Genomic DNA, 144179 nt, shown 5'->3' with positions numbered 1-144179 from the left:
GTTAGATCCATATGTAAAATAAATCTCCACTCAAATTAGATTCATATGTAAAATGAATCTATACTAGTAACAACCACAACCCAAAATTGAGTCATATAGAGAGTTGGAGGCTAAGAGCTTCCTTTTTGTTACAGAGCATGAACATTTCCTCATTGTGGATCAAGTTTAGATTGCATTTGTTTCCGATTTGTTATATTGGAAGCCGTGACTCATCTTTTCCAGAGGACAAACATGTCATATCTCTGGAGAGGCTACGTTCCCCCTCTTGGAGCCAAATTTGTCTTCTTCCTAGAGTCCGTATGTTAGTTATTTTATGCATCAAGTCAGAGGTCTATTCCAGGAGTTGAGTCAATGTTTCATTACGGGATGAGTATTATTATTTCTAGGATCAACTTTCTCAGATCAGAGGTGAAGGACATGTTCTTTTACAATGGGTTTTGAGGAGGTCGAATGAACTAGCATTAGAAGGGAAAGTTCAATTGTTTGAGGGTTTGAGATTTCGTTTCATTAGTTAATTATTTTTGTTTCCTAGAGTAGAACTATATTATTGTTTTAAGGCTGTATAATATCAGAATTAAGTGCCTAATTTCTATGGGAGCCATGCTCATCTTCAAGAGATTTATTTCAGCTAAATAATAGAGAATTCATTGTTATTTCCATATCCACTCATTGTTTTGCAGGCTGAATTATCTCTTTCTAAAGGTTGAACTTTTGGGTCTGCAATCAATATCTGGAGATTGATTTCTTATCATCCAGAAGGCTAAATTTTTGGGCATTTATCATTGTGGATATTATCATGGGACGAGATACTCAGTTCTAGCTGCTATATTCAATAGCATGTCATATTGTCTTGATGGTGTTGAATCCTTCTCATTCTTCCAACTATCGTGCCAAGGAATTTTGGGGGACCAAGTTCATCAATCATTCAGGCAGAGTTCCCCTTAGAAGGAAAAGTTTATGAGTTGGGTTACTGTAGGTTATTATCTCCCTCTTTGAGATTCAAACTGGACCAAATGATCACAGGAGCAAGTTGTTAACTAATCCTTCGGTATCGTTATCCTATATTGTATAATATGTAATTAGTTTTACATTTTGTTTTTACGGTTAATAAGTTACTGAGACACAACTATCTTTCACATGTATAAATAAGTAATTTTATCATTAATATGACACTTTTTCATTGTGTTATTTCATTGTGGAGTTTATTTGGGCTTGTACAGTGGTATCAGAACCCTAGTTGAGTTGTTCCTAAACTCCATGTATTTGAAGTCTATGTTGTACGAGACAGGGAGCATGAAGACTGTGAAGATAGAGTGCATCAGAAGGTTAATTCATTCGAGCAATGCAGTGGGATGCCCAAACTATTGACTCTTTGTAAGTTTCATATCTTTCAGTCATAATGAAAGACGATTGGAGAAATTGAGTGACATAATTTTTTTATAATTTACATTTACTGCAGTAAAAAAGAGTTTAATCACAGTATTTGCATTTACCACAGTAAACATGAGTTTAATGACAGTAAAATTTATGAAGGATAACAAGATACATTTACTGCAAATGGGAGATGTCTGAAGGATACAAAGTTTAAATGATACAAGTTTTTTACAGAAAGATTTATGAAGAATACAATTTTTTTCACTGAAAAGGATACAAAGTTTGAATGATACAAGTTTTTTACAGAAAGATTTTTGAAGAATACAAAAAAATTTACTGAATTTTTTTACTGAAGTATTTGTGAAGGATACTTAAAATGAAGTATATATATTTTGGTGGCTTGAATAAAACTTTTAATTGAAGAGTGGTCAATTTTCTGGCGAGGATATATATTTTTGGTGGCTGAAATTTTAATTGAAGAGTGGTCAATTTTCTAGCGAGGATGTATATTTTTGGTGGTTTGAATTAAATTTTTAATTAAAGAGTGGTCAATTTTTTGGTGATTTGAAATACATATCTTTTGGTGGCTTGAATAAAACTTTTAATTGTAGAGTGGTCAATTTTCTGGTGATTTGAAATACATATTTTTTTAAGAGGCCATTGGTAAAATAAAATTTTATTTTGAAGGCTAATAAGATTTGAACCTAGCTCTTTGCTAGACTATTTTTGAAATTTACCGCTAAACCACAAAGGCAACTTTCTTAAAACAAGAGGAGAAACAAATTTATATCTTTTCAGAAGTATTTCATATATTTTGAATTTGAAAGGATTTGAAGAATATTTGGCTACATAACAATTATGACTTTAGAAGTTTCCATAGTTGGATTTCTTCTTAATGGAAATGAAAATTATCAAGAGTGGTTTAGAAAGCTTAAAAATGCCCTTGTTTTTAACAATTTGTGGGAAGTTTATCAAGGCAAGAAGGATAGTGATGGAAAAGAAATTGCACCAGAGCCGCCTCATAATGAGAAACAACATGCAATTTGGGATACAAATACAACAAGGCATATGCATTAATAACTGCATTGGTGATAGAAGAGGTAAGCAAATATATCGTTTCTTGTGGTACTACATTCGAAGCACTAAAGAAGTTGAAAGAATTGTATGATTCACACTCAAAACTCAAAATTATTCGGTTATTGTTAAATTTGTTTAATTTGGAGATGAAGGATAATGATCCTTTGAAGAGTGCCTCTGAAATAAAAGCCATTTTTCATGATATAGAAGCCACTAGAATTAAAGTAGATTTACAACTTACAACTTTTATAAAAGTCCTTCACCTTGTCTATTCAAACTATTTGGAATCTCTCCAAGCTAGTGGGCAGCTAAAAGACATTACATTTGATAAACTAGTAAGCAAAATAGTTGAGAGAGAAAAAGCCTTTGGGAAGAAAGAGGCTCCACCTAACTCTAATGTAGAAACTTTGTGCCTTGCACAAAAGAATCAAAAGTCTCATGTTGAAACTTCTAGAGGTGATAAAAGTAGTAGAGGTCGTGGTAGGAGAAATTATAGAAGTAGGGGGGGGGGGGGAACTAATTAGGGAGACAAACAACAAAATGATAGACAACAAAGGAACTTTAATGATAGACCAACTATCAAATGTTTTAGATGTGGTAAAATTGGTCATATTGCTATTGACTGTAAAATCCCTTGGGAGAAAGTCAGTGAAAGGAGAGAATAGTTGAATGAAAAGAAAGATCAACCACCGCCAGATAAAGGAAAATCATTAGAGTCTACACATTACATTGTTGCTCACTGTAATTTTAATATTAATTATGTTTTCAACACTACATTTTCTTCATGGCGAGATAGTTGGATTTTGGATTTAGGAGCCACTTTTCATATGAAATTTAGGCAATATTTTTTTGAAACATTCAGTGATGATATTGATGGTGTTATTTACTTTTCTGACAAGTCTCAAATTAAACCATATGGAATAGGGTATATTCGTTTGAAGATACCAAAGTTTGCAGATTATGTTCTATAGGATGTACTTTATATTCCACAGTTTCAGCAAAATTTGATTTCTCTCATCCATATTTGGCAGCAGGGGCATTCTATTAATATATTTTATGGAATTATCGAGATAAGAAGAGCATCTGATCATGCAGTTGTTATGACCGGTGTGGAAGAAGGTACGATTTTAAAATAAAATGGTACTTAATCTACTAATTGTTGTGAAAATTTTGTTCTTTTGGCGCAGCAAAGTGATATCTTGTCTCCAAGCTTGTTGTGGCATGCTCAATTTAGTCACATCAATTATGGCAACATCAAAATTATGAAAAAGCAAGGTATTAAAGGACTTCCAATAGTTCCAAGAAACATTATACCTTGTGATGCTTGTATTATAGGAAAGCATTATTAACAACCTTTTCATAGTTCTTCTTTCTAATTTTCACGAAAATTAGGTCTCATACATTTAGATTTATGTGGACCTATGCCTGTTGCAACTGTAAATGGAAATAAATATGTGCTGACATTTGTTGATGATTACTTGAGAATCTATTGGGTGTATTTGTTGAAGAATAAGTCATAAGTGTTTGATTTTTTTTTAAATTTTCATTTGATGATTAAAAATGAAACTCAACAGAATATAGGCATTCTTAGAATTGATAATGGTGGTGAGTACCAGGGAAAATTTTAAGAACCCCCCCTAAATTTATAAATATAATAAATGGGCGAATCTCCATGGTATATAGGAAAAATGGAAGGCGATTTTATCAATAATATAATATGTATATATAATTTTTTGGCGAATCTCTCACCAGGCATGGCGAATATTTTACTCAATTATAAAATCTTGTAAGATCTTGGCGAGTCTTTCACTAAATAATAAAACTTTGTAAAGTCCTAGTGAATCTTAGCATAGGCTACATGTTGGTTTAATTCCCCCATTGAAATAGGCTACATTCCAGGTGAATACCATGGGTCAATACCATGTGCCATTTTGGTGAATACCATGGGTCAATACCATGTGCCATTTTTATTTTTATTAATTCTAATATTCGGGTTAATAATGGTTTTTTGCATGGTATTAATAACAATCTAGTCCATGGTATTTGTCCCATAGTATTTTGGCCATAGGTTTCACCTAAATATAACCCATTTTTTGAGTGTTCGTAAATATAAGGTGACTTATGGAGTAAATATAAAAAACTGTTTTATTTGTTTACCATACCTATCGTTTATTTATATTTTTATTAATTTACCATACCTCTTTTACAAATATGGTATTTGGCCCATAGGATTCACTTAAATAAAACCTCTTTCTTGAGCCTTCATAAATAGAACGAGGGTTATGGACTAAATATAAAAAGAGGTTTTATTTATTTACAATACGTCTAGTTTATTTATTTTTTTATATATTTACCATACCGTTTGAGTAAGTATAAAAAGACGTTTTATTTATTTACCATACCTCCACTTTACTTATATTTTTATTTGTTTACACCGTTACATGTATATAAGGTGACTTATGGAGTAAATATAAAAAATGTTTTATTTATTTACCATACCTCTCATTTATTTATATTTTTATTAATTTACCATACCTCTTTTATAAATATGGTATTTGGCCCATAGGATTCACTTAAATAAAACCTATTCTTGAAAATGGGCGAATGAATTCACTTAAATAAAACATATTCTTGAAAATGGGCAAATGGAAGGTTGTAAGTCCTAATTTCAAGGGCTAAATTTACCTTTTTTACCCTCTCCCTTAAAATAAGGTGGGCTATTTGAGGTGATTTGTAAAAATGTACTATGATACAAAATATTCGCCCACTAAAAATTTAAAACCCCTTAATTTCGCCAAAGGGCGAACATTCGCCCCTAAAATTATCCTTGGTGAGTACACTTCTCATGATTTTGAACAATACTTGAAGGACATTGGAATCAAATATCAAACTACCATACCTTATAATCCACAATAGAATGGCGTCGTAGAACGTATGAATAGAACTTTGCTTAATATGGTTAGATCTATGATGTTCTTTAAGAATGTTAAGTTGATGTTTTGGGGAGAAGCAATGCTTTGTGCAACTTATATTCAAAATCATTGTCCTTCTTTTGTCATCAATAATAAATCTCCTTATGAAATGTGGTATAATCGTCTTCCTGTTGTTCAACATTTTAGAGTATTTGATTCTCTATTCTATGCATTAATTCCTAAACATCAGCGCAACAAGTTGGGTGCTAGGAGTTGCAAATGTATTTTCTTGGGATGATTTGCTACTTCCAAAGCTTATAGACTGTATGATGAGGAGAATAAGAAGTTCATTCTTTATAGAGATGTTATTTTCCTTGAATCAGATAAAAGTAATTCCACTGTTGATAAGCCACTGGCTTATTTGGAGAAATTTGCATCTAAGAATTTCTATTTTGAATCTGATAATGTTGTTCCACATACTGAAGGGGGGGGGGTTCCCATTCTGGATCAGTTTGTGTATCTTTCATCTTTGACTCATGAGAATGTTATTGCTGAAGAAAATTTGGATGATAGTAATGTTTCTGCAGGACCAGAAATTTATCTTGAGGACCCTAAACTTGAGCTTGTTTTTCAAGAGGAGTAACCATCACAACCACTTCAGCAACCTTTATGAAGATCTACACGTGCTTGAAAAGTTCCCAGCAAGTATGACGATTTTGAAACATGAATGTCTTCTAAAGGTGATTCAGGTAATGTTTCTCATGATTGTGAATTTAATCATTGTACACTTAGCAAACCTAATTGTTTTGAAGAAGATGTTAATTGTGATGAATGGAAGGATGCAATGCAAAAGGAATAGATTGCACTTATTAAGAATACAACTTGGAGGTTAGTGGATCCTCCTGTAGGTGTCAAACCCATTGGTTACAAATGGGTGTATAATATCAAATACAAAGCAGATGGTTCTCTTGATAAATACAAGGCAAGACTTGTAGCAAAAGGCTACTTTCAAAAGGAAGGCGTTGACTACACAGAGACATTTTCTCCTACAACAAAATGGGGCACAATTAGAACTCTATTTTGTCTTGCAGCTCAGAATAGCTGGAAGATACACCATATGGATGTTAAAACAACTTTTTTGAATGGTTGTTTGAGGAGGATGCTTATATGTTTTATCCTGAAGGTTTTGTTGTTAAAGGAAAAGAGAAAAAGGTATCCAAATTGGTTAAGCCTTTGTATGGATTGAAACAAGCATCTCATGCATGGTATGAAAATTTAACTAAACACCTTCTCAAGTTGAATTATAAGTTATTTGATCTGGATGATGCATCTCTTTTTGTTAAGAAAATTGGAAATTCAGTGGTATATTTGGTTATGTAGATGATTTGATGATCACTGGAGATAATGATGACTATATAGTGTCCGTTAAAAGAGAATTATTGAAAGTTTTTGACATGACGGATTTGGGTTTATTACATTATTATTTAGGGATTGAAGTTGATCAGAAACCCAAATATATTTTCATTTCTCAGAAAAAGTATATTGGATAGATTTGGGATGCAAGATTGTAATCTTGTCGCTACTCCAGTGGAGCAAAATTTGAAGCTTACTTCCACTAAGGAAGTATGTTTGAAGATCCAAGAAAGTACAGGAAACTTGTTGGAGTTTTAAATTTTCTAACTACTACTTGACCTGACATAGCTTTTGTTGTAAGGATACTTTCTAGGTTCATGCATAAGCCATGTGAAGGTTATTGGAATGCAGCAAAGCAAGTGCTCAAGTATTTGAACGGTACTCAAACATATGGAATCAAATATTCCAAAGTTGTAGATTTCCATCTCACCGACTATTCAGATTTAGATTTTGATGGAGATAAGAGCATGGAGTCTCTACTTTTGGTTATTTGATGAGTCTTGGATCAAAAACCATCAATTGGAGATCACACAAGCAATTTGTTCCTGTTGATTCTACCACAAAAGCCAAATATGTTGCAGTAGCTCAAGCTACAAAAGAAATCATTTGGCTTCGCAAAATACTTGAAGTCTTGCAGGAGAAACAAAGGGCTTCAACTCCACTACTCGTCAGCAACTCTTTTGCAATTCAGTTGGCCAAGAATCCCAAGTTTCATGATCGAAGCAAGCATAACACCAAATATCACTTGATTTGACATTATGTAGAGGCTAAAGTTATTCATCTGACACATTGTCCTACTTGAGAGCAGATCACAGACATATTTACAAAGCCACTGGGACGTGAAAAGTTTGAAAATTAAGAATGTTACTTGGCATGTCAGATTTCCCTTCGGATTAAGGGGGGGGTGTTAACTAATCCTCCAATATTGTTATTTTATATTGTATAATATGTAATTAGTTTTACATTCCGTTTTTACAGTTAATAAGTTATCAAGGCACAATTGTCTCGTACCTAGATTTCACATGTATAAATAAGAAATTTTATCATTAATATGACACTCTTTCATTGTGTTAATTTATTGTGGATTTTATTTGGGCTTGTACACAAGTACCTATATTTCCAATTGAATTGACATTGTAAATTCTTCTAGGAAGTTTAATTAAGCCTAAGTTTTTACGTCTATTTCTTCTTGCTGGAGGAAATTTTTTGAAGATTACATTTATTAGTGGATGAGATATTCATCCTGTGGAGGGCCAAATTCATTTCTGGTAGCTGAGCCAATGGATCCAAGTCTGTATAGGTCATATTTACCATTCCAAGGTTGCTTCATTGTTTTAAGGATAGAGTATTCTCAGTTTGCGGAAGAGAAAGTTATTTTCAAAGGAGGATGAGTCTATTGTCCAAATAAATATCCATACTACTATAACAAAGGATTGTTTATTGATATTCCAATGAGGACATCATGTGTTGAGTATGATTTATTGAGGAAGTTGTTGCTAGAATAATAGAGTAATTTCCAGGTTGCAAATTTATTAGCCCATGGATGAGTCATTAAGGAATCTACAAGTTACAAATTTATTAGCCCATGGATAAGTCATCGAGGCAATTCTTAGACCATTGTATTGAATCTCTCATTAGAAGAAATTTGATGAGGAGAGTTTTTGAAGGGCTCATATCTAGGAAGGATGAGGAGCCAAAACAAAAGCAAACTCCAAAACTGTCGAGGAAGGACATAAATCAAATGAGAAGAGAGCAGATTTGTTTCACATGTCAGGAAGCATGGACACCATATCAAAAATGTAAAGTTAAAAGGGATGGGAAACACATGAGATTAAAAAAATTGAAGCAAAGCAAGAAAGGGAAAGGAACTTAAGTCAATTGATTGTAGAAAGGGTTGAAGGGTCCATGGTTGGACAAGAGTAGGATGTAGAATTCTCTAACTTGCATAATCATGAGGAGAGGCATGACTCATAAATGCTTAAATCACATCATGAGGATCATGAATCTACTCTTTTGGAGGGCACATTGAAGGCTCAAGTGATAGCAATGCATGAGATGGGGTCCTCTACTATAGTTAAGTCTGTGGATTTCCAAGAAGAGACCCTTGAAGGACACGAGTAACCATGTGAAGATGATGACACCAATTCACCTATGCATTTATGTTTGATGGCTTAAAATGGACAACATAAGGAAGAGGAGATAAATGAAACTCCTAATGACCAATCGGTTATTCCCATGTGTGAAAAAGGCACTAAGTATTTAAAGGATGAACCTCTAATGATGATCAAGCATGGAGAACACTAAGATTAGCATGAGTCAGTAGAGTATGACACTCATAGTGTGCATGATGAGTTACCTTTAAGGATCTAGTTGGAGGCTCAAGTTGAGACTATGGTCGAGGAGGTCAATCATTCATTTTTGGGACCATCCATTGATGAGGTGTTCAATAGATGCAGAGGAAACCAACAGGGCTGCAATATTTTTAGATGGTAGCCACCAGAAGAAGATTGTGAATTTCAGAGTAGATCTTATGGCATTTAAGTAGAATATCCAAACAATATGAGACACCATCTTGTAGTAGAACAATAAAATTGATGAAAGTAGAATGAAGTGTGCCAAGTCAGCAAAAAAGCTATCTAATATTAAAGGATGATCGAGGTTCCTAGTGAGGAAAACAGAGAAGTATACTGCATAGATACAGAGACACCCTCTTCAGGAGTACATAGATAGGCTTGCAACATTATTAGGCCACCTTTGTACATTAGAGCAAGGGTATATTTTTCCAGATGGACTTTGTTGGCTATTCGGGTGGAGCAACATGAGTTGAGCATCGTGCGACATTAGCATGGTAAGATTGTTCCTTATGTGGACATTTATGCACGAGATCCATGCCAGAGGATGGATTAGCGAGAGATTATGAGTTGGTGCGGGGGCATATCACAACATGATCCCTTAAGCACAGGTAATGATGGAGGGCCAAGGTAGTATCATAACCCATAGGTCCTAGGGCTTAGGTGGAATTAGGATCTAGGTGCATCTATTGATGGCAGGTCGAGTTATAGATGGGTTTGGGATCCAAGTATCAGGGGATCCATTCAGGTTTGGTTATCATTGAGGCATGATGTCACACGAGTGGTTTGTATGGGATCCTAGTAATAATGTACATATGCCTCTATAGTGGACATATGCATATTTCTTGAGGGAAATAAACCTTGGGGTAGCAGTATTTGTAATGTTCCCATTTTTAGTTTCCTCTATAGTACAACCAGGATGGATTTATAGGGTACGTGATGGCTATGTCACATGAGCAGGATTACGTCATCAGAGGTCCCAGAGTAGTTTTGAATAGTTTTATGGGGTTTGACAATGTTTTCTTAGCATATCCTGTCATCAGGGTCAACTTTACATAACTTTATTTTGATTCCTTTGCATTTCGACAATTCCCATAAAACAGGGTTATTATTGAGTCAAACTTAATTAATTACACTTCATGAGGAATATTTGATGAAACACCTTGGTGTAATAGCTCGTTGGAACTAGAACTAGCAATTGCACCACATCATGTTGCAAAGGAAACGCCATAAGGAAGATCATAGATGAATAATTATTATGGAACGATTTCGATAATAAAATTTGGATTCAACATTAAGTTGCATTTAATTTCTTTGTAAACAGTGTACAAAGACATGTGGTTGCTTTGACTTGTTGTACATGTGAATATACAATTTGCTTGTGTTTGCTTAGCTTGTATTTTTGACATGGAGTGTTTATGGTTGGATTGTGTTAAATGTGTTTACAGTCAGTTGTAGGGAAAAATACACTGTACACAATGGATTTCCCATTCCAAACATTGGACTCATGACTGGTTTGTATAAGAACATGAAGAGCAAGATAGAAAATGGGAATTTCTCGGCACATACTTCAAAATTAGTAACAAATTGTTGTTAAATCTCGTCTTCTAGTTCTTCCTCATCCTTTGGATAATATTCATCATCAATGGTGTCAACATCCTTGGGCATGTTTCCTTTATTTCATTGGTCGCGATCAACTAGATTCAATACTCAGGATCCTCTCGCACGTTGAAAAACAAGGAGCAAGTGAAAGAGGCTCAGACAGAATATGGATCAAGTTGCAGCCACAATCAAAAGAAGAGAAATTCATGGCGGGTGAGAGTATGTGAACTGAGGAAGCTTTTGGTTTATCCATTAAAAGGCCTCAGGAGATCATTTTTAGGATTCATGGTGTTGTCCTCAAAGCATGCTCAACAACCCTATGAAGGATACATTTCTGGATGTCACAGGGGTGTATTAAATATAACTCGCTTGGGGTCGTATGAGAATCATTATGATGAGTCAAATCCTGCAGAATTTAGTTATAGATATGTGAAATTTTTTCTTGAAAACAACAATTTCTGCATGAATTAAATTCCCTTCAAGAGAATTGAGAAGGGTCTCGGTGACATTTATTCATTCGGCATATTGATGGTTCACTTGAAAATAAATATGGATCCCAGGAGGATCTAAATTTGATTATTCACACAATGGTTTCCTAGTGCATTTAACCATAGATTGTGACTAGTATTCAAAAGTTCATAGTTCCCTGTTATTTATACAACATGTTTATGGTGCTCGATAGCAGGCGTGTGCCTACAATCAACAAATAAGTGGTTGAAAGTGAGAATTTATATACTTGAACTAATAATCAAGAGAATTATGTAGGAACCATTTGACTGTTATTGAGGGTTTATTTGACAACAAGTATGCGTCTCAGATCAGCTACAGTATATTGATGGATCATGTGACAATATGTTCATGCCCAAGTCAAGAAGCAATGCTGGTTTTCCATTCTCCACGGTGATGGTTAAGTCGAAAATGGTTTATAGGAAGGTAAGTCTGTGTGGTTTTTTCATACATACATACATACATACATACATACATATATATATATATATATATATATATATATATATATATATATATATATATATATATATATATATATATATATATATATATATATATATATACAAAGGTTATGTAAAAAGAATGGATTGTCTAGCCTGAGAGGTATTTATTCCATTAAAATCACTTAAATCTTACCGATGTTTTCATCCCTCATAAGTCAACACCATACCAGTGAGGTAGATCACAGTGAGGATGAAACCCTATTGTTATATGACAAGACCAAGGACTAGGTAAATGAAGGATAGGAATGATGTGAAGGGGTTTAGTTCCCGCTCAAAGGTAGGTGCGCAAAGGGTAATAGGGATAGGACCATACCTATAGTTAGCTAATAAGACTTATAACGAGTTCCTAGTTCCTTCCATACTAACATTGCTAAATAATTATTATCTTACCATCTCATAAGGAATAAGTAATCCCTACTCTAACTAATATATCTAAATCCTATCTACTCTAAGGAAGAAGACTCTACATTCTATTTCCTGATAATACTAGCTCCTTCTAGTCTCTAACTAAAAGGAACATACTAGTTCTTACTCTTATCCTATTGACCATACATACTAATTCGTACTCTTCATACGTTAAATACATATATAGTTCTATGTCTTATTGTTTCCTACACTAAACTATACTTTCAGTCCACTATATATAGATACTTTCCATCTCCTAGTAGTTAATATAAAGTCTTGTATACTCTAATAGGGTTTGATTCCATCGTTGTTAATAGAGAGGAATAAGAAAATAAAGATATTAAAAGAAAGTCTCTCTCATAAAAAAAACAAAAACTAAGAGAAGAGTGAACCATTGATGATTCCTTCTTATTTGTAAATGATAAGTGAGGAGCTTGTCGTTAATTCTAGCATAAGTTGTTATACTGTGTTTAATAAAGAGTGTAGTTCTCAAAATCTATTTGAGGTTGGTTGGTTGTAAGAAGAGCCGCTGAAAGAAGATTTGTTGTAAGAGGAGGTTATACTTTGTGTACTACAATATTTTATCCTAAGCCCAGTACTTTCAAACACCCTTGTGAAAAAAACCAAATAGTTGCAGTAGGAAAAAACAACATGGAAGTGAATGTAGACCCAAAGATATGCATATAGATGATCAGATCCAATTCAATTACAAAGCTCTGGTTGAACAAGTTGATAAAGAGCTTAAGCCTAAAATGAAAAATTGCTTGGATCTACAAGAGGACAAAGATTCTAATGTCTCTGTGAGTTTTTGAAAAACTCCTGAATTACTATTTGGTTGTAGGGGCCTTTGTCAGGCAAGAACTTCGCTCCTGAATTACTATTTGATGTGGGGTAGCAGACAAGTGGATAAATCCATCTTATCAAAGGAGTCTTGAAAAAGATCCTCTCCCTACAATCGAGCAATTTCATTCCTTACCTTCATGCTTTAGGTAAGTGATTTCATTCATCTCCCTTTGGTCAAGCCCTGCTGGGGGCATCGTCCAGGAACTAAGCTACTATTTGAAAAGCTACTGTAAATTTTTTTGGTGAAAAGGGAATCCTCTTTAATGATCTTATTCAACAGTTATTTCACTTAATCAAAATGAGACTTTGAGACCCCCATGGATTATTATGCCTCATAACCAAAACAAACAAGGTTTAGATGTCTCAAAACACACATATGGTTAAGCTTTTTGGAATCCTCCACCCAAAATACGAAACAAGAAGATCAGATTGTGGAATTTTAATAGCTTAAGCTCCGAACCCACCATTCTTACTCGTTATCCTATTCCCCCTGGGCCTTCTTTTATAGAAGGAAGGAACGAACAAACGAACCAGGGTAGGGTTTATAAGAAAAAAAAACATTTCCAGGATTCTTCTTTCTTTGTATTTTCAGTAGATCTAGAGCTAGATCCCTTTTCACAAAAAAAAATTGTTGTAGCTTTTCAAATAGTAGCTTAGTTCCTGTAGGATGCCCCCAGCAGGGCTTGACCAAAGGGAGACGAATGAAATCACTTACCTGAAGCATGAAGGTAAGGAATGAAATTGCTCGACTGTAGGGAGAGGATATTTTTCAAGAATCCTTTAATAATATGGATTTATCCACTTGTCTACTACCCCACACCAAATAGTAATTCAAGAACGAAGTTCTTGCCCGACAAAGACCCCTACAACCAAATAGTAATTCAGGAGTTTTTCAAAAACTCATAGAGACATTAGAATCCCTGTCCTCTTGTAGATCTAAGTAATTTGTCATTTTAGGCTTAAGCTCTTTATCAACTTAGAGCATGTCAGGTTATTTCTCCATCCAACTATGTCTCTGACTGAAGTTCTGGCTATTGATAATATTTATGAGGCAACAGTTCCATGGGTCCCACACCCACTGAGTATTCCTGGCTTAAGCCCACCATCTTCTAGGGTGAGAAGGTAATAAGTATGAGGTATGATACACGTTACTGAACAAGCTGCTATAAATCTTGGTGGTTGGGTAAACAAGCTACTCTAAATCTGATTGATCCCTCAAATTTTTATCGAAGACCTACCCACCCCTTACAGTCTAAGCTCTATCTTGTTTGCAAACACCAACCATTCCTGTATAAATTCCTAAAGGAGCTCCTCCCTCTCGCCACGAAGCAGGTTGTTAGTAAGGTGACGCAGTAGGGTAGACACATGACCTATCTAAATCTCATGGGTGGTGGTAGGAAAATGTACAATGAAATATCATAAGGATCCGAGTTCACTGCTATAGGATCTGAGTTCACTGCTGCTCCTACGGGCTAATCTAGTATTGGTTAATTCCCTTGCATACATATGGTGGTGCGTAAAAAGTGAGATCCTGCCTGATCATGGTCATTCGTTGGGCCAAGTGGATTGGTCCCGCATAACATGATGGATGGAGAGGTCGAAGTTGTAACATGTAATTTCCACCGCTACTGAGTTAATAATCTGATTTAACTTACAAAGGAAAATTTTGTTTATTGAAAAGTTGATACTGGACTATGGTGAACCTGTAACCCTTGACTAGTTTGAAGGTGACCTTAGAACAAGGATCAGAAACAAAAATGAATGCATACCATGTTCTTATGAAATCACCATTCCAAAACAAGAACTTACATTTAATAACAGGGCCTGCTGTGCTATATAAACAACTGTTGGAAAAGTAATATTTGGGGAACACCTAAATATAAAAAAGATAGCTTAAAACAATTACAGTGTGTTCGAACAACTAAAAATCCAGGGATTACATTACATTCTTGTAATACTGATATGGGCATTTTGCCGAATTAAAACAATACTACTAACGACGATTACTCTCAATAGTTTGTAACCCGAGGTCGAGAAATTTTGCAACCAGCAAAAAAGGAACAACTCTAACACTCTGTGAACAAACTACATGAGGAGACACGGTAAAAATTTAAGTTGGCACCTCGAGCATAGAGAGCAGAGAGAAACACCGCATTAGAGGTACCCTTGACTTAACTGAAACTTTTGGAGCACAGATGGAGTTGGAAGCAGAAAACTCATCTGTATTACCCAACAAATGAAACATTGTTAGAGGAATTTTTTTGTTGCCATATTTTTTCTTCTTTTTTAAGATTGTGCATCAGTAAAAAAGAAAATAAAGGAACACGATTACGTGTAGAATCTTTCCAGAGGAGAAGCAATCCCAGAATTTGCCACACAAGAGGAAAATTAATCTGTGAACCAAACCCTAGGGTAAAAAAAGAGAAGATATCTGCCTAATTGTAACTGACAATACATGTCCTCTTTAATCCAATGGAAAAGGTTAATATCAAAAAGATATCTTAAAACAATTACAGTTTGTTCGAAGAGCTAAAAATCCAGAGATTACATTACATTCCTGTAATGCTGATATGGGCATTTTTCCAAATTAAAACAATACTACTAATAACGATTACTCTCAAGGGTTTAAAACCCAAGGTTGAGAAATTGTGCAACGAGCAAAAAAGGAACAACCCTAACACTCTGTGAACAAACTGCAAGAGGAGACGGGTAAAAATTTAAGCTGGCACCTAGAGCATAGAGAGCAGAGAGAAACACCGCATTAGAGGTACCCTTGACTTAACCAGAACTTTTGGAGCACGTGGTGGTAGGAAAATGTACAATGAAATATCATAAGGATCTGAGTTCACCACTACTCCTACGGGCTAATCTAGTATTGGTTAATTCCCTTGGTGTGTAAGAAGTTAGATCCTGCCTGATCATGGGCATTCGTTGGGCTGAGTGGATTGGTCCCGCGTAACATGATGGATGGAGAGGTCGAAGTCGTAACATGTAATTTCCACCTCTACATAGTTAATAATCTGGTTTAACTTACAGATGAAAAATTTGTTTATTGAAAAGTTGATACTGGATATATGACAGCGAAATAGTTTTAGTATGGAAGTATGAATAGGAAATTTAATTTAGTCATTTCTGAAACTCATGACAAGGAAACCTTAAAACATCTGAACTTTGATTTCGGCAAATGACTATGGTTGAATCCGTAGTAGGATGGCCAATTAGGACTTAGTATCCAATCAGAATAGCAAACAAATTAAAAAGAAAGGGGTTACTGAAACCTGTAGAAGCTATCTAGAAGTTATATATATATATATATATATATATAAGAAGGTTATTATACAACAAATAAAAAGAGACTGTTTATATTGCATTGAAAACTCATGACATAATCCAAACAATTCGGTATGTCAACCATAGTAACGGAAACCCAAAAGATTAATAATACATTGCAGTAAACAATAAGCAAGAACGAGTACATGCCGTTTTTGGATGGGTTTGTACTATGGTGAACCTGTAACTCTTGACTGGTTCGAAGGTGACCTTAGAACAAGGATCAGAAACAACAATGCATGCATACCATGTTCCTATGAAGTCACCATTCCAAAACAAGAACTTACATTCAATAACAGGGCCTGCTATGCTATATAAAAAACCGTTGGAAAAGTAATATTTGGGGAAAAACCAAATATAAAAAAGATAGCTTAAAACAATTACAGTCTGTTCGAACAACTAAAAATCCAGAGATTACATTACATTCCTGTAATATTGATATGGGCATTTTGCTGAATTAAAACAATACTACTAATGATGATTACTCTCAATGGTTTGTAACCCGAGGTTGAGAAATTTTGCAACCAGCAGAAAAGGAACAACTCTAACACTCTGTGAACAAACTGCATGAGGAGACACGGTAAAAATTTAAGTTGGCACCTCGAGCATAGAGAGCAGAGAGAAACACCACATTAGAGGCACGCTTGACTTAATTGAAACTTTTGGAGCATAGTTGGAGTTGGAAGTAGAAAACTCATCTGTATTACCCAACAAAAGAAACGTTGTTAGAGGAAATTTTTTGTTGCCATAAGTTTTTTTTTTTAAAGACTCTGCGTTAGTAAAAGAAAAAGAAAGGAACACCATTTCGTGTACAATCTTTCTAGAGGAGAAGCAATCCCAGAATTTGTCTCACAGGAGGAAAATTAATCCGTAAACCAAACCCTAGGGTAAAAAAAGAGAAGATATATGCCTAATTGTAACTGACAATACCTGTCCCCTTCAATCCGATGGAAAAGGTTAATATCAAAAAGGTATCTTAAAACAATTACAGTTTATTCGAAGAGCTAAAAATCTAGAGATTACATTACATTCCTGTAATACTGATATGGGCATTTTTCCGAATTAAAACAATACTACTAAAAACAATTACTCTCCAGGGTTTAAAACCCAAGGTTGAGAAATTGTGCAACGAGCAGAAAAAGAACAACCCTAACACTCTGTGAACAAAGTGCATGAGGAGACAGGGTAAAAATTTAAGCTGGCATCTAGAGCGTAGAGAGTAGAGAGAAACACCGCATTAGAGGTATCCTTGACTTAACCAGAACTTTTGGAGCACGACCGGAGTTGGAAGCAGAAAACTCGTTTGTATTAGCCAACAAACAAAACGTTGTTAGAGGAATTTTTCTGTTGCCATAAGTTTTTTTTTTTAAATACTGTGTGGCAGTAAAAGAAAAAGAAAGGAACACCATTACCTGTAGAATTTTTCCAGAGGAGAAGCAATCCTAGAATTTGTCTCATAGGAGGAAAATTAATCTGTGAACCAAACCTTAGGGTAAAGAAAGGAGAACATACCTGCCTAATTGTAACTAACAATAACTGCCTTATTCAATCTGATGGTAGAGGTTATTTTAATCGTCTAACAAGTAAATCAACATTTCACAACAACAAAGGTGGCATGTGAGGGCCTTCTTCTCAGAGGCGAATGCCTTATGGCGTAATTAGAAGATATATAAGATGGGATGATGAGAAGTGACTTCCAGTGGCCAAAGGAAGTATGGTGGGTGATTTACCATTTCCCTAAATTTAATGTGACTTTAATTAGTAACTTAATTAAATAAAAGAAGGGGAAAATCATTGATTGAAGGACAAAGTCAGAAAGTGACTTAAGTAAAATAAAATAAACGTAAAATTCACTTATTTCTAGAAGATTGAAAATCTATCTATCAAACCTTTTAAAATGAGGAGGATGAGATCATTTGGAGCATCTTGGATTTTTTTGTATTTTTTGATTGGTGAGGTTTGGAGAAATAGGTTCCAAGCTTCTAAAAGCCCCAAGACGAAAACTCTTGGGTGGTTTGGTGAGAGTGGAAGAAAACCCATCTCTTACTTGGGTGAATTCATTCAAAGTTCATAGGTGTATTTAGTAGTTCAATTTATTTTGGAGTGTCTCATTTGGTATTGCAATAGATCTTCTAGTGGCCATCACTATAATTATTTTCTATTGAGAGCTTTGTATGTAATTTCTCTAATTAATAAATAAAGTTGCATTGTTTTCTATTTCTTGTGTTATTGGTAGCACTTTTGGGTTTTATTGCAAATTTTACTTCTTGTGTTGGTGTTAATGTGTAATTTTCATCGAGATTCAAATAAAAGTTTGTGGGTTAATTTTCTTATAAGAAAAATCCCAAGAAATTTATAATCAAGATATTACACCTTGCAGGCTTTCTTGTTCAATGTTCACCATCAAGGGCCCTTACTTCCTTATTTGATGAATTCTGCTTACCCATCTTGCTTCAAATGCTAACAATCAAATGGATTGTGAGGATATTAACACTTTTTTGGAGTAGATTGTTAGTTTTTGGTATCATCAAAGGTGATCTAGCATTGAAAATTGGTGGAGAGGATAAGGAACATGAGTTATAAAGAACCCAGAATCCCTTTGGTGAAATTCCACCCAGATTGTATTTTATTAAAATAATTAATATTTTTAATGGAGTTCCTAAGTCTAAACTTAGGGAAATTAAAATATTAATGGGTATTAATCAAAATATGGGTGAGAATGATCTAGAAGTCAGATCAAGTCATATTTTAATCTTGGTCATTGATTAGAGACATAATCTCAGCCATTGAAAACTCAACAAGAAAAGTATAAAATGGAGGCTTGGGGTTCATTTGAAAACATACACAGAGAGAACAAATTGATCTAGAGTTTGATTTCTGGGGCTAGGACGCTGAGAAATTAAAACTAGGTGATCATTCTGCAGCATAGGGGTAGTGAGAATCCAGGATAAGAAATTTTCAGAGAATACTGACGGAGAGGCAAAGAGATCTTGCAAAGAGGCAGCGTAGTAGCCGGGAGAGCTGATGCTAGGCTAGTCTATGTCCACGCAGTCTTGATGCAGAGCCAAAAAGGACTGCGCAGAGGGAAAACTTTTCTGTCACGTAGAAGCCAGAACTACCGGGAACTGCTGAAACAACTGGGATAGTTGACACAGAGGGCAGAGGAGCTAACGCAGGGCTGACGCAGATCTTAAAAGGCTGATGTAGGGCCTACGCAGGGCCATCACAGTAGTAGTTGGGATTAACTAGTCTTGATCCGAATCAACTAGAATTCTACTGGGTGAAGTGAGGTAAAAGTCACTCAGATTTTCTGCAAGTATTTTCTCTGTAAAGGATTGCTAGATGAGCATCCTATATTTGTATTTAGATATTTATCCTACATAATAATAAACCCTCTAAGATGTTGCACCATTTTTCCTGCATTAGGTTTTTCTGGGGACTATTGTGTCCAAAAATAAGTGTGTCCTATGTATCTTGTTCTTTGCTCTGTTTTATATTTCATGAGATCAAATATTTAATTGGTGTAGGCTGCAAAAGTAATTTTCTTCAGTATTTAGAAGAATAACTTGATGAATGTAGTTTAAGAATCAAGTAGGTGAAGTAGATTCAGATTTGTTGCAGTAGGGGTTCCTTGAGACTAGGAATTTTCACATGATATCATAGGATTGATTTTGAAATACGAAGAGCAGATTCAATTCTAAGCAGTGAGGCCGAAAGCTGCACTTGGTAGCAATTCGAATCCCCTTAAAGGGATTGCGCAATCATTGCTGGGAAGTAGATCCGAGGAAATCTTTCTCTGAGTGAGACAACATAGAGGTACGATTTCCAGTTCGTGAGTTTGCACAGGCAAAGGGAGTGATGGAGAACCTCAACAAAGTTCTTGAATGGCACAGTTTTTGTCGAGGCAGAAATCTACTGGAAAATAACGAAGACACATAGAAGGATAATTTTGTCCTTAGAGAACTTTCTGCCATAAATTTTGAATTTCTCACGTGCTAAGCAGTGACTAGAGGAGTATGATCTTGAAACTTACATCAAAAGTGTTGTAGCTATTCCTGCTGACAACGATCAAAAGAAGAAGTACAAGGCCGAGCAGGGGAAGGAAAATAGGCTCATTCTCAATGGAGTTTGATATCATGTGGTATCACACTTTCAGGGCAAGGATACAACTCGGGAGATGTGGGAAGCCTTGTCGTCTCTGCATGAAGGCTCTTCTGAATAGCGGAATATGTATTTAGAGAATAAGTTGCAGTAGACTTTGATGCATAAAGGAGAAGGGGTGAACCTCTATCTTCAAAGTCTTCAGGATATCAGAGACTAACTCGTTGTAGTGGGGTCCACTCCTCAGTCAACCACGATGGTGAGGATAGCTTTGAATGGAGTCTCAGATGAATGGAAAGTCTTCTTCGAAAGCATATTGGGTAGGGAAAGACTACCTTCATGGGAGGAGATGTGGGTGGATCTTCAACAGGAGGAGTTAAGGAGGGACCTAATGAAGGTCAACCTTAATGGAAACAGTGGTAGTGGCACAAAGACAAAGGATGAGGAGGAAACATAACTCTAGCATTAAAGGGAAAACAGAAGTAGAAGCAGAAGAAGGACATATTGAAGGTGAAATGTTTGAGATGTGGCAAGATGGGTCACTTTGCATCTCAGTGTCCTTTGAACAAAAGGATAAGGATGAGAAGCATGATACAAAGTTTGCAGTCGTGAAGATAGACGAGGATGAGTTTTCCATGAGTGCCCACACATCTCCAGGAGGGAGATGGGGTGATATTGAGTTGTAGTTAGGAGGACTACATATGGGTAGGATCCTTGAGGATTCCACCTCTTGGATCAATTCCTTGCTATGGGAGCCTAAGATTCAGCAATACTGAGATGGACTTAGTGTCAGATGATGCAGTGGATTGTTTGGAGGACAGATGCAGTAGATGGAGACCAGAAATTGATCGATGTAGAGCAAGGTTGGCAGTAGTGCAGATGGGACCGTGCAAAAGTCAGCAGCAAAACAAAAGAGTTAGAGGGTCATAAACTGGAGCAGTCAGATTCCAACATTCATGGTATTATGAAAAACACAGTTAATTTCAACTAATTTTGGATGTTTTTCACTTGATTCTCTCGGCAACTGAGTTATAGTACAGATGCAGTGTTAGCAGTGGTAGTGCTAGCAGCATGGCAGATGCAACGTTTGAGAGGGAGTTGTAGTATAGATATAGCAGTGGAAGTGGCAGTGTCATGGGCAACAACATAGTAGCAGTAGCAACACAGTGCTAAAGGGATGTGCTATAGAAACAAAGCAACATGCAGGTGGACATTGTTGCTAGAGCACTTTCCTCACTAAGAGGGAGTGTTAGTTTTTGGTAGCATCGGAAGTACTCTAGCCTTGAAAATTGGTGGAGAGGATAAGATACATGAGTTCTAAAGAACCCATAAACCATTTGGTGAAATTACACTTGGATTGTATTTTATTAAAATAATTAATATTTTTAATGGATTTCCTAAGTCTAAACTTAGGGAAATTAAAATATTAATGGGTATTAATCAAAATATGGGTGAGAATGATCTAGAAGGCGAATGAAGTCATATTTTAATCTTAGCCATTGATTAGAGACTTAATATCGGCCACTGAAGACTCAATAGGAAAAGTATAAAAAGGAGGCTTGGGGTTCATTTGAAAACACACAGAGAGAGAATGAATTGATCTAGGGTTTGATTTATGGGGATAGGAAGCTGAGAAATTTGAACTAGGTGATCATTCTACAGCAAAGGGGCAATGAGAATCCGGGAGAAGGAATTTTTGAAGAATAATGATAGAGAAGCGTAGTGAGCTTGAAGAGAGGTAACAGAGTAGCTGGGAGAGCTAACGATGGGCTAATCTGGGCCCACACATTCTTGATGCAGAGCCAGAAAGGACTGTGTATAGGGAAATGTTATCTGTCACGCAGAAGCTGAAACTGCCAGAAAAATCGGGATAGCTAACGTAGAGGGCAAAGAAGCTAACACAGAGCCTGAAAGGCTGACACAGGGCCAATGCAAAAGTAGCCAAGGTTAACCAGTCTTGTGCTGGATCAGCTGAAATTCTACTGGGTGAAGTGAGTTAAAACTCAATCAGATTTTCCAACAGTATTTTCTCTGTAAAGGATTGATAGATGAGCATCCTAATTTTGTATTCAAATATTTCTCATGCATAATAATAAACCCTTAGAGCCTCTGCACCGTTTTTCCCGCATAGGGTTTTTCCGGCGACTATTGTGTCCAAAAATAAGTGTGTCATATGTATCTTGTTCTTTGCTATGTTTTATGTTTCATGAGATCAAATATTTAATTAGTGTAGGCTGCAAAAGTAATTTTCTTCAGTATTCAAAAGAATAAATTGATGCATGTAATTTAAAAATCAAGTAGGTGAAGTAGATTCAGATTTGTTACAGTAGGGGTTCCTTGAGACTAGGAATTTTCACATAGATTACACTTCATGCTTGATAAATAGCCCTTTGGGGCTCCAAATTTGTATATTAAACTCCAACATTCTAATATTGACTCATGTTCTTCCTTTATGCCACCAAAATTACCGCAAAGAGGATGACGCCATGCCACAAATGTGGTACAAGTTCTTGGATTGAGCTGGTTTGGCTTAAGCATCGAGTTGATTTGACTTCTACACATTGTTTTCTTGCCTTTTTTTCCTTGTCCACTTCATCACCTAGCTTCAAATTATGTTGCTTGTTTTGCAACATGGAAAACCTAGTTTCCCCAAAATTGGGTCCACTATTGTAATTAGAGTTCTATAGGGAGGATCTGACTGCTTTGAAGGATAAGTGCCTCATTTAGGCATTGAGAATCAAATGGACACCTCGTGTGCCTCAAAACTTGTAGCGTTATGCCTTGGAAAACACAAATGCATTGGAAACTATGAGACTATCAAGATGCAAAACCAAGGCCGAAGGGGAGTGCAAAATGCATAAGTCACCCTAGTTCACCGGGATGAGAGGGAAAAACACATATGGTGAACACCCTTACATGGATTTATTGATGCATGTGCTCCCTTAAACCATGATTCATAGAAATTATTGATCCATAATACTTGTACACCATCCCAAGATATAGGAATATCCATTAAGGTAGGGAGTTAATTCCCACTAGGGGGAAGTTGTTAATGCCATAGGGGCATACATATCATGAAACAAACAATGCCACTAATATCCATGGTTGTCAATACCAACAAGGATATAAGAATCACATTAATAAGATAACACACACACATGGCTTTATAGGGCTATTATGCACATCCTCCAGGCTTATATGCTGTGGCCAAAAATTTCTAGAATATCCCTGCTGAAAGAGGGGTAACATCTAGCTCCAACTACAGGAAAATTTCTCTTCTTGGGGGGTGCTATAGAACCTAAAAACCTCCAAATCTCCATCACTCAATGTTTTGCATCCATTAGACCAAAAAAAATTATCTAATTATATGAAAACAAGTAAATGCAGCTAAAAGGAAAACAAACTAATATAGCATGAAATGCAGTAACATAAATGACTCGAACCACACAAGTATGCAAAGAAAAGAAAAAATATATTCTACATAGGCATGCCCTAAAGGCATTAGATATTACCTAGATAGAATAATTTTAAGGCTTGCCCATTTACTCATAAGGGGAGCTTCTCACCATGTAGATGGCACAAATGGAAGGAGTTTTTCCCTTCAATCTCATCAATCCTATAAAGTCCTAACCATAAACTTTCAATATTACCATGTTTACCAAGTTTCTCATTTTTCTTATTCCATAAGAGGACCATGTCACCCTCTTGAAAGTTGCACTGGTGAGTCTTTTTATCAAAATTCTTTGTCATGTTGAATTTACTTGCCATAAGTAGTCATAAGCATGTCTTTGATTCTCATTGATTTCCATGATTTGATTGACTCTTTGTTGCAAGCCACATGAACCAATTGAGTATTGTTTCATAAATTTAAAAACATGAAGCTCTAAGTGAATAAAAAATGTAACATCTGTCCCATATACTAGCTCAAATGGGATTTTGCTAGAGGAGTCTTTCTTTGTGATTCTATCTGCCCAGAGAGCATATTTAATTTTACTATCCCAAATCTTCTTATTGTTTCCAATTATTCTCTTAATTATTATCATAAGATTATTGTTACTTGACTCTTCTAGCCCATTACCTTGTGGGTACTAGTTAGAAGAATGAGATAGAACAATTCCATAGTAAAAATATAATGTAATCATTGTTGTTGAACTAAATGCTCTGAAATTTTCAGTTGTAATCTTATTTGGCATCCCAAATCTCATGCAAATTTTGTCTTCTAGGAAATCTATTACCATTGAATTGGCTTCCTTCTTTGGGGGGATTACCTTCACCCACCTGGTGAAATAGTCCATAGCTATTAAAATCCATTGGTGGCCATTAATTGATTTTTCTTTGAACTCTCTGATGAAATATAAGCCCCATTGTTGGAAAGGAACCTCTACTACAACTGCATGAAGAGGGATTGCTGCCAACTTTTTCTTTCCTGTGAAAAAAATGACATGAGTGACACTCTATAACAAATTTATGCATATATATGAACACCATAGGCCAATGGTAAGCTAATCTGAGGATTTTGTGCATGGTTCTCTTTGTTGAATGATTTCCTCCACACAGTCCTTGGTGCGTTTATTTCGTTAATTTGACGACTTCATCTATGTTAAAACATTTTAGAACCAATTCGTCGGGATTCTTCCAACCAAGACCATGTTCGATCAAATAATACTTAGCTGCTCTTAACCTCAATGATATTTATTATGTAGAGGCAAATTTCTTGGTGATGAAAGGTTCTTGAGATAGAAGATGATGTTGTTATACCATTCATTCTAATTCATTGGTGGTGGCACATACTAGAGCACATGCATCATCTTTCAAACCCAATGCTTCTTCATTTCCTTCCATCATAAGTTGAGCTAAACCTTGTCCTTTTATGAGTTTAGTGGCCTTTATCTCCAAATAACATTCTTGTATCTTTGATTCCCATTTTTCTTGAGTTCCTAAACAATCCTACTGAGAGAGAATATCTTTGAATGTTGGATGTGGAACACATCAAATCACTTTGTTGTACCTAATATATGTTCCAAAATGCCTAAGTTACTTAACTAAGGCATACACTTGTTTTTAAGTAATAGCATAATTAAGCTCTAGGTCTTTAATATTTTTCTCATGAATTCTATAGGCTACTCTTCATTCTTTTGAAGAACACCTGCAATGGTATCATTAGAAGAAAAATAAAACACATTGAAATCTTTAGAATAATTAGGACTTACCAATACTAGTGATCTTATGATAGCATATTTGATGTTTCTCAATGTTGACTTGGCATATTCATCCCATTTGAAAGAATCATATTTCTTTAGTAATTCAATTAATGGATTTGTAATTTCTACAAAGTTAGAAATGAACCTTCTAATGAAATTGATCTTCTCGAAGAATGATTGGAGCACTTTATGGTTCCTTGGTGGATAAATTTCTTTAATTCCTTTGATCCTCTTGGGATGCACCATTACACCTTCCTTTAAAACAATGTGACCAAGTAGATTTCCCTCGATAGCCCCCAAATATGTCTTCTTTGGAATGAGTTATATATGATATTTCCTGCACCTCTCAGAGACTTGCCTAAGATTAGATATGTGGACTACACTTAGCTTGGAGTATACTATCTAATCATCTTGATAAATTTCAATGAATTTTCTCATTATTTCCATGAAAGCATAACCCATGGCTTTTTGAAATGTATCACATGCGTTGATTAATCTAGAGGGAATTATTTGGTATTCATAAGTACCCCAAGGTATAATGAAAGTTTTTTTGTCTTTATCATTACTTTTCATCAACAACTAATTTATCAAGAGAACCCATCAAGAAAAGACATCATATCAGCTCCAGTGATTCTTTGCAATAACAATTCCATGTTTAGGGGTGAGTAATTATCCTTGATAGATGACATGTTTATATTCTTGAAGTAAACACATAATATAATTTCACCTAACTTATTTCTAACTACCACCAAGTTTGAGAGCCATGCAGAATATCTTGTCACCACAATAAGACTTTCATTAAATAATTTTCCTAATTCCTTTCGTACCAATGGAAAAACTTTAGGGTTGATTTTCCTAAGCTTTTTATGGAAAGGATTAGTTCTTTTTTTAAATGGTATAGCATGTTGGATCACATCTTCTCGATAAGCCTTCAAGTCATCATCCTTAGACCATGTGAACACATATTTGAACTGATAGACCAATTCTTTAATGGCCTTCCTCTCTTATTCAGTTGTAGTTTTACCAACCTTTATGACTTTTTGATTTTCAACTGATCCAATGTTAATTTCATCATATTCTTCCTACTTAACATCCTCCTTTTCTCCTTTATATGAGTCATCTCTCTTGAAAAAATATTCCACTAGAGTGAGACCAACTAAAATCTTGTTGTCTACTAATTGAACCACTAAATATTTTCCTAACCAATCGACATGATTCTTGGAAAATTACTAGATATTTCTCATAAAATGGAATACTTGCCAATGAATATTATTATCTAGAGTGGAAGGCCTATATATGACTTCCAACTACTTGTATTCAATAAATCACATGGTTGTTTTGTAGAAGCAACAATCACTAGAGCATCAATCTATTGGGCACTTTCTCTTGGCACAACATCCAAGGATAAAACATGAAATTGTACAGTAACGTCAATCAAAACTAGCATGTATGTATTTAATATTTCATTCTTGAAAAAAATTGTCCTTTGAATTAAAATACAATGAAATCAAAATCTCCTATAATCTTTAACAATTTGATATTCATTTCTTTAGCCAAGCTCATACCAATTAATAAAGGTTCATATTTTGCAATATTGTTAGTAGCATCAAATTCTAGATGAAATGGATAACTCAAGATTTTACCTTTTAGTGAGGTGAACACAATACCTGCATGATTACCTTCCTTTGATAAGAAGCCAACAAAGTTCATATTTTAGATGTTGTTGGTGTATCCTTGAGGTGGCTCACACATGACCATGTAAGAACCAAATCCATCATTGTTGGGGTCTTCAATAGAACACATTATCTTCTTTCTTGGATATTCAACATGATATTTTTGATAGTTCTCCTTGTGAAGTGTCACATATTCACCTTCTCTGATAGGGATGGTGGCATAAGTTAAATCCAATTGAATGATTCTGCCTAGTTATGAAGCCCATTTCCTAGAGAGGAGCATACCCCAAGTGGGAGGAGCATCGATTATGAATATATCCATGTCCATGTACTTATCTAAGAATGCGGCAAGGTGAACCTATAAATATTTGATCAAAACAATGACTAGTGCTTCACATGAATCTAATGCACAAATGTTTCTATATGTCCTAGATGTCCTTATGTCCATCCTCTTCACAACCTTAAAAGTCATGATGTTTGTTAATGCTCCTAAATCCAATTACATACAATTATACAAAATCCAATCAGTGACTATCAGTGAAATGCATAATAAATGAAGTGTTGGATTTTATGCCTTTTGTTTGATTGATATATATATATATATATATATATATATATATATATATATATATATATATATATATATATATATATATATATATATATATATATATATATATAATTGGGATCTATTCCCCTTTATCTGTGCTTAGAGTTAGATATTTTTGTGCAAAAAGCTTTACTGCTTCCCCTGTCTCTCTTGTAGGAAGGATTCTTTATCAATTCTTTCAAAGGCATTGGAAACTTTGCATTATCAAACCAAGAAGGAAGAAAACTTTTCTTAGTTGATGATTCTTTTGAATTGCTTCTTTAGACTTCTTCAACTTTAGGTTGATATTTAGACTGCCATGTTTCCTTGAACAGTTTGGATGGTTCCCCTTGATTAGGTTCTTTCATTCCACAATAGAATTTACCCTTGAATCTTCTTAAATAAGTTGTAGCCATGAAAGTTATTTATTCCTTAGATGGAATTTCCCCAAATATCTTAGTGGTTTAATCCTTTGTAGTTGCATTGACCTTTTCTTCTTGTAATGGATTGGAATTATCAAACAACATATTGCATGAATCTGGTTCCCCCAAGTCCTCTTCTTACATTTTGTCAAAATATCTCACACATGTCATTTTTGAATGAAGTTTTTGGAAAGCTTGGAAAAATTAATAAGGACTTGGTAGACCCGACACATTAGCATGCTCAAATGGGTTTGGGATTTCATCATTTACTGAACCTTTTCTGAACTCATTCCTTTGGATAAAACATAATTTTTTATTTTGATGATTCTATTGACTTTGATGATTCTTCTCTATTTGGAGAATCCTTTGTTGTAATAATTCTTGACTCTTGGTGATGTTGAGATATAATTCTTTAAATTTTTTGACTAGAAATGCCATCAGGTCATTTGATGACAACAAGTCTTCTTTATAGGGCTTTTGCTTGACTTCAACCTTTCTTATTGGTCCCAAAATATCAAGCCATCCTACTATTATCCAATTCTTATCGATGCTCTTAGCTTTGGCCTTCACTTGTTCAAGTGTTCTAGGTTTTGAATAATTAAGGAAGAAGCTTAAATGACCACTAAAAGCACCAAGGTAGTATGTAAGTGAAGTATTCGAAGTAGGTTGAGGTGATTGTGGAATATTGCACAGTTTCCTATCAAATATCTTGTTAAATTCGTTGACAGTTCCATTGTCGAGATGATTTGTTGTTAATAAAAGAATTTAAAAGCAAATGAACATTTCTTTTCAACCCATTTTTCAAAAAAAATATTTTGACAAGATTCCAAAGAGTCAATACGGTTATTGGGTAAAATCATGAACCATTTATTCACATATTGTTTAAGAGATAATGCAAAATATCTAAGAAAAATATCAAGATGACAAATAGAGACATCAAACATGTGTTCTATAAATGTATCCTAGTGTTATTGGGTTGTAATGGTGACATCCCCAAGAAAAATTGAAATATATTTTGTAGAAGGCATATTATAGAGTTGAGGAGAAATTGGCTTATGAGTGTTTTCCATCCATGTGTCTTCCATTATAGCTTAAGTGTATTTGTACAAGTGGATTTTTTCTCTAAATTACAAGATGATGATGAAGTTCCTTCCTTACCCTTTCTATGATAATTTAAATGAGGCATGGGAGTTGAATAGACTCATCTCTAGAGTTGACCCTTGTATTGCACCTCTTATTATCTTATTGAAATGGAGTTGCTAGATGAGACCTGTTAGGTTAGTATGAGAAAATATCACCAAGGTATAAATACAAATGAAAACTCACCAAATTTACCTTGATTGATATATGTGTTTAAAATGTTATTGAAACATGAATTAAACAACCTTGTCCCCAACAACGGCACCAAAGAATGTTACTACTCAATTTAACAATGTTGGAAAGGTTCAAACAATACTACTACATGGTAGGCACTATTAGAAATACACCCAATGTCACCTCAACTTATTTTTTTCGTTTTATGCCAACTCCTACTAAAATCCATAGACGATATCCCTATGCACAATAACTCAACAAACAAATTAGCAGAACGATGCCTAATTCAAGTAGATGGAAGAGGCAAGAGTTAGTATGATAACATACAATCTGATCTTATTAGTGATATAACAACCAACTGATAATGCATACCAACAATGGAAAAGTACTCAATATGCTTGAAAGATGAGGTAAGAACACCAGAAATTGAGTATCACAACTTCTTACCACAATATTTAAATATAACCTTTATACCTATTCTATATGGCTGTAAGAAAACAAAAAATATTATTGTTCAAACCTATAATGTTAACGTTTCTGATGAGTGTAGCAAGCCAACAAGCATAAGGCTACTATAGGAGCCTAAAAATAACCTTTAATGAACCCAAAACTCAAGGAAATTTGTTAAAAATGTTATTAAAATCAAAGAGATTTCTAATGAGCACAAGAACACTAAATTCAAACTAGCAATCTAAAAGATATTGAATCTACAATATGACTACCCAAAATTCAACCCACAACTGTGAGGGTTGTAAATTAACTTGACCAAAAACAAATATCAAACCTGAAAGTCATTTTGGATAACCAACATAAGGTATAAATAGAAATAATTAATTAATTGAAATCTTGTTAGATAAATTCTAATGGATACAAAAGATTTAGCTTTTTTTTTTCACATATCCCAAGGCAAGGGTTTGCCTCAAAATACTTCCAATTTCTGTAGATTATTTCCAACACCTATAATTAGTCTTAAAACACCTAGAAATATGGTTATAATAATTATATAATGCAAAAATAAGGATTCCATATAGCCTTATGGATTAGGGCTTCTTTAAATCACAAGTTTTGTGGTGAATTTTCCAAAGATATTGTTTAGTCAATTTAGTATGTCCTAGATTGCTACATAAGTTATCAATCCGGGAGTCGTAAAATGATGAAATGTAGTGCACTGTATGTGCTAGAAAACCCTTTTCTTACCTCATTGTTTTCAGTTTTATCTTGTTTTGGGGTTTTGTTCTGTTGGTCTCCTAAAGTGGTTTAATGCAATGGAAATCCTAATCTGTTGTTAAAGAAAAAGTTTAAGAATACTTTTCAGAGATCAAGTGTGGATGTAGAGTTGAAGACAAGGCTTATCCTCTTGCTTCTTGTGATAATTTCAAAACTTTGAACTTAGGAGATCTTAAACATGCTATCTACAAAATCAGAACTTGAATGCGAGTGTGAATATGCAGCTATATAAAACAAACTAAAAATGAAGTATTGAAAGTGAGATTACTCTCTTTGCTGTGCATCCTAATTGGAAAATTGAAATCTAATAAACTGTTGCAAATTAAACAAAAAAGTAAAGAAACTGGAAATTAATGACTAGTCAATGATTTCATCCATAATCACAACATTTCACCAGTTAACTTCTAAAACGGGGTTAAGCTAAAGGCTTCGGAAATATCATCATATGGCATGAAAGAAATGACTTCTAAATTATCTAATTGCACACTAATGAAAGCAAAGCCAATTACTTCATCTATAATCATAATATTTCGCCAATTAACTTCTAAAATGGGGTTAAGCTAAAGGCTCCGGAAATATCATCATATGGCATGAAAGAACTGACATCTAAATTATCTAATTGTACACTAATGAAACAAAAGCCAATTAATTCATCTATAATCACAATATTTCGCCAATTAACTTCTAAAATGGGGTTAAGCTAATGGCTTCAGAAATATTATCATATAGCATGAAAGAACTGACATCTAAACTATCTTGAACAGTAAACATATGTCACAAATTAAAAGCATAAACCACTGAAATCGAAAACTGAGTTTTAGCAGAGGAAGTAAGTCTCAATAACACCACTTGATGCAAAAATTACACTACGAAGCTTGAGCATAACTAGACTTAAAGACCTATTTTGAAGTGCACCTATCAGTGTTAGTAAGAAATGTGACAAGCTACAAAGACATGTACAGGGTTAGAATGATTAATATCATAAGCAAAACATGAGAAATATACAATTCGAATGAGAGAAAATAAACATGAAAAATGTATAATAAAAAAAAGAAGGACCTCAGCTACGTAGGGGCCCTCTGCACAGCTTTGGACTAGCACACAGTTACTTCAAAACATGCTCAAACAACCATGTGAAAAACAGAGTTTTGTATTATGAAATACAGTAATATGTCTCTCGGTTACAGAACAACAAAATAGCACTATAACAACAATATTAAGAATGTCCTATTTGCGTTGCAAACGCTTATATTTATAGAGGCAATGGATCGCTGTATCTCAGAGGAATTTCTTCAACGATAGACATGTGAACAGATCAAAATTAGAGGATTCAGCCTCTCGGTTGCCATGAGCAGTAAATCTATGCAAGGTGTATGTTGGATTGCGTTATATAAATGGAATGCAGGTGGAAAAAATAGATCCATGAGTTTAGGAACGGCTTCGGGCTTCTTTTACGTGCAGGAACAGAGTTCTAGTTGGCATAGAACTCTCCATTGACCTCCCTTTGACCGGGACCTTTCCTTTTGAATCTAGCTAAGTAAATAGGACCTCATCCAGGTGTGTACAATTCCTGAGCTTCCCATGTGTCTCATTCCTCCTCCTAACACCTGTAACCTATAAAACAATGGAAATGTCAGTGTAATTTCCAGTTAGCTACGGAAAGTGGCTAAATTCCATAGTTGATAAACAAAACCTAGATCAAATAGCACACACAATGATATAATTTGAAAATCACTCAAATACACTCCTGAAATCAACATGTAACAACTTTTGATAGCTTAGGATGCACTGACATGGGAAAATAGAAGAGAAAGGGTTTAAGAAAATGCTTGGAAGAGAGTTAGCTTTGGGGCTCAACATACCCCCACTGTGAAGATGTTGCATGTCCTCATGCAACCAAAATTGTAACTATCCTCCCTTCAATGCATTTGCTCTGAAACTTCTGCTAAAACATCCAACCTCTTCTTCTTCTTTCTTGCTGTCACTGTCATTCTAGGCTTCATCATAAGACATCTGTACTTGAGATTGATGAGGGCTCTACTCAACCTCCTATTCTTCTTCTTCAGTTTTCTATTTTTCTTATGCCATAATCCTAAATGCAGCATGGTATTGTCATGGATAACTTTGTCCAATTTGTTTTTCTCTTTTAAGGTTTCATTCTCCCTTTGGATATGTTTGTTTAAGACTTCCAACTCATAAATTTCTTGCTTCAATGACTAAATCAAAGTTTCCTGAGTTGTACCTAGCTGATTGGATGAAGTTCCTTGTTCTGCTGTAGTTTTCTGTTGTTCCAATGATTCAATGAAATCATATATCTGCTGCTGGGATTGATCAATTTCTGGAGTTGTTTTCCTTGGATTAGTTTCAAAATCTAACTGAGGAGAAGGAGAATACTGTGGACTTTGATTAGGTGGAGTGTTTTCTGGTGACTAATCTGGAGTTTCACCTCCCAGGTCTATGAATTGAGCTCCTTTAATTTGTGTTTTCTTCAACTTGCCCTTCAATCTAGAGCTTCTTCTTAGACCTTGTGAGATTATGTCTCCCTTTTCTATGATCTGTTTCTCCTTTCCTTTTTGTTTTGCTTTAGTTGACTGTTCTTTAAGATGAACTAATCTTTCAGAAAGAACTTGCTCTTCCTCTGAAGAAGGCTCAGGAGTTTGGTAAATGTCCTGTTTTTCTTGTTTCCTAATTTCAGTCAATGTTTCAGAAGGCAATTCTTCTTCATTATTTTCCTTAGTCAAACTAGTAGGAGTATCTTGGATTGTTAAAGTTGTTCTTTTCCTCCTACTTCTCTTTGCTGAACTCCCGTCGGGCACTTCAGGAGGGTCTTGGAAGAAGTTCCTAACTAGGAATTTTTCCCATGTATCTTCCCTCTCTTTCAAATGATTTTCAACCAAGATCTTGATAAGGCCATGATGATAGAGATGAGGTTCCACATCATCTATATTCTTTTGCACAGTAGTAGACATTTTTCTCAAACTATTCAAGAAGAAGTAAGGGAGGTTGATAGTTTCATTCTCCAAGAAATTCATTAATAATCTGATATGATACATACACATGGAGCCATACTTGCCCTCGCATGTAATGAATTTCTGAATGATCAACAACAGACTACTCCACTTATCTTTTAAGGTTGAGATAGGAATTCTTCGTTAAAGATTTATATATCCATACCTGGATTACGAAGAATGACCCTCTAGACCTTTTCATCGAAGTCCTTGTTCTTAAACCATATCTTTCCTTCTTGTGGAAGCTCTGTGGCTGCTATAATTGATGATTCTGTCACTAGAAATTTGATGTCTCCAATTTCAACTTCTGCACGATTGAAAGATCTTGCAAACGTTTTTGTGACCTCCTTGTGATGATCCTTGAACTTCTTAATGAACTGCAACCATCCTACCTTCTTCAATGTGCTCTTAAGCTGCGGGTATCCTTCCATGAATTTAACTCCTTCGGGCTTTGTTTTTTACGGAAGTAGAACGGTTATGTGCATGGAAAATAGAAGAGGGCCATGGAGAAAATCAGTGGTTACGACATGGGGAGAGTACTGAGCATGAAATGAAAGAGGGTTGACAGAGTAGAAATCTGTGTAAACAAACAATGACATGAAGGCTGTAAAAAACCTAGTGTGCAAGCATGGAGGCAGAGTGTCACTCATGAAAATTTGCAGGACTGAACAGAGTTTATGATTTTGAGTTCATAAAAAGGCTACTGAGTGGAACGTCGATGGAAGAGAGCTGTATTCAATCAGCTTACATATGCATGATTAGCCATTTTAACAATTGTAATGAGGGTGTATGACTAAGTACGAGTTAAACTCAGAAATAGATTATGAGATCGTTAGGATTAATGCGAAGGATATGGTGGAGTTAAGGCAGCCATCAAGTCAAATCATTACACGTTAAGGAGCTGTGATTTACAAACTATACAAATTATGCTTTTGAAATGCTATTTGAAACGGTTTTGTCCATACCTTGGAATCATACCTCTTTCGTTTTGCTAACTTTTAATTGCCTACCTCTGTAGGTGCTTTTCAGGTGTTGATGTCTTCAAAGATCTTCTCCTTCCATACCTGCATCTTGCTTTTTTTTTTTTTTGGCTAATCACTTGACTGTCACTGCAGAGTAACAGGATTAGCTGCGGAATCAGAATTCAGCTGCGGAATTAGAATTCAGCTGCGGAATTGAAAAACAACTGTGGAAAATGACATTGTGAATAACATATGACTTGGTGAATGAATGGAAATGAAAAATGATTGTATGGATGATATATGGAAAGGTGAATATGAAGAGAATCTGAAAGAAATTTTATTGATGGAATGTGGTGGCAAGATGGAGTAAAATAAAATGAAATGGAATGAAACCAACTATGAGTGAAATGAGATATTTTTTTGGAAAATATATGGCGTCAAAATCTTCTGATTTTCGCCTTGTATTTTTTGTATGAGAATGCCAATCAGTGATTGGTTTTCAAGCTTATACATTTTTTATTTATTTTTAGATGATGATGAAAAAACAAAGACTAGGTTGGTGGAGAAGAATGATTCTTCTTCACCAGCCTCATTGCAGAGTTATCTTGAAAGATTTTGATAAACTCTTCCTTTGAGATTGGCTTCTAATAGATCTTCAATCTATGACCATTCACAAGGAGAGGAGTTTGGTGCTCATCAATTGTTCTGATTCTTACTGCTCCATTGCTAAAAACTTTTTCAATCTCATATGGCCCAAGCCAATGAGTCTAAAATTTACCTTGAAAATCTTTGAACTTTGAATCAAATAGCAATGCCCAATCTCCTTCTTGAAACCTTTTGTCCTTGATGTATTTGTCATGCCACTTAGCTCTCTGCTGCTGAACTAGATCAATTCTTTGAACTGCTTCTTGTATGATCTCATCTAGTTCATTCAACTGCTCCAGTCTATGCTTTTGAGCTTCTGATAGATCCATTCCCAACTGAACTGCCATCTTGAAGGTTTTAACTTGGAACTCAATGGGGAGCAGAACTTCCTTCCCATAAACAAGTTCATAAGGAGTGTGTCCCATTGTGTTCCTCCATGTAGTTCTGTAGGCCCATAAGGCTTCAGGAAGCCTTTCTGCCCAATCTCTTCTATGTAGATGCACAGTCTTGGTAATGATTCCTTCAATTACTTTATTTATGGACTCCAATTAACCATTTGCTTGCGAATGATAAGGAGTGGATTTCCTATGCTTGACCTTGTACTCTTCTATAAGCTTCTCCATTATTTTGGATGTGAATTGAGTTCCCTGATCTGTCACAATTTCCCTTGGAGCACTAAAGCGAGTAAAAATATCCTCATAAAGAAAATTAACTACTGTATTTTCATTAGCAGAAAATAATGCTTTGGATTCTACCCATTTAGTGACATAATCAGTACATACCAATATATACTTTTTCTACTTGGATGGAGGATTAATAGGTCCAATAAAATCTAAAGCCCATTTTTCAAAGGGTTCAATGAGTACCTGAGGTTGTAATGGAATCTCATTTGAGGGGGTAGGTTTCCCTACCCTTTGGCAGCTGTCACACATTTTGACATATTGTTTTGCATCTTTGAAGAGGGATGGCCAAAAATATCCTAAAGAAAGGATTTTATAAGTTGTCCTCTTGTCAGCAAAGTGTCTACTGCATGGTTCATCATGACATGCTTTGAGAATATCAGGCATTTCATCTTCCTTGACACATCTTTTGATCACAAAGTCTGGCCCTGTTTTATACAATTTGTTAGAAATCCATGAATATCTTGAACTATCCCGAATAATCTTTCTTCTTTCTCTAGGAAATAAATGTGGAGGTAGTTTCCCTGTAACCAAATAGTTAGCCAGATATGCAAACCAAGGAGTTTTAGTAGTTACTACAAACAAGTATTCATCAGGAAACTTATCCTCTACATGAGAGTCTTCTTTGATATTCTGAATCCTAGACAAGAAATCAGCAACTGTGTTTTGTTTCCCAGGTCTATGTAACACAATAATATTGAATTCTTGTAAAAGTAGGAGCCATCTTGTAACTCTACCATTAGTAATAGGTTTGTTCATCAAATATCTAATTGCAAAATGATCAGTATGAATAAAAGTTTTATAGCCTGTTATATAATGTCTGAACTTATTAATTGCATGAATAACAGCTAAGAACTCTTTTCCAGTCACATTATAATTTATCTCAGTGGGAGTCAATTTTTACTTGTATAGTAAATAACATAAGGAATCAAGTCTTTTTGTCCCAGCACAGCTCCTAGAGCTGTATCTGAAGCATCGGTAGAAATATGGAAATGAAGTTTCCAATTTGGTCCTCTTAAGATAGGTGCTTCAGATATTCTTGTTTTCAAGGCTTCAAATGCTGATTGGAAATCAGGATTCCACTTGAATTCACAGTCTTTTGTAAGCAGTTTGAAGAGTGGAGATGCTATTTTGGTAAAATTTTCTATAAATATTCTATAATATCTAGTAAATCCTAGAAAAATTCTAACATCTTTTTGAAAATTTGGAATAGGTAACTTGGAGATGACTTCAACTTTGGATTTGTCTACTTTAATCCCATCCCCTGAAATATGATGTCCCAAAACAATACCTTCAGTAAACATCATAAAGCATTTTTCATGGCTTAATGAAAGGTTTGTTTCTTTACATCTTTTGAGGACTTTTTCCAAATTTTCCAAGGCTTCTTCAAATGTATTACCATAGACTGTAAAATCATCCATATATACCTCTACACAATCATGGATTAGATCAGAAAAAATTCCTAGTACTGCTCTTTGGAATGTTGCAGGTGCATTACATAATCCAAAAGGAAGCACTCAGTAGGCAAAAGTTCCCCATGGACAAGTAAATGTGGTTTTATCATGATCTTCAGGTGCTACTTGAATTTGATTATAACCACTAAAACCATCCAAAAATGAAAAGTACTTTTTGCCTGCTAATGTATCTAATACTTGATCTATAAAGGGCAAAGGAAAGTGATCCTTCAAGGTTGCTTTATTCAATTCCCTATAATCAATGCACACCCTCCATTTACCATTCTTTTTGGGCACTATCACCAAGGGAGAAACCCATTGGCTATCTGAGATTGGGTAAATGAAGTTTACATTGAGTAATTTTTGGAGCTCTTCTTTCACAATCTCCCTAAGATTTGGATTCATCCTTCTCTGAGGTTGTCTGATTGGTCTACTGTTTTCCTCAATATAGATATGATGGATGCAAGTCTTAGGGTCAATACCTTTCATATCAGTATACTCCCATGCAAATGCAGCAGAATGTTTTTGTAAGATTTCAGTTAGTTCTTCTTATTGTAACTTTTCCAAGATTTTGTTGATATTCAATGTTCTACCTGGAAAAATTTCAACTCCAGAACTGCCAAACTCTTCCATAGAGTAGAGAGACATTTGCCTTGATGACAAATATTCAATATCAGAATCTAACTGAAATTGTGTGTGATCATATTCTAAAGATGTTTCAAAATTTTCTAATGTGTTCAGGATTTGACTATCCTCACTAACTTCAGAAAGAGTAAAGATAGGTTGTATAACATCTTCATCATTGACCCATTCATTGTCTCCTACTTCTGTAATTGCTTTTGCTGGAGGATAAAAAGTAAATTTCTTTGTTGAACTACCATCAGAAATGTACATGTCACCAGATCTAAAACTAATAAAAGAATCAGCTGTGGCTAGCCAAGGTCTTCCTAAGATGAGTGGGTGTCCTCCTAGATTATTCTTGGGAGTCAAAATCATAAAATCCACCGGATATTCCCAAGAATCCAAGGAGACCGAAATATCTTCTAGTACACCATCTAGTTTGATTACTGATCTATCTGCAAGTTGCAGTAAGGTAGGTATGAAAAGAAGATTAGGAAGTTTAAGCTATTCCATAGTCTATCTACTCAAAATGTTTATAGCAGCCCCTAAGTCAATCAATGTATTTGGAATTTCCATTCCATTTATGTGTGTTTTGACAATTAGACTTCCTGGATCCACATATTTCTACATGGTAATCTTTTCCATCATGATATCTGCTATTTTTCCTACCAGGTGGATTCTTTTTGTGTCTCTTGGTTTCCTACCTGGTCTTTTGATACTCAACTCCTTTATTGTTTTTGCTAGAATAGGAATTTCTCTAATGGCTTGTAGCAAGGGAATCTTGATACAGACATTCTTTAATTCATATAGGAAATCATAGTCAGGTAACAAGATTTGTTTTTTCCACCCCCCTGTTAATTTGTAATCTCTCAAGAAAAGGAGGTGTGGATGTAGATACAGGTTGCTCAACTATAGGAGTTGTGTGGATTGACTCTTTTTGTTTTTCTTTTTGAATGGTTGGGTTTTGAAGGGATGCTTCTTCAAAACTTTTATTGACTTTCAGAGAATCCTCCTCAGAAGCATCTTGCTCTTGAATATCTATAGAAGGTTTTTCCTTTTCTAAAATCCTACCAGATCTAAGTTGAACATCATTAAGATCTAGAGGAACAATCATGTAGGTAGGAAATGGTTGTCCTTCTACCATGTAAGCATTTTGAGGGTTTTTGTTGTTGGGATTTGGTAATGGTTGGGCTGGTAGTTGATTTGGCTTCTGTTGAAATGGAAGCAAGAGTTGAGGATTTTGATTTTGTTGAGGAGGTTGTTGTTGTGGAAATGGTAATGAAAGTTGTGGTTGTGGACTTTGTTGTTGGTTTTTTGGGGGAGGATAACTCTGATAAGATGGAGGATATTGATAATATTGAGAAAAACTCCCATAAGGATTTTGTACCCCTTGTACCCATGATTGAGATTGATACTGATTTTGAGGTTGAGGCCAAGGTTGTTGCCAAGAATTCCAATTTGGTGAGGGCTGAAAATTCATTGGATTGTTAAATCCTTGATTTTGTTGCCCTTGCCAAGGTTTTCTTGAAACAAAGCAAAGAGGTTATACAGAATTTGGAACTACTTCCTCCTGAAAGACAACTTTACGACTTGGGATTGAAGGACAATCCTTGGTCTCATGACTTTCCGAGCAAATCATACATGTTTCTACAACTTTTGCATCTAAGGGACATTCTCTTAGAGCATTTTTCTTTCTACATTTTAGGAAAAAGATGGCTAAGGCATCAACTTCTGTTTTATGCTTGTTTTGAATTTTGAGGGTGTCTAGCTGTTCATTAAGGCTCCCTAGAATGTCAGTTTTGAACTCATCAAGCATATTTCCAATTTCTACCCTACTCACTGTCCCAGTTGCAGATTTGTTTACTCTAATAAGAGAAGGATCTCTAGGCCCTTTTCTAGTTTTAGATTTTTCTCTTAAGAGATGGATACATAGTTCTACTATGTCACTTAATGGAAGTTGAGAGATGTCTCCCTTCCCCATCATGTTTAAAATATCTATCCATTCATCTCTAGTGGCTTTAAATAAAATGGCTTTCAAGGTTTCCTCATCTAAATTGTTCATTTTTTCTCTCTTTAAGTTGTGTTGAAACCTCTCAAGCAAATCCTCTAAGTTCTCATCTTCTTTTTGCATCATTTTGAATACCTCATCCTTATGATTGGTAGGCATAATCCAAGTATCTATCCAAAAATTCCTGCCTCATATCATTCCAAGTACTAATAGATTGAGTGACTAATCCCATAAACCATTTCAGAGCAGCCCCTTTCAATGTTGAAGGGAACAGTTTGAGCTTTTGAAGTCTTCTAGATAGTCATAGGTTCGGCATAAGACTTCAAACTCAAATAGAAATGTTTCAGGATCCTCACTTCGCAATCCATAAAAGTTTGGGAGGACGGATGGTGAAATGTTTTTCATTGTTGTATGAGTTTCCTCATCTACTATAGGGAATCCAAATGAGTTATCTCCTTCCCTATTTCCTCTACCTCCTCCATCATTTCCTCTACCTCTACCTCTATCTTCCTTTGCCATGATAGTTTCCTCAGAATCTTCTAGCTCTTTTATTAATGGCTGATGAGAGAGAGTTTCTACCTCCTCTTCTTCTCTAGGTAATTCTACTTCTTCAACTGCAATAGGCTCCCCTATGGAGGTGAAGAAGGGTTCTTCTCCTAGGTCAGATTTAGTAGATGGAGTGGGAGAATCTTCTAATTCAGTTGCTGCCCCTTGAATTCCAAGAATCCTAAGGCTGGGAGTATGAGTCTGGGATGGAGGTGTATCTTGTCTATTCCTTGAAGTAGTTGGAGTTGTAAAAATCAAACTTTTGCCCCTAGCTATAAACCTTCCCCTAGAATCTCTTTCTCTATGCATGTCATTTTTTTTGTTTTTGGTGATTTTAATTGGGCTAATAATTCTTTTTCTGATCCTCCAGATCACACTAGGTGCAAGAGGAGAGCATACTCAAGAAATTATTGGACTAATAATTCTTTTTTTCTGATCCTCCAGATCACACTAGGTGCAAGAGGAGAGCATACTCAAGAAATTATTAATTTTCCCCTTTTTTTTTTAATGTAAGAGATAGGCTACCTAGTTACACTTCCCCAGAAATGGCGCCAAAATGTTTAGTCAATTTAGTATGTCCTAAATTGCTACATAAGTTATCAATCCGGGAGTCGTAAACTGATGAAGTGTAGTGCACTGTATGTGCTAGACAACCCTTTTCTTACCTCACTGTTTTTAGTTTTATCTTGTTTTGGGTTTTGTTCTGTTGGTCTCCTAAAGTGGTTTAATGCAATGGAAATCCTAATTTGCTGTTAAAGCAAAAGTTTAAGAATACTTTTCAAAGATCAAGTGTGGATGTAGAGTTGAAGACAAGGCTTATCCTCTTGCTTCTTGTGATAATTTCCAAACTTTGAACTTAGGAGATCTTAAACATGCTGTCTACAAAATCAGAACTTGAATGAGAGTGTGAATATGTAGCTATATAAACCAAACTAAAAATGAAGTACTAAAAATGAGATTACTATCTCTGTTGTTCATCCTAATTGCAAAATTGAAATCTAATAAACTGCTGCAACTTAAACCAAAAAGTAAAGAAACTGGAAACTAATGACTAGTCAATGATTTCATCCATAATCACAACATTTCACCAATTAACTTCTAAAATGGGGTTAAGCTAAAGGCTCCGGAAATATCATCATATGGCATGAAAAAAATGACATCTAAATTATCTAATTGCACACTAATGAAAGCAAAGCCAATGACTTCATCTATAATCACAATATTTTGCCAATTAACTTCTAAAATGGGGTTAAGCTAAAGGCTCCAGAAATATCATCATATGGCATGAAATAACTGACATCTAAATTATATAATTGCACACTAATGAAAGCAAAGCCAATTACTTCATCTATAATCATAATATTTCGCCAATTAACTTCTAAAACGGGGTTAAGCTAAAAGCTCCGGAAATATCATCATATAGCATGAAAGAACTGACATCTAAACTATCTTGAACAATAAACAAATCTCACAAAGTAAAAGCATAAACAACTGAAATTGAAAACTGAGTTTCAGCAGAGGAAGTAAGACTCAGTAACACCACTTGATGCAAAAATTACACTAAGAAGCTCGAGCATATCTAGACTTAAAGAATTATTTTGAAGTGCACCTATCAGTGTTAGTAAGAAATGTGACAAGCTGCAAAGACATGTACAAGGTTAGAATGATTAAGATCATAAGCAAAACATGAGAAATATACAATTCGAATGAGAGAAAATATACATGAAAACTATACAAAAACAAAAGAAGGACCTCAGCTACGCAGGGGCCCTCTGCACAACTTTGGACTAGCATGTTGTTACTTCAAAACATGCTCAAACAACCATGTGAAAAACAAAGTTTTGTATTATGAAACAGAGTAATATGTCTCTTGGTTACAGAAAAACAAAATAATACTATAACAACAATATTAAGAACGTCCTATTTGCGTTGCAAACACTTATATTTATAGAGAAAATGGATAACTGTATCTCAGAGGAATTTCTTCAACGATAGACACGTGAATAGCTCAAAATCCGAGGATTCAGCCTCTTACTTACCATGAGCAGTAAATCTATGCAAGGTGGATGTTGGATTGCGCTATATAGATGGAATGCAGGTGGCAAAAATGGATCCATGAGTTTAGGAACGGCTTCGGGCTTCTTTTACGTGTAGGAACAAAGTTCTAGTTGGCATAGAACTCTCTGTTGACATCCCTTTGATCAAGACCTTTCCTTCCGAATTTGGCTAAGTAAATAGGACCTCATCCACGTGTGGAAAATTCCTGAGCTACCCATGTGTCTCATTCCTCCTCCTGACACCTGTAACCTATAAAACAATGGAAATGGCTGTGGAATTTCTAGTTAGCTACGGAAAGTGGCTACCTTCCGTAGCTGGTAAACAAAACCTAGATCAAATAGCACACACAATGATATAATTTGAAAATCACTCAAATACACTCCTGAAATCAACATGTAACAACTTTTGATAGCTTAGGATGCACTGACATGGGAAAATAGAAGAGAAAGGGTTTAAGAAAATGCTTGGAGTAGTTTTGGGGCTCAATAGATATAACCAATAAATGCAATATAACCACAATTGAGTGAAGAAATTCACTATTAGATATTTTTTGGATTTTTATATAATATATTTTTTGAATTTTATGAAATACATTTTTATGGATTCTTATATTTAGGACTAAATAAAAATTTATAAAAAATACAAGAAAAATTGAGATATAATTTTGTGAATGAGGTGATTGCAAATTGTTGGAATAAGGATATGATCCTTCTTCCACAAGAGTCAATGTCATGTAGTTATGTTCTCTCTTCACTTGGTATCTCAAGGCTTGAGGTTTTGGAATGCTAGGTGGAACACAAGGGATACAACCCTAGCATCAAAACAAGAAAAGAATTGGAACCAAAATTCTACTAGGAGGGCCTTCCAAGAAGAGAATTCTCCAACCAAGCAACTAACAATGATTGAAGATAAGTTTATTTACCTCTAGAGGGAAGAGAAATTGTGTGCTATTAGATAAAAAGAGTACCTTGAATGAATTAGAATAATATGTGAGATAAACCCTAGACCTCTTCTCCAAGACTGCATGGAAAAATTAACTTAGCCTTGTAGTAACTTTGTGCTACTCCAACAATTTCCTTTGAAAAAATATTTGATCAGTTGAACAAAAGAGGATAATTCACATGTACACCCTTTTGCCTTATGAAAATAATTCACATTTCTTATAGTTCAACAAGTTTACAATGATTTAACAAGGATGAGAAGGCCTAAATTTATACATGAGTCTCTTCAAATATCCTCCTTGGTCTCCCAAAAAATAGGTAATTTTTCATCCACAAAAGCTTGGAGGCTAAGTTAAGAAAAAATATTTTCTAAATTTCCATTGGAAAAAATCCCAAAAGTGGAAATCATGCTACAAAAAAGAGGCCCAAGAGGATTGTTTTAATTCCTATTGACCAAAAATCCCAAATATGACTCCATGGCTATCTTGCTTGGAAAAGTAGTTTCCTCCAGGTGGCACAATGACCCAATTTGGTTGAGATTTGAGCCCTAAATGACGGGTCAAGGCTAGCCATTAGAGATAGGGTATGACTTCCTTGGTGACCCTATATTACTTTCCTTTTTATAAATTTTTCCTTGAATGTTGTCCTTCCTTGCTTTGATACCTTTTACTTGACTTGGGGAAGACTCCATTAGGTAATGCTTTCCTTGATTGATCTTCTTTTCTTCCAAATTGAAGATTCAACCTCTCTTTTTTAAAATGGATGATTGTTTAGGGTATAATTTTCTAGAAAGTAGGACTTAAAATGGACTTCTTTACTTTGAAATTCCCTTGGGGGCCTTACTTCATGAATATTCTTTCTCAAATTTGCTTTATGTGGGCTCTTCCTTCCTTCAAGAGGACTTGGCACCTACCTTATTTGACCTTGAACCACTCCAACAACTACCATAATTCATTGTTATGCTTGAATTTTTCACTTGTAGTGATGTTTATTAGGTGGTATTACCCCTTGGGGGCTTTCTTATTCACTAATTACATCAAATTTCATCTTTGAAAGTCCCTTGCTGCCTTATTTGATGAATTTGACCTACCCATTGTTCTTCAAATGCTAACAACTAGCTTGACTGGGAGGATATTGCCCCATTTTTGGAGTAGATTACACTTCATGCTCGATAACTAGCCCTTGGGGGCTCCAAATTTGCATTATTAAGCGGTAACATTCTAATATTGACCTCATGTTATTCCTTTACTTGACCAAAATGACCCCAAAGAGGATGATGTCATGCCACATGTGTGGTACAAGTGCTTGGATTGAGCTGGTTTGGATTGAGCATTGAGTTGATTTGACTTGTATAATTTGTCTTCTTGCCTCTTCTTCCTTGTCGACTTCATTACTTGGCTTCAAATTATGTTTCTTTTTCTACCACATGTAAAACCCAGTTTCCCCAAAACTGGGTCCACTGTTGTAACCATAGTTATGTGGGGAAGATCTAACTACTTTGATAGACAAGTGGTTCATTTAGGAATAGAGAATCAAATGGATACCTTGTGTGCCTCAAAAATTGTAGGATGATGCCTTGGGAGACACAAAAGAATTGGAAAGTATGAGACTATCAGGATCCAAAACCAAAGCCAAAGGGGTAGTGTAAAATACATATGACACATGGCACATGCAGGGTAGAGGGTGCATCATGATCAGAGGAATAATAAGATGGAAAGGTACCTATGTTTTTCACTCCTCATTGGCTTTATTGATGCAAGTTATCCCTTAAACCATGATTCCTGGTAATGCTTACTCCATGATACCCGCACACTATCCCAAGATATAAGAATATCCATCAAGGCAGGGAGTTACCACCCACCAGGGGGAAGTCAACAATGCCATAGGGGAAGACATATCATGAAATAAACAATGGCAATAATAGCCATGACCATCCACACCAATAGGTATCTAAGAGTCAATTTCAAAAGATGACACACACTCACATGATGGCTTTATAAGGATATTGGGTATGTCCTCTCGGCTTATATAGTGTGGCTAAAACATTTTGGAGTACCCCTACTCAAAGAGGGTTAGCAATCACTACAAAAGATTAAAGGGATTTAAAATGAGAAGAAGTAAAAGGGAATCAATGAAAAAACATTATTATGAGTGTGGGTACTTTGATGGGGCTAATGAATCTCTCCTATTAGTAAGTTTGTTCATTATTTGTTTTTATGATCATCGTAAAACTTTCTATCATTTTTAATATTTGATATATACGCCAAAAGTATTTGTTTGTCTGTAATTGAAAATGAAAAGCATCCATGGCTTGAATTACTTAAGGATGTGTCAAATTGTAGTAGAAATATTGGTGAACAAGAAGATGGATATGGAGTTAAACATGTAGAAGAAAATGATGGGATCTCTCTATTTTGTACTCGTGAGCCACTATTCTATAATAATAGATCATTTGCTTATGTTGAGAACCCATAGGCTCTTGAGTTTTTATTTTCAACATTGAATATATTCATCCATGTTTATTCATAGTGCTTCCCGTCATGTAAACCTAATGCATTAAAACAGGAAATAGTAAATTATTATTTTGGGTTGCATATAAGGTTTCTAGTCTTATATAATCCTCCATTTTCAATGAATACATGAGTACTGTCATGGTGGATGTCTTAGATGAATCCTAGTCTATAACAACTAAATTATGTTGATTATGAGAGAACAAATTTTGTATTTGTGAGGTGTTAATGTAGGTGGGTGCCTATATTGGAAAATTGGTACTACTCATAGTCATGTTGTTCTTTGAAGGATAATCAACGAAAATTCCCTCATGCTTATAGATAACTTTCATGAGAGAATAATTGTGGTAAAACACTTCCTTTCGTAATTTGATACTACAATTCTAACCAATGATTATGTATTTTAGGAGATGACAATATAGTGTGAGTGAAAATATTACCATTCTAAAAGGGACATGTTTCCTAGGGACTGCAAAAACTTTAGGAAAACATGTTGGTGAACTTGAATCCATTAAAATGATTTTTGAGGTTTCCACTCTTTCTTTTATTTTTTTTGCTAATGCAAGAGTCGGACCTTCAATTCATTAATAAAGTACAAAATATACAACAATCCACAAGGAGTTGTGGACCAAGGAAGAGACCCCCAAACCCGATAGTGAACGAGCCCGAGGCCAAATCCCCAACCTTGAAAACCCTACATCTAAGTTTTTAAAGTCAAAACGAAGAAGAAGCCTGCAATGGAGCCAAAACAACAAGCCTCCCACCTGAGACCAAAACCTCCCGACAAGAAGAGGAGCACTAACACTTCCCGCTAACTCCCAAACATGCCACCTTAAATGTCACTATTGTTGAAGAGCCCACCGACCCAATCCGATGGCAGAGGACTAAATCGCCCAGTTAAAAAGCGGAAAACTTACCCGCCAATCCATCCAACTTGCACGATCAATCACAGCCGTCGATCCACCTCTCTTGATCCGATGGCAGAGGTTCATATCGCGACGGCCAAAATGCTGAACTTTAGCTTGCGATGAGGGCGGTATTTTGGCCGACCCCACCGCCATGTGTAGCCTACTGTATGGGATCACTCCCAAAATGGAAATACCACTTACCGCAAGCGAGGCCTGCGATCACCGGAAAATAGCCCCCAAACCGGTATAATGTTCACGGGTAGATAACCCATGGTAATACGGCCGCCATATGCTCCTGTGGACCCACCAACTTGCTTGATCCATACGAACCGTAGATCCTCTGCACGAAATCCTACGGTTGAGGATCATATCGCTCCGATCAACATCGCCGAACATTAGCGTGCGATCAGAGCGGTATTTCCTCCGGCCCCTCTGCCACGTGGTGTTCACTGAATGGGATCGCTGCAAAAAAGGGAAAACTGCTTCCCGCTCATGAGGCTTGCGATCATCCCAAAACCACCCTAGCCGTGGTATTCTGAACAAAGGCGAAAGAATCAGGGTTTCGGGGACGCCACGGGATCCCTGCATCCAATCGCCCACTATATCTGCTTTGCCTGTGCCATTGTGAGAAGAGGCATCTGCCAGCCTGCCTGAAACCCAGAGAAATAAAACTCCCGCTTTACAACCACTAATAACCTGTTTGAGCGTATTGCTCCAAACAGCAAAGGTCCTCTGAAGCACAACACTCACTGGATAATCAATCATGTACACTCCGTTGATCATAACACTTCTGAGTCATCTATGCTATCCTCCATGGCCCTGCTCCAAAACACCAACCAATCTTCCTTAGCCTGATCATGGCACTTTGCTTTTAGCCTATGTTGAGGTAGATCTTGCCATTTCATTGCAAACCTATTTTCTGTGCAGTTCACTCCTTGATTGGCCAGAAGATCCGCTAGTTTATTGGCCGATCTGTGCACATGTTTAAAATTAACTGTGCGGAGGCATAGAAGGTGGTTGTGGATCCATTGAAAGATCTGAATCAGCCTCCAGTTCCTTGAGGCCTTTTCTGGCGCCGTACCCCAACTAATTCTCTTGACTGAGTTAATGATTAACTCGGAATCTGCTTCCACAATCACATTGTGTCGATTATCCTGAATCATGAATTCTAAACATTGCTCCATAGCCATAACTTTTGCCATGTTATTAGTGGCTCTCCATAGGTGACCACGGAAAATGAACATAATATCTCCTCTTTCATCTCTTAAAACCTCGCCATGACCTGTAGTACCCGAGTTCCCCTTGGAGGCACCATCAATATTAAATTTTAAAAAAACCTTGGGGGGTGGGTGCCAAAAATCAAGCTCAGAGTCTCTGATGAGAATCTTCCTTTCCAAGCCCTGAGGAATGAGGCCCTGCAAACCTAGCTGCCAGAGAATCCTCAAATCTAGAGTCGAAGGTGGATTCTTAGGGAGATTTCAAACTATAGAACCACGGTCTCCTGAAGCTATTTTAAGATCTGATCCAAAAGGTGAAGGGCTGGTTTTTTTACGTCCTTGAAGGTTCTGTTATTCCTTTCTTTCCAAATATTCCAGATAATGAAGCTTGGTGTAAGAGCCCAAGCTGAGTCGAGGACTTCATTATTCAAAAAATTACTTCTCCACTTGTTAAGGGTATTGATGATGCTTCCTTTGTCTCTATCTGACTGTTGGAAAATGGTGGCAAAAGAATCCCACAACCTGGAGGTAAAGGTGCAGTTGTTGAGGAGGTGCTCCATTGTTTCTTCTTGAGCTTCACAAAGCTGGCATCTAGAAGGCCCCAAAACTCCCCTCTTTCGGATGTTGTCCCAAGTCAAAATCTTCCTATGCTGGACCAGCCACATGAAAAGTTTAATTTTCATCCAACCTTGATGCCTCCAAAGTCTTTTCCACACTGTGTCCTGAGCCTGGGAGGCCAAGCCAAGGAGAATAAGTTTAGCTTCCTTGAGATTAAAGGTGCCCTCGTTGTTGTTGCCCCATCTCAGCTGGTCATTCCCTTCTGACACTAAAATTTTTCTTCGATCTAACTCTTGCATTAGCATCTCAACTCTATCTTTTAAGGGGTTGTCATCCCTAAAATCAAATTTGCTCCATTTTCTCCATTTTCCTATACTGTTGGTTTGATCCCAGAAATCCTTAACCTTGTATAATCCTTTAGCATCCATCTCTGCCTTAAGATCCTTCAATTCCTCTCTTAATAGAATGGGTTCTTGTTGCCATCTATCTTCCCAGAATAGAGCTAAGTTTCCCTCTCTTATTTCCCAGAAGCCATTGTCTTGGACTAGTCTTCTATTATCCTAGGCCTTGTTCCAAATGTGAGATCCCTTAATATTTCCATCCATTCTAATATGGTCATTACTGTGCCATGAGTTGGCATATTTTTCTTTCCAAATTATAGCCCACTGAGCCTTTGGTTCTTTTATCCAGTGCCACCATAATTTAGCCCCTAAAGCTTTGCTTAAAATTTCAGGATCATCCAAACCAAGACCCCCTTGTTTTCTGGGTTTGCAGATTTTTTCCCAAGCTACCAAGGCCCATTTCTTTTCTTCCCCCTTGGCCCAGAGAAAATCTCTCTGTATGGGTCTAAAAAGATGCAAGACTCCTTTAGGCACCGGGAGAGCAGAAAGCATGAAAATTGGGATTGATTGTAGAACAGCCTTCATGAGTACCAACCTGCCAGCCAAGTTTAAGGTCCTCATAGTCCATTTCCTAATTTTGTCTTGCAGTTTATTAATGACCGGCTCCCAGATGCTTTTGTGTAATGGCTTAGCAGTTAGAGGAACCCCCAAATATTTTGAGGGGAGAGAATCCCTTTGAAAGCCCAGAATTTTAGCAATGTTTCTCTGAATGGAAATATTAGTATTGAAGGAAAAAAATCTTAGATTTGGAGAGATTAACCTCCATACCTGAAGCCCTGGCAAAGTCACTTAGAATTTGTTTGTATGTGAGAGCTTATTTGACTGTGGGGATTCCCTGCTGCATGGTGTCGTCCACAAATTGTTGATGTGTCGAAGCCTATCCCCTATTAGAAAGTTTGAGACCTTTGATCTTACCAACTTCTTTAGCATGCTTGATAGATCGACCCAATCCTTCCATCATGAGGATGAAGAGAAAGGGAGAGAGTGGGTCCCCTTGTCTGAGGCCTCTAGAAGGAAGAAAATATTTAGATGGAGAGCCATTGACCAGAATTGAGAAGCTGGAGGAAGTGACCAGGGCCAAGACCCATCTCACCCAGTTGTGATCAAACCCAAAAGCAATAAGAACTTTCCTAATATAATTCGAATTCAGTTTATCATAGGCCTTAGCTATGTCTAATTGCATGATCATACCAGCCTTTCTATTGCTAGTCAGAGAGTGAACCACCTCATGATATTGAATAATATTATTAAGAATTTTCCTTCCTTCCACATACCCAGATTGTTCCATAGAAACGAGGGTAGGAAGGAGAGGTTTGAGTCTGTTGGCCACCACTTTTGAGATAATCTTGTAAACCACATTGCATAAAGCTATTGGTCTAAACTTGTCAGGAGTTTGGGCTGCCTCCTGTTTAGGAATTAGGGCAATGAAGGAGGTGTTCAGAGCTTTCAAAATAGTTCTGTTCATTCTAGAATCTTCTACAACATGCAGAATATCTTGTTTTACAATATTCCAGCAAGCCTTGAAGAAATCTACATTGAACCCATCTGGGCCAGGTGCTTTACCATTTTGCATTTCTTTGAGCACTTCACTAACCTCTTCTTTGGTTACTGGCTTGTTAAGGTTGAAATTGTCTTCTCTGGACACCAGCCTAGGAATATGTTTGGTGAAGTCCCTGATGGAGTTTTCTCTATCATGACAGGTTTCCTTGGCTATATCATGAAAGTGCTTAACAAGAACTGCTTCTATCTCTACATGAGAGTTGTGTTGATTACCTTCCTCGTCCTTGATCAGTGAAATTCTGTTGTGCGCTCTGTTAGCCATAGTGGATCTGTGGAAAAATCTGGTATTGCGTTCTCCTTCTTTGAGCCATTGAACCCTAGATTTTTGCCTCCAAAATATTTCCTCCTGTTTGCATAAATTCTCCCATTCTTGATTATATTTAGTAGCCTGATCATTTTTGGCTTCATCGAAGCCATCTGTGATAAGGGCTTGGTTGAGTTCCTGCATTTTTCCCTCCACAACTTTTTTAGCCTCAAAAATGTTGCCATATTCGTTCTTATTCCAATCTTTGAGCCGGAGCTTGATATGTTTTAGTCTTTTCTGAAGAAGGAACATCCTTGTGCCCTGAATGTTCAAATCCTCTGACCACCACTTGGCTATGTTGTTGATGAAATATAGATGGGAAAGCCAGATGTTTTCAAATCAAAAAGGTTTGTTCCAGGGAGTACCAATACTCTGCACCTCCAGATGAACTGGCCAGTGATCAGAGCCTCCAAAGGGGAGAATTCTTGCTGATATTTCCTTGTCATTGAGCATAAGGTCTTCTAAAATCACGAATCTGTCTAATTTTGAAGCCACCTGAGACTCTCCTCCTCTTTTGTTGTTCCAGGTAAATATGCCATTACCCGTTACAATATCCACTAACCTCATAGTATCTATAAAAGTCTGAAACTTCAGAGAGTCTTTGTTTAGAACTCTGGTTCCACCCTTTTTCTCCGAAAGTGATTTGATCATGTTGAAATCACCTCCCAAAATCCAAGGAATGTCTGAATGTCTATCTCTGAGGCTCTCCAAAGAATCTAGAAATTTGAGTTTACCCTCCAGTCTTTGGGGGCCGTAAACATTTGTAACCAGGTAGGTTTCCTTATCTCCTACAGGCTGTATGACCACTGATAAATATTCTCTAGATGCCTCAACATCTAAGATGTCTATTTTTTTGGATTCCAAAGGGTGAGTATACCTCCTGTTGTATTCTCTGCTTTGACTTCCAGAAACTCATAACGGTTGAGCCATTTACTATGAATCTCTTTTATTTTTGAATGGAACATTTATTTTCCTGGATTAAGATCACATCCGGTGCTGTTTATTTCATTCTATGACTAATCAGTCCCTGTTTTCTTTTATTGCCAAGTCCTCTAATATTCCAAGAAGTAAACTTCATTATTAAAGATTGGTAAAAGAGTAGCTAGTTAGGTCTTTCATCTTACCTGAGTATATCATTAGCTTTCCACATTCCATCAGTGGCTCATTCTGCCTTTTCCTACCTCTTTTCTTTCTTGGGTTCCTCAATGCTAATCCAGGTGTGGTTTTCACCATTTTAACCCCTTCGCTATTCTGCTTTTCCTTGTTTCTTTGCCTCTCTGGCCCTTTGTTTTGGGTTCTCCATATAAATAACTGCTGGACTCTGCTAAACTCTTCTGGAGGTAAAGAGTCTATCCCTTCTTTGGTTCCTTGAATCAAGAAATCCTCCAGATCTAGATTTTCTTTTTCAAGAATCTCCTGAAGTTCTTGGTCCTCCGTTTCCATCTCGCTTTGGGTCATCTCATGATCCATTTATGTTTCTGCATCACTCACCATCGTTTCTGTCTGCTGATTTTTATCTGGTGTTTGTTCCCTGTCCTCTTCTTTCCCTTCCTCCATTAAACCTTCTCCCTTCATCTGGTCTGCAGTAGTAATACCTTCCTCCCCTTCCAGGACTTGGAACCTATTTTGACTGACTTGTTGTCCATCAGATTTTTGTATCTTTGACCCCCTCTTGCTTCCTTTTCCTTTGCTTACCACTTTTTGAAAGCTTTTAGAGTCTTTCATTGCGGTAGTTTTACTCTTATTCTCTATTTTAGTGAGAGGGCAGTCCCTGAATAGGTGCCCATGCTCATGGCATTTGCGACATCTAAATGGAATATGTTCGTAGTCCACAGTTTGCACCCATTCTTCATAAAAAACTTCTAAGATTACCTCATCTGGTAGAGCTCCAGAGAGATCCATCTCCACACATATTCTAGCAAAGGAAGTGTACTTTCCCCTCCTAGTGGCTTCAGAAGCTTTGACAAAACGTCCTAACTTGTTTCCTATGGCCGATAAGGACTCTGTTTGCCAATAATCGAGAGGAAGAGAATAGAGTCTTACCCAAACTGGGACCGAAGTAAAGGTCTCACGTTCTGGAACAAAATTCATGATCCAAGGTCTCATATAGAGACCCGCTGCAGCATAAAAGTAGGGCCCGCCTTCAAAAATTCTATCCTTGTCTTCGATGTTTGCAAATACCACTGTGAAGAAACCCTTTGACCCAAGGTGTAGGTCAATGCTTCCTTTTGGTTTCCAATGATATTTTATCCACATTTGTAAGGCTTTTTCAGTGGGCCATAAACCCATGAATTTACAAATGATAGCATAAGTTTGCATATGGTCCCTATGCGCCTGCAGAGCAGGCTCATTTAAAACAACTCTGGGAGTAACAACAGCTTTGGGTTTACATGGACCCATGTGTGCTTTGTTTTTTGTTCCTTGTTCCTTGTCTTCTTCCTCATTTTCTTTAGTGATGATGTTCTCCTTTGACTTCTGTCCATCTTGTTCCTCTTCACTGTTCCTGTTCCTTCCCTTTGCAGAGCCTCTGTCATATTCCATTGGTTTTTTACCCCTGCTGGTCACAACCTGTTTGAAGGAGGGAGTGGAGCTCCCTCCTTTTCGCCCTTCCATGGAGAATCGCCCCTACAATAGCCCTGAAACCCTAGTTTATTCTACCTTCGTCGCTACTTAAAGATTGGGTTTCGTCGAGGTTTCCACTCTTTCAAATGGGGAGGAATAAATTAAATTTCAATTTTGAGTTGATGCATGTATTATTTATTATTTTAAGTTCTTTCAATATAAGATTGGGAAAATAACACATTTCCTTTTTCAAACAAATCTTAGGCATCCATATTTTCATAAATCTACATATGAATCTAATCCAAAATCGACTATGTAATGGCTCTCAAGGCTTGTAGAGGTTGAATTTTATGTAGGATACCAATGCCTCGTAGTAGGCTACCCTTACTAATTAACAAAATTAGAATAGATTAATTAAGGAATCAACCAATCAATCCAGAAGACATAACTTAGTTGCACTCAAAATTGGATTAAGCACAAAAGACCCCATTGGCATATCATATCACAATAGTACAACTATTTTGTGTAAGTTATATTGGACAATAGTAAGCCATTGGTTAGTATGTCGTAAACCTTATAGTTTTCAAAGTAATATAGGAACAAACAAGAAGAGGGATCCATGTATAAGAAAGGGGAGAGAGGTGTTATATCCTTTCTAAAGGAAAAACATTCTATACAAGAATGAGACAAGGACAAGATTTTTTAAACTTCATAAAGAGTCCATGTTGGTGTTCGAAACTAGGACAATATTGAGAGGGGGGATCAATATTATTGGCATTTTAAAAATCTCTTTCACTAGTAAATATTACTAGGGCACCACTAAATACTTTATCAACAATTCATTTCAACATCACAAGAATCAATCATTAGAAGCACAAATATAACACACAAATTCTTCAAACTTTTATTCAATTTTCTTTCTAAAAAGGCAAGCTTCTACTTGTTGTTACAAGGTTGTTTGGTTAAAACTAAATGGAAGTTGCCACTCTCTAATTTATCAGCTATAACTAGAAGGAGCTACAACCCCTATTTTATCATCTATTAGTGAAAGGAGCTCCAACCCCTAAAGTTTACCAACCACTATTGGAAGGAGATACAACCCCTGATCTGCAAGGTATCAATTTCTTGGCCTCAATGATTCAACATTCATAACTTTCATACTCAAATCATGAAGGCCACTTCCTTTCACAAACAAATAATTTTATCTCCTCAATCACTCACCACAAACACCATAAGAAGACTTTCAACAATATCTGATCATTGATAAAATCACCATCCACAACAACAACATCAATCCATCACAAATACACTAACACTTCATCTTGCAAATTTGATTATGCTCATAAATAATTTAGGACAGATAATTTTGGTTTTGAAACTTTAGTCATCTTTCACCTTTGTGCTTGCATGAATCTTTATTTTTGACTCATACCATACTTCTTTCAAGTCTTATGAATGTGGTATGTAAGTCTTCAAACTCTGCTTCCCTATCTCTACAAGAAAATATGAGTTTAACCACTAATTTTTTAATTCTGGAAAAATATCAGGCTTTAGCAGAACTTTTCTAAATTTGACACATCACCAAATTTAGCCATTCTACTAAAATCACCTTCAAACTATCCATGTCATTATTCTTGCTGCCAACTAGTTCATGCCTTTATTTAAAAGACTTAGTTCTTCACTTAATATGACATATAACACCAAATTCAAGTGTTGCCAACCCGTTCATGCGTTAGCCTTCAATATAGCCCAAAGCACTTTAACCACCTCATATAAATTATTGTTCGCACCTTTTATGATATAGCCTTGAGAGCTTATTTATCATTGCAAACTTCTATTCCCTCAGTTACAATGCCACATATAATCAGGTCCTAGTGCCAGCCTTAGCGCCCGCCCTTTATTTCTCAGCATGCTTTTGAAAACACCTTTGAGGTTTCCCTTCCAAGGTTACGTGTCATATGGTTTCACCGCTCTCCACGTGCACCATTATCACTAGTCTTCAGCTGCAACTGTGTATGCCATAGTGTCCCAATGCTGAGTTATCCTAAAGCTACCTCCCATGCGCCCTTTTTATTTCCTTCCAATGAGGCACATCCAGGATTATGTGTCCCGTGAGGATCCACCTTTCCATGTGCTTTCTCAACAACGCCATTCAACTCCAACTATATATTCCATAGTGTCCCAAAGCCTTGTTATCTTAAAGGAATTTGCATGCACTCACTTTATTTCGTTCTGGGTTGGCCCATCTAGGATGATGTTTCTCGATTGAACCTCTGCCACACTCATGAACCAATCATATGCTTATTGGAGTGACTTGTGCTTCCCACAGGGGCTTCACTGGGGGAGCAATACCATACCACATGGGTTCATATTGGGGGATATATATTGAGGAAAAAATGACATAATATATTGGGGTATATATAGGGGGTAAAGGGTTTTTATATTGGTAGATAGAAAAAATGGAGCTCAAAGTTAATGAAAAAATATAAAGGGTTATAAAAAATGTTAATGAAAAAATGCAGACCTACAATATCTAGTGAAAATAGGGGTTTCCTAAATTGGGAAGGTGTATTGGGTTTGTATTGATGAGTTATATAATGTGATTTTTAGAGTTATTTTTGAATATGTAGTCAAATTAAGGGTATTGTTTAATATGCCATTAACACACATGATATGTCATAGGTTCATTGAGTGAAGCCCTTGTGGTACTTTGACGCTATCTGCTACCTTATCCTAGCATCAAGTCACCCCATACGCCTTCGCCTATGCACCCTTTAAAACTTCCAGGGTAGCTCTTTTAGGATGACATGTACAAATGACATCACGCTTGTGTCATCATCACCACATGGTTCCTTTTGAGTGGTGACATGTGTCACCTATATTTGGCCCACCTGGCCACCGAAAAATGTTGAAAACACATGCCACATGTCACCCAGTGTTGATGTCATCATGCCACTATGTCTGCCATGCTGCCTATATAGCCTAATAAAATCATGCATAGTGTCATCCATGTTGTTAAGTGTATGGAGGTAGAAGGCATCCTGAGCCTTTGTTTTTCAATGATTTCCTTTGTTAAAATTAAGGGTATTGGGCCATATTTCTTGTTGCGTCAACTACCATATATTCCTAACATCTTGTCATCTTGGATTCCCACCTTTGTGCCTCTTATTGATTCTTCTAGGGAAGGCATCCTAGGATGAGTTGTCTCGTGGGGAACCTCTCGCTATAATGTGAACCAATCTCTGCCTTTTTTTTTTGCTAACGTCCTCCCGAAATTACGTCATCCTAGGATTTTACCTTAGTGTGCAACTTGGGTGCTTTTGGGGAAGCCCTCCACGAGGATTACATGGACATGGGATCCATCACCAGCCAATCACTTTCTCTACTGTTACATGCACTACTCCACATCCACCTGGTGCATAGTCATCCCAGGCTTCAATGTTTGTGCATCCTTTTGTTTCTTTTAGGGAATGCCTCCTGAGATGAACTGTCCTTTGGGGGCTTCCCACTACAACATTCACCAATCACCATTGCACTAACACTAGTTCCACATATCCTTGACTCCGAGTCATCCCGAGGATCTTCCATTGCGCATAAATTTATAACTTTCGGGGAACTTCCGTCAGGGTTTCATGGATGGTGGGACCACCACTGGACAATTACCTCTTACTTTGTTGCTATGCTATCAATCCAAATCCTCCTGGCTCTGCATTTAGCTGCTCCGCAAAAGGTGTCGTTGAGTTTGGAAAAAGTGCCAAACTTGCACCATTTTGTCAAGCTTCACCAAGTTAGCTCTCCAACTTTTGACTTTGGGGTTATTGATCTTTGACTGGCAATAACTTATGATCCAGGAGGCCATTTATGGACTTCTATATGCCATTGGAAATTTCTTTTAGGGCTCTATCCATCTAAGGACTTTCCAAAAGCACTTGAACTGACCTTACAAACAAGAATTGGCTCCAAAGTTTTGACAATATGCCTGCACCCATCAATGCCTTTGGCATCATCCTTTGTTCCTTTGCCATCAATGACAACATATTCTAACATTTGAGGAAGCGAATGGGATATAAGCCCCTCATTTATAGATATTATATACATGTTTGATTTCAACATTTATATTGTGGATGTGTCATTTCATTATAGTTATTCATTACTTTCCAATTATGTTTTTCCTTTATTTCATGATGTTAGATATTAAATTTTAAATACTATTTAAAACCATCATGTTGAAAATAAATTAAATTTCTTTGAAACTTCTCTATGATATAAAATTGAGTAGTTTGGGATCAGGACCCAATTACATTCTTTCTCTCATACTTGATTCATGTCTAATATTATCAATAAACATGCAAATAACCATTCCCTTTTGGATCAACAGGATCTGAACCCATGAACTCCATCACCCCAAGATGGCACACTACCAAGATTTTTCATGCTCCATTACAACCATAAACCAACATAAAATTGATTCAAATGTTAATGATTGAACTTACATTTTATTATCCTATCCCTTTGTAGGAGTAGTACATTTATTCTATTTTTTTTTTATCTCTCCATGAATGGTATGCTTGTAACAATAGGGACAAAAATTATTTGATTCCAATCAAATAGGTATATTGTATCAATTTTTTCGAGTTGTATATCTAGAAATCCTAGGAATATTTTATAACACCATCTTGGGTACAACTATATCATGGTTCATTTGTAATTGTAAGATATACATGTGTTTCCATTAAGGCATTGCTTTTTATGATATATATTTATTGTCATACATTAAACAAATAAAAGGATTTTATTTTTTTATTTATGTGTATAAGTATTTTTGTTGTTTTCACAATAACATATTTGTTTTTTATGTGTTCTAAGAATCTTAAAAAATCTCACAAATATCTTGAACCCAAAACTAGATTATTTAGAAAAATTGGTCCAATCAACTATCTATACTAAATCATCTATATGTTGATTACATATAAAGTGAACGAGATATTTTTATAGTTGATCAAATTAGATGGATTCTAGGTTAAGGTGGACCTTATTAACCCAACCGCCCCACGCTTTTTTAAATTTGTTTACACATAATTTAATGAAAATAAAGTGAGAAATATTATACAACAACCTAATCTGTTACACATTATTTTGTCGCACTTATGACAAATGATGTCGTACCCCTATCCTTTACCATTCGAAGCATAATTTCCATCAATCCCTAGAGAATATGAAAGAAAAAACTTACTCAAGAAGATAAGAACCTTATGAAAATACCTTTAAAAAACCCTAATTTTAAAGGGTGTCATAGGTGGAATTGTAAATATTTGCAACACTACTAGGTTGTCGCACTGAGTATAACTCTAGAATTGTGACACCATCATACTTTGCCAGTTCATAAGGTGTGGCACTCTTTTAAAAAGGGTAAAAATAAAAAGAATACAAGAAGCTTATATTCTATAAGCCTCATGGATGACATCTCCTCTAAGCAGTGTGGATCTTACTTACTTCCCTACCTTGTTGGATCTCAACTTCCATCCCTTATCCTCCTCCTATCCCTTCCCAAGCTTACAAATAGAACCATCTCCCATTGAGATGGCTAGTTAGTAAATATGAAGAAAGCTTGGTGAAACTATGCTCAAATTCACATCTTTTGACCACAAGACTTTTGAAGGAAAGGCATTGGAATGAAGGAACAAACTGGGAGGAGATCCACAATATCAAGGCTCAGGTTTTAATCACTCCTTTTATGATTAATACAATGATACATTTATTTACCATAAAAATTGTCTACATTTGATGATTTTTATTACATATATCCTTAATCATACGTATAGGTCTCTTCCAAATCATATTTTTATATGTGTGCTTTGATCTCTTGTTTCTTTGTGCAATTTGCAGGTTTCTTCTTCACGAGGACTACAAACAAATCTAGGAGCTAAGGATTACAAGCAACTAGCAAGGACAAACATCATTTAACAAGGTACAAAATACTCATCTCATTATTTCCCATTTATGATTTGATCATGATAGGCTTAGGGAAAGTCTTCTATTACTGTCTGTTTTGTTTTAGGTCTAGTTTCTAGGCCTAGGGAGATCACTCTTGTCTGCAAAAGAGATTTATTTGTTAAACATAATCACATCAATAAATCCATAATTAAGATAATCAATAAGTTATAAGTATGATATTGATATATGCCATATTTTTTGATTGAGGTATTCTTTTGATTTCATAGTTCCATGCCGTTTCTCAAAGGATTTAAAAAACATCGAAAATATATAAATAATTTTCTTATTAGGAATAAATATTATGAGTGATGCATAAGAATCGAAAAAAATATACAAATAAAAATAAATGAGGAAAGTTAGTATAATATGTTTTGACTCATAAAAATTAAAGAAAAATGACCAGAAAATATATGCATATATAGAAAGAGTGATGGATGGAGAAAGATCCAATAAGTCAATTTCCAATTATAAATAACCACTCATTGAGCATTCACGAAATGAATAACCACTCATTGAGCATTCACGAAATGGATAACATTTTGAAGGTTTCTTGTATAATCCCTTGCAATCAGAGTTAAGAGATTTTTTTTTTTAATTAATCTTATAATCAAGTTAGTTTAGCTAAATATTTTTTAAATTCCTTTTAATTTTTTGATATAATCATCTACATTTATTTTCCTCATTAATTTAATATTTATTTAAATTAATTAATTTCTAAATTGATTTAGATGTAATTTACAGTTGTTTTTTTATTTTTTTATATAATTATCTACATTTATTTTCCTCATTAATAAAATATTTATTCAAATTAATTAATTTCTAAAATGATTTAGATGTAATTTACCGTTGTATTATTGATAGAAGATATTAGTATTGTTTGAAAAATTAATATTATAATTATGATAATCGAAGTTAGTTTAGTTGAAGGTCAATTTTTATTTTATTGTGTATTTAATATAAAAATTAAAATTATTTTCATAATTTAATTAAATATTTAATTAAACAAATTAAAATTAATTAAATATAATATAAAATTATTTTAATATACATGATATTATCATTATATAAAATATGAGGAATTATTAATTTGTTAGATGTAATTATAATACTTTAAATTCTATCAAAATCAATATTAATTAAATATAATATAAAATCATTTTAATATACAGGATATTATCATTATATAAAATACTAGGAATAATTAATTTGTTAGATGCAATTATAATACTTTAAATTTTATCAAAATAATGTATTTAATAATAAATTTAAAATATATAATTTAATTTAAAAAGTCAATTTAAAATATTAATAAAATTTAAGAATCGTTAATTAAATCATTTATATAAGCTTGCAAGTATTTTTAATCAATTTATTGTATCTTTTTCACAACAAAATCTCCATACTAAAAAATGGTTAAACATCATATAATGACATTGTAAATGATATAATTAGAGGCAAGCATTATATACGTTAGGTCCCTATACTACTAGTGTAACCCCTTATTGTATTAGTACAACTCATTATATTTTTGTGCCCATGTAGTCCCCATATTTTTATTATTGTGCCCCATACAAGCCCACTATTGTTATTATTGTGCCCTTACATTATTATTGTTATGTCAGCTCTGATTATATTATGACCCTTTAGACTCCTATATAGAGAAAGGAGGTCTTGTCATTTGTATCATCAAAGAATTGTTCATTTGTGTAATGTAAAGGAGGTTTCCCCCTCGAAGAGGCTAAATTATAAGGCGTTGATCTATCTTTTCTATCTTTTGTGAGTTGGTTTCATAACATTTGGTATCAGAGCTTTGGATTCTAGGGTTTCGCTCCTCCAAATAGGTCATCTTGGAATTTTCTCTATAAATTTTCTTATGCGACGTTTCAGAAGTGAAAAGAAAAACCCATTTGAGAAGAAAGCACACTGAACCTCGAGTCTGAATTTTAGATCTTTTCTCGCTATATTTTCGGAGATATGATCTGAGGAAGTTGAGGTTTTTGTAAGCTCTATAATTTCATCTAAAACGGGTCAATGTTTTCGCTACGAAGTTTCAGAAGCTAAAAATAAAACCCATTTTAGAAGAAATCGGTCTGAACCTCAAGTCCGAATTTAAGATCTTGTCACGCTATAGTTTCAGATATATGATTTGAGGAAGTTAGAGTTTTTCAGACTCCCGAATTACATCCTAAACATGTGACCTTGGGAAAACCATCATAACTTTCTCTTTGAGCATCAAATTGAAATTTTGTAAGAAGTTACATAAAGAGGATGGACTATATTATGTTTGAGTATAAGTTTCAGAACCTAAACTTGAAACAGTGACACACTACACATCATACAAGTTCACTCTATTGAATTAGTCTATAATTAGGTCATCACGGGAGATTGAGAATAAATATTTCTTCTGGAATCCAATTGCGATCAGACTTGTAGAGTTAGAAAGAGGACATAGAGGGCTATTACAGGCTAAAATTTCAGAACTTAAAGATCATAAACTACAGAGTTACAGTTGTTGCAGGATCGAGCTCCTAAAATCAAGAAAAAACGAGATGAGGAAGTTTGATGGCAAGGATTCGGTAAATTGGATACTACAGATGGAGAAATATTTTGATCTACATGGTGTACCAATGTTACAAAAGGTATGTATTACATCTTCATATTTAGAACCGAATTTATTTTTATGGTATAAAGGGCTTTGTTCTCATAAACCACTTGTTACGTGATCAATTTTCACGGAGGAAATGATAGCACATTATGAGGATACAAAGAGAAACACCTTCTTTAGCCAATTGATAGATCTCAAACAAAAGCTTTCAATGGTAGAGCACATTGAGGACTTTCAAAAATTGAATATAAGGGAAAATGATATTCCAGAGAAGCAGAGTATTGATGTCTCCATAGGGACTTTAAAAGATAACATTCAACATGAGGTTCATCTTTGGGAACCTAATTCATTGGAGAAGGAATTCATGTTGGCAAGAAAAGTGGAAAGAAAAATTATGGAAACAAGGAAGTCTACCCCTCGCAACTATAAATATGGAAGTGTTGTTTCTCCTAGCCTTCCACAACCTACAAGGTTGACACCACAACAATAACGGGTTACACTAGTAGTATAGGGACCTAACATGGAATCTCACATTTAGATGAGTGATATAATTAAAATTTATTTTAAGAATATAAAAACATTAAGATATAAATAATTAAGATATACAAAATAAGTATTATGAAATAAAAAACATCAACTTCAATATGATATAAAAATGCAAAATATTATGAATGATAATATCAAAATTGTTACATGTATATATGTATTATTGGGAAATTTAATTGTGTCATTAAATTATCAACTCAAAGGCTCGAAAGCTTGTGATATGTAGGCACCATGTGTACATTATCAAAGCATATAGAATACTTCTATTAAATTCAAAAGTGAGACTAGTTTAATAGATCATTTATAGGAGTAAGATTAAATGTTGAGGCTAATGTCATTTAGTTCACTCAATAATTTAAATAACTCTTGTAGTTCTATTAAGTATTAAACTAAAAAAATATGCAATCATAAATCAAATCTAAAAGATATTTATGGTCATAGATGCAGGTCTTGGAACTTTGTAGTTTTCTCAAGATTCCTTGGGTTCCCAACAATCATATTTTTGGTAGCGCACCACACTTAGCTAGTAATGCACATGTATAAATTAAGACCATGAGATAATGAATAATAAGACATAAATAAATTAATAGTATATGAAAGAAATCAAACTAATAAATTAAATAAGAACAATGAACAATGAAATGAAATCACATGATTGAACAAAGAAAATGCAAAAATTAAATGAACCTAAGAAAATAATTAGGAAATGTGTACCAGAGAGAGGGGTCTTGCATCCCTTGACATACACCCCCAAGAGCATTCAAAAATTATAGAGCATAGATTTCACATCTTTTCTAAAGCACACAAGCACTCTACATAGTTATCTATACATTACTCTCCCCTTTTCCTCTTCTTCCCCCTTGTTTCCTTTTTTCCTCCATGTTTGTTAACTTTTCATATTGTTTTATGTTGTATCAATTAATTTAGCTCAATTCAATACTTCAATTAGCAATATTTCCAATAATAATTAACCTTCCAATTGTTAACAATAATTGAAGATAGAACAATAAATGCAATGGCAAAGGAGACAATCAATACATCAACAAGAGACACTAGGTTTGGTCAACGACCAAGGAAAAACCCAACAATGGGGAAACACTTTGAAACTATTCTTCTATTAGATTTTCAAACAATGTTCACCAGAGAGTACAATGAGCCCAATACAATATCATCTAACAAAATAACACAATAATATTTACAAATATGTTTCCAGCGTTGGAATATATCAGAGACAAATTTTCCTGTCTGCAGTCAACTTCGGTAAATGGTCAAATCAGAGTCAAACTTCCTGGTCTCATGGAGGAGGAGCTATGTGAGCAACTGAAGGCTTCCAGTTGCTCCCTTAAGCTTGAAAGTCACTGATTGCAAACCAAAACCCTAAAAATAGATGTGAGCGTTGGACCCTATAAGTTTAGACCTTTGCGAACTTCTTTTTTTCGTTTCAGCCTCAGACTTGTGCGAACCAATCAATGAAGAAGAGAAGAAGAAGATGCTTGGCGATGTCCAAAATATCTTAAGGTAACTTGTACTTATAGGCTTCCAAGGGTGACCAATTACCCATTAGGGACGACCTGTCCAAATGTGCTTATGTGGGTTTTTCTTCATAAGCCCATGTCAAAATTTGATTATATTTAGGTTGATTTTGGTCCTATCTAAAATAGGAATCTAATGCAATCATCATCTCCATCAAATGAGTTGTCCAAAGTGAAATTTGGCCCTAGTTTCTAATTTTAACACTCCCTCTTAACTAGGGGTAATTCCACCTGCATCATGTCATGTATATCCTGCCATCATGTCATGTCCCATCTCTACTCAACTATTTCCACTGAAACATTCTTGAATCTAAGGAAGAAGAATCATTGGGGAGCTAAAGCTACCACCCTTTACATCGTTGGAGAGAATATCTCCATATGAAACCACATCGGGGAGTACATCTCAACCTGAAATCTCATGGGGGAGATAAATATCTCCAACCCCATATCAAACAATAGGTGATATAGGGGAGCACATCTCTGACCATCATATTTCCTATCAAACTGTGCAACAATGACCCTCAAGAGTCATGTGGTAGAACATCTGCATCATAATCCAAGCTTGGGCTGGAAACTTGACTTACCAAAGGTAAGGATCACATGCCCCAAACCTCCTCAACCTGTTGGCCAGATAGGGAGGAACAATCCAAACAAGCCTGACTTGTGGGTATGATGTCAACTGGGTATACTCTGCAAATACCAAGATAGGGTAGCAACATCTCCAACCCTATAGGTAACAAATAGGGGTGATACCCTATTTTCCAGAGATCCCTCAACTGCAGGAGCCCTCTATCTCAATTCCGCACCCTAGGAGCTCAAACAAGGGGGAAGAGTTGGCTTAGTGTCCTCAAGCAGTGATGCCCCTTATTAGGAGGGGTCACATTCATCAGTCCAAGCTGCGCTCTAAATACCAAGAACTCCTCTTTTGGCAAAGCCATGGTCAGAATATATGCAATCTACTCATCTATCGATATATGATGGAGTCTAACAACTCCTCTCTACACCATGTCTTGAATGAAGTGATATCAGATCTCTATGTGATTGGACTTGTCATGAAATATAGGATTCTCTCCTAGAAGGATCTCACTCTTGTTCTTGCAATATATCACTATATTGTCTAGAACTTGCTCAAATAGCTCTCCAAAGAGCTTCCTAAATCAAACTACTTCACAACTTGCTATGCTAGCGACAATATACTCTACTTTGGAGGTACTTAATGCTACAGACTTCTACTTCCTGCTCATCCAACATATCATGGAAGATATAAGGCTAAAACAAAGTCCATATGTACTCTTTCTTTCGACAAGTTTCCTACCCAATCAACATTTATGTATCCATGAAGTCGAACATCTTTCGCAAAATATCTCAAACCAAGTGTGATCGTCCCATGAAAATATCTCAAAATGTGTTTGGTAGCGATACAATGTGCATGGAGAGGCTCGATCATTAATTGACTCAACGTATTCACTACATAGCATATTTCTGGACGAGTGTTCACTAGGAACCTCATAGCCCCAATCAACTGTCTATACTCAGATGGATTCACAAAATCGGGTCCTTCAACCTCTCCACATAACTTCCCAAAGTTCATTTCCATTGGTGTGGGTAGGGATTTGCATTCTGTCATTCCAAATATTTCCAACAACTTCACAACATATTTTTCTTGTGAAAGGAAAATTTCATAGAGTCTTTTCCACACCTCAAGTCCTACAAAGTAGTGCATGATTCCAAGTTTATTCATCTCGAATTTAGAGGCTAGCTCCCTCTTACACTTGATCATTAGGGGCTCACTTCTTTCCAAGAATAGATCGTCAACATATAAAACCAAAATCAACGACATACCTTGGACTACCTTGAAGTAGAGTTTGTGATCGACATTGCTTCTTGTGAATCCCAACTTTACCAAATAACTATCTATGCAGGTGTACCAAGCTCGGGGGCCTTGCTTCAAACCATTAAATTTCTTATTCAACCTGCAAACATGTATCTTTCAATCCTCTACTTCAAATCCTTGCGGCTTCTCAACATACACTTCTTCTTGTAACATGCCATGAAGGAATGAAATCTTCACATCCATCTGATGAAGGGTCCATCCTTTACTTGCATCAAGGGAAATTATTGAATGAATGGTTGTATATTGAGCCACAGGTGCAAATATATCATCATAATATTCTCCCTATTTCCAGGAGAATCCTTAGGCCATGAACCTTGCCTTGTATTTCTCGATGCTACCATCAACTCCATACTTGATCTTGAATAGCCACTTTCAAGTCACCACGGATTTCCCCTTCGGTCTTGGCACAACATCCCATACGTCATTCTTCATAATCGATTCATATTCTTCGGCCATAACATCTTTCCAAACTTGTTCTTTTACGACTTCTTCGAATGTGGGAGGTTCGACTTCAATCATAGTTCTCATGGCTGCAACATATCCCTTGTACCTGCATGGCTTCTTCCTTTCTCTAAATGATCTTTTAATGTGAGCTCGTCTTTCATCATCCTGTAATGTCTCTCGAAGCTAAAGTGGTCTCTTCCTGGCGGAAGGATCACATGGAGGAGGATATAGGGGATCCATGGGCTCCATGGGATCATCAAGAATGTCTGTCTCAAATTCGGGCATTGAAGGACCATCTAAAATATCCATATCATATTTCTTCTAAGGACAAGGAGGCAGAGGAAGGTTCCTTGCTTTTCCAAGGGTGGAATTTTCATCGAATGTAACATCCCTGCTAATTTCAACCTTCCTTTGACTAGGAATATATATTCTAAATTCTTTAGAATTTTCACAATATCCAACAAACATACCTTTTATTCCAATGGCCTCCAACTTGTTTCTTTTGTCCTTCGACACATGAAAGTATATGGGGCATCCAAAGATACGGATATGACCAACATTGAGCTTGACACTTGTGAATACTTCTTCAGGGGTCTTGTGGTCCAGCACTTGATGAGGTACCATATTTTCAACATATACAATGACATTTGTTGCTTCTCCCCAAAGGAAATTCGACAACTTTTGATCATGGAGCATGGCACGAGAAGCTTCTATAATGGAATTATTCTTTCTTTTAGCCACTTCATTTTGTTTAGGAGTATATGCAACAATTGTCTCTTTCTTGATACCTTCCTTCTTGCAAAAATCAATGAACTCCTTTGATGTGTTCTCCACCATTATCGGACTTGAATATTTTGACTTTATTCCCTATTTGATTTTCGATCAAAGTTTTGAACTCCTTGAACATTTCTAAGGATTCATACTTGTGCTTCAAATAATATATCCATGTCTTTCTTGGGAAGTCATCAATGAAGATGATATAGTAGAGATGGACAAAAATAGAGTGCATGAGCATTAGACCACATATATTATAATGAATGAGATGGAGGATTTCATTTGTCTTGTTCTCGCTAGAGGGGAATGGTCCCCTTGTCTTCTTTCCACCGACACAATTTGGACATACTCCATCATGGGCTTGAACCTTGGGAATCCTTGAGACCAATTTCTCTAAGTTCGGAAGAGAATCATAATGTAGATGGGCCAATCTTTGGTTCCATAGCTTGCCTAGATGATTAGTTCATGGGCCAATGTTAGAAGAGGTCTTCTAGTAAGCCTATAGAGTCCTTCATATCTTCATCCCAATGTGAATGCATATCTCATAAGTGATCCAACATGACAAGTAATAACCTTTCCCTTGATGGAGGAAATAGTCATCCCTTTGTCTTCCAAAGCATATTTTGATACTAAATTATTCTTCAATCCTGACACATACATCACATCATGGAGAAAAATAGATTCCCTAGAATTCAAATGAAATTTGACAGACCAAAAACCTATAATGGGATGAGTGGAGTTGTCTCTAAGAATAATTTTCAAATTTGACTCCCTCTCCACCAAATTAGAGAGAAATTCCTTATAACCAAAGTGATGAGTGTCCCCACTATCAACCAACCAACTATCCCATGAATCTAGAGGAGATGAACTAGTAAGGGCATAAATAAGAATATATTCAAATTGATTCACAACATTTCTTTCATACCTGGAGAATCTTGGCTTCTTTTGTGGATGACAATCTTCTTCATGATCACTTGGAGCATCTCTTATTCTTCTTTCATCTCTTCCATTGCGATCATTTCTTCGGTCATCTCTCCTTCATTGATCATTCAACCTTTTGTTGTTGCTTATAGTATTGTAGTGTGTTCCATTGTTCTTCTCAAGGAAATCTTGAGCATAGTGGCCTTTCTTATGACAATTATAACATTCAATGTGCAATAATTCCTTTCTATTTAGATTTCGAGGAGGAGGATTTATTGAATTTGATGGACCTCCTTTTACTTTCTTCTTCTTCTTGTCATGAGTGATGAATGTAGTGGGATCTCCTTCTTCATGCTTTTGAATCCTTCCTCTTGATATCATCCTTCATTATTCTTGAGTGAGCTTTCTAACAATTTCATCAAATGACAGGAGGACATTGTTGTTGCTTATAGTAGTAATAAAGGTTTCCCAAGTAGGAGGGAGACCTTTTACAGTCACAATCACCAATTCCCTGTCAGGCACATATTCCCCAACTCTTTGCAATCAATCTCTAAGATGAGATATTCTCATTATGTAGGATGGCACAGACTCCCCTTTGTTCATCTTTGTGTCTTTGAGTTGATCTTTTAAGGAAATGATTTCATTCAAATTGTTGAATTCATACATGCCAGCCATATTACCATACATGTACTTAGAATTCCTCAAATTTCCAACATATGCAAGTAAATTATCTTGTAAACCATCACCTATAATTTTATTTTCTTTCAACTCACATTTCTTGTACTTGTACTTGGAAGCAACGAAAGCATTCTTTGGAGGCTCAAGTACTTTTCCTTGAATTTATTCCAAAACATCATTGTTATTAGCTATGATCTCCAACCTAACTTTCCATGTAGAAAAAATGGATGATTCACCCAACTTCTCATTGTCCTTGATGAAGGAAGACATCTTTACTTGACTCGATTGGATCCTTCAACTTTCCCAAAGATGTTTTCTTCAATGCTTGTCTCCTTTTGGGCTTGTCCTTCACCTTAGCTATGATAACATGTTAATTTTTCAGAATTTTCTATGTTGTATCAATTACTTTAGCCCAATTAAATACTTCCATTAGCTATATTTCCAATAAAAATTAGTCTTTCTAATCATTAACAATAATTGAAGATAGAACAATAAATGCAATGACAAAGGAGACAATCAATACATCAACAAGAGACACTAGGTTTGGTCAAAGACCAGGGAAAAACCCCACTATGGGGAAAACTATTTGAAATATTCTTCTATTAGATTGTCATAAAATGTTCAAAAGAGAGTACAATGATCCCAATACAATATCATCTAGCAAAATAACCCAATAATATTTAGAAATATGTTTCTAGCATCAGAATATATTAGAGACAACGTTTCCTGTCTGTGGTCAATGGTTAAATCTGAGTCAAACTTCTCGGTCGCATGGAGGAGGAGTTGTGCAATCGACTGAAGGCTTCCAATCACTCCCTTGAGCCTACAAGCCAACATTTATGGTCTAATTTTTCCTGTGACAAGCCAAAGAATGTAACCCAAAACCCTAAAAATAGATGCGAGCCTTGGACCTTATAATTTTAAACCTTTGCGAACTTCGTTTTTTCATCCCAACCTCAGACCTGTGCGAACAAATCAATGAAGAAGAGAAGAAGAAGATGCTTCGTGATGTACAAATGAGCTTAAGGTCACTTGTATTTATAGGCTTCCAAGGGTGACCAATTTACCATTAGGGTCAACCTGTCCAAATGTGCATATGCAGGCTTTTCTTCATAAGTACACTTTCCGTTGTCCAAATTTGATGATCTTTAGGTCTATTTTGGTCCTCTTGAAAATAGGAATTTAATGCAATCCTAATCTCCATAAAAGGAGCTTTCCAATTTGGAATTTGGCCATAGTTTCCAATTTTAACTTTGTTGATTCAAATATGATATTTCCACACACATACACACACAACTTCAATTACATAGAAGGGGAAAATGGGTAACAACAAACCCCTACTTATTTGGTCTACAACCAATTTATGATTTGTCTTTATTAAGGAAAATATTGTTTTCACATTGTTGGAAATGATAAATTTAGTTTTCTATTGTTGGTGAATATTGTGGAGAGATCTAAGGCATTCAATCCAAATAATATGTTCAAACCCATTTGCATAATAAGTGTTGTCCAAAACTGACCGGAGACCGACAAATCATTTGATGATATTGGAGTTGAATAAATATCAAGGAAACTATAGTTTTCCCATAAGAACAAAATCCATGTGCTAAATTTTTTCCTTATTAGGCACAACCAAGTGAAACAATGAATAATTTAAAACTGGCAACTACAAAAATTTTATCTTGAACTTTTATTTGAAAAAGTGTATGTATATCCTTATTGCTTATTTTCTGGAATTTTTTCACACATGTCACCTAAATAGTAATTTTCTGCACAAAACCCATATCTCAAAATTTCTTAATTTGGCCTCATGGTTTGAAAATGATGTGCAAATATCTTCCTTGGAAAAAATTTGTATAAAAACTCTAATAACAAATCTACATTTTGACAATATTGAAGTGTTGGCAAATTTCTAGAAAATTTCATGAAAACATGCTAAAACATTTCAAGTAATTATGTAATCACAATTTTTATTCTAAGTAATTACCAAAACCTAGGGAATTCATGAAAAAATATAATTAAATTTCTCATGAAAATCATAACAAGTAGAAGCTTTATGTGGTGGGTAAATGTAGCATTATGAATAATAAATAAGTGAATATAAATTATGTATTAAGTGAAAAAAAACTAAATTATAATTAGAAACATGCCAAAACCAAAGATCTATATATATACACAAAATCTAACATATATATATATACACACAAAATCTAAGTCCACCACTAAAAATAGAGAGCTGAATGCCTTTACGACCAAATCCAAAATCATCAATATCTTATCCACCCAATAATAATGTAGAAACCAACAACCAAGAAGGATATTGTAAAGATCCCTGCTAATCTGGCCGGAGAATTTTTGTTTTGTTCTTGTTTGGCTAGTTTGATTTAGAGGGTTATTTTGGAGGTTTTGAAAAGTATGGTTCACACAAGATGACACGTTTGCATGCCAATTACATATCCGAAAATTTCAATACTAATGCTTCGAGATTATACTTGTATCACAATGAGATTAAATATTTGAGTTTAATCAATTAAAGAGAGTAGTTACATGCTTGAAGAAGGTGACTAGGGTAAAAAAAAAATAAGTTGAAGCCACCAAAATCTGGTTGTCACCAACTACCAACAGATTATGATTCCAATAATCACCCATTCAGGAAATGATCCTTTCCATCTTTAGAATTTCTGCTAATAATTATTGGAGTGTATATTTTATTTGTGCATGGAGGCTCACCATGTCTTAATAGCTGACTTATGTATTTCGACCATCAATATATACTCTGCTATCTATCCAATATATATTGTGCTATCTATCGATTAATGCGCACGGAAATATATACCAACTATTAAATTAATGGGCAGGGAAATATATACCACTTATTAAATTTAAACAAATACAAAATACAACGAGTGGAGTGAATTATACTGCCCACACATGAATATATGTTGGTTTCCATGTATTTCTGCCTGAGATCACTTGTAAATGCCAACAACCATGAATTATGTGTGCTTCACGCTAATTCAATCACAGTTTGAGGAGCTGTCGGCCACCTACGAATGGTTTCACGTGCAAATCAATCTCCTCATCCACTAATTCAGCTTGCCTAGGCACGCAGGTAGACGCACCAATGGTACAACACAATGGTATCAGGCACTCAGGTCCCTGATGCTTCTTATTCTCAAGTTAGAAAATACAAACCCGCTGATTTGACCTACACCCCTGGTGCCATCCGCCATCACACAATACCCCGATCTCCTTGATTTAACCTTGCTCAATCACACACCGCTACACGCAACAATTACTCCTTAGCCTTCTAATCAGCCATGAATAATAGCACGAGTTCACCAGAAACAAATGAACTCACAGGGAATTGGGATATGGCCTCCCAACATGAGTGCTCGTAGTTTAATTCTCACATGATATGTTAGGTATTAGTTCAAGCCTCCATGATGGGTAAATAAGAATCCATCGATAGAAATCTGGTCTAGAAACTCGCTGGTCATGTTGATCTCTCCCACAATTTTATATAAATGAAATATTAGTATGATCCTTCCTCCGATCTAGCTAAGGGTGGATAATCATCCACCAAAACTAGATTTTCTTCCAATGGGATCCATTAGAGGAAGAGATGAGATGTTATGCTCTCTATTCCAAACTCCAAAAATATAAATGCATAGGGAAATTGATTTCCTTCTTTTAATTCCCCTTTTCTGATATTCCCTCATTTTATCCATTTTGAAAAATAGTTTCTCTCTTCCTTTAATTTTATTTTATCTTCCCAATGTTTTCCCCATCTCTTTATTATTGTCACTTTATAACGTCACAAGTTGATGTTTATTTATTAGGTGACCCCCTTTTATTAATTCCCCATTGTGAATCTAGCCCATGGGAATTGAAAATGAGTTAGTGAATCATCCCTCTACCAATCATTTGAGAGGGGACATTATATTCCCCCCTTACCGAAATTACTTGCCCTTAAGAAACTATCGGTTGGGGCGCTACACAGGGGCTTCACTGGGGAGCAATACCATACCATGTGCATTCATATTGGGGGATATATATTGAGGAAAAAATGACATAATATATTGAGAGATATATAAGGGGAAATAGTTTTTATATTGACAGGTATAAAAAATAGAGCTCAAATTTAATGAAAAAATATAAAGGGGTGTTGGGTCCTTCATTTGAAAATTGAGTTTTGACCAATTGACCACATTTTTCTCAGAAATAACGGTTGGGAACTCATAGTGGAGACAACTGGAGCAGAGGAAGGAACTCGACAAAGTCCAACAATTGTGGAAGGATGACTAGAGGAATCTAGACTGAAGCAAAAACAATTGAGCAACAGAGAAAAGCGAGTGAAGAAGAGAGCTGGCAGTCGAAGAAGCAAGAAACAACCAAGCAATAGAGGCAGCTGAAAGGGAAAGACGTGGAGCATCCAAGAGAGAAGTGGCAGTTGAAGTGAGCGTGAGACATAAGAATGGTAAGGAGAAAGAAAAGAAGAGGAGGATAGATTGTGGGATATATGAATGTTGTTGTGGAGTCGTTTGAGCTTGCCCTGTACCTTGTTGCCTTGATTATATACTATTATGTTATGTTGATGATTGTACAATAAGGGGCCTTCGAGCTTGATGTAATGTTATATTATTGTGGATTTAATGGAAGGAATGCCTACAGGGATATTTGAGCAACTTCTATATGATTCTCTGTGGCTTTCTGAAATTTTTAATATGTTTGCATTTGTCTAATATTTCTCCTTTGTATATGCTGGTTCATCAGGATTGGATTCCAATTGTTATATTTATGAATTATTGTCATTGTTAGCTCCTTTGGGTTATCTTGACACATGATTCCAGTTCCTCAACTAACTAAGGTCATTCCATGCCTCAGGTGAGATTCCTTATTCGTCCTAGATAAGGTGAAAATGTCTGCATGGTGCTAGACTAGAATGAAGCCTTTGTTGGCCCCTATGCCTAAACCCTGGGTCTCAACCAATCTATTATTTTTTCGTCAACAAATGGTTCTGTTGTCGGGACCTGAAAATTTCCAAAGGGGTCAGGGATATAGTGTCGAGGGTCTTTAAGAAGGAGCTTAAATATTGGTGGCATGAACAAGTAGAATGGTTCACTTCTCAACAAGCTCAACTTTGTCGATGAAGTCTGAAGCAGTTGAAACAAGACATCTTGTACATGGATCCTGCGAGTGATCAATACGAGATATTATGGTGCAAGTTCCCAGAGGAGCTCTACAACTGGTTGCAAAGACTGCAAATAAAGGGAAAGGTCAATAGACAGAACCAATCTTAGTGTACCTAGACTCAAGCATATCTAGTTGAGCTGCATCGACTTGAAGCCAATATGATGTGAGCTGTAGATTTCTGGGTGCAAACCACATTAGAGGGATATATTATTGATTTTGCTGCGAAGGGTCATCAGTCCTTTTCTAAGGCTGAGGTCGTGTTTAATTTAGGGTTGCAAGGAATATTGCTGAGGGAAGTTCCTCTTTGGGTTAAGGTTATGATGGTGGAAGGGAACTTGTTAGTGTTCCAAAACCCTTCAATGGAAGCTTAAAATCCCAATACTAGGGGGAGGAACTAAGGGGAGGGATGCTACCTGAATGGGAGAGATAAAAATATTAAAGAAATGGAAATGGATGACTTCCAAAGGGCCAAATATTTGAGGGCATAGAGAAGATCGTGGATAGCTGAGGAATGGTGGGGAAGAGCTCTATAGGAGATTGATAAAAGATAGAGGGGACTACACCAAGAAGGAGTGATGTTGAGCATTCCAAAAGACTGAGAAATGGAAGGAAGTCAACTAAAGTTACAGAGCAACAGAGGCAGTGCTTGTATAAGGATTGGTTCAATAGGAAGAGCTGAGACAAATATAGTGACAAAGGATCAGAAGAACAGTAGAGATTCTGCCCTGCTAGCGAAAATGGGAACCTAGATGAAATGGGCTACACCGGCCTCGAGGAAGGCATGGACGATGATATGCACTTTACCATGAGAAGATTGTTTTCCGAGAATGAGGTGTCCTCTGAAAGTCACGATTGGCTACTCAGTAGCTCAGGTAGTCCCTCCCCCAACCTTCCCCTGGTACTTTATCAAAACCTTGATCAATTTTTATCCAAGCTAATTAAATTTATAAAGGTTCATAGTGTGCAGGAAACCTACAACACTGGTATCATTAGAAAGAGGAATAGTAATAGTAATACAGGCATCCAAGGCTCATCGTAACCTGGTTCTCAAGGATTTATACTTATTCCTCAAGTTCAATTGGCCATGGCAGGATCCTTTACCTGATATCCTGAGTTCTCCGGTAGGGGTAATGAAGTCGTAGAGTACCATTGGTACCTATGTGAAGTTATCTGGAGGTCTTGCCAGACTCTAGATGCTACGAAGCTGATTGAATTTTATACCATGCTTCGGGAAAGAGCATGGAGATGGTTTATCAAAAGGTCTGCATTGCAACAAAATCCAACAATTGATGAAGTCAAACAGGAGTTTGTTCAGGAGTTTAAGTTGTAGGAATTTACAGGGTAAGTTCCTCAGACATAACACCAAAGGACACTGCTCACACATAGATCACAGATCAACACACCAGTATTTTGACGTGGTTAAAACCCTCAAAGAGGGAAATAGTCCATGCCCTGAGCCAACGTGTCCACTTTAGGTAATTTATTAATAAAAGAATGAAATTTTACATAAGCTTCTCTCATGAACAGTTAACCTACAAATGACCCTCCATGCTCTTTAAATAGAGATCATGGACCAATCGGGTGTTAAGCCACAGATCAAGTGTCGGTAATACCGAGGAGAGAATGAACCGTCGGATCACTACATATCGTGACCGTCGGGTTGTAAGTTACAAAATGTACATATTAAAGAAACACACTTTACCTAACTCTATACTAGACCAAGTTATACTTAACTATTTCCTATGTGTCGGAATATCCTAACATAAGCTCCCTCAGACTAACCAGCATGGGTTGTCTGAGTTATGGGAAATCAAGCAGCAAGAAGGATAGACTTCCTGGGAGCTAATGTGGAGATACAAAGATGAAAGTGGTAAGTTTAGCTACCCGATCGACCCTAACCATCAACAAGATTAGTTCATTAAATCATTGCTACCGCTTACTCGCACATTGTTGACTTAGTAAAAGATTGATACTCTACAAGATGCTTTGGAGCAAGCAAATAAAATTGAGGCTATGGTCGGATACTCACATGAACATCAGGGAGGGGAACTTCCTATGACCCCTCTATTTTGCGCTTGTAGTATCATATTACGTATCTGATGGAGAAGCTAAGGGACCTACAACTAATGCAAACTGCGCAACCGCATGTATGGTTTACCAATGTCCACATTGCGAGGCATTAGACCACGGAGTGCCCAAGGTTGTGAGGTTCGAGCACTCCCTCCATTCCGACGGGGCCGTCCACATAGTTAACTGCTTCTGAAGTTATGAAAATTGGTACATAAGATATGTATACATGACACACTCAGTTTCACATGTTTCCAAACCAGCAGGGTGTGACACAAACTGAGTATTGTTAGATATGAAGAACATATATACATCTCCCTTACCTCTGTCAAATCCTACAGAAGTATTCCAATATTCCAAGCAACACATTTTGTGAATTTTGTGGCTCACCAACTCACCACACAGATCAATGTAGAGCACTAGATGCCTTAGCAGATCGATTGGATTGGTCTGCTTATTGAATTAATGAGCCCCCTTGAGGAAAAGTAGGTTGAGAAAAAAGGGGAGGAAGAAGAGGAGGTAGAGGTATGATCCGTTGCTACAATTGTGATCAAGAGGGTTATGTTGCAAGATATTTCCCTTTACCAAGAAGACCTTGGTGCTCCTAGTGTAAGGTCAACACACATGCAACGAAAGACTATCCAGACCTAATTTCCAATTGGGAGGAGCACAACTGCCAGAGAGGAGAAAATTTAATTAATGTTGAACCAAGGATGCCTGAGATAACTCCCCTCTCAAACATTAATATAGTCACCCGGGGGGCGGGGGAGATCGAAGTTGACTGGGCAACAACTGAACAACCAAAAATTATAAGGTCGGCCTCACCGAAGCATTCATATAATCCTAATTAGCAGAAGCAGTACTACAAGGAAGCTGTCGAGACTTTTAATAAATTGACTCTTAGTGGGGAGTCCCAGGGGAACAACCATGGGTTTCAAAACCCAGGAGCTCAGACCTACCTCAACTCTATAATTTACCCATAGTGGAATGGTTGAAGCTATTTGTATAGATTGTGAATGATGACTAGATGCTTGGGCAGTTGAAGGAAATCCTTAAAATGGTTGTAAAGGATGGGGTGGTGGAAGAAGGATTCATCTCCACTAATTTGCCTGAGCTACACTCTCGAAGGATGTGTAGGAAAAAGAAGAGAACAGGAAGGGCATTCTGGATCAATGCTCAAATCACAAGTTTTTATATTAAAGATAGAATGTTAGACCTAGGATCATATATGAATATACTAGCACAAAATACTTGGGAAACCTTGGGAAGGCCTAAGTTGGATTTCTCTTTGATTCAACTATGTATGGCGAATCAATATTGTATACTCCAGGTTGGAAGGTTAGAAAAAGTAGAAGTTGACATAGCATGGGTGAAAACCTATGTTGATTTTGAAGTAATAGACAACATGGGGGATAAATACCCCTATCGAGAATTGCTTGGAAGAGACTGGGTCTTTGAGAACTATGCGATAATTGATCTGAAGAAGGAGACGATGACCTTTGAAGTAGAAGGGACCAGAGTGATCCATCCACTAGACCACTACCAAGGGCCAACATTTACTAAACCAATAGATGATAGAGAAGCACCTGAGTTGTTGGATCAGTTATACCAACTAAAAATAGGGATAAGAGAGGATTACATCAACCCAACAACAAGTGGATCGATCAGCTAGAGGAGCATTCAAAGCTTGGAAATTGGATCTGATGCTACATGGGAAGACTGGAAGAAGGGCGGACATGAGATCAACACAAGGAACTATGCTATGATCCATCAAATCAACTGGGTTGGTACTGAGGTAAGGGAATTTCCTATCTTCAATGACATAGGTCATGTAAACGATTTTCTTAATGAATTTGATGCAATGGTTCCTGAGGAACACATAATGAATTTATTAGATGTCTCTTTGCAAGCAACACTAACAAGGTGGTGGGGTTCTCACTGCAAGCATCTCTGAGAATGGGAAGAAATTAAGACGAAAATGACGGTTAGATTTGAGCCTTTAGAGAATTCTCCGTAGAATTTTCTTAAGTATCGGGGGATATTTGACCCTCAACAACATCTACAAGCTTGTGAGGCTAGGTGGACCCATGAAGGGCTTCCAAAACACCTGTGGATACACTACTTTGTACACACTCTGGGAATAATTCCAAAGGCATGGTATATAAGGGAAGAGATAAAGAGACACACCGACGATTGGAACTACATAGCAACCTAGTTTATCAGTGAATTTTCCTTCATAAATACTAATGAGAGAATGGAAATTATGTTGCAAGCAACTAGAAGGGTTTTTCTTACCGCAAGACAATTGATGGAGGGATGAATATAATAGAACACTCTTGAGCACATATATGATTCCAAGTTCCATGAAGTCATACCTTGTTGAAAGGTAGACCAAGAGTCTAAGGAAGACGACTTGGAGGAGCTAAGGCATATAACGTTCAAAGAGGATGAAGGAGAATGAGGTGTTGAAGATGGGCTTGTGACCAATGGTCCACAATTGCTACCCCTGAAGTTGCGGAAACATAACATTGGCATTGAAGAGAGCCTAAGTTGGACTCAATTGGAGATTACTAGGATGAGAAAAGTACCAAGGAGATATTTGATTTTCTACGAGAATATGAAGATTGTTCCCTTCATCGATTATGGAGCTAAAAGGAATTAAGGGGGAGCTAGCAGAGATGAAGATTGTACTTAAACCTGATGCAAAACCAGTAAAAAATCGGCTGGATAGGTTAAACACAAGGATGAAATAAAAGGTGAAAAAGGATATAGATAATATTTTGGCAGTGGGGCTTATTTTTCCAGTAGACGAGGCTGAGTGGGTCAACCCAATTGTAATACAAAAAAAAAGAGGCTGAAGAAATCTGGGTTTGCGTGGATTATCGAAGTTTAAACAATGTCTGTGTTCCTGATTCTTTCCCTGCCTCCTCCAGTGATGAAGTGTTAGAAAATGTTGCGAGGAACGATGCTCTCTTTTATAGATGTATTTTCTAGATACTGTCAGATCTGGATTACAAAAGAAGACAAGAAGAAAAATACAGTCACTACTAAGTGGGGATCTTATGCATATTATGTCATGTCGTTTGGACTCAATAATGCACCAATGATATTCTCAAGGATTGCAATTGTTTCTTTAAGAGACTATATTCATCGGTTTCTAGAAGTTTACATGGATGATTGGAACATCTACAGTATACAAAAGAATCATTCTAGTATGCTCTGAGTGATGTTTGATCGATGTAGAATACTGCAATTTTCTTTTAACCTAAAAAAGCGCATATTCTACCCCCTTCGGAACACTTCTAGGTCATATTGTTTGCAAAGAGGGAGTACGTGTTGATCCTGCTAAGGTCGCAACAATCTAAACATGACCCCGCCAACAAGTGTTCGACAATTGAGGTCCACCCTTGGGTCACATAGGATACTACAGGAAGTTTATCCACAACTATGCCTTGATCACCGCTCTCCTAGAAAAGCTGGTGAAGAAAGATGAAAGGTTCGAATGGACAAATGATTGTGAAGTTTGTTTCAGCATGCTGAAATAAAAACTGGTGAGTGCACTGATTTTGTTTATCCAGATTGGAACAAGAAATTCGATGTTCACATTGGCACATCGGGTATTGCTTTGGGGGTCGCCCTAGCTATACCCGAGGAAGGAAACATTGATCACCCCATCTATTTTGCTAGCAAGAAATTATCCACAACAGAAAATAATTATACCACAAATGAACATGTAGCACTTGCAATGGTATATTCATTATAGAAGTTCTGACACTATCTTCTAGGGGGGCCATTAAAAGTTTTCAACGATCATTCTGCCTTGAAGTATTTAGTGAAAAAACATGTAGTTGAAGTACAAATATGTAGATGGATATTACTATTTCAAGAATGCACATTTGAAGTGATTATTAAACCTGAAAGACTGAACGTGGGTCCAGATCATCTTTCCCAGCTAGATTCAGGAAAAGTTGGAGGGCCATTAGATGATCAACTATTGGATGTTGATTTGTTCTGAGTTGAAGCCATACCAGACTATCTAGAGGACATTGCATCATTTCTCACCACTGGTAGGTTCCTGAAGGAATACACAACAACAAAATGAAGGAACATGGTGGTTCACACCACAGATTACCAGTTGATAATAGTACATTTGTACAAGTTGGGCCTTGACCAGATCTTGCGGAGATGTGCCCTGGACCATGAGAGACTAGATATATTATGGGAATGCCATTCAGGATTTGTGGGGGACCATATCAGAGGGAAGACCACCATGAGGAAGATATTGCAGGCGAGACTCCGGTGGCCAACACTTTTTAGGGATGCAAAGGAATATGCGAAGAACTGTGATGTTTGTTAGAGAACGGGGAAGCCATCACAATGGGATGAACTTCCTTTACAACCAATACAATGCTTCCAATCCTTTGAGAAATGGGTGGTTGACTTTGTGGGACCTATCAACACGTCGATACGATACTCACATGCCAAGTACATCATTACCACCACTGAATACCTCACAAGTTGGGCTGAAGTTGCAAAAGTTCGAGACTATACTGCAGATATTGCCGCCAAAATTATCTTTGAGAACATCATCTCTCTATTTGGGTGCCCCCGAAGCCTCACAAATGATAAGGGGACCTACTTCATTAATGAGATGGTCACTTTATTACTGCAAGACTTCATGATAAAACACCACAAAAGTAGTCCATATCACCCTCAAGGAAATGATACGATGCAAGCCTACAACAAAATTCTCGAGAGGGGACTCACAAAGATCTGCTCAGTCAACAGAGACGATTGGTAGGAATGGGTGCCAGCGACACTATGGGCTTATCATACAACTGTCAAGTGCTTACACAAGTATATACCATTTCATCTTGTGCATTGGCCAGGAAGCCATTGTACCTATCAAGTTTACCATCCCAAACCTATTTACTATAAAGGCCACTCAGATGATAGAAGATGAATTGATTCCAAAGTGATTAGAGGAACTTTGGGAGCTAGGTGAAGCTATAGTTTTGGCAGATTTCCACCAAACTATTAAAAAGAAGAGGAAGAAGGTGTGGCATGACAAACACATCAAATGAAAATGCTTTACAATTGGAGGACATGTTATGCTTTATGATAACAAGTTCTTAAAACATCATGGGAAGCTCAAAATGCATTAGATGGGACCATTCATAATCACGGAATTGAAAGAATCAAGAGTTGTTAAGCCTGACAGTTGGATGGAATCCTCCTGCTTGGTTGGGTGAATGGCGCACACCTAAAACCTTTCCATCCCTCAAACAAATCTACACCAAGTTGAAGGTTGATCTCTGAAAGGGGATTGTAGGTAGGTAGGTAGAGTCATTCATTTTTCTCCTCATTTTCTTTTCATTAGTAGTGAGTTGTGTTAGGTGATGTAGTTGGTCAATTGTTCTAGCCACACCAATCAAAGAATCAAATTCCCCCAGTCTTTTAGTTGCAGAAAACATTAACCCCATCACAAATTCTTATGGTCGAGGGAGTGACATATGTCAACCATCATATCCATAATACTTATGCAATAATTCCCTATGTTTTCTCGAGTTTGGGCTAAATTTTTTCCATAATATCCCTGACACACTCCATTCATAAACTCCTAGGCGTTTTCCATCATAGCACTACTATAATTACCCATCATTTCCACCCTCCTTTTTCAGTTTTTATGACATCCGAGTCATGTCTGGTTCATCCTTCTTTATTGTTGCTGCGGTTGGGAGCAAGTGGGGCAAATTAACGTCTTAATTTGTTAACGAGTCTAATAAAAAATGTCGTGTTGGGATTTTCTATTTAATCTACATGGAAGTGATAAGTTTCCCAGAACGAAAATATGAGATGGTAGAGTTTCCTAGTCTAAAATCTTTATCCAATTTCACTCATTCCCAGCCTAAGTTCAAGCTCTTTGTGTTATTTTTTTACCACCATCACTCTACAACAATGACAAAGGTTATCATCTTTATACCATATGTTGAACTAGATACAAGGATTACAAATAGAGAGCCTCTTTATGGAAAGTATGACAAAGATCAACTTATCGACAATGACCTCTCAGATTCATTCTAGTTTCCAGCACTAAAGAGGGAGGTTTATACAGAGCTGGTTACCAAAGCCAGCGGGATCCAATCTATGAAATTTACAGAAGATTTCAAGGGAATACAAAGTTCGACATTGTTTAATTTGAGGAAACTTCCTGTATTCGGGATGACATGAGCAAAAATGCAATGCAAAAATTTACTCATTAGCAGAATGCACAATGGGTCATTATGGATAGACAAGGAATACCCCATCCATGTGGTGGATATTTAGAGACTCATGGGCCTATATGTTGTTGGCACCGACATCTCAATTGCATTTCAAAATTCTTCCAAGAGGGGCAAGAAAATAAGTGACGATAGTTATTATAATTAGTATGGAACAAAGCAAGGAGGCAAGGGTGCTCTAATAGAGCCAATAAATAAGCCCAACATCAAATTTGCTTGCTACATAATCGATGGGAATTTGATGCGACATTTTTCGAGAAGGGAATGCACATTGGACACCATTTCGGTTGTGGAAGCTTATGTGCAAGGCACACAGTTGAATTGGTGCAGTTTCTTGCTACAAGAACTCTTTGACGCCTGAGAGGATGTGCATAAGTGGGCCACTCACTTTATTTATGGATACCTTGTTGTTACATTGGCCATGTGGAAGTGCCGCCCACCAGAGGGTTAGGAAATGACAATGATTACTGAAGAACAACCCCTTTCCTTGAAGTATTTTCCATGGTAGACATCTGAGGATTTGAACAAGGAAATCAATGAAGCCTCCTTTTTCGGCTGGTATAAGAAGATTGTGGAAGTCACCATGGCCACCCCATGAATCCCGACATCGCTCCTTGATAACTACTTAAAGGATATCTGGTTCGACATCAGCCATGGAAACATCTAGTTATGGCAGAGGTATGTTAATCCTGACACGTTTCAAATGCGTGACCAAATGTTTATACTCACACAAGATGCTTTCCATCTCAAAGTCACGTCTTGGCTGAGAGTTGTTGGGGAAATTTGGGAGGGACACTGCCATTATCTGTTTGAGGGAATGGTACCTCAGCCATTACTAGGAGAAACTCCAATGGTGTCATGGAAGCGTATGTATGAGGAGACATTGAACCCAGTCATTAAGCGGCTCAAGATGCAGATGAAGTCCTTGCATGAGAACATGATGAACCATGGTGTCTTAGTAAGTACTTTCCTTACTTTTTATGAATTTCATAGTTCAATATCACCTAGTTCTTTGGCTTGTATCCCTATAGTTTCTTTGCTTCCAGCAATGGAGCTCCATTCACAATCTGAACCAACAATCCCAAAGCCTCGACCTCTAGTGGGGCCCAAAAACAAGTATAAGACCCAAAACAAGTATAAGACCCCTTCCACCCAAGTTTTCGACCTCACTGATGAAGAACCCCATTCCCATACTGGCACACCCATCACGAAAGATATTCTGAAATCATCACCACATTTATGAAATCCATCCTCGCACACAACCTCCACATCCACCACCATTTCAAATATTTTTCCATTAGAACCATGCTTGGTGCTGAAATGAAAATGGAGGTTGACTCTATTACCCAATCAGTCACTGAACATACAAACGAGATTCTCACAACCCACATTGCAAGCATGAAGATTGTTCAAACATCCATGTTATATTTGTTATTTGATTCAGGTCCACTTGCAATCACATGGAATTTTACTGGTCCTCCCTTTCTGAGTCCCACCACGTTCTCTACATTTCCCATCTCCACTGATCCCATCACCTCATAAATACCGAAACCCCAACCCGTTCACATTGATCCACAAACAACTGCACCCTCCCAATGAGAGACATATCCCCAAGGGTATTCTGACAAATCAGTTTCTAGTGGACAACCATTGCAAAGTCGATTCCCAAGACCATCCACAACGTCCCTAGATGATCTCCAAGGCTGGTCCTCAACCCAATTGTTTACCTTAACTCAACAGGATGCACACTAATCTGAGGCATTGCACACTGTTTTGGCTACCGAGCATGAACAACACGAGTAATAGGTCCACACTATCACAGTTGAATGGGATCAACTTCTCCAGGAGAAACAAGACCTCCAAGGTTAGCTTGATCATATTGCTGGGAAATTCCATGATCTTTGGCCTTTAGTCGCAGAGATAACTACAAAGGCCCCAGAAGAATTCTCTCCCTAAAATCTTTTTGAATTTTGTGACCATGTTAAAGCTTCCTACATTCAACTAGTCTCAACTAATTAGGAGCTCAAGAGAACTATTGCAGCCACTCAAAGGGCACTATTGGATCCGACCACCCAGTATGCTCGCGAAATTGAGCAGAAGATCACAAAAGAAACATGCCTTAAAGATTCTATCATCAAGGCTATAGAGGAAGCTCAAGGCCTTTTGGCACAAGTTCACAATTGGTCTGGATTATTAGCAAAGAGGAATCTATTGGTTTACCCTTTTCACAACTGTGCTAATCATTTGTTCAACCAATCCATGGCTACCCGGGACAAGAACTAGTGGAAGGAAATTTTGGCACAGGTGGAAGTCCTTGAGACCCAAATCCAACAAATTGAAGAGGAATAAACCAAAAATAAAAATATACTTCAGGACCTTAGATCGCCAGCACAGGCTCACTTGGAGACGCTACAACATATCACCGAGGAAGAATACATGCAGTGGAACACTCTCTTGATGACTTACCTTGCGAATCCTACTGTCGATGTCACAACTCAGTTCCTCGAGGAAGTGGGAACTCTCACAAGATAATGTAAAACAACTCTGAATGCATTCATGTAGTTTATAAATGCAACCATGGAGTCCATTCTAGAGTTGGGTCCTTCATTGGAAGGAACCAACCAAAGCAAAGTAACATAGGAAGGAAAAAAACCATAAACAACTGCAACATCACTAAATTGGCATAGGATTGACTTGGAGACGAGTCAAGGAACTGTGGTCGGGGCTTGTTGGGTCCTTTGTTTGAAAATTGAGTTTTGACTAATTGACCACATTTTTCTCAGAAATAACCATTTGGAAGACATGGTGGAGACAGTTGGAGTAGAGGAAGGAACCCAACAAAGACCAGTAGTTGTGAAAGGATGGCTAGAGGAATACGAACTTAAGCAAGAAACAACCGAGTAATAGAGGCAGATGAGCAAAGAAGAGAGATGAAAACTAAAGAAGCAAGAAACAACCAAGCAACAGAGGTAACCAAAAGGTAAATAGGTTGAGCATCCAAGAGAGAAGTGGTATTTCAAGAGAGCGAGAGACTTAATAGGGGCAAGGAGAAAGCTAAGAAGAAGAGGATAGATCGTGGGATACAAGAATTTTGTTACAGAGCCGTTTGAGCCTACCCTGTACCTTATTTCCTTGATTATATATTGTTTTTTTTATGTTGATGACTAGTTCATCTGGGGGCCTTCGAGCCTGATGTAATGTTATATTGTTGTGGTGTTAATGGAAGGAATGTTTACAAGGATATTTGAGCAACCTGTGTATGATTTGATGTGGTTCTATAAAAAATTTAATATGCCTGTATCTGTCTGATATTTATTCTTTGTCTATGCTAGTTCATTAGGATTGTATCCCAACTATTATATTTATGAATTATTGTCATTGTTAGTTCCTTGGGGTTTATCTTGATGCCTAATTCCAGTCCCTCAACTAACTAAGGTCACGACATGCCTCGGGTGAGACACATTATTCGTCTTGGATAAGGTGAAAATGTCGATGTGGTGCTAGACTACAATGGAGCCTTTGTTGGCCCCTGTGCCTGAACCCTAGGTCTCAACCCATTTGTTATTTTTTCACCAACAAGGGGTATAAAAATTGTTAATGAAAAAATGGATACCTACAATATCTAGTGGAAGTAGTTTTTTTTTTAAATTGGGAAGGTGTATTGGGTTCGTATAGGTAAGGGGTTAATTAATGTGATTTTTAGAGGCATTTTCCAATATGTAGTCAAATTAGGGGTATTATTTATTATGCCACAAACACACGTGATATGTCAGAGGTTCATCGAATGAAGTCCCCATGGTGTGCTACAAAATGTCTTCTCCTTCCCATGTAGCATTTTCTAAGGGTAATACTCTCCACCTGATGAGGTACTCCCGAATAGTTTGTTTCCTTGATTTACTTTTCCATATTTACACCATCTCTCTAGGATCCAAAATCGATTTCCCTTCCTCATCCAATGGAGGAAGCTCTCTGGAGGAGTTAACCCATTGTCCCAAATATTTCTTAAGGAAAAAAACATGAAATATGTTATGAATATTACATTAGAGGAAATTTTAGCCTAAAAATTCTCATGAAATTTTCATGTAATTTCCATGTCATAATATGTAAACCAATCAATAAATATTTAGAAAAGGGTGCATGTAAATATTTTGGAGGGAAAAGAATAAAAACTATTTTTTTTAAATGTATTTTTGTCTTATTTTCTTATAGGTTTACTCAAATTTGAAGTGTAGACAATTATTGCGGTGTGTAATTAAAATCCACATCCAATGAGTACCCATTATGCATATTTTTTAGAAGACCCACAGTGATAAAAATTGAAGATACGTTAAAAATCACATTCAATATGCTTTTTAATGTATTTTCATTTTTTTTATCATTGTTGGTCTTCTCAGAAGTATGCATAATGGGTATCGTTTGATGTGGACTTTAGAGTCCACATACAATGAGAGAAGAAAGCTCAGGAATGTCGAGAGACTTTACTCCATATATGAAAAGTAAATGCTCACAATCATGCATGTGATCTAGATTTATGAAAGAACGAAATGAAATATATATTTAAACAAAAACAAAATGATACAACAAAATATAACTTCAATTAATAAATAACAACTATTGAAAACTGTTTACATGTAGGAAGGAAACAAATTAGCTAAAGCGATGAAAACTTTTCTCTAAGAAGAGATGTGATGGCTATATGCCTTCTGAAATGAGTTACAATGAGGACTCATTTCAGAAGGCATGTAGCCATCACATCTCTTCTTAGAGAAAATTTGTCATCGCTTTAGCTAATTTGTTTCCTTCCTACATGTAAACAGTTTTCAATAGTTGTTATTTATTAATTGAAGTTATATTTTGTTGTATCATTTTGTTTTTGTTTAAATATATATTTCATTTCGTTCTTTCATAAATCTAGATCACATGCATGATTGCGAGCATTTACTTGTCATATATGGAGTAAAGTCTCTCGACATTCCTGAGCTTTCTTCTCTCAAATGCTATTGGGTTCCTATTTTTCATTAACACTACACCTATGCCCTCCCCCGATGCATCACATTCTAGCATGAAAGGCTACAATAAATCTGGAAGATCTAATATTATACATGTACTCATTGTTTCCTTCAATTTGTTGATTGATTTTTGTGCATCTTTCAAACACCGAAACACCCCTTTCATTGTGGGCTTTGTTAATGGTGCCCAACTGTGAAAAAACCTAATTTATGAAGTGCCTATACTAACTACATAATCCATAGAAGCCCCACAAATCTGTAAGGTTCCTGGGAGTAGGTAAATCCCTAATGGCTTGGACCTTCTACTAGTGCACCTGTACCCCTTACGCACTAATCATATGGCCCAAATACAATATCTTTGTTTGCCCAAATTGGCACTTTGAAGCCTTGGCATATAAAGACTATCCCTGCAAGATTCCCAAAATCTCCTCCGAGTGAGCCAAATTCCCCCCCTAAGTACAAATGTAAACCAGTAAGTCATTAAAGAATACCAACAAGTGATTGCACAAATTCTTATTGAAAATATGATTCATGCTAGATTGGAACATAATTGGAACATTATTAGCCCAAACGACATGCATAAGAACACATAGTTTCAAACATGCATTTGAATGTGGTCTTATACATGTCCTACTCTCAGACTCTAATATGTTGGCACCTTGATCAAAGATCTATCTTGGAGAAGAAAACTTCCCCATGCAAATTTTATAACAAGCATCAATGCAAGAGATATGGTACCTATTTTTTATGGTTTTCTTATTTAAGGCCCTATAGTAAATGCTCAACCACATGGTGCTGTTCTTCTTCCTAACCAATAATACCAATGATGTGAAGGGGTTGGAGCTGGGCCTAATGTGACCCATGTCTAGTAACTCCTTTATGGATTTTTCAATTTCATATTTAAATTTCTTGGGATGCTTGTAAGGAGAAGTGATGATCAACTTGTCTCCCTCCTCCAACTCAATGGTATTTGTGAACCCACTATCTAGTGGTCATCTTGGAGGAATCTCCCCAAAAACCTTCCTGTGCTTATCTAATAGTAATTGTATGCCTAGATGATGTTAAGAGGTGTTACCTTTAGACTACTGAGTGGTAATTAGACATTATGCTTTTGCCCATGCTACCCTCCCATGATGAAAAACCATCTCCATACCTTTTATTGAGATCACCCTTGGGGCTCCATTTGAAATTCCCCGTAGAACTACCTTTTTCCCATATTTCCCTTTAAACTTCATCTTTGTAATTTGATAGTTGGTGACGATGTCCCCTACAGAGTATAGCCATTACACTCCTAACCTCATATTGTTGTCTGCCAAGTCAACTATGTAAAAATCAACTATCAATGTATAGTTATCCAAGGTGACATCTAACAGAGGGACTTTGTGTGTGCATGTAATATTATACCCATCTGCTACTGCCACATCAAATCCTTCAAAGTCCTCAGTCGAGATGCCCATTTTTTTCACTAATGCAACATCAATAAAGTTGTGGGTTTCCCCACAGTCAATCAACGCTATGTTCCTTTGGCCCTGTATAGTCCCCCTAACCATAAAGGTGTAGTACCGTGGATTTACTAAAAGTGTGGTGACAGTAGACCCTTTACCTATGGTTGTGTACCCTCCCTTGTTTCTTCCTGAAGCTACTCCTCATCATTTATGTTCTGCTCCACATCCTGATTTGGTCCTATTTCTCCCTCTTCTTCCTCACTGTTTAATAGTACCTCAATGTAGTGCACCTTCCCTTTCCCCATGCATCTATGCTCTAGATCCCATGGATCCTTGCAACTGAAACATAACTTATTTCGTTTTAATTCTTATTTTATTATTTTAACTATTATTTTATTATTGTCCTTAGGAATTCCATTTTAGACCTCAAAATTCCCCATATGAGATAGTTTCCTCACCTTCCTCAACATATTTAAATTTTGGGACCCTTGCACCACGTTGTTAAAATACCTTGGCTTGCTCCTACAGTTGATCAAGAAAAAATCCTAGAATGACATAGTTCGACGGAAGTCCTACCCAAGTGGTTCATATTCCCGTAGGTAGTCATGAAATCCTACATTTTAATATATTTTTCCTTAGTTCCCTGTCTATAGTCCATCTAGAAATTTAGGTAGAATAAGTCTAAGGGTTGTTTTGCTCAAGGAGCCTAAGTTTTGTCTCACTTTTTGATGTCCAGGTGGATAAGACTTATTACTCTCCCCTTACTCCTTGTTATGCCCATAGGACCCACATGCTCCACAGTTGCTTGCATGTTGGTTCCCATTCTTTGTTACCAATTGTGGGATTAGTTGAACCAACTGTTATTGTCCTTGCACTAGATCATTCAATATGTCCAAGGTGTTCTTCCCTAGTTTCTCATGCATGTCCCCCATGATTTCCCCATCTTCAAAATATATTTCTATTGGGAAAGGGTCACCTCCCCTTATCCTCTATCTCCTATAGGTGATGTAAGCTATATCTTCAAGAAAATTTCAATCGCTTTGACCCAAAAGTTGGCATAATCACCAACTCCGATACCACTATAAAGATCTTTACTAATCTGTCCTAAGTTTTTTTGTTTTGTTCTTGTTTTTATTGTTTTGATTTAGAGGGTTATTTTGGAGGTTTTGAAAAGTATACTTCACACAAGATGACACGATTGCATGGAAATTACATATGCAATAATTTCACTATTAGTGCTTCAAGAAAATACTTGTACGACAGTGAGACTACATATCTGAGTTTAACAAGCATAGATCCATCTTAAATACAGATCTAACATGAGACGAGTGGGATCCAATTTCTTCACTTACAAATTTTTTTATGAGTAGACATTATTTAAATGTTTGTATAGTTATTTAAATTCTTTTTTTCTTTAGATTAAAAAAATAAAATATTTTAGCTGACATGAGCAAAATTTCAACTTTGATGATGGATGAACAGAGTTACACATCATACTAGAGTGTAGAATGAGCCTCTCAACTCAATAAATTAAAGAGAGTAGTTACATGCAGGTGACTCAGGTACAAAACAAATAAAATGAAGCTGCCGCCAAAATCGGGTTGTCACTAGCTATCCACAGAATATGATTCCAAGCCCATGCACTCGAGAAATGATCCCCTCCCTTAGACTTTATGTTGAAAATTATTAGTGTAGATTTTATTCATGCATGGAGGATCACCACATCCTAGTAGCTGACCCACATATTTCTTCGTGAGATCCCTTGGAAATTCCAGCAACCATTAATGTTTTGTGCTTCACACTGAGATGACCAAGATCTACATACATTAAATTCAACTTGGGATCAATGCACTCATGCTCTGTATCCTTCCCAATGGTACATCAAAACCAGTCTCCTTCCCAATCAACGATCTAAGTACCTGGTTCTTCTTACGCTCACATTAGCAAATAGAGACCTCTTGATCTGAGCATTGGAAATTATGTGCTAGCAAACCTGCACCCCTATTGTTAGTCGTCGCCACACAATATCACAATACCCCAATCTCCTTGATGTAATATTATCTAGTCATATGATGCTACATGCAACAGTTAGTCCTTGCCTTCAAGTGCTTCCAATCGACCATGAATAATAACATGAGTTCACATAGGTGGAAATGAACTCGCAGAGAATTTGGAGATGTCCCCCAAACATATCAGTCAAAATCAGTGTTCACACAATCCCTTAGGTATTAGTCTAGGCTAGAGTGATGGGTAAATGAGAATCCATAAATAAGAAATTCGGTCCAAAAACTCCTTGGTTAGGTTGATCTTTCCCACAATTTAACACAAATGAAAGATCAATATGATCCTTCCTCCGATCCAATCAGGGTGGATGATCATCCACCAAAACTATATTTTTTCCAAAGGTTTCTTTTTGAGGATGAGATGAGATATTAGGTTCTCTAATTCAAACTCTAAAAATACTAGTATAGATCTATCTTAACAACAGATCTAACTTGAGCCTAGAGGGATCAAATTTCTTCATGTGTAAACTCATTTTAGAATGCAGAAAAATTATGTGTAATTTTTTATTGTTTAAATTGTATTTTTAAATGTTATAGAGATTACATAACATGTACATTGAGCCATTTTATCAACACACATTAAACTGGTATTTTTGTTATTAATATATTTTTAAGTATAAATCAATATTAATTCATATTAAAATATTTCATTCATAACCCACTTTGGATATTTTATTTTATACAACATTAACAAAAATTCTTTTTACATTTTTTTTCTAGATATAGATATATATGAAGTTGATATCACATGTTAAAATATTTTTTAAAATTATCAGGTTTAAACATCTTACTCACATGTCTTTTTTTAACTTCTAATTACTTTACATGAAATTATATTAGATCATATGGACAACTAATTAAATAGGCATAGCATACATTTTTTTCTTTTTTATTATAATCCACATTGCTTTTCTATTTAGAGAATATTTTATTTTTATTTTAAGAGGGACAAATATACTTACACATCGTCTTCACATTGGGTTGTAGAATGAGCCTCTCCTATCCACAAATGCAAAATCATGAGAGAGAAATCAATTTTCCTATTTTAATTCCCCCTTTTTTTATTTTCCCTGCTTTTCTACAATTTGAAACTATTTTCCATCTTCTTTTAATTTTTATTTTCATTCCTAATGTCTTTCCCCATCACTTTATTATTGTCACTTTATAATGTCATTTTACAAAGTGATCAGGTGCTCAGTATTTAGCTCAAAATTCAAAGTTCTTAGATTGGCTCGAAAACTATATGACAACATCCGTCTCATCAAGACGATCGCAACACAATTTGTTTCATCGAAAATGGAATCCAGATGAAGGAGAAAAGGCCTGTTGTTCGTTTTTCTAAACAACTAAAAAGAAATTTGCAGAATGGGACATAATGATAACATGGCAGTTCAGTTAGTAGTCCAGTCAGCAAGGGGAATCTTCTTTAGTTTTTTCCCAATGGGGTTGTGACAAATGTCACCTCCGGATTTTCCAGTTTGGTTATGTGAAGGTGAAATTGCCTAAGTGATCTCAAAGTGGAATTTGATTTTATTATATATATATATATATATATAATTTTTATTTTATATTATATAGTTTTTAACTATATATTAAATTATAATATTATATATATTTTATATATCTAATATTAATTAAATACAAAATCCACATATATATATGAACTATTGGAAATGTGGATACATACTTTTGAATTAAATCCCAAAGGTCATCGGGAATGGAACCCACAACCTCCCCTGCCCAACTCCAAAGCATTGCCAATGCACCACATGCTCATACCTTGAAAGGGGAGGCCAACATTTTATATTTAATGCGACACGGAATTGCTGACAGTGAGGTGGTGGGACCTAGCCCTGCGGGCTAGCCCCACCCCATGCGACCTCAAGGATGCGTCCAAGTGCCAACGAACGGAAGCGCTAATAATCTTTTAATTAAACTAATTTAGTTTAAAGAATTAATTAAGTCTGCTTAAAATTCAGATTAAGTTGGCGGCAGATTTGGCGGCATGCCAAATTAGGCTGAAGCTGCCAATTTTGACAGACTTAACCGGAGTCTCTCTAGATTTAGTGGAGGTTTCCTAGGAAAAAATGAATGAAGCATAACTTGCTCAATTTTCGACCAAATTGAGATCAGAAAGAAGTGTTCTTGGCTAATTTGGACCTTCTGAACACATTGGTGTAGGTATCAGGAGCCATAGAGCTTTGTAAATATAATTTTTTCTACATTGATCTAATACAGAGGCCCAAGCCATGGAAGCTGGACCAAGGAGATGTAGTCCGGGAGGGGTGAACTCCTTCATCAAAACACTGCGTTAATGTCTATCTTTGATGGTTTGTTGCACTGTACATGTTTGTTGTTCATTATTCATTTTTGAAGCTATTTTTCTCATGAATGTCTTGTTTAACTTAAGGAAATTTACTTGTTTGTAAGCACCAACAACTAAGGAAACCTCAACACAAAAAGCAAGAAGCAAGCACATGTTTATAAATCTATAATTGTTATTAGCACAACAAAACTAATCATACAAAAACAGATCAAGTTGGTATCAAATCCTATTAAAGGTTGAATTGCTTGATTTCTTGAGTTTGTGCAATTAAGATTTTAATGGTTGCAAAATTGTGATGCTTACAAGGTTAAAGTTGCAGAGAGGAGAAGGGAAGCTGTTGGTTGCAACTCCTAAGGTAATGCTCATAAGAAGGAGAGCCACAAGGCCACAATCTCCACCACCCTGTTGACGGTGCTGGACCCGCCAACATACAAGGGATCACCTCGGTATGAAGTACCAACTAGACCTCTCACTGTTTGGTGTGGGAGTCCCATCTGATATGATGGCCTAGTTGTCATTATCTTAAGGATTTGCCTAAACTCTTGCTTGTCAGCACAAGAGAGTGGTTTTCTTTGTCTTCGAAAAGTGAGGTTCGTGTTCCTGGTGAGTGTAAGTGTACTTGTGTGAATGGTTCTTTCATTGTGAGGGGAAGAAGGAGAAGGTGAAGGTGAGTTATAGGTTGAAAGGGATTAGTCCCAACTCGGCTAGGAACACACAACACAAAGGACATACACAGCTTCCAGTGGAGCAGTCCTCTCAGATGCGGCAGTCACAACATACAAGGTAAGATAACACGTACAACATTCACAGAATAGTCTGAACGAGTGCAACGATTATTACAACAAGGTTCATGTGAAAAGTCTTTATGATGTTCGGCAGAGCAGTCGACACAGACAAGACAACGTTAATAGCATATACAACACATTTCCATTAATAGATTATGCATTACAACAAATGAATCAGTTCAGATGTAGAACACAGGTAAAAGCAACATGCATTACAAGTGTTAAAGATCAGTATTACAACAAATACAATACATGTGTGAAAACATGCTACCCTGTTGACAGGCTTCTGAATTAAACGAAAGTTCCAAGACACATCGTTACACCATATATCACCATGTAAAATTTTAGGGGCTAATATTCGCAGTTGGACTAATTTTCCATGATTTCTCCAAAAAAAAAGATTCGCCAATTTCCTTTTTTTATAAAAATTATTCGTCCAAATTTTACAATGTAGAGTTATTTTACCTTAAAAATCACCAACATTATATATAAAGTATATATAAAATCATTATAAATTTGAATAATTTTACAAATACATCAACAAACATTTTATAGTTTTCATATTAGGGACTAGTGAGATTCACCAATGTTTCTAAACTTCAAGTTAATTATCCATCCTTAAAATTTTCCTTGTACATCACTAACCCCATCAGCAGGGTGTTGGAGCCTCTACTAACTCCTCAAAGAAAATATTAAAGAATCTCTTGGCTATGTGGGAGGAGTTGAGGTGAAAAGTCTCTTCATGTACAAATGAGAGGAGTATTTATAGCCAAGGTGAAACTGACCCTTGTGGCTGTTCGACTACTCTCATGACCATTCGACTTCCATGACTTTCTTACTTACATGACTCTATGTTCAACAAGTGGGTCTCTTGGACTTCCACGTTACATCACATTAATTGACAACAAGCCCATAGTGGAGATGTGGGCAACATGACTCATGATTTGACTCGACATGACCTGACATGACCATGTTGTTACATTTGTGCTGCTGCTGGAGTGCATGTTGAGCTACAATGATGCTGAGTGATGGATTTCTTCATGGTTTATCATAACTTCAACTCCGCATGGCAAAGTGCATGGAGTCTTCGATGGTCCTTGGTTTGCTTGATGAAGCTTAAGTATGTTGGTCCTTGTTTTCATGTTGGAAGGCTTGACATGCTCACTTGTTTGCGAAGGTGGGTGTTCACCACATTCGTTTGCTTGAGATGCTTCGTTCGTTCGTCCATTGGTGAACTTGTCCATCTGCATGTGCTCCATTCATTCATCTTGTTTGTCATCTTGACATGTTTGTTGGTGTACCTGTACTTGCAGTCACTCGTGACAAGACGACATCAAATCCAAAACCTCCTAGTCTACCATGACATATGATCATTCAGATGCAGGTGACTGGGAGAGGCAGCATGGTTGTGGTGCGGGATGATGGATCTGGGCAACTGTTGATGAAAAATTGTGCAAGAGTCACTGAGGGATGGAGACAGACAATTTGAGTTGAGAGGCATTGTTTGCAAGGTCTGTCTCGGCTAGGAGGCAAAATTGCATAAATTTTGGGAGGGACAGTCCAGGCTGCAGGAGGGCAAGGTAGGCATGCTCTGTGCATTTTCCGAAATGAATAGTCAGCAGGGGTTGGACAACCAGATTTGTGTAATTTTCTAGAGGAATGAGCCAGGTTGCATGAAGGGTCAGCAGGCAGGGATTGCGCAGTTTTTATGGGGAACTGCTCAGGAGACTGGAAGCCAGAACTGTGCAATTCCTAAAGGGAAATGTCAGTTGGTTGCAGTGGTCACTAGCAGCCAGAACTGCGCAATTCCTAGAGGGAACTGCGAGTTGGATGCTGGGGTCACTAGCAGCAGAAATTGTGTAATTCGTGGAGAGAATAGGTAGTTTGCTACTGGGAACTGCTGGCTGGGAAAACTGCACTAAGGCCAGAAGGCTGGCCTGCTGATCATATCTGTGCAATTTCTGAGCTAAGCTGATTGATGCGTAGAGGGAGGCCTACTCATGAAAACTATGCAATTTCTGAGATGAACAGTCGATCGACTGTTTGGGTAGCCAGAATGAGTGTTGCTTGAGTTGCTTGCGGGCAGCGCAACTTGAAAGATCTAGCTTGGTTCTTCTTCATTGTTCTAGGTGACAATCGATCAAGTCGAAAGAAAGGTGATGGTTTGGTTGTCAGTGAGGAGTTTGGTCGTCAAGACTTCAACAAAAATGACTAAGTGTGTGAACAATCGAAAGGTGCATAGGTGATCATATGAACATACACTCGCATGACTTGATGATGAACGACAAAACCATCCAGACACACACGTTCAACATGACTGACCGACGGTGAACGCGATAAGTGTGACACTTGTGATTGATTGTTCATGATTGAGACGATGCTTACGTGACAATGAATGTGGCTCCACGTGTGAGTATGACAAATGATTTCGTGGAGAACACAACAAACACATATGAAGCAAAGACTTTGACCATAACCAGAACACGGTCACAAGCATGACTTGGACATCATCATGCAGATACTTGGATGTAGTGAACAATAAAGGTGAATATAAATATTCACATGAGCTCAGGGATTGAGTCCAAGTGTGTACAGTCACCAAGAGAAAATCTTCAGGGGAGGCTCTGAAATTGTTGCAGGCCAAAATTTTGGAGGGTGGTTGTAGCCGCTACAACAGACCCAAATTTCCAATTCTAGATGCACTTGAAACTTCTCAAGTTTTTCCTTCAACTGAGATTGAAGAGGAACAATCGATACAAATTTCTGAGCCTGAATCCATATGTCTAGAGAAAGAGAGCCTGAGGGTCCCTCTTCAGAAGAGGAAGAATTCAAGAAATCTTTCTATACTTTGACTGAGATGGTTAAAGTCCTCTATGAAGAGAGGAACACTAGAATGGTTGGGGAGAGTTCTAAACCTCCACATGGAGAAGGAAGCCCAAAGGAACAAGAAGATGAAAGCCACCTCCATCTCCACCATCCTCATCATTTTCCTCGTCATCTCCATCATCTCACATAGCATCATCTTCCACTACCACCACTGCAACTACCCATACTCATTCCAAAACCCAAAAAGGAAAAACTCGATTACTGAAATTGGACATTAAATTCGAAATTCCCATGTACAATGGATAGGTGAATGTAGAAAAGTTGGACAATTGGATTCGACAGTTGGAGGTATACTGCAGAATTCATAACCTTCAAGAAGATGAAATAAATATCCAATTGGCTTCACGGAGGCTAGAAGGAGCTGCACTAGTTTGGTGGGAAGAAAAGACACAAGAGGAAATGAGAATCCATGGTAAGATATCCATCACTTAGGTTGAATTTGTTTTTGCAATTAAAAGACAGTTTTATCCTTTAGCTTATATGAAAAAGGGCATTATGAGTTGGCATAATTTTAGGCAGCTTAAAGGCCAAACAGTTCAATATTATACGGAAGAGTTTAGGAAAAGGGATTTGTTATTAGGAGTGAATTTGAATTCCAAAGATACACTGATGAAATATATTGGGGGTTTACATTCCTATTTGAAACATACTATCCTTATGTTTAACCCAAACAATTTAGATGAAGTATGTGTGCAAGACACACATATTGAATCTAGAGGAAAGAACACTTATGAAGAGGATACTAATAAAAAGGAACCTAAGCGTAAGGAGAAAGAGAAAGGAGGAAAATGGAAGGGAAAGAAGAATGCAAGTGTGAAGAAAGAAGGGGAGAAAGCTATCTGTAAACACTGTTCAAAAGAGGGACATAATGAGGATAATTGCTGGAAATTGCATCCAGAAATGAGACCAAATAAGTTCAACAATAAATGGAAACAAAAAACCACTACTATCACTCAAGAAGATTTAGGTTCTGAATCAGGTGATGAAAACAAAATCACTATCATGGGAATCAAAGGAAAACAAGATATTGCAATCACTAGTTCACAAAACTGTAACACTAATACTACTCCAGATGAAAAGAGATGAATTGAGTTATTTCATGTTAGGGTCATATCTAAACACACCAAGATTGACACACTCTTCGATAGTGGGTCACAAGCGAATCTAATTTCTGAAGATTTAGTCAACAAATTGAATCTTGAAATTGTACCTCACCATAAACCATACCCTTTGGGATGGATAACAAGAGACACAAGTTTACAGGTTACAAGAAAATGTTTGTTTAAGTTTGCAATCACTGCAAACTTAAATATCAAGCGATGTGGTATCGCTTGATATTTCAGGTGTGGTGTTGGGTAGTCCATATTTGTATGATCGGAAAGCAATCTTTTACCGCCATGAAAACAAGTATCACTTGTTCAAGGATGGTGTGGAGTACATAGTGAGAGGCCATCGCAAAAAGTTGAACATTTCTTTGGTTTATGCAGGGGAGGCAAAGATACTAGTGAATTCAAGTAAAAGTTTAGTAGTTCTCATGTTCACACCGAATGATGATATTGTTTATGAAAATGTTGTTGCATGTAATACAAGTTTCATTTTTGATTTGGTTGGTTCAGTTCATCAGAGTGATGAAGTATTTTAGGTTGTGAAAGAATCGTTCTTCAAGGAGAAAGAAACTTCACATAATATCTTTGCAGCAAGAGGTTTCTCTTTGTGATGTTAGCATGCAAGGGTTGACAAAATTGTAAAGTGTAGAGACACCAATGTAATGCGAAAGTTTGTTGAACAATGGGCTCATTCAATCATCCCTTATGCCATGTTGTACACCTATGGTTATGGTGCTAAAAAAGAATGGTAAGTATTTCAAAAGGAGTAGTTTTCGCCAAAGCAAAGTTGTAAAAAGAGGTCAGTGCAAGAATATACATAACACCAAACAAGAATGGTTTGTATGGATTTTAATGTTGTATTTTCTTTGTAGCACTTCTATTACATATATGTATTTGAATTATGGAAAAAAATGGTCATTTATTGAAGAAACTGTCCACTTGGGTGACATAAACATGTTTAGAAAATTTTCTTATGCAGATGTCATCTATGAAGGAAAATTGTTTGATGTTTTGAAGATATCAAAGTACAAGTTGGGTTTCACTTCTTTGATGCATTTGGGCCATGATATTGGAGGAGGTAAGTTGAAGGCAAGCCTATCCAAGTTGGATGCCATTATTGATTGGTCAACGCCCAAGATCATCGTTATGATAAGAGGTTTGTTGGGGGAAACCCAATGTTGGAGGAGAGTTGTTGTTGACATTTCTTCTTTCAAAGCTCTTTGGCATGCATTTTCATGTGTGTGCAAAGTATTCCAGTGGGGAGGCAAACAGCAAGAGGCATGTGTTACTTCAAACCAAAAGATCAATTCGGTTTTTTTTTTTTTTATACTCTTTCAAACTTGAAAGGTTCATTTGAGTTTTAGGTTTATGCAAGCAACTTCACCATCTTATTTCATTTAGAAAAATTCCATTTTGTAAAGATTAAGTTGCAGCGATCCATGCACTTTCATTGGATGGATATTTGTCAAAAATTTCACTTGGTTCAAAGGTGAAAAAGAGGTATAAGTAGAAAGTTCATCGTTATTCCTTTTAGGCCTATTGGTTATGTAACTATTGTATTCATGCATCATTATGTATTACATGAAAGTTATGTTCAAAAAATTTCATACTTTTAAGATGTACAATTGGGCTTGAGTCATGAAAACCAAGTAGTGAAATTTGTCATCCATTTGCATTATATTTTGTTATGTTGACATGGTAAGAAGGATGTTGCTTTTGATGGCAACCTGGACAAAACAATGAGTTTCTATGAATGAATGAAAATGGTGCAACAAACAGTTTAAGATCATCTTGAAAGGGGCAAAGACAAGTACAGGTATAGAATGGGGTCCTCAAGGCAAGTGAATGTTGATTTCCTTAGAGAGGAGCTCAAGGAAACAAATTTGTCAAAAGCCAATTGGGTCGAGCTTGGAAAGGTGAGGGGGCTATACCCTCATCTACTTGTTAGATAGTAGTATCTTTTGGGGTCCAAAAGGCTTCTAGTGGGGAAGAATGATCAGGGGCTTAATATTTAGCACAAAATTCAAAGTTCTTATATTGGTTCAAAAACTGTATGGCTGCATCCGTCTCATTAATACGATCGTAATGCAATTCGTTTCATAAAAAACAGAGTCTGGATGAAGGAGAAAATGCCTGCTGTTAGTTTTCCTAAACAACTAAAAAAAAATAGAGAATGGGATAGAATGATGACATGGCAGTCCAGTCAGCAAGCGGAATCTTCTTCAGTTTTTGCCCAATGGGGTTGTGACAAGGGTCACCTTCGGATTCACCAGTTTGATTATTTGAAGATGAAATTGCCTAAGTGATCTTAAGGTGGAATTTGAATTTTTTTATTATTATTTAAATATTATATATAATTTTTATTTTATATTATATAATTTTTAACTATATATTATATATAATTTATATATTTAATATTAATTAAAGAAGATGTCTTTAGTGTGACTTTTTGGACTTTCCGGTGCCAGAATCTAGTAGAAAAATTTGAGGTAAAATTTTGATTTGTGTTATTTAAACTGGTTTTTTTACTGTATATATGGATTCAACACCCTAAAAAACCCCTAGGGCACTTGGATTGTGCAAGAGTTACCCATCAAACTTGTGATTTCAAAAAATTCTTGCCGGATTTTAGAGAAATTAAACTAGAAAAACCCATCGGAAAAGCTTCCAAAAATTCGCACTAAAGACAACTCGTTAATTAAATCCAAAATCCGCATACTATTGGAAATGCGCATACATACTTCCTAATTAAATCCCAAAGGTCACATATATGTTTGTATTGCAAAATGTTGCAAAATGTGTAAAGGTATGGGGTAGAGGGCAGGAATGGAACCCACAACCTCCCGCACCCAACTCCAAAGCATTTTTAATGCACCACAAGTGCATACGTTGAAAGGGGAGGCCCACATTTTATATTTAATGCGGCACGAAATTATCGATGCGACCTCAAGCATGTGTCCAAGGGCCAGTGAACAGAAGCACTAATTGTGTTTTAATTAAACTAATTTCTCTAAAGCATTAATTAAGCCTACTTAAAATTCAGATTAAGTTGGTAGCATATTTGGCAATGCGCCAAATTAGGCAAAAACTGCCAGTTTTGGCGGACTTAACAAGAGTTTCTCTAGATTTAGCAGAGGTTTCCTAGGAAAAATTGAATGAAGCATAACTTGCTCAGTTTTTGACCAAATTGAGATCAGAAAGAAGTGTTCTTGGCTAATTTGGACCTTCTAAACACATTGGTATAGGTATCATGAGCCATAGAGCTTTGTAAACAAAATTTTTGCCACATTGAGCTAATACAGAGGTCTAAGCCATGAAAGCTAAGCCAATGAGATGTAGCCCAGGAGGGGTGAACTCCTTCATTGAAACACTCTGTCAATGTGTCTCTTTGATGGTTTGCTACATTGTACATGTTTTTTATTCATTATTCATTTTTGAAGCTATTTTGCTTATGAATGTCTTGTTTAACTTAAGGAAATTTACCTGTTTGTAAGCACCAACAAGTAAGGAAACCTCAACACAAAAAGCAAGATGCAAACACATGTTTATAAATCTGTAATTTTTATTAGCACAACAAAACTAATCATACAAAAAACAAATCATAAAGTTTATGTATATTTATTAAGTGACCCCTTTTATTAATTCCCCATTGTGATTATAGCCCATGAGAGTGAGCTAGTAAGTCATCCCTTTGTTGATCATTCAAGAGGGGACATTTCATATACTGGTTCATCTATTGGTGAAGGAGAAAATTGCGATCAATTTGTTGGATGATATGGTAGTGAGTCTAATGCTAAAAAGGGAGAAGAAATTTGCAATCTATTGATAGAATTTATGGTCTAGCTTGCATGGCATGCCATGCTTGTATGCCTAAGGTGACTCATCTGCCTCAAGTATCTTCTCATCATGTTGGGGAGGCACCTCCTCAACATATGTACTAATATTTCTATAATAGTAGACAACAATAATTAAATAATTTAAACAAAATCTTATAAACACACGTGCACTAAAAAAGGAAAAAAAATATACAACTAGATTAATCAATAGATGACCATAATATTATCTATCACATCTGATGGATTATCTAAAGTAAATAGGATTTGTTGACATCCTTTCTAATCCATCTCCTATGTGATTTTTGTACTTTACAGTATCAATGGTGTGATTCTCCTCGCTAGCTAATAAATCTAGTACCTATAAACTTATCTACATACATGGCCACTCCAATTGGCCCCTCTTATGAAAGATCTACCCTCATATGTGCATACACACATCAATGCCTGAATTAGGAGGGAAGCAACCAAATTTCGTTTGAGTCACAAAAAGCTCTCAAAAAATAAATTAAATAGCTTCAAAGCAAAGGGGAATACGATCCTCTATAGAAAAATAAAAATATAGGAAAAAAAAGAAATCTACCTAATCAATCTTGACCTTTGAACTAAACTATTCACACAGTGCACCATATGATAACTAATGTAATACCCATCAAATGCATAATGTGCTAATGTTATGACCATGAGTAACAGGCATCTAACCTCGTCTACACTGAATGTATGTAAACATAAGTAGCCACTAGCAACCTATAAGGAACTATGGTCAGTGATGGTCACACTAACATATCTCTACATAGATGCCAACTTGCTCTATTTAGTAATCCCAGGTTGTAGATATGAGAACTAGGGCAAATCCATGCCTCTCTAAGATAGTTTAATAATAAAAAACAATACCCTCTTCTATGGTTTGGTACCATAGTTCGGGATCAACTCTAAATGTCTACCTAGCATCATCCCATAGATGGATCAACAATGTTAACAAGAATATGTTCCCATTAACGGATATAGCCTCTTTATAAAACTTAAGGAGATCAACACCCTTCAAAATAAGTTGAATGTAAATTGTACCCCTATGTTCTTTAGAGGATCCACTCATATTAGAAACTAAGACACTACATCAATTTCCCCCAAAAAAAAAAAAAAAAAAAAAACATTTTTGAGGATGTTTGCGACCATGATCACAAACATGTTGCCAAGGGAAAGGGAAAATGATGTAATGTCTCAGTGTCTAATATGAGTGGGTCCTCTGAAAAATAATGTAGTGGTTTTTAAGGCTATAACATATGTGCACTATTAATCATGTTCTTTTGTCATCATAGTACTATCACTAATGCTTCTTATTAAATATTAATGCATAAATAAAATTGGAAATCTCTTTTTAACTATTTTCAGAAATTGATGTGCCACGTACAAAGAAACCATGACAACTACAATGCACCTGATATGCATAATGGTGCATTTGTACATTTTGTATTACACTAACAAGTCGATAAACATTTATTTAATTCATTATATTACTAGGGTGCTTATGATATAAGATAACACCATTCACGATTTTTTTTCAAGTTCCCAAATACATTAATAACAATGTGAAATTTGGCTTCAATAGTTCACTTGTGATGTCCAGGAACACCATTAATGGTGACATTTTACATTCACAAGTGCACCCTCAGGTGTGGGAAAATGCACAATTTAAATTTGACTTAATAGTGCACCTGAGATGTATAGATGCACAAATAAGGGTGCCTTTATAGATGACTTAGAGAGTTGATAGGTATATGATTTAAAAAAAATAAAATACAACTCAATATTACATTTATAATATTTAAAGCATGGCTAACAATGCCTCATAATATTATGAAGAGTACTGAAAAGGAGTGGGAGAATTTATTTTTTTTTGGGTTCTACTAATGCTCTCTAGTTCAAATGTTGCATTGCGAATGGTGCATCCTATTATTTTATAGGATGCAGCATATAGTTCAAAGCAATATGAGTAGTTTGAATGCATCACAAAATTTGTTTTTAAAAAATTGAAAAAGAGGTAATTTAAATCATTCCATAAATAAAAAATTGAAAAAGAGATAAATTTAAATTATTTAATAAATATAAATGATAAGAGGTAACTAACAAATTAATTTTTTTTGTTGAGAGGCATGATTACCATGAAGCAAAAAAAATGAAATATGGTGCTATTATGAAAATTTGAAAATGAACCAAATTGACTATTAAAGTGATGGAATTGAGGTTTTTTTTTTTTCAAAAGAAAAAAATACTGGATTTTTATTAAGTATGAAAAACTAATAACATGTGTCTCCATAGCTTTATAATGAAACTCATATATGGTCCTAGTACTATAGCTTCAACTAATAATCATTCAAAATTTTTAAGCAAATATTCATAACATAAACAACCTTCATAAATCAACATTACAAAAGGTATTAAAAAGGGAAAGACCATTGATATAATGTATCTGCAATATCAAAGACTGCTTATGAACTTAGTCGATGATGAACTCCCCCTCCTCCATAGTCATGCCCCTCTCTTGCATGAAATGGATGGAGTCACGAGCAACCCTCAAGCCTTTCTTTGACAAGGAATCTGCAACATGCGTCTGTAGATAGAGAGAATGAAATGTCAACAAAAGTTTCTCTCAACTTTTTAATTCGGTCCAACTAGTTATATAAGGAGGGAATAAAGGGATTAGTGTTTACAGAATCGAAAAATCTATCAACATGATAGTATTAATAATGTGGCAATCATAAAGAATGGTGAACACCAATAGTTGTATTCTATCAACATGATAGTATTAATAATGGGGCAATCATACAAGAATGGTGAACACCAATAATTGTATGGTTAGAAGCACCGAAGGAAATGTAAAAATAAATTTATGGTTTAGTATTTTCTTTTAAATTTTACCTTCTTTTAATTGCTCAATAGAAATATGCATGATGTAATCTTATGTTTAGAGTGCACTATTAGGTTTTTTCCAAATTTATAAATCAATGCACACCAATTGTTGGTATGCACCAATGTGTACCTATAATTAAGCGCACTATAAAGTGTTTAAAAGATCGTTAAAATAAAAACCTATAATTTCTAACCAAATTTTTTGATGTTATTCAATGCTTTTTACACATCTACAGGTTGACATATTTAGAATGTACATAAGTTGTTTATGTTTCATGGTGCACCAATAATATAATCACATTAGAGCATTTTATGAGCATATCAATAATTTTTTTATGTAGTTTAACTAATAAATGAAATGGTCTTTTCTAGGGTTATGTTCCATGTAAAAAAACACCATCATGAATTTAATCACATAATATACCGGAATCACACCAATGAGTTCTTTTGTGGAAGTGCATTGATATATATATTTTTAAATAAAGATTGATATATATATATATATATAAAAGCATTGATATTGTATACTAAAAGACCAAACATCATTCTATGCATTGTATATGGTCACGCATTGGTGCACTCATGAATTTACAATGAGCCAATTATAATATGTTTATAATTAAATTAAATTAATATTTTTTTAAGAATGAGTAATAATGATTTGAGGAATTTATTTATTTAACACATTGGTTAATATATGTGTGCACAATTACATCTGATATAATTTACGTGTACCAACCAAAAAGCCTTCATCCAAACCTTCGGTTGCTGCTTCTACTAGTGAATTTCGCTATAAAGTAGGAAGGGAGAATTTTTTAGGGAAGTTTATGCGAAAACCTATACTAGAAGGCATTTTTCTTTTAAATAATAATGGGTAAATTAATTGTATTAAGTAAAAGTCTGTGAGTTTTAAGTTTCAAGTAAAGTAGTTAGCTTTTGTTTTTGTTTGTAAAAAACTTAAAATATTTTTTATCACAAAAAAATTATTTATATATTTTTTATATGAGTAAATTTTGACAAATTGTTGACACAATAAAGAACAAAAAAATTGTATGACTAAGTTGGATTGCGTGCTTGGCTTCTTATCGCCATTGGTTGTGCCATTGAAGGAGATTTTTCCTAATAGAGTTTAGGCTTCTGTGATCCATATTAAGTTAGAGAAAGATTTCGGCGTAAATCACATGAAAAGTCATTTGTCGACGCGTTTCGAACCAACCAGTGTGGTTCATCGTCAGGACAAGATGAAGAAAACAGATCTAGCTTAGCATGCTATATAGAACGAGCAGAGCCTCCAACAGCTAGTTTGACCCAACCGCTAATATTGACCAGAGGACCAGGATCAAAATAAAGATAACCAGTAAATAATCAAAAATTAAAGGTCAAATTACTAATAAAAGAAAATTAGTTGCAAAGGACCGTTTCTAAGAAAGAATTAAGGGAGAATAACAAATTAAATAAATAAATAGATATAAAAACCTGAACTAAAATAGTAAAATAAAACAATACACAAACACAGAAATAAAAATAAATAAAATAAAAGAGAAATTAAACAAAAATAGACCACTGATATGACTAAGAGTTAATCGAGAATAAAAATAAATAGATAAAATAAAGCGCAAAACAAAAATAAAAATAAAATAATAAATCAAGCGATAATAAATTAATTAAATTAATTAATTAATAATATTAACAATTAATAATATTAATAATAAAAATAATAAAATAACCAACTAAATGAACGAAAAGTACTAATAAAACAACGAAAAAATGAAATAGAATAATAATAAATATATAAGAATGAATAACTAAAAGGGAATAAAATAAAATAATAAGCTTAAAAAATATACTAAATTAATTGAATTAATAAATTAATAAAAGCTAAAAATAATAACAATAATAAAGTAACTAACTAAATAAAGGTAAAATAATAACAAAACACGAGGAATTAGTAAAAATAAGAATGAAATGAATAAATAGAATCGAATAATTAAAAGGGATTAAACCATAACTTAAACAGTACTAATAAATAAATAAACGAATAAAATAAATAAATAATAAAAATCAAAAAATAACAAAAATAATAATAATAAATAAAATAACTAAATAAGAATAAAAGGGAAAAATAGAAGAAAAGAGTCCTGAATACAGCTAAATTGTGAGTAAAATAGTAACAATATAAGGAAATAAGTTACCACCAAGCCCTTAAATAATCAGAAACATAAAGGAAAGGCGATTAGAAGAATGACAATAAGTGAAAAAACAATAAAAACCACAGAGGACGGAAAAAAGACTAGGAGGAGAGGGCAGGGACCCAGCATCTGCTGATTTTCCAACCATCGTCTCTATTGAGATTGCTAGGTCTCTTTTCAATCTCCAGAGCTTCCCTGAATTTTCGATGATGGAAATGCGGAACCTTAGCAATAACACTGGCTTCTTCGATACAAACCTGATGCTTGGTTTTCTCCACATGTTCAGCCAAAGCGGAAGACTTAAATCTCCTATGCTTCAGATCCGCTGCGTGCTCACTAATCCTCTGATTAATGGAACGACCAGTCTCCCCAATATAGGGGGTCCCACAAGAACAAGGGATCAAATAAACACCTTTCATATCTTTAGGGTCGATGGGATCCTTTACCGATCTGAGAGACGAACGAATGGATCCTCTTTATCACTACTGTCCAACTTTCCTTTGCCTTTGATGAGGTCCTTGTTGTTCCTGCATTTCCCAATTTTTTTATATCTAGGTGTTCTAATTGCTCTTGTATCTCATCTTCTTTAGCCAGATCTACCCAACTTAAAAGGATCTATATTTTGAAATTTGACTTATCTTTGTTTCGTCAATTCATGCTAAGATGAAGGGTTTTCATCTGAGGGAATATCCCTTGACTATTCAATCTGCACTAAGGTATCCTTGATTTCTTCTAAATCTAGTTTTGTTTCTTCTGTAGGAGGGCTTCGTTCAAGGGATCTTCCTTGGAAAGATGTTCTTCCTTGGGTCAAACCCACCAGGTTGGATTTTGTTGTTACATCTTAGTTGTCCTTGATCATTTTGGGAAATTTGCTACTAGGTTCCCTATTTCAAAGCATGCTTTACAATGAAAAGCAACATGCTCATGATTTAATTTTTGGGTCCAAGAGCAGTTGTCACCTTACAATATTATTTCTATTGGAAACCCTTTGTCAAAGTCCATATCAATACACATGCAAGCATATATAGTGGTGCTACATAAATGTAGTGGTAGAGGCTAACCCACATAGGAGCTGAGGAAAGAAAATTAGTTAGAGGATTAAGTGAAGTTCAAGGTTTCTTACATAAACTAGAATTTCCACAAAACCAAGGACTACAGTTTAAATCAAATATTTGTCTTCAACAAGATCAAAATCAATAATGAAGTAATGCTTTGCACAAAGGTAAATAAAGACCTCTTCTCTTAACTAAGGTTTCCAAGAGATTGAAATCATTTATGTAGATCAACTAAATGACAAAATGTTGTTGAGATGATGACAAACCTATTTGAGTAGTAAGATATTCCTAAAAAGAAACGTCTTCCACTATCAAAATAGTGATTGTGAGAGCTTCATGAATGAGGATACAATGAGAATGAGGAATATTCTTCATAATATCATTGAATTAAGCTTTACCCAAATTACTATTAGGAGGAAGAGAATTGGATCTACAATAATTGGCCATATTAGCAACCAGAAAACAAGATCTATGAAAGTTTTCTCCCTTGGACTACCCAAATTCATCATGACAAGCTTTCGAGTGAGAAATGGGGGAAATGGATGAGGGAAATGCTAAGGAAATGAAGATGGCCACTCCCATGATTAGATCAAAACCACTAGGGAGGAAAGAGCCACACTTAATTGAAGCCCAAAAAGAAGAACATGGGAAAACTAACCCCAAAGAAGAGAAAGAGGCCATATGAGGCTAGACTAGAGGATAGAAGGGATTGCATGCACAAATAGAGAAAACCCCTAGCCACAATGGATAAAACCCTGCACCAATATTGTTCAACTCATCCCATTGGAATATCTTTTTAGCGATAACTTTTTAAGTTGGGTAGAAAGTTGAATTTTGGTCTATGATTGTCCAACCAAGCTTTGTTGACATTCCAATGAACACATGCTTCTAAGAATTTGAAATAGGAGCATATGATCAAAACATAATTATCAACTTGATAAGATCTTTCTAAAGTTCTTTCTTTTCTAGAGGTTGTGTGGTTCTTTTTACCCATTTTTCAAGAAGTGGTGCTATTGGTAGTGTTATCACTCAGGTTGTCCCTTGGCTCCTTAAGGGATACGGCCGAGGTAACCACAAACCAATCTTTGGACTGCAGGTCCTAGCCTACCTGCAACCAGAGAGGGCTCTCTCTTTCTGATCTAACTTTGTTTTGGGTTGATTTTAGGCTAGTTATATGCTTCTTTGGGTTTTTGTTTAAGTTTTGGTGGGATGATTGATGTTTTCAAGTAGGGAGGCATGCATAGTGTGAGAGGTTCAAACCATTGGGCATGGAGTCATGGAATGGGGCTGCTGGTGCGTTTTCTTGGTCACAAGAGGAATATAGAGCAAGATAGCTACACATGAAACAATCTTTTAAGTTAGAGGATGAAATGAAGGCTAAGGAATGAAAGGCAACTAAGAATCTCTCATTCATCTCAACAGAGGGGAGGCGAGTGGACTCTATCTAGGAGCAGTCAAGAATTCCTAAATAACAGTCATACATGAATGAAATAGAGCAAATATGAGCCATGAGGAATTCATATTTATGCCTAAATCAGAAGAAAACATATAGAAATCACAGAAACTGAGCATAGAGTGCAGCCACGCAAGTTCTATGCTAATCTTTCTTTCTGCAACTTAGATGGTGATATATGTATGATATAAACATATATGAACTGAAAACAAAGGTAAGCAACACTTACTGGGCCATGTAGCAGCGCAAGAATTCTATATTTCACTATTCAACCATTAATAACACAACAGACAATCCATCCTCCAAGCTTTTCAGCAATCTTTGATTATAGAAATTCTCAAAACATACAGTGCGAGTCCTGCATGAGGATTATCAACCAACCAACCCTTTAAACAATGAATTAGGGTGGTTTATATAGGGAAAATATAGAAATACCCATTACAGAAGATCTTAAACAGATCTGAGGGAAGTGAGTTCTTTAATCTAATCTTGTCGTGGAATTAATGCAAAAAGATATCTAAGTGCTGCGCTAGGGCAGCCGCCTCAAAAATGAGTTGAAGTCTGTCCTTATGGCTCTGTGCTATTCATTTAGCCATAACTGTGCTTTGGGCTTTGATCCCCTACTCTTGAGTGGTTTTGATGTGCATTAACTGTGATCTGAGAGCCTTTAAATGGCTTTACCGCTTTCTTTGACTTTGCTTGGGGGCCTTTAATGTTCACCTGCTTCGATCCGGTACTCTTTGCCGCTTGCTAATACTCCTCAATTTAATCGAGGCTTCATCTTTCCTCTGATACTCTTTAACACTTGAATCGGGCCACTTTCTCTCGACCTGATATGCTTGAAACTATCAAATCGCCCCTTTCTACCCTTTCAAGGCAAGAATGGCTGCTGCAAATGATTTCCGTGGCCTCTGGAATGCTATCGGCGCTCGCTGATTTGAATAGGAACCATAAATGAAAAATTTCTGTCAAACTGCGAGTTTTCGGGCCTTCTGGTAGCCGAGCGATATGAAGCCTTCCATTTTGGTCATTTTTTCTTAGCTAATCACGCATCAAAAACTACCTCAGTTTTTCATTCCGGGATCTCTTTGCTGCGATTTGCACCCTTCGCGCCTTCCTTTAGTGATGACGTCAGCATGATGTCAGTATGACATTAGCAGTGAGTCCCAGTACGGCAGTGACGTGGCAGGGTGATGTGGCAGTACGGTCGGGGTTAAATCAAAGATCGGAAATCGGCAGGGACAGGGGGCAATGGCTTTTATATATGTGATGCAATGGGAGCGATCGTCGATATCGAGAAAGCGATAAGGCATACGGCTATGCGAAAAAATGGGAAATATTTGCTGAAACGAGTGGATCGCGATGCGACATGCTTTCGGGTGCGATAGTAATATCGCATCAGCGGATGAGAGGGGGGCATATGTATATAGTTACAAAAAAAAACCTCACGACTGTCGATCGCGAAATCGCATCGGTGAAATGATATCGGGGAGTTGCAAAAGGGGGCCGATGAATGAATGTTGCGACCTCTGACAGCGATATCGTGTCGGAGGGGAGAAGAACTCATCGGAGGAGGGTTAATGCGATCGGAAAAGGCTTTTTAAGGCTTTGGAAGGGTTCCTGAGGCCTCGGAAGGGGTCCGATAACCAAAAAAGAGGGACTTCATGCCTTGGAAGGAGTCCAAAGACACTTTGAGGGAGTTTAAGAAGCAAAACTGAAGGTTCTTACTTAAGTTTCAGGCAAACTTAGTAATTCCCAAGCATATTTATGGTTATATTTCAACCAGAGGAAGGGATAAGTATATAGGGGAGTTATTAACATAGCGTTAGTAGGGGGAGGGGAGATAGATAGGGAGTTACATAATAAAGTTAGTAGTTAATATGAAATGTGATGAGAGAGCGCTAAGTATGTAAATCTGAGGCTATTAATGGGGAAAATGACTCATAGAGGAAGTATGAACATTCCTTGAGTAAAGTAGATCTTTACCAAGGCAAATGGTATGGAAAATGATGAAACTAAGAGGTTTCAAGCAGATCTTGACCTCTATGGGGAGGTTAGTGAATGATTTTGGGAACAAGAAGAAGGGGGAGTTAGTCATGCCTCGCTTGAAGTCCTTCAAATGAAAACCTGACTCAAACTTGTGATATGAATAGATATGACACTTGAAAAGATGAAATGGATCACAAGCTAGGATTCTGCAACCACAAAACTACCTACCCAGCCTACATACCTAGCATTTTCTCTTCTTTTGGTTTGGGTGCACTTGAACTAGCATACCCAGCTTTTCATTCTTTTCTTCTTGCTGTCCTCCTATCAACATCTACACTAATTTCATCCAGGGGCTCAGATTAAGTTGTTGAGCACCCTTGTTTCACTACCTATCTGCAAATTTGCCAAGATTAAGCTGTTTGGATAGATAATGATTCTCTATATTCTACAACAGGAAATTGAAACCTAGGGAGACCAAGATTAAGCTGTTTGGCCCTACCTTAACTGAAAACTCATCAAAAATGGATCAACTCATCAAAATGGAACATAGCAGTAGCACTTAGACTAGCACACTTTCATGGCCTCTTCTTTGGCCTTCTAAGGGAATATGGAACATTGCAGCATGCAAGGTATGACATATTTGGTATGTAAAAATGTCGATCATGAAAGATGAATACCTGTTGCAACAGAAGGCTAACAGTGGCTCCAATTGGGGATGGATTTTCCTTATGAAAAGCCAAGAACAGCTAGTCAGACTGCCTTGATCTTCTATTGTTGTTGCGGAACTGAAAAAAATTCTTCGTTGGCTGCTAAAAGACTGGAATTTTGAGATCTGAACAACACTCTCCTCAACTGAATTATTGTGAACTATATAGCGTCGCCTGAGTACTACCCTTTGAAATAGTCTCAAAACATGGATAAAAGGGAGCATTTTCTTTAATTGGCTTTCACCTCATTTAAGCTTGAACTTTGAACGCGACCTCCTTTAAACATGAATCACTGTACAACACAGCGCTGCCTCCATGGACTGTGCCTTATAAACTTTGCTGCTTGGTTCCAAGCAATCAGATTGCTTATACAAACAAAAGAAAAAGGAAAGCGCTGACATATATACAGTCACTAATATAAAAATATGTACACAGGGGCATCGTATCCCTTAAAAGGGATCTCGATAATGTTTCAATATTCGGCCATTTACAGGGCCGTCTTCCACTGTGCTGTCATCTATAGATCTGAGAAAATACATGTTATTGCCTTGCACAACGCTGATAACAAATGGGCCTTTCCATAGAAAATCAAATTTTGCATGCTTTCCCTTGTCTTCTCTTTGTGAATCCCACCTTAGAACTTTGTCGCCAATGTAGAAATCCTCAGCCTTGGTCCTTTTGTCAAATGCTTTCTTCAGCCTCTCTTGCACAATTTGAGCTTTGTCATACACTTGCTCTCTGATTTGCTGAAGATGAATGGTCTGATTTATTCTTCGTTGAATATCATTTGGTTCTGCCTGAATCTCTTGTAATAGCTTCATAATGGAAATGCCCAAAGAAGATGGAAACCTAGCCTCCATGCCATACACCAGCTCATAAGGGCTCATCCCAATGAATTTCTTTGTTGAAAGTCTGTCTGCCCAAAGGGCATTTGTGAGCTTTTTATGCCAGTTCTTCTTGTTTTCTTCTAAGATCTTCTTGATAATATTAATCAAGCTCTTGTTGGACGATTCGGCCAAGCCATTACCTTGAGGGTAATAAGCTGTAGAGTGGCCTAAGGTGATAAGAAATTTATGGAAAAAATTGATCATCCTTTTGGATTTGAAGGCAGCAGCGTTGTCAGTGATGATCTTCTCAGGGCAGCCAAATCTAGAAAGGATGTTGCATTCGAGGAATTGGATAATGGTGGTGTCATTAGCTTGCCTACATGGGATGGCCTCAATCCACTTGGTGAAGTAGTCTGTGGCTGTTAGAATCCATTTGTGCTGCCCTAAGGAAGAGGGATGGATTTCTCCAATGAAGTCAAGACCCCATTGTTGAAAAGGATTTTCGGTTGAGATGGGCTTAAGGGGCAAGGGCAGCAGCTTTCTTTTGCCCTCAAAGATTTGGCATTTGTGGCATGAGGTAGTAAACTTCTTTACATCTGCAAACAGAGAGGGCCAATAGAAACCAGCCCTTAAAATTTTATCAGCAGTGGACTTCCAATATAGATGTCCTCCACAGTCCCCTACATGGAATTCTTTCATGACATTGTCAGTTTCATTCATGGTTAAACAATTAAGCAATATGCATTCATGATTTTTCCAAAATAATGCACCATCTAAGACACAAAACTTTAAAGCCTTCATTTTTAAAAATATTTTCTTGGTTCTGGACAATCCTGGGGGAGCAAACAGGTTTAACAATACAAAGCATATATCAGCATACCATGGGGATTGCAAAAAGGTTTCACTGATATGTGGAGTCGCCAGCTCCTGTTCATTGTCCAGTTGGTTAATGTCTAAGGCTTGAAAGTTTGTTTCGGACATCAGTTTGGCTAAACCTTGTCCCTTTATGAGCTTGGTTGGTTTTATTTCTATGTCATACTCAAGGATGTTAGCGATCCACTTGCCTCTTTTGCCTTCTAATCCCTCTTGGGTTAATATGTCTTTTACAACAGCATTTGGGACATAGGCAATCACATGTGAATATAAAATGTAAACTCGGAAATCTTTGATTGCTTTAACAAGGGCATAGGCCTGCTTCTCCATGATTTGGTACTTCAAAGGGGCATCCCTAAGGGCTCGGCTAAAAAACGTAATTGGCTTTTCATTTCCTTGATCATCCTTTTGTAAAAGGATAACAGTTATGGTGTGATCCGATGCAAATGAAAAAACGATGAAATCTTTATCAAATTGAGGACTTGTGAGGACTGGGGCTTGGGTTAATGCAGTTTTGATACTCTCAAAGGCTTGCTTGGTTTCAAGAGACCATTTTAACTTGGCATCCTTTTTAACATGTTGCTTAACAGTCTTATCGGCTCGGCTAGATTTGGGATAAATCTCCTTAGGAAATTGATCTTTCCAAGGAATGCTTCCAACTCTTTTATGTTCTTGGAAATGGGATTTGAAGGATGGCTTGAATTCTTTCAGGATCAATTCTAATCCCGTATTTTGAGATGATATGGCCTAGTAATTTACCTTCTTCAAGGCCAAAGAGAGACTTCTTGGGGTTCAAGGAAATGCCGTATTTCCTACATGTCATGAATATTTGCCTTAGGTGTTTGAGGTGCTCTTGATCAGATTTGGAGAAAGAGGTAAGGTCATCAAGATAGACAACTAGGAAATCATGGATTTCCTTGGCAAATGCAATTCCATGGCCCTTTGAAAGGTAGCACCAGTGTTTTTTAGTCCAAAAGGCATCTTCACATATTTAAATGTTCCCCACGGTGTGGTAAAGGCTGTCTTGTCTTGGTCATCCGAGTGAACAAGTATTTGATTAAAACCTGAAAAGCCATCAAGTAAAGAGATTCTAGATGACCCCACTACTCTTTGTAGGATGTCGTCCATTTTTGGCAATGGGTAGTGGTCTTTTAGGGAGACTTGGTTTAAATTTCTTAGATCTACACATAGCCTAATCTCACCTGTCTTCTTTCTTGTGGGAACAAGATTGGATACCCATTCAGAAAATCTGATGGGTGCTATGATACCTACTTCTAACATTCTTTTCACTTCCTTTTCAATCAAAGGGAGAAGCATAGGATTGATTCTCCTTAGTTTCTGTTTGAAGGGCTTTTGATTTGGTTTTCAGGGAATGGTGTGTTGGATCACTGAGGTGTCATAGGAATTCAAGTCCTCATAAATCCAAGCAAATACATCTTGGAATTCTTTAAACAAATCAACATATTTGGGCTTTTGATCGGGTGGCAAAGATTGAGATAGTTTGATCATTTTGGGCTTCTCTGTTGTCCCAATGTTGTGTTCTTCTATAACAGCGTTTAAGGGCTGCGTTTTTGGCTTTTTGGGAACATCATTTGCATCAAACGTATCTTCTAATGGAGTGAGGCCAGCAGGGAGAAAGTTATATTTTAGATCAGTGATCTCGGCCTCTGTTTTGGCTATTTCCTCCAAATGCATCTGTTTCAGCTCTTCTATGTTTGCATTGTCAAAAACAGTTGGGTTTAGCATGTGTTTGGTTGTTACAGCTGTTACAGCCTACTGATTTTCATTTGTTTGTTGTTGTTCATCCGTCATAGCATCCATGTCAATGTTAATATTTGAAAACTCATGCTCAAGAGTAAGGAAATTGTTAATCTGGGTATCATTTTCGAACACTTGCCAATCTTTAACATTATTTGGGACAGCAGGCCTATGTTTTATCTCCGCAGTGAAATGGTGATTTGGCTCAAAGGGAAGCTTGCATGTACTAGCAAAAGTGGCTAGGCTGTGTGCATGAATGTTATGATTTCTTGAAATCTTGGCAAGCTTGGATTCAATGAATGCATTGAGTATATTAGTGGCAGTAGTCTTATAGGCCCTCATTCTATTGTCATTAGTAACAAAGTTGCCTTTCATTTGCTGTATGACTAAATCGGAGTCACCTAGAATGGATACTTTTGCAGCTCCTAGAGCTTTGAGTAGTTTAAGGCCTAAAAGGAGAGCCTCATACTCTGCCATGTTGTTGGTGCATTTGAAGTTTAGTCTGTAGGCATGGCCTTCTGCATGATTGTTGTGTGTATTATGAATCCATACACCTGCCCCTGCTCCTAACTTGTTAATGGATCCATCAAACTCTAAATACCATGTAAATTCTTGCTTGTGGTTAGTATTAAGAGTTTGAGTCATTCTTGCAGTGGGCAGATTTGAATTTTCTATTTGGGGAAGTTCATCTTGTATGCTGGTTGCCTTGATTGTTTTGACAATTTCATCAGTATGGGCAACCAATCCTTCATTGATGTGTGTGTCCAGTTCTAAAGCCAACGGCTCATCATCAGTGGGGGGACTTGTTTCATCATTAAATAAAATAAAAGAATCCATATCAGAATGGATTGAGTAGATAGGGAAGTTTTGGGGCTTTTCCTCGCTACTTACCACATACTTCATCAGTGTCTCCCTATACAGTCTCTTCGGTTGCCCAAAGACTGAAATAGTGGCATAGGAGAGGTCTAGTTGGAGAGATCATTGGAGTTTTTCTCCCAAAGATCTTGACAGCATGCCATAATTTGGTGGAATGTCAGCAACCACCACATCCATGAGGATTGTCTTGTTTGGGTATTGGACTAAGGAGACACATAAGTCTTTGATTAAGCCTAAACACTTGGCTTGACTTGAGTCAAAGGAAAATAAGTCTTTGTAGGGTCTTGTAACATCAAGGTTTAGCTTCTCCATTACAGCTTTGGGCATAAGGTTGTGTGAGGCACCTGAGTCAAACATAGCATTACGCAATACTTTATCATGAATGTGCAAACTGACATAGAATGGTAACACAACTCCATGTCCTGATTTACCATTAACTTCAGGACCGAAAAGGAGATCAGGTTGATCATCTAATACATTCACATCATCCCTATTTTCTGACATTTGCAGCGATCTTTTGATTTGCTGCCTATAGATATCATGTTTGGCAAGTTCAGATAAAGGGATGGATCTCTTCAGTTTACCTATTTCTGCCTCTAAATCAAAAGGTTTTTCTGACTGTGATTTAGTATTGTGACTAGCAGATTTTCCCTTTTCAATTGCACTTTCATCGGTTTTCTCCTGTTCTTCATTGCTTTCCTGAACTATTTCTGACTTGGAAAGGTTTTTAGGAGAGCTGTTCAAATCTTCTTTTGAGGAAGAAGGTGGAAGAGGGTGATCATTAGAGGGCTGCATGTCTGTGACATCTTCTATGGTGACATCCTTTGGGTTTGGGACTGTTTTATCGGCAGTTTCTATGAGGGCAGCCTTTTCTTTGATCTTCTTAGGCTGCTTTGATTCCTTCTGTTTGATGGCCTCAGGCACATCAATTGTTCTAGTTCTCAGTTTATACTGTTTGTGGACCTCATAAACAGCTGAATCATAACCTTGCTTAAAATCAAAAGACTCAACTGACTTAGCCCGAAATTGATTTATCTCATGGTCATCTTGGTCATCTTGGTCTTCTTGGGTTAGGAAAATTTTTTGCTCACCCTTTAGATCCATCAAATTCATGTGAGTGTCTTCTGTCTGCTCACTAGATGTGGATGCTTCTGTGTAGTTCACTTGGAAAGGAGGCCTTATATCATGGTCTGGGCTAGACCTACCAGCATTTGTGTTCTGATTTTTCCTGAAATTTGGGTTCCTTATGGTATTGAGTTGTTGTCCTTCCCATGTAGATTTCCTTTCGACGCTTTCCACTCTATCTCCTAGCCTATGCATGCCACTGATAATAGCATCCAGCTTTTGGTCTAAGGCTGTGGGTTCTTCCTTAAAGGTGGTTCTTCTCTTAGTTCTAGCTCTGTTTCTTTTGGCAATCAGATTTGCCTCTACGCTGACAGCAACATTTTGCATGTCTACTAGGCTGTGAGGGGCTCTTTCCCTTAACTGATAAGCCATGTCAGTATCAAAACCATCAGGGAATTTATACAAAGAAAGATCAGGTGGAGGCCTGAGGTTCTGTGGTATTGCATTATAAATATTGTTAAATCTTGCACAATAGTCTAAGATAGCCTCTTGAGGCCCTCTTTTGATGGTGTCATATTCAGATAATATGTGCAAGGGATCTTTCTTTTTCTCCCATCTGTTAAGAAATGTTTGGTAAAGGGCCTCTGGGTTAGCTATGGAATTTGCAGCAAGGCTTCTAAACCAGGTCCTTACATCTCATGTTAAGCTTTGGACAAAAATCTTCATTCTCACGCTATCATCATCTATCTCATAGTTCTCAAATAGTCTTGCATTTTCTTGGTATGCTGAAGGGTTGTGCAAGAACCAGTACCATCGAAGTATGTGATTTTAGTTTGGTAATCCTGAGGCATAGCCCCTGGATTAGCAGGCAACTGTAACGGAGCATATCTATTTGCCATATTCACAGGGATAAGTGGAACAGCCGAGATAAATGGAACGACTGGAACAACGGTAACAATAGTGGTAACGGGAGTATGTGCACTAAATGGAGGCATGGAAGGAGTGCTTTGAGAGGTGGATGATGAACTAGAGGAAGTAGGGTTTGAACAAAATAAAACTTTGACAGGGGTTTGAAAATAGCTAGGTTGGACTGTTTCAGGACTAGAATCAGCAAAATCTTCTCTTCGCTCTAGCTTCCTAAGGTTCCTTGGGATTAAATTGGGATTTTCAAAAATAGCTAGTGGATTTGGGTATGGGTTTGACTTGGTATTGTGTTTTCTTCTTAGGAGCCAGCTTCTAACTTGTTTTTTGGAATTTTCTGAATAGGTCCCCAGCAGAGTCGCCAATGATGTTATCACTCAGGTTGTCCCTTGGCTCCTTAAGGGATACAGCCGAGGTAACCACAAACCAATCTTTGGACTGCAGGTCCTAGCCTACCTGCAATCAGAGAGGGCTCTCTCTTTCTGATCTAACTTTGTTTTGGGTTGATTTTAGGGTAGTTATATGCTTCTTTGGGTTTTTGTTTAAGTTTTGGTGGGATGATTGATGTTTTCAAGTAGGGAGGCATGCATAGTGTGAGAGGTTCAAACCATTGGGCATGGAGTCATGGAATGGGGCTGCCGGTGCGTTTGCTTGGTCACAAGAGGAATATAGAGCAAGATAACTACACATGAAACAATCTTTTAAGTTAAAGGATGAAATGAGGGCAACTAAGAATCTCTCATTCAGCTTAACGGAGGGGAGGCGAGTGGACTCTATCTAGGAGCAGTCAAGAATTCCTAAATAACAGTCATACATGAATGAAATAGAGCAAATATGAGCCATGAGGAATTCATATTTATGCCTAAATCAGAAGAAAACATATAGAAATCACAGAAACTGAGCATAGAGTGCAGCCACGCAAGTTTTAAGCTAATCTTTCTTTCTGCAACTTAGATGGTGATATATGTATGATATAAACATATATGAATTGAAAAACAGAGGTAAGCAACACTTATTGGGCCATGTAGCAGCGCAAGAATTCTATATTTCACTCTTCAGCCATTAATAACACAACAGACAGTCCATCCTCCAAGCTTTTCAGCAATCTTTGATTATAGAAATTCTCAAAACATACAATGCGAGTCTTGCATGAGGATTATCAACCAACCAACCCTTTAAACAATGAATTAGGGTGGTTTATATAGGGAAAATCTAAAAATACCCATTACAGAAGATCTTAAACAGATCTGAGGGAATTGAGTTCTTTAATCTAATCTTGTCGTGGAATTAATGCAAAAATATATCCAAGTGTTGCGCTGGGGCAGCCACCTCAAAAATGAGTCGAAATCTGTCCTTATGGCTCTGTGCTGTTCATTTAGCCATAACTGTGCTTTGGGCTTTGATCCCCTACTCTTGAGTGGTTTTGATGTGCATTAACTGTGATCTTAGAGCCTTTTAATGGCTTTACCGCTTTCTTTGACTTTGCTTGGGGGCCTTTAATGTTCACCTGGTTCGATCTGATACTCTTTGCTGCTTGCTGATACTCCTCAATTTAATCGAGGCTTCATCTTTCCTCTGATACTCTTTAACACTTGAATTAGGCCACTTTCTCTCGACCTGATATGCTTGAAACTGTCAAATCGCCCCTTTCTGCCCTTTCAAGGCAAGAATGGTTGCTGCAAATGATTTTTGTGGCCTCTGGAATGCTATCGGCACTGGCTGATTTGAATAGGAACCATAAATGAAGAATTTCTGTCAAACTGCGAGTTTTCGGGCCTGCCGGTAGCTGAGCGATATGAAGCCTTCCATTTTGGTCATTTTTTCTTAACTAATCGCGCATTGAAAACTGCCTCAGTTTTTCATTCCTGGTTCTCTTTGCTGCGATTTGCGCCCTTCGTGCCTTCCTTTAGTGATGACGTCAGTATGATGTCAGTAGTGGGTCCCAGTATGGCAGTGACGTGGCAGGGTGATGTGGCAGTACGACCGGGGTTAAATCAGAGATCGGAAATCGGCGGGGACAGGGGGCAATGGCTTTTATATATGTGATGCAATGGGAGTGATCCCCGATATCGCGAAAGCGATAAGGCATGCGGCTATGTGAAAAAATGGGAAATATTTGCGGAAATGAGTGGATCGCGATGCGACATGCTTTCAGGTGCGATAGTAATATCGCATCGGCGGATGAGAGGGGGGCATATGTATATAGTTACAAAAAAAACCTCGCGACTACCGATCGCGAAATCGCATCGGTGAAATGATATCGGAGAGTTGCAAAAGGGGGCTGATGAATGAATGCTGCGACCTCTGACAGCGATATCGCGTCGGAGGGGAGAAGAACTCATCAGAGGAGGGTTAATGCAATCGGAAAAGGCTTTTTAAGGCTTTGGAAGGGTTCCTGAGGCCTCGGAAGGGGTCCGATAACCAAAAAAGAGGGACTTCATGCCTTGGAAGGAGTCCAAAGACACTTTGAGGGAGTTTAAGAAGCAAAACTGAGGGTTCTTACTTAAGTTTCAGGAAAACTTAGTAACTCCCAAGCATATTTATGGTTATATTTCAACCAGAGGAAGGGATAATTATATAGGGGAGTTATTAACATAGCGTTAGTAGGGGGAGGGGAGATAGATAGGGAGTTACATAATAATAGTGGTTAATATGAAATGCGATGAGAGAGCACTAAGTATGTAAATCTTAGGCTATTAAGGGGGAAAATGACTCATAGAGGAAGTATGAACATTCCTTGAGTAAAGTAGATCTTTACCAAGGCAAATGGTATGGAAAATGATGAAACTAAGAGGTATCAAGCAGATCTTGACCTCTATGGGGAGGTTAGTGAATGATTTGGGGAACAAGAAGAAGGGGGAGTTAGTCATGCCTCGCTTGAAGTCCTTCAAATGAAAACCTGCCTCAAACTTGTGATATGAATAGATATGACACTTGAAAAGATGAAATGGATCACAAGCTAGGATTTTGCAACCACAAAACTACCTACCCAGCCTACATACCTAGCATTTTCTCTTCTTTTGGTTTGGGTGCACTTGAACTAGCATACCCAGCTTTTCATTCTTTTCTTCTTGCTGTCCTCCTATCAACATCTACACTAATTTCATCCAGGGGCTCAGATTAAGCTGTTGAGCACCCTTGTTTCACTACCTATCTGCAAATCTGCCAAGATTAAGCTGTTTGGACAGATAATGATTCTCTATATTCTACAACAGGAAATTGAAACCTAGGGAGACCAAGATTAAGCTGTTTGGCCCTCCCTTAACTGAAAACTCATCAAAAATGGATCAACTCATCAAAATGGAACATAGCAATGGCAATTAGACTAGCACGCTTTCATGGCCTCTTCTTTGGCCTTCTAAGGGAATATGGAACATTGCAACATGTAAGGTATGACATATTTGGTATGTAAAAATGTCGATCATGAAAGATGAATACCTGTTGCAACAGTAGGATAACAGGTAGTACCCCTTTCTTTTGAGGTTAAAATTACAAAATTCAACAACTATGATATATAATATTGCAAAAAAAAAAATTCAATCCCCAAAATGAAAAATGGGTGCTACCATTAGCATCCCCTCCTTTTGGGTTAAAATTACAACTCATTTGAAACTATAGCCTTGACAACTAGTACTACTGCAAACAAAAACCTTAAAACCAATCCTCAAATCAAAAACTAGTATTGTTAGTAATGACTTTTTTATTTTGAGGTAAAATTACACCCTGCTTGATGTAGTTGTCTTGACAACTAGTGCCAATGTGAACCAAACCTCAAAATCAACACTCAAATCAACATGTGTTGGGGCCTAAAATTGCAAAACTAAGGAAAATAATATATTTTTTGTCAAAAGATTTAAAAAGATAAGAATCGAAAAGAAAAAATAAAAATGAACATTTTAAATTAAAATACATGCACACATAATTTTTAATAATAAAAAAAGTCAAATATTAAAAAATACTTATTTAATAAAAATAAAAAATTATTAAAAAAATGAAAAAAAACAAATTTCATATATATATATATATATATATATATATATATATATATATATATATATATATATATATATATATATATATATATATATATATTTATTTTTTATTTTATTTGAGTGGTGTGGAGGGTTTCTTGGAATCAACTTCCTTCAATCCTAATCCCTACCCCCACTCCCTCTCTCATGCACATCCCCCCACTCTTTTCCCATACCATTTCTTAAAGCAGTGGCATGCCACTTGAGGGCTATGCATGGGTGGAGGAGAGAGGAAAGAGATTTATAGTCAAGAGTGGGGGAAGGTAGATTCGAAGAATATCCCATGCACCGCTCCCGCACCCCCCCCCCCCCCCCCCCCCCCCCCCAACACCCCTTGGAAAACAATAAAAAAAGAAAATTTATGTTTTTTATAAAAAAAATAAGGTGCATTAAAAATATTTAAATTTTTTTTTCCAGATTCAGGGACATCATTTTTAGCCATATCATGATGATTTTTTGTTCAAGATGAGTTTTTGAATGCATAAAAGGATTCATCATCCTGATAAACCCATGGGACACTAAGATATGACTACTTCACACCTTAAACTTGTGGTTTCAACAAATCCCTATTGGATTTAGAGCAAAATTGACCAACAAACATGCACGAAAAAAAAGAGTCAAAGCATAGAAGAGACTAATGTTTATATATAATAATAAAAATGAAATTGGGACACTTCAAATCCTTTGTTGGAACTATCATGGCTTTCCATGGCATATAGGTCCTATGTTAAGTTGAATCCTATGTGAAATTGATATTATTTTTCTAGTTGAAATTTGGTAGCATGAACACTCTAAGGTGCCTAACATAGAAGGATTTATCCTCTACCCAACATGGAATAAGAAATCCTATCAAAGAAGGATTGTTGTTACATAAAAAATAATATTCCTCCTCACATTTAACTTCATAAGATAAAACATTTCAATCAATACATTTGGATGGACATCTCCAACATTAACTCTAAGAAAATTTATTGCAAAATATGTTTCATGCCTATTATTTTTTTTGATATAAGAAGAATAATCTAGATAAAAATTGTTGATATAATACACTAGAAAAAGATATTTATAATATGATAGAAATAGTAATATCCTCTTTCTAGGAGACTCTAGTGTTAGAGCTAAAACCAACCAAGCTATTCTTTTAGGTAATAATTCCAAGCCTAGTCATTTATTCTATATAAGGACCTTGTTTTAGCTAATAGATAAAAAAGAAACTTTGAAGACTAGATTGTAAATTTGTTTGGTATTGAGCAACTCAAGCTTTGTATTTCTCAATACATAATAATTTGAAATGGGGTTATGAAGTGGCCAAGTTCCAACCAGATGACTTGTATTTATGGACTAGGAAGTAGTGACATCAATTATGTGATATCTAATATACTTGTGTACAGCCAAAGAGTAAATTTTGAAATTGTAAATTAGCATAAACCTAACTCTCATCATATATCTTTGGCGGTAACTCTAAACTTTGCCATGCAAAAAAACCCCACTGAAGAAAATTTTAATAACCAAAGTCACCTACTTTTTGAAAAAAGTAAAGTTGATCTTTTATTAAAGGAATTAGATGGTGAATTAAATCTCCTCTTATAAGGACAACATTAAAGACCTCTATCATAATTTTATGAAAACCCTCTCTAATTCCATTAGCAAGTTCTCTATCGAGGTGTTATGTAAAAAAAGAATAAATAACCAACCCTTAGTATGACAAAAAAAATGTAATATTGCTACCAAAACCATTAGGGATGCCCCTAATGTGTCGTTAAAAACCAATAAGATAAATAGGTACAAGCTAATAATTAAAAGGAAAAATGTCCCCATATTAATAAAAAACAAGAGAAACCTTTTACACCTATCTAAGGCTTATCCTAAGAAGTACTAGAGGTAAATTATAACTCATACAAAAATAATAATAATATGGTTCCATTGAAAGTTTGGAATGACTACCTTAAAAAACTTTATGAATCTAATAATGTCATGGGAACCATTCAAAATTCTCCTATAGAGGATGATGTTTTTTCTGTGGAAGACATAGAGTTTGTTGGACATATTGTTGTCATTGATGACAACTAGTGCCATTGATTATAACCAGTGTCATTGGTGTCAAAGGGTAAGTCAAAAGAAGAAAATTCTTGAGTATGATAGTTCAATAACTTGAAAGATCACATCAAATGATGACTAAGTGGCTCAAATTTTATTGAGTTTTCATTGAATATATGATGTTCAAATTCACATAAAAACAATATGGTTGGATAGTCTTCTTTGAGTCCTTTCCAATGGTATATTACGCTTGGCCAAACTCTTCTCGGATGAGAAGATATGTCAATTTGAAAGTTCACATTGGAGAAAAGGGTGAAAAGGGGTGAAATCCCAAATTCATTAAAGGTTGTCCAAGTTCTAGAGTGGATCTATGTTTCCTTGGGAAATCAATGGTGGTTGGTGCCCAACTTGCATGATGTTTAAAAAGTTAAAGTCCGCACAAATTTAGGCAGATCCAGTGGTTAGAAATGAACTATGGGTTGACATGCAGTGGACTGTGTGCATACTTACGGGATATTTAATAGAGGTCAAAGCCTCCACCACATGGATGTGACATGCATGCATGTAGGTGGACCAAACACATAGTGACACATGGCATAATAAGACTAGCTCACTGATCCGGGTGGATGTTGGTGGCCAATCTCCTATTTCACTTGGACCCCCACCACTATCTCTTTCAGTTTTTTAGTTTCCTTAATTGTAGCACAATTTGCTATTTTTGCCAGTTTTTTCAGGCCCTGAAATTCAGGAGTCATTTTGAGGCCCTAAACGACTATTTTTGGGAAAACTGGGGCCATCATGGGTCCTCAACCACTGCTCAAAAGTTTTAATCCTCAGATAGATATTTATAATGTGTTATTGTGCATGTCAAATGGAGATCGTATGCCAAAGCTACGACCCCACGAAGTTGATGTACCAAATTACCCAAACGGGGCCCATAGTTTTGGTGCTTCATCTCCTAGGGTTAAGTTTTTGGATGTTTAGGGTTTTCTGTTGTTTCTCAATAATAAATAGGCCTTCGAGCCTCATTGTAACATAGTTTAGAGGCATGTAACTGACTCATCCCTTATCATAGATAAACTACCAACACCCAAGTTAGTCTTATTCCCATTTTTTTTGTAAGCATATTTCAGTATTTGATGTTAATGAAATAAAGTGTTATTTCTACTACATCTCTGTATTTATGGTTATATATGTAATTTGTTATATTCTTGTTTAAGTTCTGATTAGTGGTATCAAAGCGGTCTTCTCTTTCTCTATCTTTCTTTGCATGTCCCCAACAAGGTCGGGATATAAGAAGTTAGGGCTCGAACTGGTCGAACCTTTGCAAGACCAGCCTCACAAATCCTTACGACCTCCCATGGCAGAAGAGAAGAAAGACGAGAGGTTAGAAGATCCTTTCAAAATATTGCTCAAAGAAGTCCTCGAGCGATAAAGGAACATGACGATGGACAACTTTGCCCAGATCCTTTAGCAGCTACCCAAGGGCGACACATCTCATTCCAACAGCTACTATTGAAGTGCCACACCCTTTAAGGTACAAGTCAACTTTGACAACCCCATATTTGAGGGTCAAATAGATGCATACGTCGTAGATAAATGGTTAAATCTACTAGAAGGATATTTTTTTGTTCATGATTTTTCCAGCCCGAAAAATATTACTTTTTCACTTCTCAAAGCCATCCCCACGTCAAGGACTGGTGGGAAACCTACTGTGAGAAGAAGGAGGAAAGTACACCCTCACTATTTTCAGCCACACCCACTTGGAATTCATTCTAGGATACCATCAAGGAGAAATAATACCTTGTCGGGAGCTATGAGGATAAATACATAAAATGGACCACGCTGTGGCAGGGAAGAGACTAAGATGTGCCAAAGTTTACCAATGTTTTTCATACCCTTTGCATGAAGTTGGGAATCAAGGATTCTGAGAAACATTTGGTACTCAAGTGCCACGACTGCCTACATAGCTAGGATGAGATGGAGTTCATGGACATCTCCTCGATTAGCACGAAGTACCGATACACTGTCAATATAAAGCAGAAGTTTAAACAGAAAAAGCGAGACTTTGGATCTGCAAATCCGAAGCAAGGGAAATGCGTCCCCAAACCAGAGAGCAAAGGGAAAAGCTAAGGTAGGGTGACCTAGGATAACACGTAGAAGCTGCAAGCAAATAACAACACCACGAAGACAATGAAGGACACAGGAAAGTGGTGTGAGTTCCATAAGAGCTCTACCCACAACAAAAGTGAGTGTTGGGCCAAGTAGTCACTGGTGGCCGAGCTGAAGGCTTCCGAGTCAGATGAATGTTCCGACCCTGAGTCAGAACTCGACAAGTGGAATGACAAAGGGAAGTAGATCATTGACGTAGATCCCAGTTCCACTGTGGCTACCACCAATATATAGAAGATTGAGCCTGAAGATCCATAGGAGGGGGAACGCCTATTCCACTCACAAATGTGGGTGAAGCGTTCTCTACTACAGTTCATTGTTGACAACAGGAGTTAAAAGAACCTCATTTTAGCAAAGGTCATGAAGAAGTTGGGCCTATCGACTACAACACATCACAGTCGTACACCATCGAATGGCTTCACTAAGGATGAGATCTTCGCATCAGCCAGCAGTTCCGCCTTACCTACAACATCAAGCCCTTCACGGATGAGGTATTGTGCGATGTTGATCCTCTTGAATTTTGTGATGTATTATTAGGAAAACCATACTTGTGGAAGCGACATGCTTTATATGAATATAGACCCCGCTCTATTATTATTTATTTGGGTAGGAAGTTATACGGGATACCAGAGGTAGCCTCACCTACCGCCATCTCTTTGATCTTTTATAAACAATCTAGTAAGATCATCTCCCAGACTGGGAATTTTTTTTTCTTTATGATTCGCTCTCAAAGTAAGTGGAAGATCGTAGCCACATCCATGGCCCCCGGGAAGGGTTCCTCCACGCAGCAGAAACAGGTGGATACGGTCATGGAAGAATACAAGGACATCTTCTCCTCACCCACAGGGGTACCCTTTCATTGTCAGGTCAAGCATTAGATCGATCTGAGTCTCGAAGTACCACTACCCAATGGGCCAATATATCGTCGCTCCATTCTAGAAAATGTAGAGATCAAGCGAAAAACCCAGGAGTTGCTACAAAAAGGTCACAAACAACCAAGTTCCTCGCTTTGTGGGAGCCCGATTGTACTTGTATAGAAGAAGGATGGGACCTGGAGGATCTGCATTAATTATCAGGCACTAAACAAAATCATTGTCAGGAATAGGTATCAAATCCCACGGATTGATGACCTTCGGGACCAACGCAAGGGGGCCAAGTATTTCAGCAAGATCAATCTAAAATCTGTCTATCACCAGGTTCCAATAGAGCCCACAGATGCATGGAACACTGCCTTGAAATCCAAGGAAAGCCTTTTTGAATGGTTGGTTATGCCCTTCAAGTTGACAAATTACCCTGCTACTTTTATGAAGCTAACGGATGACATCTTGTGGCTCTTCACAAACTCATTCGTGGTTTTTTATCTGGACGACATCCTCATCTTCAACAAGAGTTGGGCAGAACACTTGCAACACATTTAGCAGGTCCTTCAAACCCTTCTTCAACACAAACTGTGTGCCAACTTGGAGAAATGCACCTTCAGCATGAGCCAGGTCCAAAATTTGCGTTACATCATAGATGAGTGTGGAATGCATGTGGATCCAACTAAGATCCAAGTCATTTGGGTTTGGCTAGCCCCGACCACTCTAAAGGAGCTTTGCATCGTTTTGGGCCTTTCAATTTTTTATCAGAGGTTCGTGTCAGGATTCTCCCATATCACTTGGCCTTTGAGTCAGATTGCTAAGGGCGGGGTGAAAGAAAAGTTTTCCTGGTCCGAGTCCCAACAGAAGGCATTCGTTGAGTTGAAGCACCGACTCTTCTCTACACTGATACTTACACTAGTAGACCTGCAACAACCATTTGAAATTGAGATGGATGCCTTAGATTATGCTATTAGTGCAGTCCTCACCCAACACAAGCATCAAATGGCCTATAATAGTGAGACACTTTCCGATACAATTCAGAAGTACCCCACCTATGATAATGAGATGTATTCCATCATGCAGGGTTGCCCACAATGGAAGCATTACATTCTAGGGAAGGAGACAGTCATCCACACCAATCACTGACCTCTTTAGTTTATATAGGCACAAGGGAAGTTGCAAAATGATCGCCATCAGAAGTGGTCTACATATCTACAACAATTCCACTTGAACATTAAATACAAAAAGGGAAACACCAATAATGTTGTAGACTACCTCATCCGATCCCTAGTTTTAGTACTAACTGCTGTTCTCAACTCTTGTGGTCACGAGACCTCTGGATGGCGACAAATATACAAAAATGATCTAAAGTTTGCCTCCAGATACCAGATGCTAGTAGATGGAAGGAAAGTTCATGATTTCCACCTCTAAGATGCATTATTATGCTACCTGGACCACCTTTGTGTTCCTTCAAGCAAGGTGCCAAGTTGATTTGGGAGGCGCACTACCGTCGGGTTGCAGGACACTTTGGTGTGGATAAAACTATGGATGTACTACAAAAGTACTTTTATTGGCCCAAACGCTGACTAGATGTTGGGAAATATATTAGATCCTACACTGCCTGTGCCATATCCAAGCCAACCATCAAGAAGCAAGGCCTATACACTCCTCTTCCTACTCTCAACCAACCATGAGAATCCATCTCCATGGACTATATGTCTGGTCTCCCTTCTACCAAGCTGTTGTGGCCACCAACAACCCCCCTCTTTGTTTGGTATTAGCAATAACACCAAGCAAATGGGGACCCTTAATAAAAAATCCAAAAAACATTTTATGAAAATTTTTGTATTCAACTCCTTAAAACTGTATCGCATCGCAAGAAGAGAATAAAACATTTTCTTATGAGCATAATAAACTGCGAAGAAGTGACGCGAAATCCATTGCATCGCATACATTATGAAGCGCTCTTAAATGAAAAATCTTAAGAAATCTCCGACGGCCGATATGCGACGTCGCATATCGCAACATCGCGTAAGCAGCACACAATGATTGAATGACTAAGCGCGATCTGCGATCTGCGATGAATGCGATTTGCGATAAATGCGATCATGAATTTCTGCGATGACACATCTTGACGACGCGATCTGCGATGCTGTGATGCGAGTCGCAGAAATCACCCATCGCAAATTTTCCTCGGCGCAGTATTCAAGGAAAGCTGTCCGTAAACCAAAATTGGGCGCGCGCCTTAAAAGAAATTAATGAATGAAACATCTAAGGAAAAGGGGAAAGCGTCAATGCTCGGAGAACAGAGAAGAGATCCCTTCATAAACGGATGTCGCATGCAACAGGACCACAGATTCCAGAGTATCACTCAACAGATGCTGATGTCAATAGGCCATCCAACGCCCAGAGTCAAAAGCGCACAAAAGCAGCATGTTTACAAAAGATCCTGAAGCTTATGCCCGGTAAAGCAAAAAGAAAAAAGGCACTAAAGAAGGAAAATGCACCAGAAAAGCCCGGAACAAAGAACGGAGGCAGTTTTCGATGCAGAAAATTGTTCAGAGAGCAAAGTCCCCAACTTATTCAGTCATTCGCAAGGCCGGAAACCAAAATAGCAAAAGCAGAATCAGTTTGAGAGAAATTTGGGTTATTACCAAGTATACACGCAGTGAATACACCCAGCCAGAGGAAGAGTCTCGAAAATATCTCCTAGTTTACCAGAAAGTGGTGCCAGCGCTTGTTATTTCTATTTTCATAGCTCAAACGAAAGCAGAAGGCGACCAGCCGACTCTTCCCAAGCGAATGTTGCATGCTTGCAGCACTAAAAAGCAAATACAGAAATGGTTAGGAATTAGATTCAATTTTTAGAAATAGTTTTGCTTTAGAAGAAGGGCAGTCATTGAAAACCGTATCCTAAATTTATGTAATTAAGTTAATTAGTTAGCAGTATTTAAACCCTTCTCAGGCATTAGGAGAAGGGTCCAGAAATTTGTCAAAAAACTTGTCCCCAGAACATGCACTTTTGCACCCTCAGAGGGGGTTTTGATGAATGGATGGATCAAGGTTTATTAATGTTTGCATTTGATATCTGCTACTGATGTTGCACTTATGTACTCTTAGTAGATGTTAGAGCAAGGAGAGATAAATCATTGTTGCTTGAAGCTTATGAGTGGAACCAGTCATAAATGGTACTTTTATCTCTTGACCATTTCTGTTTATATTCTTAAAGTGATATATAGTTTTTAGTTGTTTATATGTTATTGCATGAATGTGTGAGTTACCATTTGGCACTTTTGTACGGTGGAGTCATTCATTTATGTTTGATATATGAATAACTTATTATGCGATATGCTGTTCACAACTGTTTTGCCTAACTTTTTATGCAAAGTGGTTTATCTTAATTGATTTCTATTCTTATGATAGCTGAATGATATTTATTACCAGTTATTGTTTGAAATCTCTTTAGATCGCATAATAGAAGAAATACACCCCGGGTTAGCGTAGATTAGATCTGTTGTTTCTCATTAGATTACAATAGCATAGAGTTAGTTTAAAAGTCTGAATTAAATTAGCTTTAAGTACTCTTAGATCAGCATCATCCAACTCTGTACACACACACACCCTTAGATTGGGAAACTGGTCCCATTATCCCCAGTCGGACCCGCTATACCAAACGGATAAGGAGCTGCCAACCAAGGTCCGGACCGGGTGGGTATCCCCCTTGTTGTCGACCCAATTTTTGGGGCTTCAACATATTTGGCGCTAGAAGGAGGGCCCGAACTATGAATGGCACCTAAATCAAAATCTAAATACCATTCTGAGAGTAAATTGCCCTCATCAACTCCCCCGACTTCCCCAGTACGTTTAAATCCAGAGTCAGAAGTCACTCGAGTATTAACCGCTGCTACATACCCTAATATTTTAGACCAATCTACCATTGAACCCCCCGAAGTTCAAACTCTGATTAGAAAACTCCAGGGATTTTCTATTTTTACGCAGAGGTCTGATAAATCTCAAAGCAGCGTGACTTCGCAGTACAATCCTGCTCATCCCCTGACCAGATTAAAGAGTGAAAAATTTGGCATCCAGCCAACTAAATTCCCTCTCCCCACTAGGAAAACAGCAAGGAAAACACCACAAGAGTCTGACAGTGAGACTCTTTCATCTACACCGTCCATTTCAACTCCCTCACCACGAAGTCAGCCACCCACTTCTTCATTCCAAATCACCCATCCATCTTCCACAATCTGTTAGGCCCCTATAATACTAGTGTAACCCCTTATTATTATTAGTATAACCCACTTATTATATTGATGTACCCATGTAGTGCCCATATTGTTACTATTTTGCCCCATAGAGGCCCACTATTGTTATTATTATGCCCTTACATTATTATTGTTATGTTGGCTCTGATTATGTTATAACCCCTTAGACTCCTATATATAGAAAGGAGGTCTTTTCATTTGTATCATCCAAGAATTGTTCATTTATGTAATGTAAAGCAGGTTGCCCCCTCGAAGAGGCTGAATTCTAAGGCGTTGATCTATCTTTTCTATCTTTTCTTGAGCTGGTTTCATAACATTTGGTATCGGAGCTTTGGATTTTAGGGTTTCGCTGCTCCAAACAGGTCATCGTGGTATTTCCGCTATAACTTTTTTTTTGTGACGTTTCAAAAGTCTCAAAAAAAACCCAATTGAGAAGAATTGACGCTGAACCTTGGGTCCGAATTTCAGAGATTTTTATGCGATATTTTAGGAGATATGATCTGAGGAAGTTGGTCTTTTTGCAGACTCCTGAATTACACTCAAAACAGGTGACCTGGGGAAAATCGTCATAACTTTCTTTCTGAGCATCGGATTGAAATTTTGTAAGAAGGTACAGAAAGAGGACGGACTGTAGTTTCTGTTTATATATTTTTCAGAGTCAAAGGCTGAAACAGTGACACGTGGAACTTCATACAAGTTCTCTCTACTGAACTAGTCTATAATCAGGTCACTGCGGGAGATTGTGCATAACTCTTTCTTGGAGAATCCAATTTGGATCAGACTTGTGGCATTGGAAATAGGACACAGAGGGCTACTACAGGTCACAATTTCAGAACTTAAATATCCGAAAGTACAGAGTTACTGTCATTTCAAGGTAGAGCTCCTAAAATCAAGAAAAAACAAGATGAGGAAGTTTGATGGCAAGGATCTGGTAAATTGGATACTTCAGATGGAGCAATATTTTGATATACATGGTGTACAACTGTTACAAAAGGTATGTATTGCATCTTCATATTTAGAACCAGATCAATTTTTATGGTACAAAGGGCTTTGTTCTCGTAAAAAACTTGTTACGTGGTCAATTTTCACGGAGGAAATGATAGCACATTATGAGGATACAAAGAGCAACACCTTTTTTAGAGCAACACCACAACAATTAGAAAGAGTAAAAGGGCTTTGTGAAATAATGGAAAGCAAAATTATGGAAACTAGGAAGCATACCCCTCACAACTATAAAGATGGAAGTGTTGTTTCTCCCAGCCTTCCACAAACTACAAGGGTTACACCACAATAATTGGAAGAAAAAAGAGAAAAAGGGCTTTGTTACAATTGTGATAGCAAATGTACTAAAGGTCATAGGTGTGCTGAGAAGAAATTATTTTACATAGAATATGAAGAGGAGGAAGAAAAGGATCAAGAAACATCAAAAGAAGAGGATATACGTCAGGACACCACCCCAGAGAAAGAAGAAATGAATCAGACCATATCTTGTAAAGCATTGGCAAGAATTACCACTCCTCAAACTCTCAAGATAGAAGGACATTTCAAGAAGAAAAAGGTGCAAGAAGTGAAAGATCACATCGAGAAAGAAGAAATGAATCCAACCATATCTTGTAATTCAATGGATGAAATTATCACTCCTCAAACTATCAAGATAGAAGGACACATCAAGAAGAAAAATGTTCAAGAAGTGAAAGATCACATCGAGCATCAAGAAATGAATCCGACCATATCTTGTAAAGGACTGGAAGAAATTACCACTCCTCAAAAGATAGAAGGACATATCAAGAAGAAAAAGGTTCAAGCAGAGAAAGATCATATCGAGCATCAACAACAAGTTCTCCAACTTTTAAAGGATAACGCCACTTCGGTGCAAAATCAAATGAAACAACAGGTAGATCAACATCGTAGTGAAAAATGTTTTGATGTAAGTGATTGGGTATTTTTACTATTACATCTCAAGCAAGCTATTTATGAGAAGGAAATGTTGGCAATACTACATGCACTTAAAAAATGGCGACCTTACCGAATGGGGAGACGCTTCAAGGATGAAGATGTGGAAGCATTGTTTTGTGCTATTTACATTATCCAACCAAATTGGATAAACGAAGCAACGGATGAATGGAAGAAGAACGAAGAAGTATGGCCACTTATTCAAAAGTTGCAAAAGATCCCAATTCAAGCAATATTGCCAGAAATTGAAGAGGAAGGAAAAATCATATTGGAACCTGGAGCAGTCACAGAAAAAAGAACCCGACAGCTACGAAATCGATCAATTTCAGAGTATCTCATCAAGTGGAAGAACTTACCCGCTGAATATTCCACATGGGAGGACAAGAATTTTATATAGAAGCATCAAGAACTACTCAAGCATTGAGGACAATGCTTTTTGAAGGAGAGGGGCATGTTAGGCCCCTATACTACTAGTGTAACCCCTTATTATTATTAGTATAACCCACTTATTATATTGATGTACCCATGTAGTGCCCATATTGTTACTATTGTGCCCCATAGAGGCCCACTATTGTTATTATTATGCCCTTACATTATTATTGTTATGTCGGCTCTGATTATGTTATAACCCCTTAGACTCCTATATATAGAAAGGAGGTCTTTTCATTTGTATCATCCAAGAATTGTTCATTTATGTAATGTAAAGGAGGTTGCCCCCTCGAAGAGGCTGAATTCTAAGGTGTTGATCTATCTTTTCTATCTTTTCTTGAGCTGGTTTCATAACACAATCCCTCTTCTTCAATCATCTAAGATCACAATATCTTCATCTTCCCAGCCTCAGGGATCATCCTCTGCACTTTCATTTACTAACAGCTCAACGATGGCCCAGTCTCCATGGAACAATCCTGGGGCAGTTTTAATGCCTCCACCCCTGAGCCAAATACCGGCCCATCCTGAGAAATGGCTACCCAAATTCAATCTAGAAGCAGGCATGCTAGCTGAAGAGCACATTAACAATTTCATGCTTTCTGTCAATCTCAACGGAGTTACCAATGAGGATGCTGTTGTCCGGCTGTTTCCCTATACAATGCAAGGAACAGCCGGGTCATGGTACTTTTCATTACCTTCCGGGTCTATCACAAGTTGGGACATTTTTCAAAGTCAATTCCTTACCAAGTTTGGTGATGACAGATCAACGGCAACGTTAATCAATGACCTATCCAATCTTAAAGCCGAGGCTAGAGAACCCATCAAAGATTTCAATTTACGGTTCAATAAAATCCTCAACAAAATTCCCACTGCTTCCTAGCCCAGCGAAGAAGTACGATGTGAATGGTATATTATGGCCTTACCATCAAACTTAGCAATCTTCGTGGATAGGGCAAATAAAACAACCTTAGTTGAAAAGCTGACAGAGGCGATAGCAGTAGAGAAACGCGTAGTAGCCCTGGAAAAGAGATCTGCGATAGAGGAACGCAAATCTAAAAAAGTCACCTTCAAGGAAGACTCCAAGAAGAAACAAACGAAAGACCCTTTCGATTTGGAAGGATTGAAAAAAGTATTAAAGACCATGTCCAATGAGATGATTGACATAAAAAAACAAGTAGCAGAAACTTCTTCAAAAAAGCCCTACAGAGCTTTTAAAAGAGGCCCTTCAATGGATGTGAAACCACCCAACGCTATCTCAAATGTCGAATCCGAAGAAGAGGAAGAAGAAGAGAGTAGCACTGAAGGGAAGACCGATGACGAAGAAGTTGTGGAACTACAAGGAATGTGGGATTTCATCCTCCCACAAGAAGAAGATCAAAAAGCATTTCCGGTTAGCACACGAAGCAAAAATCAACTTGATCCTCCCAAAACTACCCCTAAGCAGAAGGGCGCAAGCCCTGCAGCAAAAGAGAAAGTCGCAACAAAGAAAACGACCGCTAAAGCGACTCAATCTAGCCCAGTCCAACCAGATCAAACACCTCCATCAAAAACACTGATAGTGTCAGATGAAATGGAATACAATATCACTCTTTATGAATTGAGCAAATTGAAACATCAACAGAAGATAATGATGAAAGAATTACATGCCGTGCCTACTACATCTTTGCCTACAGTTGTAGCTTCCCACAACATGGGAAGACCTCCAACCAACACGATCAATAAGATTGATCCAAATGACATCGCCTTGATTGGAGGAAGATCAAGGTCTCACACTCCCCCTTTTCTTCTCACTTATGAAATTTTCAATAAAAATGTGCACAATTGTTTGGTAGATTCTAGTGCTTCAACGAATATTTTAACCAGATCAATATGTGCCAAGTTGAATGTTCAACCACAAAAATCCGCAGTGCGCATAGTTCAGCTTGATCGATCTCAAGTCGAAGTGATTGGTGAACTTAATCAAGTGACCATAAGATTGTCGTCTAACCCGAAGGTATGTCAGGTTATTGACATTCTAGTAGCTGATATCCCAGAATTCTATGGCTTGATTCTTAGCAGGGATTGGTCCGAAAAACTCCATGGATACTTCTCAACCGACTGGTCGCACATGTGGTTACCCTACAATGGTAAACCGAATCAAATAAAGGTTGAACGAGAGTTACACCAGAAGTACATAGTAACAGAATTGGAGGGAGAAAATGAAGCAATAGCATATAACAGCAGTATCATATGCAATTACTCGATAGATTCTTTCCTCGGCAATTTCAATGCTCATACATCACCTTACTTAGAAAATTCAGTTTTGTCCCAAGTCGAAATTTTTTCCCAAACTGATAATTCAAAGTGTGTTAATTTTGTAGACAAACCTGTAAATACATCTTTGTTTTGGAAATTATATTTTGATGGCTCTAAATCTAACGAAGGAGCAGGAGCAGGATGCGTTCTGATTAGTCCAGAAGGAAATAAGACCATGCTTACGTGCAGACTTGAATTCGATTGCACAAACAATACAGCGGAATATGAGGCCTTGGTGCAAGGCCTATACAAAGCAATCGGGTTGAACGTCAAATATCTTCAAGTCTTTGGAGACTCTGAGATTGTCGTCAAACAGGTACGTAGCACCATACATTGCCTATCAAGTCATTTGAAACACTATCAATCTTTAGTACAATATCTGATTGAGCATTTCATAGCATTCAATATTTCGTCAATCCCAAGACTCCAAAATGCGAGCGCAGACCTTTTAGCTAACATAGCCTCTAGACTTATTCCCTCTGAAGATTTTAGTCCAGATAGATTCTCAATAGAATTAATCTTTAGACCGTCCATCCCTGACAACATTACAAACTGGAGAGTATTCAATGACGATCCTGATATTGTAAATTTCCTCACTTCTGAAGGATCCTACTCCAATCAGATAATTGACGAAGACCATCACGATCGAAAAATACAACAAGGTAGCACTAATAATTCTATACCTAAATCGGTGGTTAAGTTGGAAGACTTATACGATTTGAAAAGTCGGTTTAAAAGGTCTACCAATTCTAAGCTCTACAATTCAACTCTGAACTACGAATTAGTAAACCTAGGAGCCGATGATAAACCACAAAACGTTAATCTAGGCCACGGCCTAGCCCCTGAAGAAAAACTAGCGTATATTTGTCTTTTGAGACAATACAAAAATGTTTTTGCCTGGAATTACGATGAGTTGAAGACATATGACACTTTTATCATTCAACATACTATCCCTATGATTGATAACGAAAAACCTGTCCAACAGAAACTCAGAAAAAACCACCCCAATTTAGAAAATCAGATAAAAACTGAGCTAAATAAGTTATTAAAAGCCAGAATAATCTTCCCCGTCAGACATTCCAAATGGGTCTCCAATATGGTACCCGTTAGAAAGAAAAACGGAGATATTAGAATCTGCATCGATTTTCAGAATCTCAACAAAGCCTGTCAAAAAGACAATTTTCCCCTCCCACCTATGGAGCAGATATTACAGGCAGTAGCAGGCTTAGAACTAATGTCTTTTTTGGATGGATTTTCAGGATACAATCAAGTGCTGGTACATCCCGATGATCAGTTAAAAACCACATTCCGAACTAAATGGGGCACATACGCATATCGGAAGATGCCATTTGGTTTGATCAATGTCGGCGCTACATTTCAGAGAGCCATGGACATCGCATTCAAGGGTTTAGTGAATAAATCTATAGTAATTTATTTGGATGATATAACAGTGTACTCCAAGAAGCGAAGCGACCATCTCAAAGACTTGAAACAAATCTTTCAACGATGTTTAAGGTATGGAATTTCACTTAACCCAAAGAAATCTTTTTTCGCATTAAGTGAAGGAAAACTTCTAGGATTCATAGTGTCAAAATCTGGTATTCACATTGAACCTGACAGAATCAAAGAAATTTCTGAAATATCCCTACCTCACAATAAAAAAGCCATGCAATCTTTCCTTGGTCAAATCAATTTTGTGAAGAGATTTGTCCCAGATTTTTCACGAATTGTTTCTCCTTTGCAAACCATGATTAAAAAGAATTCAAATTTTAAATGGGGTCAAGATGAGCATGAAGCATTCAACCTGATCAAACAAGCTATCATTAACGCTCCATCTTTAGCAACCCCGAGTTTTTCAGAATCTTTTATCTTATACACATTTGCCTCAGAGAAATCATATGCCGCGATTCTAACTCAAGCAAATCAAGAGAAAGCGGAAGCTCCAATTGCATTTTTTAGCTCGAATTTTCAAGGTGCTGAACTCAACTATTCAGACGTGGAGAAACAGGCATATGCTGTTTTCAAAGCGGTCAAATATTTCAGACCTTTCTTACTTAAAACCCATACTAAGGTCATAGCACCGTTTCCAGCGTTAAGAAATCTTCTAATACAGAAGGATGTGGGTGAAAAAAGAGCAAATTGGATCACTGCTTTATAGGAATATGACCTTGAGATCAAACCAGCAAGCATTGTAAGAGGTCAAGGCTTCTGCAAAATGTTGGCTGGAGCATCGCAAATTCCTGAAAATTCATCTGAAGAGGTACAAATGTATGAGGAACTCCATGATGGACCAGCAGGCGGACACTATGCTGGAGATGCTACTGCACATAAAATCTTACGTGCAAGATATTATTGGCCCACACTGTTCAAAGACTCACACAGTTACGTGAGGAAATGTCAAGTCTGCCAAACTACTGCAGGGAGACAAAAGAAACCGTCCATGCCACTACAGCCGGTAAACATCGAGCAACCATTCAGTCAGTGGGGCTTGGACATAATAGGTGAGATCGTTCCTCACTCTTCTAAGCAGCATAGATACATCCTCACGGCAACAGATTATTTTACTAAATGGGTAGAAGCAGTTCCTCTCGAGACAGCTAATTTTGAAAACATCATTGAATTCATAGATCAATTTATAATCACTAGGTTTGGATTGCCAACGGCTTTAATGTTTGATAATGCCTCATACTTTTCTGGGAATGCAATTATTGAGTTTGCACTTAAAAGTGGGTTCAAACTGAAATATTCGGCCAACTACTATCCGCAAGGTAATGGATTGGCTGAGTCAACAAATAAAAACCTAATCAGGATTATTAAAAGAACAGTTGACCAGAACCAAAAGAATTGGCACAAAGCTTTGGTAAATGCTTTATGGGCAGACAGAATAACGAAGAAAGCTTCAATCGGCACTTCTCCCTTTAATTTAGTTTATGGGAAAGAAGTGGTTCTTCCAACTCACTTAGTCATCCCCTCTTTGTCTTTAATACAATACATCGATGAAGTATCTACTTCCTCCATACAACTAAGACAAATGGAAATAATTAAATTAGAAGAACAACGAGAACAAGCTAAGAAAATCCATGCTCATCACCAAGCGCTAATAAAATCCTCTTTTGACTCGAGCATAATGACCAGAAAAATTTTTCAGATGGGAGATTTAGTTTTGAAATGGGATAAGGCTCATGAAGAAAAGGGCAAACATACAAAATTTCAGAAGATGTGGCTTGGTCCTTTTCAGATTGTAGAAGTCATAGGCCCATCAACGTTTGTGTTGCAGGATTGAGCAGGTAAAAGGGATTCTTTGCCTGTTAATGGACAAATCCTTAAAATATATTTTCCATAGAAGATTACTCTTCTATTCTGTAGGATAGTTTTAGTTTTTCTTTTTCTTTTTCTTTTTCATAATAAAACCAGTTGTAGATGGTTACTACAGTATTCACGAAAAAGACACCAATTCTCTTTCAGATTTTGAGCTTTTTCGCTTGTACAAGTAGCATTTTTTTTTTTTTTTTTGATCTTTATTATTGACAGATAGAGTTAAAAACGTTAGCCTAGATATGATACTAGTTTCAATTTTAAAAGTTTGATGAAAGCAACCTTTAGCAAAGAAATTGTTTTATATCAGCACAATGAAAGGTATCAATAACAAAATAAATATTCTCTGTAAAACTGCTGTTTTCAACCTCTATTATTGTCGTCCAGAGCTTTCTTAAGGAAAAACAATGATCCTCCCTGCTAAAGAAAATCGCAGCATTTAGAGGAACAATCCGAGAAAACACTATATCTCAAAGAATAAGAGGTCTCATCACGAGCCGGCTTATCATGATCACAAATATTATAACTTGCTGACTTTGCCAATACTGTCCACCAAAACAGGGCAACGACTCAAGATTGTTGCAATCAAAAGACAAGGGGTCTCATCACGAGCCAGCTTGTTTAGCAAAAGTGTAAATCAAGTGAATGACTGTGTCATAATTTGGCCACCAAACCAAGACATTGTTCTTTAGAGAATAAAAAAGGAAAAAGTGTCAAAATGGGTTTTTCTCTGAAAAGTTGTAAATAGCCTTAAGCAGGATAAAGGATCATTGTTGGGTAAAAGGTAACCCTGTCGAGGCTATGGACACCTGCTGGCAGCAGAGGCTCTACCTACGACAAATGAGCATATTTTAAAAGCTAGTACACAGAGAAGACCTTATTTTATCTTTAAAAGACCAAGTAATGGCTGATGTAAATGCAAGGACAAAGCCTGAGGAAGCAAACAATTGGAATAGAAAAAGGTTGAAACAAAATATCATTGATAGGATAAGGCATAATGTACTCTATCTGTCCATAACAAAATTTAGACTTATGAAAATTTTTCTGCTTTGGAAGTTAAAATTCAATAGAAAAGCAGAGATAACTGGTTCTTCCCAGTGAATCGCCATTGTTGTGGCCACCAACAACCCCCTTCTTTGTTTGGTATTAGCAATAACACCAAGCAAATGGGGACCCTTAATAAAAAATCCAAAAAACATTTTATGAAAATTTTTGTATTCAACTCCTTAAAACTGTATCGCATCGCAAGAAGAGAATAAAACATTTTCTTATGAGCATAATAAACTGTGAAGAAGTGACACAAAATCCATCGCATCGCATACATTATGAAACACTCTTAAATGAAAAATCTTAAGAAATCTTCGACGGCCGATATGCGACGTCGCATATCACAACATCGCGTAAGCAGCACACAATGATTGAATGACTAAGCGCGATCTGCGATCTGCGATGCTGCGATCTGCGATGAATGCGATTTGCGATAAATGCGATCATGAATTTCTGCGATGACACATCTTGAACAACGCGATCCACGATGCTGTGATGCAAGTCGCAGAAATCACCCATCGCAAATTTTCCTCGGCGCAGTATTCAAGGAAAGCTGTCTGTAAACCAAAATTGGGCGCCTTAAAAGAAATTAATGAATGAAACATCTAAGGAAAAGGGGAAAGCATCAATGCTCGGAGAACAAAGAAGAGATCCCTTCATAAACGGATGCCGCATGCAACAGGACCACAGATTCCAGAGTATCACTCAACAGATGTTGATGTCAATAGGCCATCCAATGCCCAGAGTCAAAAGCGCACAAAAGCAGCATGTTTACAAAAGATCCTGAAGCTTATGCCCGGTAAAGCAAAAAGAAAAAAGGCACTAAAGAAGGAAAACGCACCAGAAAAGCCCAGAACAAAGAACGGAGGCAGTTTTCGATGCAGAAAATTGTTCAGAGAGAAAAGTCCCTAACTTATTCAGTCATTCGCAAGGCCGGAAACTGAAATAGCAAAAGCAGAATCAGTTTGAGAGAAATTTGGGTTATTACCAAGTATACACGCAGTGAATACACCTAGCCAGAGGAAGATTCTCGAAAATATCTCCTAGTTTACCAGAAAGTGGTGCCAGCGCTTGTTATTTCTATTTTCATAGCTCAAACGAAAGCAGAAGGCGACCAGCCGACTCTTCCCAGGAGAATGTTGCATGCTTGCAGCACTAAGGAGCAAATACAGAAATGGTTAGGAATTAGATTCAATTTTTAGAAATAGTTTTGCTTTAGAAGAAGGGCGGTCATTTAAAACCGTATCCTAAATTTATGTAATTAATTTAATTAGTTAGCAGTATTTAAACCCTTCTCAGGCATTAGGAGAAGGGTCCAGAAATTTGTCAAAAAACTTGTCCCCAGAACATGCACTTTTGCACCCTCGGAGGGGGTTTTGATGAATGGATGGATCAAGGTTTATTAATGTTTGCATTTGATATCTGCTACTGATGTTGCACTTATGTACTCTTAGTAGATGTTAGAGCAAGGAGAGATAAATCATTGTTGCTTGAAGCTTATGAGTGGAACCAGTCATAAATGGTACTTTTATCTCTTGACCGTTTCTGTTTATATTCTTAAAGTGATATACAGTTTTTAGTTGTTTATATGTTATTGCATGAATGTGTGAGTTACCATTTGGCACTTTTGTACGGTGGAGTCATTCATTTATGTTTGATATATGAATAACTTATTATGCGATATGTTGTTCACAACTGTTTTGCCTAACGTTTTATGCAAAGTGGTTTATCTTAATTGATTTCTATTCTTATGATAGTTGAATGATCTTTATTACCAGTTATTGTTTGAAATCTCTTTAGATCGCATAATAGAAGAAATACACCCCGCGTTAGCGTAGATTAGATCTGTTGTTTCTCATTAGATTACAATAGCATAGAGTTAGTTTAAAAGTCTGAATTAAATTAGCTTTAAGTACTCTTAGATCAGCATCATCCAACTCTGTACACACACACACCCTTAGATTGGGAAACTGGTCCCATTATCCCCAGTCGGACCCGCTATACCAAACGGATAAGGAGCTGCCAACCAAGGTCCAGACCGGGTGGGTATCCCCCTTGTTGTCGACCCGATTTTCGGGGCTTCAACAAAAGCATGGTAATGATTTTGTATTTGTGGTCATGGAAATTTTTTCTAAGATAGCTATATTGGCAGCCTGCAAGAAGAGTATCACAACAGAGGAAACTACCAAACTCTTTAAAAGAGTATGGGTACATTTTGGGATCTCACAGACCATTATATCAGATTAGGATAGAAAGTTCCTAAGCACATTCTATTGGCTTAAGGGGGCCTGACCCAGGTTCAGAGTTATTTGCACCAACTAAAAAAACCCTAACTACTGGTCCGTTTGGCAAAAACCTGCGTAGTGCAGGCTGCAGTCTCACTCGAAGCAGTATTGGGCGATGTTAGAACCAAGATTCTGTATCCAAAGGCCTATGTGATGGTCTTCCTAAGGATATTATAGCTTAGATATGCCTTCACGTAGATCTATTCCTTCCAACTATAAACTACTGCAACTCTATCGAAATGAACTTCAGGCCTTCGCTAAGGTACTTTATTGGACTTAACATGGATAAAAGACATAGATTCACTAATTTTTCACAATAAACTATAAAATTTAAAGCCCTTATGGCCTAGATCTGTCATCGCGCAGGTCTACCCTTTACAAATAGTTAACTAAAGAAGATCTATCTAATGACTTCTTGATCTCTGTGAAGGAGGTTAATTATACTTATTATGCCTAAACATTACAGACCCATCCGCTTCACGTAGAAATTAAGAATTAATTCACATAAACATATCATAGAGCGAAGATACATAAACTTAACAGAAGTAAATAAACAAGGCACATGTGCATAGATTCGGCTCAAAACAGTCTTTATTAAGATGTAAACGTTCAGATATAGACTTCCTATCCCTACACACCCAACTACAGGGGCTTGTGCAGTTAGCTATGGACTTACCAAGGTCTCAGCACAC

Source organism: Pinus tabuliformis, chromosome 2_1 (genome assembly GCF_031772625.1).
Source record: "Pinus tabuliformis cultivar Carrire ecotype Pingquan chromosome 2_1, CPIR1, whole genome shotgun sequence".
NCBI classification, from domain to species: domain Eukaryota; kingdom Viridiplantae; phylum Streptophyta; class Pinopsida; order Pinales; family Pinaceae; genus Pinus; species Pinus tabuliformis.
This window is presented reverse-complemented; position numbering follows the sequence as displayed.